This window comes from Phragmites australis, chromosome 16 (genome assembly GCF_958298935.1).
Source record: "Phragmites australis chromosome 16, lpPhrAust1.1, whole genome shotgun sequence".
Lineage (NCBI taxonomy): Eukaryota > Viridiplantae > Streptophyta > Magnoliopsida > Poales > Poaceae > Phragmites > Phragmites australis.
The window spans coordinates 26,890,928-27,018,537 of NC_084936.1; the positions used below are offsets into that span (position 1 = coordinate 26,890,928).

General features: G+C 44.1%; 12 protein-coding genes, 1 long non-coding RNA gene and 1 pseudogene across 22 annotated transcripts; 6 read left to right on the top strand and 8 right to left on the bottom strand.

The window, feature by feature from the left end:
* Positions 1–13,897: 13,897 nt before the first annotated feature.
* Positions 13,898–20,541, top strand: LOC133895365 (squamosa promoter-binding-like protein 15). 3 transcript variants are annotated; one of them, XR_009905598.1, is made up of 12 exons: positions 13,898–14,245; positions 14,328–15,064; positions 15,274–15,467; positions 15,553–16,412; positions 16,510–16,584; positions 16,688–16,795; positions 16,880–16,997; positions 17,132–17,267; positions 17,349–17,493; positions 17,591–18,208; positions 18,292–19,076; positions 19,658–20,541. XR_009905598.1 is itself a non-coding variant. In XM_062335619.1 (11 exons), exons 2-11 carry the CDS (start codon positions 14,373–14,375, stop codon positions 18,721–18,723), a joined length of 3,378 nt encoding a protein of 1,125 aa, XP_062191603.1. In that variant the 5' UTR covers positions 13,898–14,245; positions 14,328–14,372; the 3' UTR covers positions 18,724–19,365. The 3 variants fall into 3 exon arrangements, 2 of the variants coding, with proteins under 2 accessions (XP_062191603.1, XP_062191604.1); XM_062335619.1 differs by lacking the exon at positions 19,658–20,541 and having other exon boundaries at positions 18,292–19,365; XM_062335620.1 differs by lacking the exon at positions 19,658–20,541 and having other exon boundaries at positions 13,899–14,245; positions 15,553–16,409; positions 18,292–19,365.
* Positions 20,542–33,937: 13,396 nt separating this feature from the next.
* LOC133895682 (probable L-type lectin-domain containing receptor kinase S.5) lies at positions 33,938–36,944 on the top strand. The gene is made up of 2 exons (XM_062336153.1): positions 33,938–35,333; positions 35,911–36,944. The coding sequence occupies exons 1-2, from the start codon at positions 33,992–33,994 to the stop codon at positions 36,774–36,776; spliced, it is 2,208 nt and encodes a 735-aa protein (XP_062192137.1). The 5' UTR covers positions 33,938–33,991; the 3' UTR covers positions 36,777–36,944.
* A 3,336-nt stretch (positions 36,945–40,280) lies between these two features.
* On the top strand, positions 40,281–43,826 carry LOC133894894 (probable L-type lectin-domain containing receptor kinase S.5). The gene is made up of 2 exons (XM_062335077.1): positions 40,281–41,791; positions 42,776–43,826. The coding sequence occupies exons 1-2, from the start codon at positions 40,459–40,461 to the stop codon at positions 43,621–43,623; spliced, it is 2,181 nt and encodes a 726-aa protein (XP_062191061.1). The 5' UTR covers positions 40,281–40,458; the 3' UTR covers positions 43,624–43,826.
* Positions 43,827–54,093: 10,267 nt separating this feature from the next.
* On the bottom strand, positions 54,094–55,219 carry LOC133896319 (cytosolic sulfotransferase 5-like). Its single transcript, XM_062336899.1, has one exon. It carries the CDS (start codon positions 55,165–55,167, stop codon positions 54,205–54,207), a length of 963 nt encoding a protein of 320 aa, XP_062192883.1. The 5' UTR covers positions 55,168–55,219; the 3' UTR covers positions 54,094–54,204.
* Positions 55,220–63,375: 8,156 nt separating this feature from the next.
* On the bottom strand, positions 63,376–64,356 carry LOC133896033 (cytosolic sulfotransferase 15-like). Its single transcript, XM_062336550.1, has one exon. The coding sequence runs from the start codon at positions 64,338–64,340 to the stop codon at positions 63,465–63,467; it is 876 nt and encodes a 291-aa protein (XP_062192534.1). The 5' UTR covers positions 64,341–64,356; the 3' UTR covers positions 63,376–63,464.
* A 309-nt stretch (positions 64,357–64,665) lies between these two features.
* Positions 64,666–65,857, bottom strand: LOC133896066 (cytosolic sulfotransferase 5-like). The gene has a single exon (XM_062336578.1). It carries the CDS (start codon positions 65,831–65,833, stop codon positions 64,856–64,858), a length of 978 nt encoding a protein of 325 aa, XP_062192562.1. The 5' UTR covers positions 65,834–65,857; the 3' UTR covers positions 64,666–64,855.
* A 12,744-nt stretch (positions 65,858–78,601) lies between these two features.
* On the top strand, positions 78,602–83,014 carry LOC133895504 (uncharacterized). Of its 5 annotated transcripts, XM_062335878.1 has the most exons (13): positions 78,603–78,800; positions 78,893–79,306; positions 79,405–79,540; positions 80,058–80,118; positions 80,241–80,354; positions 80,740–80,871; positions 80,946–81,065; positions 81,222–81,625; positions 81,699–81,798; positions 81,900–81,959; positions 82,063–82,149; positions 82,254–82,376; positions 82,460–83,014. In XM_062335878.1, the coding sequence occupies exons 3-13, from the start codon at positions 79,437–79,439 to the stop codon at positions 82,757–82,759; spliced, it is 1,605 nt and encodes a 534-aa protein (XP_062191862.1). In that variant the 5' UTR covers positions 78,603–78,800; positions 78,893–79,306; positions 79,405–79,436; the 3' UTR covers positions 82,760–83,014. The 5 variants fall into 5 exon arrangements, with proteins under 5 accessions (XP_062191864.1, XP_062191862.1, XP_062191861.1 ...); XM_062335880.1 differs by having other exon boundaries at positions 78,602–79,306; positions 81,231–81,625; XM_062335877.1 differs by having other exon boundaries at positions 78,603–79,292.
* Positions 82,314–84,631, bottom strand: LOC133895505 (transcription termination factor MTERF6, chloroplastic/mitochondrial-like). Of its 3 annotated transcripts, XR_009905613.1 has the most exons (4): positions 84,497–84,631; positions 83,162–84,177; positions 82,563–82,645; positions 82,314–82,465 (listed from the first exon to the last, which is right to left on the bottom strand). XR_009905613.1 is itself a non-coding variant. In XM_062335883.1 (3 exons), the coding sequence occupies exon 2, from the start codon at positions 84,164–84,166 to the stop codon at positions 83,162–83,164; it is 1,005 nt and encodes a 334-aa protein (XP_062191867.1). In that variant the 5' UTR covers positions 84,167–84,177; positions 84,497–84,631; the 3' UTR covers positions 82,547–82,645. The 3 variants fall into 3 exon arrangements, 2 of the variants coding, with proteins under 2 accessions (XP_062191867.1, XP_062191866.1); XM_062335883.1 differs by lacking the exon at positions 82,314–82,465 and having other exon boundaries at positions 82,547–82,645; XM_062335882.1 differs by lacking the exons at positions 82,314–82,465; positions 82,563–82,645 and having other exon boundaries at positions 83,004–84,177.
* Positions 84,632–87,388: 2,757 nt separating this feature from the next.
* LOC133895379 (tetraketide alpha-pyrone reductase 1-like) lies at positions 87,389–89,650 on the bottom strand. Its single transcript, XM_062335643.1, has 7 exons — positions 89,405–89,650; positions 89,169–89,310; positions 88,889–89,055; positions 88,581–88,775; positions 88,316–88,478; positions 87,954–88,146; positions 87,389–87,803 (listed from the first exon to the last, which is right to left on the bottom strand). Exons 1-7 carry the CDS (start codon positions 89,498–89,500, stop codon positions 87,620–87,622), a joined length of 1,140 nt encoding a protein of 379 aa, XP_062191627.1. The 5' UTR covers positions 89,501–89,650; the 3' UTR covers positions 87,389–87,619.
* A 135-nt stretch (positions 89,651–89,785) lies between these two features.
* Positions 89,786–97,105, bottom strand: LOC133895378 (uncharacterized). The gene is made up of 3 exons (XM_062335642.1): positions 95,718–97,105; positions 90,726–91,412; positions 89,786–90,611 (listed from the first exon to the last, which is right to left on the bottom strand). Exons 1-3 carry the CDS (start codon positions 96,783–96,785, stop codon positions 90,024–90,026), a joined length of 2,343 nt encoding a protein of 780 aa, XP_062191626.1. The 5' UTR covers positions 96,786–97,105; the 3' UTR covers positions 89,786–90,023.
* Positions 97,106–98,779: 1,674 nt separating this feature from the next.
* Positions 98,780–105,602, bottom strand: LOC133895185 (chaperone protein dnaJ 10-like; annotated as a pseudogene).
* Positions 105,603–109,174: 3,572 nt separating this feature from the next.
* On the top strand, positions 109,175–111,062 carry LOC133896206 (uncharacterized). 2 transcript variants are annotated; one of them, XM_062336761.1, is made up of 5 exons: positions 109,176–109,842; positions 109,947–109,992; positions 110,291–110,376; positions 110,499–110,557; positions 110,776–111,062. In XM_062336761.1, exons 1-5 carry the CDS (start codon positions 109,309–109,311, stop codon positions 110,876–110,878), a joined length of 828 nt encoding a protein of 275 aa, XP_062192745.1. In that variant the 5' UTR covers positions 109,176–109,308; the 3' UTR covers positions 110,879–111,062. The 2 variants fall into 2 exon arrangements, with proteins under 2 accessions (XP_062192746.1, XP_062192745.1); XM_062336762.1 differs by lacking the exon at positions 110,499–110,557 and having other exon boundaries at positions 109,175–109,842.
* A 361-nt stretch (positions 111,063–111,423) lies between these two features.
* Positions 111,424–111,969, top strand: LOC133895186 (uncharacterized). Its single transcript, XM_062335351.1, has one exon. The coding sequence runs from the start codon at positions 111,424–111,426 to the stop codon at positions 111,967–111,969; it is 546 nt and encodes a 181-aa protein (XP_062191335.1).
* Positions 111,970–117,423: 5,454 nt separating this feature from the next.
* Positions 117,424–119,014, bottom strand: LOC133896051 (uncharacterized). Its single transcript, XR_009905683.1, has 3 exons — positions 118,905–119,014; positions 118,708–118,795; positions 117,424–117,942 (listed from the first exon to the last, which is right to left on the bottom strand). It is a non-coding gene; the product is annotated as an uncharacterized LOC133896051 (long non-coding RNA).
* Positions 119,015–127,610: the final 8,596 nt, after the last annotated feature.

Below are 127,610 nucleotides of genomic sequence, written 5' to 3' on the forward strand. Positions count from 1 at the left end.
GCGGCCAAGGCGAGGGTGCTCGTGAAGGAGAGAGACTAGAACAAACAGTGCCTCACGGCGGCAGGCGTACGGGTGCCTCGTCGAAGAGCTCATCGAGGGCGCTGGCACTGGCGCGAGAGCAATGGGGGAGATCCTTGTCGCGTTGACAGTGTTCTTCCCACTTGACATCGAGGCACGCGCTGCATTGCCTTTCCAACCTCACTTAAGTCCCTCGTCTCGATGATGTGCCATGGCGAGCTTGTCGCATGGGCCAGTGCCGTCATTGAGCTCGTCCTCGTTGGTCACGCCATCGTGTTTCGCCTCGCTGCAGTTGGGCTCGGGCTTGTCCTCGTCGATCGCAACCCAGGCAAGTTAGTCGCTACCGCCGCGGATATAGGCCAAGCAACCCGAGGTCCCCGAGGTGCGGACCTTCGTACTCAACTTCATTGGTGAGGGGCTGGCCGCCAGGGTGAAGGCGCTAAAGAAGGCCATCTGGGGCCTCGACGTGGGGTCCTCTTCAACAAAGTCGGAAAGGAAACGAAGCTCGGGAGAGAGAGGAGAAACAGGCGAAATGTTATATTTGTAATGGCAATGATGGGTAAATATGTGACATAATCTGATAGAAGTAGCATTTTCTTGAATTATGGATTATGGTATAATATAGTCCTAGATTGTGAAATCTGGATTGTAGAATCAAACTGTTTGTTTTCGACTTTGATTTTAAAAGTTAGAATCCACAATCTTAATAAAAAAAACAAATAGGCTCTAAAGCCATGTTTGTTTGTTTTTATTCTGATTACAAATTCTAGCCTCAAAAGCAGTAATATAAAACAAATTATCTCAATCTAAAAGCCGATTCTCACACTCCACAAGCTAATACCTTGTTTGTTTTTTTTTTATTCTGATTATGAATTCTAGCCATAAAAGAAAAACCAAAAACAAATGATCTAAAAGTTGATTCTAACAATCCATAAGCTAAATTATACTACAAAATTTTATAATCCATAATCTAATAGGTGTAGCGAAAATGACCATATTAGGCCATGAGTGATTTTAGTGATTAATGATAACTTAGTCAATGAGACTAACATGTTTGTGAATGAAAAACTATTTATAGATCTCATGGATGCAATACATTAAGAAGCCATCGTAACCGGGATAAAGTTTAGTTGAATTGGAGAAATCTCAAAAAACAGAACTATATCGGAAGGTCCGACGCAGAGAAGTTGTGAACGCCGTAGTATTTTCTTGCTGAATGTTTTTACACACTGGATGATCTGGCGATGTGGAGATATGAACGCCAGACTATACGCCATTACAAAGAGGATTGCAACAGGGGAAAGACAGAAGGACTACACGCTGGAAGGTCAGGCAATTAAAGTGTGCACGTCGGAGTATACACCGGAGCATTTGTTGCCGAGAAGAAATCAAAGTCCGGTTTGATGTAGTTTAACACGTCGGATGGTCCGACGATGAAGCAAAACAACACTGGACTATTTTGCATTGAGGAAGGCGCGGGGTGCCCCAATTGAGCACACTGTAACATCCGGTATTCACATTGGTTTTGAATGGAGTTCCAACGGGTAGTTTTTGGAAGGTGAACATGCTGGAACATCCGGTGTTCATATTGGTTTTGAGTGGAGTTCCAACGGCTTGTTTTTGGAAGGTTTACACGCGCGGATGTTCTGGTGAGTACAATCTGTCTACACCAGAACATCTGGCGTATACAGAGAATTTGAGCCGTTAGGGCAACGACTAGTCCATGGGATTGAAGCTGTAAATACCCTCCACTTAGTTATTTGAAGGTGTTGGAGTCTAAAGAAGCCTATATACACTTAAGAAGACATCTAAGCCATCAAAGTGCTATAAGTGATCATTCAAGGCGATTAAGCACAAGATTACAGAGTGATTAGTGCTTATAGGCCTAGAAATAAGTGTTGCTAATTACTGCAACCTAGAGATTGGATCAAGGAGTGACCTAACCTTGTACCGAGAGGTACACCGTCGCTTTGGAGTCTTGGTGACTCGCCGACGCCTCAGGCCTTGGTGGCTCAAGCTTGTTGACCCTCTGACTTGGTGTGAAGCGGCGACAAGAAGCGTGTACGGGGACACGAATACTCTTACCTTTTAGTACGTCACCGTTACTCACGCTTTCTATTGCATGGGTGGAAAAATCAAAATAGGGTAGGAATGAGATTCTCCACAAAATCCAAATTGTGATGATCCATAGCAAAACAAAGTTATACTATGAAATCTCATAATACACAATCTAATAGAAAGAAGCTTATTCACATAATCTAGATTGTGACAATATACATAAAAACAAACAGGCTTAAGGCACTGATTATTTTTTATTCTGATCATAAATTCTACTCTAAAAAGCAAAATAAACAGTCACAATTTGAAAGTAGATTCTCACAATTCATGATCTATACTTAAACTATAAAATTTCATAATTCATAATCTGATAGGAAGGAACTTCCACTGGTTATATAGACTAGTTTAAATTATCATAGTTTGAAGTTAAAACAAATAGGCCCTACCTACACCAGAGAGGTATCAAGAGCAAATTAGTTAAAGCTTGTGGCAGCGGGTTAACTAAAGGGGCTCCTGACTGGGAGGGTCGCCACTTGTGCTTGGGTGCCGTTCGGCGACCAGCAGTTAGTAATTTGGGTAAGGTTTATTGTTTGATATGGATTGGTTTGTGTAAGATAACAATGGAAAAGATTAGAGTAATTGCGCAAAACAAACAAGCCTGACATTAGCCTACCTTTAGGTTTGCTTGCTTATCTTTGTCTCTTGCTAGTTAATCTACTTTGTATTTTCACAAATTACACCTTATAATGGTAGTTAGTCTCAAACACAAAATTATTTAATTGGATATATAGCGTATTGGCAGTTGGCAAATTGGCACGATGGTAGCACAACTTTCCCGTTAGATTTGGTGAAGATGAGTGATGTTTCATGAAATTGGGGCAGCAACGGAAATTATGGATCTAGGAATAAGGACGATGCTTGCTTCCTTAGGTACACTAGATTTAATAGGTTTTGTTGGTACCTCGTCAAATTGTTGGCAAAGGTGAGTATCTACTGCATTCGAGTAGCCAATGATAAACAAGAAGCCACCAATTTGATGTTGTATAAAAAAAAAGAAAATATTAGGCGCTCAAGATCAAGTGGGAGATGGTATTTTCTTCCCATTTGGATCAACTTAGACCCAATTGACTTGGTCAAATAAGGAGGTGGAACATGTTCCTAGTTGGGCCAACTTAAACCCAATTGATTCATATAAGCTATCAAGATTGGAACCAATAATCGAGATTGAGTTTGTACATATGTTCATTAATATACTCTTGTTCACATGATATTTCCTCTAAAAAGACATGGCAACATGGAGTCATAAATGGCAAGTATTTAGTTGTCAAAAAATTCTGGCATAACTTCATTCAAATTAGGATCCAGGTTTATTTCTTTCTTTATAAATCTCGGATGATCATTAGCATCCTTGTACATTGGTTAATTCAGTTATACACAAACCGGAAAGATGTATTCAAATACAAATAAGATGACAATTCATATTAAAAGAAAATTATATTTAGAAGCGAGTCCCTTCTCACCTTCTCGCCCAAGTTCGGAATCAAATCACCACTCAACTCCTTGCCCCTTTTCCCCCAACTCATGTAACCAGCACAAAACACTGACTTGCCCCATAATTTAATTTTGTTTGGCTAACATCGCACCCCTATATGTCCAAATTTCAAGCACTAGACCGTAATTTGAGATGCAAGGAATTCCCGAGATTACCCGTCGGAAAAAAAAAAATAAGAAGAAAAGGTGGTATGAACCACAAGAGGACTGTTTCTCCATTTTGGAAGAGAATAAAATAATACGATATCATAAGCCTTACATATCAATAAAGAATCCAGCATTCACTCGAGTTGTTCATTAGATACAATAGCGCGAGACGACCTCAAGACGGTTTTCTCATCTCCGGCGTCGATCCGGCCGATCTCCTTCCTCCGACGGGCTCTTAGACCTTGGAGGGGGAGGGGAACGGGCGGACCGATGTCCAGTGTCAGTAGTTTAGTAGGAATAGCTGTAGTTTGGTATTGTGTCGACCCGGCTTTTGTTCGTCAAGGTCGTCTATGGTAGGTTTGTCGTCGTCGACGTGCACTTCGGTGACGATTTTGATGAGTTTGTATTTGTAAGTTTGCCTGTTGTGTTTGTGCTATGTGGGGGTGTGATATCTTCCCCTTGTTGTGTTGTGCTCGCGTCGCCAGACTTGTTTTGGTGATGCCAGGGTTTCTTTCTCACCCTCCATTTTCGGTTCTGTGGTTGCGTGGGTTAGGATTGTCTTTCCTCCACTGATGGCAGTGAGGCAATTATCGATGCGCTCTCTCAACTGTAGATGTGTCCTGATGGAGGTTTTAGGGCACTAGCTTTCACGATGTTTCCAAAGTTGGGGCTTCCTTGTTGGCTTCGGTGAGAGGACTTGGTCCTTTCTTCGCCGGTCTTTGGTGTTGCGCTCTGCATCGCCGGAAGTTTTTATTGGAGTGGAAGAAGAGGACTGGAATGGATGAAGAGGACATGCAGGGACTTTGTTGTTGTTTTTAATTTTTGCAGGTCTTTTCTGTAATTTGGGATGTACTGTGCTGAGATATTAATGTAACTCCCCTCCTTTTCAAAATAATAATAATAATAATAATAATAATAATAATAATAATCTCATCTCAAGACAGTGCCAGATATAGAAAAATTCTTTTCGGTGTGCCTATTCCATATCGGCTCCATATAATTACAATTTCTAGTATAATATATACACTACATCACAAAGTCAATAAAATTATGGTTAAAATTAAACAAATTACAATATAATTTGTTCAAATAAGAGTACTAGATAGTCTTGCATGAATATAAATCACAAAGCTTTCCAATTTTTGCTTTAAACTATGACTATAGCTAAGCTAAATTTCCCTTTCTTTTTTTTTTTGCCTGGGCACACCCGGGAACCTACTGATCTGCCCCGGTCCCCGGAGACCATCCTCCGTAGCCCCAGGTCTAGATCACGAGGCCAAACGTACAAGATTTTAGCAGGTAATCTAGAATTATTTCCTTTGTTAATTAAGTACTGTATTGACCATAATCTCGCTAACTACATGCGTGGTGGTCGGTAAAAACTAAGCACCTAACCCAGACAGGGCTTCATGGGCGTACCCACAGAAACAGACGTGAAAGAAAATATACGTACGGACCACTTCCGGCTCTGTATTTTTCTGTTCCTTGCTCTGCAAAGACTTCCAATCATTGCTTTATTATATTCAACTGGAATTTAATTCCAGATCGTATGGCTGACATTTAAATCTGTTTGGCAGAGCTCTTAAAGTAGCTTCTTGACTGGAATCAAAAGTTATGCTAAACAATAGCTTTTAGTTTTCTGAGTAGAATTTGTAAGAGTGATTTTCTGAAATAAACTAGAAACTGTGAAGCTGAAAAAGACAGTTTCTCCTGATTCATTTCTCGCACAGAATCACTACCTTCATATAATTTATTCTAGAGAATCACTACAGAATCATTTTTAATCACATAATTATTTACTCTCGAGAATCACTCTCCGTAGAAAATTTGATCAGAGAAAATTCTACCAAATAGACCTTAGAAAATTAGAATCCATCATTCTATCTGATTCTATACGTATACTAATCTAATAGAATACGATTCTTCACTGCCACCCGTCAATTGTCTAGAAATGTCCTCTTCCCCGACGCTCTCACAGCACCTCCTTCTCCGCCGATCTCCACCAGTCTTTGCCTCAACTAGCTCCACCTCTGCAATACTTTCTTGCAGGCTGCCTCTTCTTCTCTCTCGCTTTATCTCACAGCCCACAAAACATTAGGATTAGGATATCTACGAGGGAGAGAAGCAGTTCCGTGGATCTGAAAGAGAAAGGATTTGGGCATTGAGATCCTAGCTAAAGTTAATACGGATCTGTCGATTGCTTCCACCCTGATTGTCTTGCCTGGGCGCGTGCGGCACGAGGTCAGGCTCGACAACGACGTTGACGCGAAGCAGGGTGCCATGGCTGCTAGTTGGGTCTTTCTCTCTCCTTGCTTGTTTCGATGTTGATTTTTCAAGGGAAATCCAATTTGTCGGAGAATTGAGTGAGGGACATTCTGCTTAATAGATGCTACGAGAAATATGACGATTGGTAGGAGATTTTTTCTACACTCTAGCTCATCCAGCGACCAGCTATTTTGGCTTGCATAACCGGTACAAGGTTTACGTAACTATCCTCTTTACGATATAATATGATCCTGCGATCAAGCCATTTTAATCGCGGAACGTCCATATCTAATATGTCTAATCATATTTATAGGTATCTACTCAAGTGTTATTCTTTTCGAAGCACCTCTTCAAGCGAATAAAGTCGTAACGGACATAAATAGGCAACGCCCTGTCCCGTAGCATTAATTACTATGTAGTGGGGTGTTACGGACTAACTTACGTCACACAACAGATGAGACATGATCTGCAGAATGACCGAAAAAGTGAATGATTTTGTAGATAGACTCACAGAGCGCAGAGATAGGACGGCTTGGCAGACGAACTTGTCGCGCACGACAATAGGATAAGTCGGGCGACCGAGGGAGGCAGTGCGGCGGCGTTCCACGGATGGGACAGACAGGCAGAGCTCTTAGAGCAAGTTAGATTCATCCGGTTCTTTATGATAATAATCTAATAGTAGAATATCTAGCCATGTATGGATATATTAAACAATACCCACTTGTAAGTTCTTCTTTCTAGTATATAAATAGAGTAGGATCCGATTTGTAAAGGGAAAGAGGTGAGAGTCAATAAAACTCATATGTCATCAATTCATAAATATTGATAACAAAATACATATAACATAGGATTGTTATCATCAGAAAGATCTGAACCTGGATAATCCCTATATTCTTAAATTCAGCATAAACATACGCACAACGCAAACGTCATTCACACAACTATCGACTAGTACATCCGGAATCATTTACGCCCCTATATGCACAAATGACGCCCAAACATAAAATGGAATTTAAATTAGCTGGATTCATATTCGAATTCAATCTTAAAATAGAATTGGAAACACTTTTCTGGAAATTGATTCCAATTTACATGAGCCAAATAGGCCCTAAGGGATTTTCCAGCCACTTTAACCACCTTCGCAAATTACTAGCACAGTAGTACCATGTTTTACTCCAGGGTCATTGGAAAAAGGTGAAAAAAATTCTCTTCTTTTCCTAGGCAGCTGAGGCAGAGAGGTGGCGATAAATAACCGGACACTGCTCCGAAAGTTTCTTAATCCCATCGCGGTTGCATCTGTCACATCGGTAGCAGGACACATGTCTCACATTCCACATCGCTCTCCAATTGCAAGATGCGATCCACAAACATTTTACAAAGCCAGGGCTGTCCTGCCCTTGAAAAAGAAATCGGGGGAAAATGACGAAAACGTACCGTGTCGAGTCCATTTCTTTGGGGTCCGGGGCGTGCATCAAGAGTTGGTGAATTATTATCAGATGGGCACTGTAAGCTTCCACATGGACTGTAATTTATTTTAATCTTTTTTTGCCTCGATTTAACTTCCACTGCTAGTTTGTCATGTACGTATACAATTTTCAGACCATAACTTTTTTTTCCGCCTCAGCTTCTCCGAAAACATCTCTTATTTTCACTTGAGTACATCGTTACAGTAGATAATCTAGCCTGAGCTTAGATGGTTAGTGGTTTATATCCTATTCACTTAAGATTAAATCTTTGATTTACTCTTTATATATCTCACTAAGACGAAGTTTTTCTTCAGTAGTAAACGATTTTCCTACTAAAAGTCTCGAAGTTTTGTATCTGCAGATGTTACGAGAGTGCATACTCCTACCAGTTTTCGTTTAAAAAAAAATAGAGTTCATCAGTACAGTAGCAGACCTTTTCGTTGGCGAATAAGGACGGGAGCGTTGTTACACGGGCCCAGCCCCGGCAGCCGCGCGGCCACTGGTCGGGTGCCACAAGGGCGAGGCCGTGCGGCCACTGGTCGGGTGCCACGCGGGCGAGGCCGTGCGGCGACGCGGCAGGCAGAACAGCGAGAGAGCGAGGCAGCACGCGTGCTGCGTGGGGGCTGAGAATCCCGGGGACGAAGGGCGGAAAAGCGAGGCGAAATGGTGGCGCAGCGCCGGACCGCGGGGGCGTCGTGGACGGGGTCGGTGGCGCCACTGGGAAGACGGGCAGAGAAAGGAATCCGAAAGGACAAATAATTGAGGCGAGGAGGAAGCCCCCGCGGGCCCCGCTGTCGCCATCCCAGATCCCACCACCCATTTTGCCCTTCGGTTCAAAGCCAGCGGATTTTCCAGATTTTTCACTGGAAATTGCCGTAGAAGCAGGGAAAATTCTCATGCTCGGTTCAAAACACACTTCTTTACCTCCAAATAAGCATGCACTCTCTAGTTTTATTGGTATAATAAAAAAACGTTGCCTGATTCGTTTGAAGTGTCCAACACACTTTGACCGTTAAATAAGGTAGTATTTAGGTAGTACAAGATGGTACATGTATGGGATGACGTATGGGATGACATGTGATATATGGTTATGTCTATGTTTGTTCAAATGAATGGTACCACTCGTTTAGAATATAGTGATACATATTTTAGAAATATTTTATTAAGATGTTGAACTATCTAATATAGTAAAATTGGTCAAATGATCTTGTACATGTTCTGTCAGCCCTTGTAATTATATGTACTTAGTTATGATTAGTGAATATGTAAGTATATATATACTATAAAAAACTTTTAAAGCTAACTTAGTAACAATGGACCTAGATAAGTTTTATACATCTTATCCTGTTAATTTTGACATGCACTACAGCCAGAGTGTGAAAGTTTACTGCCGCTGGTCGTCATTGCCTGATGTGCCGCATAATGTGTAAACTCCATACATGGATGATGAACAGCTTTCCTCTACAAATTAGACGATGAATTAAAATCGAACATTGCAAGAAATTATAATAAGTGCCAACGTACATACCTCTCATTCATTATCATGACATGCCTACTCAGCCGTCGCCAAAAATTCTCTCTATCGTGGATGTTAGTAACATAGACAACTAGACCTATAACATCTATAGTCCCAGTAAAATATATTTAGACAAGTTATTATTAAGAATGTTTCACAAACAATAGTTAAAGTAAAATAAGATAGCCGCAAATGTCTTATCTGGCTGTCTAGACACATCCTCGAATTCCATGAAGTTACGCGGACACAAGGGGATGATGATCATTCTTCTTGGATCGTTGAATCTAGTATCAGAAGAAAGGCTCACGTAGTAGTCCGAATGTATGTAGAAAAGATGGCGAAAATGTACAACAACCATGGACCCAAAACCCACACCCATGAAATCATACTATTGTCCCCTCACGAGGATATTGTTGAAATGGACGCACTGTCAGCCAAATGCCATAGATTCCATTTTGGTGCCCTACAAAAACCTATATTGACCAGGCATTTGATCCCATTAGACGCACTATAGTTCAAAGAAGTGACATAAAATCCATAAATAAAAAAAGATGCACACACCACCTCACCTACCAATATAAAGTGTAGGTACATATCACCATTATACTCACGTATGTTCCCTTTCCAGAAGACCTTAGCACACACATCCCAACGTCTGTAGATATGTTCCATTTCAATTTCATCAAAATGAGCCCATCTGCATCAATGAATAACGAAAGAAGATTATCAGCAATAGGCTAGCGCTCGGGAAAGATGATCTATATATGAAAAAACAAATCATTTTTACTTGCCTCTTAGGGGTTGCTATGCACCAGGATGATAGGGAGGGAGTGGTATACACCCTCTTTCGGAAAAAAAAACAATTGATAGATGGAACCCATCTCGTAGCTCTGAGTAGAAAAGAGTGGTGTTTAGTGGAAGAATTAGCCGCACACAAGTACATGAGTAACAAAACCATGATGATATACACCAAACGCAAATAAAAGGGAATTTGAGAGCACAATACCAGAGTACACAAAGATGAAAACTTCAGTCATTGCATTTTTGATGTATTACAGTACCAATTAAAAAGCACATGGCAAACAAATGAACACAATAGCACGAACCAAAGCATTTTCATAGAGTTAACCTAAGCACAGTACCAAAACAAAGACATAACTGAAGATCAATGGTGCCATGGTCAGGGAAGATGAGCATATGAATCAAATAAAGACTATTGTTCTACTATCCGAGACCATAAAGTTTTCGGTAACCTGAACAAATCTCGGACTGCAATATCAAGTTAAAGAAATTCAGAATTAATTGCAAAGAATAAAAGCTCGAATCAAGTTCAAAATTTGCTCTCTGCCGGTGCACATGCACTTGCAATCTCTACTACTTAAAAATACATAGTGATTTCTCCCTGCATAGTTTGCCCTGTTCCATGGTCTGCCTTCTCTCCAAAAACACGGTGCCGATGTGTGGACCCGCATATCCCGCTCCTCTCTACCCAGCGCCCTCTGTCGCCGCCTCCTCCACTGTCACTTACCCGCTCCTCGCGCAGCCCTAGGCCTACCCCGTTGCCCGGTCTTCCTCCTCCTCCATCAGTTCCTCCTCCTTATCCAGATTAAACCCTGCCTTCTTACCTTCGCACTCGTTTCATCGCATCTCTTCTTGGACTTGTTGATTCGGGCTGGCCAATGTGCGATTCCAACGCCGTTTCTGCGGTTGTGTTGGTGATTCCTGAGATCAAGGGGTGTTGTCATGGTGTGTGTGTGGGGGGGGGGGGGGGAGGGGGACGGTCATTTTTGGACATCTGGTTGATCTAATTCGGGAGGAGTAGATGCGAAAGGTAGTTCATTTGATCATTTTTTTTCTTGTAGTTTTGGGAACATGGGTACAACACCGAGGAGCTCGCCATTGCCAGGGAGTTCTTGACCATGTGGCTCCCCTTCCTCTCCGGCGGCCTCTGCCCCTCCTACGTCTCGTCCCTCTGCACCCACGTCGATTCCCTGCTCCCGTGTGGAAACCGCCGCCATGGCTCTTGCGACAGCCGCACACTTGTGTTTTTAGGGTTTGTTAGTTCTTGTGTCTCACGTCCATGTGTCTCGCGCAGCTGAGGAAACGCCGCTGCCACCACCACCACTGTGGATTGATCAGATTGAATTGTCAAGGTGGGATTATGGTCCAACGCCCTAGCAACATCTGTCGTTCAAGCCGAGCGGCTGGGACTCAAATCCGCCCCTACCGCCACCACCGCAGTAGCAACCGATGGTGGAGAAGCCGAGAATGTCGTGGACAGACATGGCGCAGGAGGATGAGCTCACCGTGGTGGCGGAGGAGGACTCAGCGGTCGTACCGGCTGATGACGGGGAGGAGGGGTGCGAGGCTAGGAGGCCAAAGATGCGGTTATCGAGGGAGCAACGGGAGCAGAAGCGGTTCAGGAATGTGGTGCGGAAGAAGGGTTTCATATGCCTCGAGAGAGTTGATGGCTGGCTTGTAAACATTCTTGCAGGCCTAGAGCTTCATGTTGGTGTATTTAGCTCAGCTGAGCAGCGATGTATTGTCGAATGCGTGTATGGCCTCCAGGAGAGGGGCAAGCGTGGGGAGCTCGGAGGTGAGTTTTGCACCCCCACATAGATTCAATATTGTGTCCTGATTTGGCTCATCGTAGAAATTTGGGGATAAATTCACTGGATTTTTATAATGTGTAGAGTTTAAAGAAATGTTTGCGCAAATTAACTTTAGCTTAGGACTCCGGACAATACAAAGTGGCGAAGTGTGAGTCGAGCTTTTTTTTAGCTGTGCTGGAGGTGACGCTTTTGAACCTTTTTGTGTTGAGAGTTGTGACTGATATTAAGGTTATGGTAGTTTTGGGAGTATGGACTACAGAGGCGGGTGCTTGTTTTTGTGTTGATTTGTTAAGTATGTGACTCTTAATTATGTTTGCAGGACAAATTAGGAAGGTCTGTATGAACTAATTTAGTTTGTGATGTGGACCGTATTGCATAATGCCGGCATAAAAAGAAAGGGTGTTCTTATGGTTAGTTGAACATTAGTCTTTTGGGTAATGATTTCCAGGTTTAGTATGTTTGGTTTTTACTGGTGTATCTCATATATCTAACCAATTAGTCTCATATACCATTTCATATATCAAACTAAGCATGCTAATTGTACCATCTCATTTTGGATCATTCCATCCATCCAATACGGTCACATCCTATTCAATTTTGTTCAACTAATCAAATACTACCTAAAGTATTGCACTGGTTTGCAAGCAAAAAACTACTCCATCCGATCATAAATACTCAACGCTTCGATCAAGATCTGGTCAAACTTTTAAATTTTGATTGTCAATAGCTATTAAACTATTTAGTTTGAAAATATAAAAATCATTTGTATAGACTTGTCTTAAAAAATATTCTTATAATATTATATTTTTATTAGATATTATAATTATATTGTAATAGAAAATAGTGGTTAAAGTTATATGTAAGAAATCATAAAAAATAAAAAAAACATCATATATTTTTGACGGGAAGGTGCCAGAATAATATGTTCGACTTCATACATCATCTGTACAAGCATCATGTACAAGTATCCGACCCATAGATTGCGGGATCTCTCTCTTGGTAGGTAGATCAGAGCTGGGTGGTAACATGTTAACAATTGAGTAAGGGGTAAGCAAGGTCACAACATGGTGGAGGAGAGGCGACAAAACGGTGAGGACGCCATTAGACAATGAACGCGGAAGTACCCGACAAAGCTAAGGAGTGTAACTCGATGACATGACACTGTAAAAAATTGTATACTACCTTTTTTGAGAAATATTTTTCACTTTTGAGCGGAGACGCAACAAAACAATCAAATTTTGGATAAAACATGATAATAACAAACCAAGCAAAATTAAGAAGAAAAAGAAGGCCAGAATGCAAAGTAGAATGCTAGAGTTAGGACCTATTTGTATAATTTTAGCTCCTAGATCTATATTGGATATAGAGTTTGTATGATAAAATAAAGTGATTTAAATTTATATTTTTATTTTAAAATAAAAATTAAATGATTTAGCTAAATACTCTCAATACACCTACAACTCTAGACCTAATATTTCTTGAAGCTAGATTTGATCAACTCTAAAAAATCTTAGATTTAAAATTGTGCCAGACAAAGCCTTAATAGGAGCATTTTAGAAAAATGTCCAATATATACTAGAGTGCCAAATATTTTGCAACCAAACTTGTAGATGAAAAGCGTCAATCATTTTTACGTTGAACAACCCAACGCGGCGTAAAAATAGTACAACACTAAGATCCTGTTTCACACAGTTTCAGATTTAAGATTTTTATAGCCGGTCAAATCTAGGATTTAGAGTTGTTGATAGATTGAGAATATTTAGTTAAACTATCTAATTTTTAGATTATTTTATTTTATAATACAAACTCTAAAATAAATACGAATCTTCAAACTGCAGCGGTCAATCAGATATATACAATAATGCATGTGGCCGAGGGTATCGTCGTACGACGACGACAGAGGATCCGAGTACATTTTACGGGGAGGCGCCAGCGCCAGGCCCGTACTGTAAAAAGCAGGCGAACACATCACCACCGGGGTCGGGTTGGGTCGGGTCAGGCAGGGGGGATGCACGCAGGCGGCAGCAGTACGAGCACGAGTGGTGGTGGTGGGGGGTGGGGGGCTCGTACCACTGGTACTCGCACCTGCCCGCGTCCGCTCATCGCGACGCGCGCGCGCGCGTGCGATCGCTCTCGCAGTCTCGCTCCCCCACCCGCCCCGTACGGCCCCCGGGGGCGAGAGTGGGACGGCGCCACCACCCACCGCGAGCTCCCCGTCCCGCCCCCGCGCCGGCGCGCTAATTACGCGGGCGCCCCTGCCCCGCACGCACACGCTACGCGGCCCTGTTGCTGCGCCAGGACGCTACACGCTAACCCGACGCCAACAAGCCCGAGCCGTCCTCCTCGCTCGCCTGCGCCTGCCTGTCTCCGCTCGATTCCCCGCCGTCTCTCTCTCTCTCTCTCTCTCTTCCAGCGCCGCATCACGCCGTCACCCCCATTCATCCTCATCCCCAGCCTCCCCTCCCGCGCCGCGCTCTTTCCACGGCCGATTCCACCTCTCCTTCTCTACTCTCCAAGTATCGTTTCCCTTCCCTCGGGATATTTCTGCTGCTATTTCTGGTGGGCGAGGTGGCGTGACGCCGGCGACTTGGTCCCCGAAGACTTGCCGAGAGGTAACTGGAGTCTTCTTCTCCCGCTGCTGCTCGCCTGGGCTCCCTGCTGCTGTGTTACCGATCGATTTGACCTTGTGTGCAGATCCTTGGGTGGATCGGGTTTGCGCGGGGGCGGAGACCTTGAACGATGCATAGGGAGGTGGGGCCGCAGGTGGCCCCCCCGCTGTTCCTGCACCAGATCCAGCCGCTGCCTCCCCATGCTGCCGCGGCGAAGAAGCGCGGCCACCCGTGGCCCGCCGGTGCCTCCGTGGCGCCGGCCAAGGCGCCGGTGGCGGAAGCTGGCGGCGGGGGGAACTGGAACCCCAGGATGTGGGACTGGGACAGCCGCGCGCTCACCGCGAGGCCGTCCCCCGATGCGCTCCGCCTCGGTGGCGGTGGCGTGCAGAGCCAGCAGCAGCAACCTGCGGCGGCGAAGGCAGCTGAGGCGCTGCCGCTGCGGCAGGGGGGCGGGGGTAGCGGCGAGCTAAATCTTCAGCTCGGCCTGCGGGAGGACGCCGCGACCCCGATGGATACGAGCGGGCCGGCTCCCATGGCGTCGTCTCCTTCTCCACCTGCTTCGGCTGCGGCGGGGCAGGAGCCGGTTGTTAGGCCCAGCAAGCGGGTCCGGTCTGGATCACCGGGGAGCGCTGGGGGATCAGGTGGGGGTGGGGCTGCAAACGGAGGAGGGAGCTACCCGGTGTGCCAGGTGGATGACTGCCGTGCGGATCTGACCAGCGCCAAGGATTATCACAGGAGGCACAAGGTTTGCGAGATCCACAGCAAGACCACCAAAGCGCTGGTCGCCAACCAGATGCAGCGCTTCTGCCAGCAGTGTAGTAGGTAATGATAGTAACTGCACTCTCCAAAACTTTCATGACGAAATTCGTTGTTATGATGCAACTTCTTGGAATTTGTGTTGGTTTGTTCGATTGATACGGTGTGTGTATTTGACCGGAGAAGTGGTTCTCTATCCAATGGTGGTGCAGATGTTAGAGTAGGCCGAGAACATTTAGTTACTAATAAGTTGGTTCTTCTGGTCAATCGCTTAGATTTCACCCACTCGCGGAGTTTGATGAGGGTAAGAGGAGCTGCAGACGTAGGCTCGCCGGCCACAACCGGCGAAGAAGAAAAACCCAGCGGACGGATGTCGCATCACAGTTGCTGCTACCTGGAAACCAAGAAAATGCAGCAAATAGGACACAAGATATTGTCAATCTGATTACAGTTATTGCACGCTTGCAAGGTACTAGCACTCACGCCGAACTCAACACTCTCTTTCACAACTTTGTGATTAAACCAATTACTAATTTTATTATCTGTAATGACAGGTACTAACGTTGGTAAAGTACCTAGCATCCCTCCCATACCCGATAAACAGAATCTGGTTGAAATTATAAGCAAAATAAATTCATTGAACAACACAAACTCTGTGGCAAAGTCTCCTCCATTGGAACCTGTTGATTTGAATGCTTCACACGGGCAAGAACAGGAGGATTCTGTGCAAAAGACAACAAACGGAATCGACAAGCAAACTGTGCCTTCAACCATGGACTTGCTAGGAGTTTTATCAACTGGCCTTGCGACTTCAACCCCTGAGACAAATGCATCTCAGTCCCAAGGGAGCAGTGACAGCAGTGGTAATAACAAGAGCAAGAGTCATTCAACAGAGCCGGCTACTGTTGTAAATTCAGATGATAAATCAATCCGAGCTTTTCCTGCTGCTGATTTGATGAGAAACAACAGCACTCACGAAAGTCAACCTCATATATACAAGCAGACAGACCAAGAAACTCAGCCATACTTGTCGCTGCAGTTGTTTGGTAGTACTGAGGAGGACATTCCTCCTAAGATGGACTCTGCAAATAAGTACTTATCTTCTGAGAGTAGTAATCCTTTGGATGAGAGATCTCCTTCGTCCTCTCCACCTATAACCCACAAATTTTTCCCCATACAAAATTCGGTAGACGGAGAGGTTAGGCACCCTTGTAATGCAGACTATGGGGAAGATGCGGCAATGGTTGAGGTTAGCACAAGTCGGGCATGGTGTGCACCATCGCTTGGCCTCTTTAAGGATCCGGGTCGGCCAATTGAGAATGGATCGCCACCAAATCCTGGGTACCAGTCATGTTATGCCTCAACATCTTGTTCGGACCATTCACCTTCAAGCTCAAACTCAGATGGACAGGTAGTTCGTATTGGAAGCTTGCAATTCCAGTTGCTTTGTAATTTTCCAAGATGTCTTATTATATTAGTCGTGTACTCACTCTTGATTTGCCATTTTAAAGGATCGGACTGGTAGGATTATATTCAAGCTATTTGGCAAGGAACCTGGCACGATCCCTGGGAACCTTCGTGGTGAGGTATGATCATGAGGTTATTCTAATATGATAAATTACGGCCCTTCTTTTAGCCCTTTTCACTCGATGATATGTTATTGATATAATTCTCTTTTTTCTTGCTTAGATAATAAATTGGCTCAAACACAGCCCTACTGAAATGGAGGGATACATTCGCCCAGGTTGCCTTGTACTATCCATGTACCTATCAATGCCACCTATTGCATGGGATGAAGTAAGTCTGTCACTAAATTAGGCAAAACGAAAAAACACAACTACAATTACCACATCTAATGTGAAATCTCTGATGCAAATGCAGCTTGAAGAAAATCTTCTCCAGAGAGTAAACACATTAGTTCAAAGTTCTGATTTGGATTTCTGGAGAAAAGGAAGGTTTTTAGTTCGAACTGATACCCAGTTGGTATCATATAAAGATGGTATGCATGACTACGGTCAATTGTGCCATTTTTTTTCTCTAGTGCTGCTCATCTGAAAGATTATTTTGATGTTTGCTTACACGTTTGTTTGTCACTTCATTTTTGTTGATGTCAAGTTTGCTTTCTTATTTCAGGAATGACCCATTTATCGAAATCATGGAAAACTTGGAATACCCCTGAGTTGACATTTGTATCACCAATTGCTGTTGTTGGTGGGAGAAAGACCTCCCTAGTTCTTAAGGGCCGTAATCTAACAATTCCTGGAACCCAGTAAGTTCTCTGTAGTAAATAATGTTGGATCGGCAATAATATCCACAATCTTAATGACTTGTGAACTTTTGATCAATGTAGGATCCACTGTACCAGTACAGGGAAGTACATATCCAAAGAAGTTCTATGCTCAGCATATCCAGGTACCATATATGATGATTCAGGCGTTGAGACCTTTGACTTGCCAGGAGAACCACATCTTAGTCTTGGCCGTTGCTTTATTGAGGTTCGTATAATTTCAAAGTCTTCTTATTGTTTTTAATATGCGGAAACTAGTTGGCATTTGGTAAGATGATTACAACTGTTGATGTTAATAATTACAGGTGGAGAACAGGTTCAGGGGTAACAGTTTCCCTGTTATTGTTGCAAATTCAAGTGTTTGTCAGGAGTTGCGAAACCTTGAAGTTGAGCTCGAAGATTCTCAATTTCATGATGTCTCTTCAGATGATCATGTTCATGACCCTAGGCAGTCGAAGCCAAGGGATCAAGTTCTGCACTTTCTTAACGAACTTGGCTGGCTCTTCCAGAGGGCTGCCTGCACACATTCCACTAGATCTGATGTTTCTGATCCGGATTTGATTCAGTTCTCCATGACACGGTTCAAACACCTTTTGTTGTTCTCTAGTGAGCGTGACTGGTGCTCTCTTACTAGAACACTTCTGGATATACTTGCCAAGAGAAGCTTGGTCAGCAAAGAACTATCACAGGAAACTCTGGAGATGCTCTCAGAGATTCATCTCCTGAACAGAGCCGTGAAAAGAAAGAGTAGCCGCATGGTGCATTTGCTCATACAGTTTGTTGTAATTTGCCCTGATAATTCCAACCTGTACCCCTTCCTTCCAAACGTTCCTGGCCCAGGTGGCTTGACTCCGTTACATCTGGCAGCATCCATCGAGAATGCTGAGGATATAATTGATGCCTTGACAGATGATCCTCAACAGGTAAGTTCGGGAAAATTTTACTTGTGTGTAGTGTTAAGTCATTTCACATTGATACTTCTTCTGACTTTTCTTAATGACCACAGATTGGTTTGAGCTGCTGGCAGTCAGTACTAGATGATGATGGCCAATCTCCTGAAACATATGCCAAGTTGAGGAACCATAATTCCTATAATGAGCTTGTAGCGCAAAAGCTGGTGGACAGGAAGAACAGCCAGTTTACCATAAGGATTGATAAAGATGAAATTCATACGGATCAGTCAGGAAATGCTGGTGACTATAATAAATCAGGGTTTCAAGCATTGCAAATAAGATCTTGCTCCCAATGCGCCATTTTGGAGTCTGGTGTGCTAAGGCAGCCTTTGCGGTCACGAGGATTGCTTGCTCGGCCCTATGTCCACTCAATGCTTGCCATAGCTGCAGTCTGTGTTTGTGTCTGTGTTTTCATGCGAGCTTTGCTGCGGTTTAATTCTGGTAGATCCTTCAAGTGGGAAAGGATAAATTTTGGTACAATATAAACGTTGGCAGTTGGGGACACCTTAGCCATGTGGTATTATGTATTATTAAGTTAACAACCAGCGGGCATGGAACCGAATAGTTATTTTAACCGCTTGTGTTTCCTTGAAGCTGCTGTATCCATGGGTGAGTGTCAGAATGTCATTGACAAGGACAACACCCTCTTGGGAAAAAAGTGGTTGATTGCGCAGTTCTGGCAATGTTAGATGCTCTGCAAGGAAGTTCAAGGAAAGTTAGCACAACCCTTTCAAAGGGTGGAACTTGGGCAGAGTTCGGCTTGTTTTTGTGATGAGGAATGTAGCAACTGCACTCCCACAAGACGGGATGGATGTATTCACAGTTCTGGGATAAATGAGTAAGTAACCTTGATTTCGTTTTTGCTGGTGTAGAAGTGTGTGAATCTGTTGGTTCGTGTATCACAAGATGGTGTTTAATTTATCTTGCTCACTGTTTTACATTTTTTTAAATTTTTGTGTATTAAATACAGTACTTTAGCCCATGCAAAAAAAAAGCAGTACTTTAGCATGAGTGTATCCTATCTTGTCGTTAGATAGCAGGTGAGGTAAATTGAAAGAGGCTTGCATATGTCTGTATTGTTCATAGTGCTTATGAGCTAAATAGAAATGAGGCACGTTTGAAGTGTACCTAAATCTATTGTTTTATTGGACATCAGCCATAACCCATAAGGTCCGTTTTGAATAAGCTTTGCTACCTTGTAGTGAGTATTTTTCCAGTTCTTTTATGCCTGCTAATTGCAATCGTTATGTTCATTCACATTCTTTCGGAAACTGCCATTTCTGTTAGCTTATGTGAGCTAAAGAGTGCCTGGGGTCTAAAAATGAACTCCATGTCGAATTCCTTTGTTTCCATCACAAGTTCTGGAGTCTTGCTGAATCAGAAATTTCATATTTTTAAAGTTTTTTTTTTTGTTTTTAGTTGATACAGATGGTTGCTCTGTTGAAACACTATGAAAACAGTTTTGCATCTAGCTTTTGGGGGCATTTGGGCACATCGTTCGCATTGTGCGTTATCCTGATGGATGCGTGACGTGAATGAGATGCCTTTCGTGGCTCTTTTCCGACGGCGCCGTGTGTGGATCGCGCCGGGAACACGGCGGTGAGATTCTGGCGAGTGGTTGGAGCAGCAGCAAGCTTGCAGCCGAGGGCGACATCACCATCCACCAGCCCTGTACCATGGGTGACATGCACAGCTTGAAACGGTGCCTTTTCCGGCATTGGCACCACAGCAGGTCGCACTTGCGCGAGGTGCATGCACGCACGGCTCAAATTGCACGGCCGATGGCTTTCTAGCTTTCCACATGGCTGTCGGAATGGGCAATTGCTGAGCACGTTCGTGAACGATGCCAGTGCCAACCCCCTTGCCGTCGAGCAGTGATGGATGGGGTCGCCATGACACGGTCCGTGCACCTTTGCTTTGCGTTCTTGTGGCGCCTGGCGAGAGCACGTGAGCCCTTTTTAGTGCAGCAAAGCAGCTGCAGACTCGTTCCGTCGACCAATGGCGACGGACCGATGGCACGTCCTTGGTATTCACGGGTGGATGGTGCTGATCCAATCCGTCGCAGCACGTACGCCTAACAAGATGGACCACTGACCACGTCGTTGCCTGCGGACGCCACCCCAACCCAAGGCCATACCATACATGATGTGAGGACATTTTTTTGAACTGCCCCAACTTACTTTTTTTTTTTTTTGAACTGCCCCAACTTGGAGTCTTATCGTTCGACTCCTCCTTGGAGTCTTATCACCGGGCTCCATGCCCGTCCATGATGCGAGGACATCACGAGGAGGTTATGGTCCGTAGTGGTAACGTGTTGCTTTTGGGGGCAAAAGTGGCAGTCGTCTCAGCCACTCTACCCTCTCCGAGAAGTGATGTGCGACCAAAGCGAACGAGTACGCCATCAAGCGGCCGTCGCGGCGGCCTGGCAACAGCGTACGTTCGCATGCGCCCCTATGTGTCGAGTGGATGAGCACAACTTGGAGTCCAGGTCTGTTGCGGTCGAGTTACAGCTGCCAACAGCCATCGGATAGGAACAGGAGCCGTTTGCAGGACGCGGATCCTCTGCAGTAATGCACGATATGGTCCGATCCCTCTTTGCAAGGGCTGGAGCTTCACAGGAAACAGAAGCGTTGTCGACACGTATTAGACCTACGCGGGGGCCGGTTTGTTTGGTCGAGCAGCCCGAATGATTGCACGATCGGATCGGGCAGCTGGAGACACGCACAGTCCTTGCTAGACCGGTACTTGTCCGAACGTAGCCGATCCTCCTGCAGACAAGATAGGCCGGCCGGGTCGTCACGGCGAGTAGCAATGGTCTTGGACTCCTCGTCACGTTCAGTAGCAACAATGGTCCTGGACTACAACGCAACACCCACCCGGGAAGAGCGAGCGGGAAGAGGGGGCGACGTTTCGTGCGGGGGCGCGGGCGCGGGCTCGGCCGCGGCTAGCGCGCTGGACGTGTAGGCGCGGATGATGGATGGGATGTGTAATGTGTTACTCCCTCCAGTCTTTAAAAAGCTGACGTTTTAGACTTGATTTCAAGTACCAATGAAAGATTAATTAGGAAGTTTATTTACCATTCTACCCATATTAATTCAACTTGCACGGAACACAAAAATAGACTAATGTACGCTGCTGTCCGAGTGGTTTGAGACGATGTACCTACAACGAGACGTGCAACGTTCGAGCATCACTCTACGCATGCTGTTTTTCTTATTAATCTTTTCTTCTTTGCTGCACTTGCGTGTGATTTCTTTTGTTCAATTTTTTTTCCTATATGCTTGCCGTATTTGTTTATTCATTCTGCATGCTCAGGGCTTTGTTTAATTACCCCAGCCAACAACCATCCCATCTCCTGCATGCCTCTCTTGCCGCCAGGCTTCTTTTTCGTTTTCATTTGCATGTCTCTCTTGGCGCCATCTTTTCTTTGCTCGCGAAATCGTTTCGCCTACTCGAATGGTTTGGCGCTAAAATATCTAGTCGTACGCACTTATATATATACGCTAACTCTCCTAGAGTACTGTATTGTTTTCTCTCATATCACCACACACCAAAAAAACAAAGCAGATTACAGAAGTAGAAAACCACTTTGAGGAGATGGATTATCAAAGAGGTGACTTTGGAAAAGAAGCAGCCATAAATGTCATGCATGCTGGTGTTGCACTAATAGCAGGGGTAAAAGAGACCAGGTGACCCCTTAATTCTCTCAACGTCAGCTTTTTACATGCTTTTTGTAAAACTCTTTAACGTCAGCTTTTTGAAGACCGGAGGGAGTACTAACTTGATCAACCGCCCAGCAATTACTCGTGCCTTCCTATGGAGAGTCGTCGACTCTCCTCGGAAGGATGCCTTTCGAACGAGCATCAACTCACCCCTCAATATAGGGGTGAAAGATATCTTTCAAACGAGCATCAATTCATCCCTCAATATAGGGGTGTTAACCCTTCATAGTGTGTCTCTGTCTTTAGTAGACATCGCTCACTTCAAAACGTTCTTAGCCCTCTAAAACTAGAGGTGTAGGTCTTGTTCGCGTAACAAAATTAACTCACCCCTCAACATGTATAAATATATGAGGGTATCAATGGAGTGTATCAATCTTTTATTTCTCTCGATCTACTGTCTCTGTTCTATTCACTCTCGACCAAGATGCTCTGAATCCCTGAGAGGCTGAGAGCCTGATGATGGCTTGGGTGGGCTGTCGACGGGTGTTTTCACATGTTAGACTGTTACCCGTGCGCGCCGATGCGCCGACAGCGTGATCGTCGGCTTCCTCCGGCCTGCCTCTGCCGGTGCGTACGATCCAATCAAGCCACGGCAGCTGCGGTGGACGGCTGGGCGGATGCTGTTGCCATGTGATGGTGCGTTGGGGGGAGAATCCGTGTGGAGTTTGGACCCGTTTTTCTTTTTCTTTTCTTTCTTTCTTTCAAGGAGAAGGCATGCTCTTTGTTCATTATCTATGCTTGTAACAAGTACATCAATAAACGTAGGAGGTGGCCCAGACCAAAGACGACGGCCAGCCTGCAGTGTACGTGATGTTTTGCTAAGATCATCTTCAATAGATATTTTAAAAATTTATCTTTTATAATATTATTACAGCATCCTCTAACACTATTACAGTATCTTCTATTTTTTTTATCTTCAACAACTACCTTATTTCCTACTTTCTATTACTCTCATACTTCTTTTGAACCCACGTTCATCCACCCGCTACAGTATTGCGGGATCCTTTTTCTTCCGTAAATTTGTCACTGCCGTTTTTCTCCTGCAACACTGTACCGCCTGATACCGAAGCCGTTGGAGAGCGATACCGGCTGCTTGGATCGGCAAAAGTTAAAAAACGCATCGGCACAGTATTACGGAATGGAAAAGCTGATTTTCTTGGAGATGGCCTAAGTAGATTATTTTGAGCCTCAACGTTAGGGCAAGGAGCCACTAAATGGGCTGAGAGGAACCCAAGTTTACTGGGCTTAACGCCCTAAGCCCAATAACATAGGCTGAAAGATGCCACGAATGTGTTAACGCAGGAGCAGCGAGTAGCACAACGATTTGCCGGCCCGCCGCGCGCTCCGGCCGCGTAGCACCGTATAACGGCAGCGCCCAAGCCAACCCAAAGCCCAACCGGCCGACCGGACGAGCACGATCCGTGCTTCCCCCGATTTTTTTATATTTCTTAAATCGAAGAATTTCAAAAATATGCGTTCAGTTTTGAAAAAACGCACATCTTGACTACTATCGTCTATTTGAAAGGTGACAAGGACCTTTAAAAATAAAAATACTATGTTTCATTACTCTCAAAATTCAAAACACTATCAAAATTGTCAAAAATAATTCTAAAATTTTTCTAACTATGAACAAAAATTTTCAGACAAAAATATGATGTGTACAATAAGAAACACAAAATACAATTTTTATTGTACAGAGTCTGTCGGACTCTATACAATGAAAATTATCTTTTGTTTCCTTTTTATAAGTATTTGTTTTTGTTGAATTTTTTAAGAGCTAGATTATAGCATTCTCTATATTGTACATTATTTCAGAATTTTTTATGATCATTTTGATAATTTTTTTAATTTTGAGATCATTATAATGGTGTATTTTTATTTTTTTAATCTATCGTCAGTGGAAAATGCGACAGGCTTATTTTTTATGGACACTTATTTTTATAATTTTTCTCTTTAAGAAATATAAAAAAATTCTGCTTCCCCCGTCGGCCGCGCCCTTCTGCCCCCAGCACTGGTCCGATCGATGCCCAACTCTGGAAACATACTTGAGACTAGCAGTTCCTTGCGCGATTCAGGTCTGCTACGGTTAGCTTTCGTCACTGCCGCGGATTCGAGTGGAAGCAGTAGCATAAGTTGCAGCTATTTTTAGCAAGGGTCTGTTTTTGCTCGATCTAGCTTCTCCTCGAACTTTCAGACTTCTGAGTGCTAGTATAAAGAAAGCTATAGCTAGGATTCAGAAAGCTACCAGGTTAAGAGAAGTGGCAGCTAGTTGGGTGATGGGCAAAGCACTTGGTACGCAGCTGTCAGCATCATAAGCTAGTCAGATCATCTTCATTCAGATTTTTCATATTTCTGTATCAGGAAATGCTTGCAGACAATGATGTATGCGCGCATAATAAGGTGGATGATCTCATTTCTGAGGAAATTTCTTTGCTAGCCAGAAAAGCGAAAGTTGTTTTCAGTTGTTAACTTGTTACTAAATCTGGTACTCTTCTGTTGGCCGTTTGAATATGTTGCTTCTGTATTCTTAATACAGATACACCTGGAAGGAAAAATGGGAATCTTTGCGTTACCGGTGCCAAAGAGCGATGGATAGCGACACATTGTACCTTCTTAGACAGATTACCGCCAAATAACCAAAATAAGATGAAATGTGACGCATGATGTCCTTGGAAAGAAAAAGCTAGTTGGTTCTAGCGTTACGAAGGGGGTGTCAAAATATTACCGTACGTCCAGTCCCGCTTCTGCAGTTCATATACATTGACGGTGCTGGTGTCGTCTAGCTGCTGCTTGATAGTCACCCCTAGAGGAGTTCATCCCGAACGGGTGATCCGAATTTCAACGAAATTACAACATATTCCATCATTCGAACTGTAACATTTAAAGAAAAAAGAGCTAAAAACAATAAAAATATATCCGAGTTTACCAACATAGTACATACGACTGCCTCTAAACAAAACCTGCTAAGCTAACCAACGCAGACGCTCGTCGATACAACTACAAAGACACCCAACATAAAATAGATCGCTTGCAACATATGATAATCCTATCCAGACAACCAAATGCCATAATACGATCAAAAGAAACTTCAGAAATCCTCTTGAGATCATCAGCCCACCATGTTGTTCCTTCTAGCTAATATTGATGATCGTACCATCTTGAACTCTTTCCTTAATCTACACCCTTGTGATAGTTGCAACTTCATATTCCTATTTCTTGGGTTGGAAGAGGAGCACCGTCTCCTGCAGGACCTATGCCACCGTCCAACAACATGTCTTGGTGCTGTCCTTCTTGGAGTCCTGCTCAATAACACAGAAAAGAACAAGCACATCATATGATCTCAATAGGAGATCGTATTGGTTTTTTTAATTAAATACCATTCTATTCCTCATTCTCCAAATAGCCCAAACAATTGCAGCTAAGCTCGTCATGTAAAAATTTCTCCTCTAGGAAGAAAATATTTGACATAAAGAAAATAATGATCGATATTTATTGTTTGGCGATTAGCCCCAATCACCAATCCAACCAAACTCCACATATAATTAGTCATGGTGCAACTGAAAAACAAGTGGTTGATATTCTTAGATTCACAATAAAAACATATTTAGGGTCTCCTTTCCTTTTCCTCCTGATGAGATTATCGTTAATAAGTATGTCATTTTGATGTAACAACCATATAATTTTTTTGATTTTCAAAGGGATTTTAGCTTTCAAGATTATATTATAATGTAAACCATTCTGGTTTCTACACAAATGTTTATACATTAATTTCACAGAGAATTTCCTAGAGTTTTCCCAATGCAAAATAGGCTTGTCCTTCTTAGCAGACATCACAAGTCGTTAGAGGCAATAATAGCTACAGTCAGTGACGTAGCTTGGATCGAAATTCAGAGGAGGCCGATGAAGCTAAATGGGTTCCAACTGGGCTATGGGGGAGGGGGCAAATCAATGAAATATTAGAGATTTGACCCAAAATACACTACAAAATATTGAAAATTTATTGGGACAGGAGGGCTACGGCCCACCCTGGCCACAACAGTGCTCCGCCCTGGCTACAATCATGTTTTGATCATTACAAATCTCAAAAAGATCCTTATATTTGTCAATGAAAGATACTTCACCACACCAAGTAGCTCTCCAAAAATTAATTTTCATATTATTTCCAATCCTCATTTTTCTACAAGTAAGATAAAAAAAATTATCTTCAACAAATCACCCACATAGGGGAGTGTTTAGGGTTATACTTTAGCTGGGAAACTCATTTATATTTGATATACTTTTTCTCCACAATTTGTTGCCATATGCCAATTTCATTTTCAAGTTTCCACCACTATTTGCTCAACAAACTGATATTTAATTTTCTAAGATTTTGAGTTCCAAGTCCACCTTTTTTCTGGGGCTACACACTTTAGCCTATTTGATAAGATAATATCTTTTTTTTTAGATTTACTTCCCTGCTAATAGAATTTCTTTCTAGTTTTATCCAATTTTATATAAATAGTTTTAGATAGGAGATACATGTGTGTATGATAAATGGGCATACTGCTAAGTTGGAATTGACCAGGGTGGTTCTTGCCCGTGGGGAAAGGGACCCTGAGACGCGTTTAGGGGTCTAAATTATGGTTTCCAACATGTTATCAAACTGTTACGATGTGGAGAGGTGGACCACTGACCATGTGCTCTATGATTTGGTGAGAATTTTGGTGTTGTTTTGGAGCTGCCTTCTTATCCCAGTCATCAGCACAGTGGGTACTTGGGCTACTTGACCATGTATATGCTTGCTGGCCGGAACGGAAATATGATTTTTTTTATCAGAAAAAATATAATCCCCTTCGGTTTCAGTCTGAGTTGATCTTTCCATGAAGTGATGATGCATGGTGACCATATTATGTAAACAAGTTAACAATCGTTCAGAAGAAACCGTGTAGTTCAACTTAAAGAATCATATATCGCAGCACGACGAATATTCCTATGTACATTTCTGAGGAACTTTCGCACTGCATAACGGATTTTATGGATCGGTGAAAGAGTAAACAAAGGGATTGTCACGAAGGACTTGGTACGAAATGTAAGATAGGGTGATTCGGTCTTCATGACCGTTTGTATTTTCTGTTGTACTGAGTTCTGTTGTCACGGCACTCACCTACCCTCCTCTTCTCTCGTAGTCTCGTAGACGTTAGCTGCTTTGTAGTAGTTTTCAGTTCCTCTCTCCGAACCCCTGTACATGTATAAATGTCGGTCGAGATGATGAATACAAGTGTGCATTGCATCTCAATCTCTCACACAATTCTCAAGACTTGACAATCTCAGAGGAAATCAAGCCCGAAGAAAGTTCCAGGCAGGTACCTGCCTGAGTATGATTGTATAAATCAGTACAGGTGTGTTTACACTTTGTTGTAAGATCACTCAGTTTTTTTATACCATTGTGGTAGTATCTCAAAGTACAAAAGGCAGATATAAGTCAATAATCAAAATATGTTCATGATGTTGACAGAATATGATTGAATAGTAAGTAGGTAAATAAGTTATTGATGTTGCCGAGTAGATTAGTATTGTTCAATTAATGCCTTGTAGTCAGTTTTATTACATAATATATGGCCATCTATGCCATATCCATAATTTTATATTTTTATTGACCTGAAATTGTGCAACTTTATTTTCTTGTTTGTCGTAATTGTGTATTGTTGCTGTATTTTGCATGATGCTATGCAATATTAAAAATATTCCATGGTATATGTCGAACGATTGACATGCTAATTACATTATTCCTAATGGTAGCTTCTAATGTAGAGCTTGAATCAAATTTTTTAGCTTATATTGTGGATAAGTTCTGTACAGGAGAATTATAGACATTTATGTGTTCGCTAATTGTAATGTAGCTGACTTTCTCCCACCTATCATTTGGTGAATAATAACTGGCTGTTTTTAATAGCATACCTTTGTTTTTTAATAAAAAAAACAATGTTGTTCTTTGGTAAAGAATATACTAAACTATTATTGATTCAACACACTTCAGGTACCAATATCAGTAAGCATGTCAAGATATCACACAAAAAATTGCTTTATATGTTGTCACCTGACCTCTAGGAAAAAGGAAGAAAATGAACTAAGAAATAAAGCTGATGTTATATGAGTAAGTAAATTAACATCTTTTAAAAATAAAATACAACCTTTGCATTTAATTTCTGGATACTATAACTTTTTGGAAGAACATATTTATTTAAATAAACTCACCAGTGCAAGATGACAAGAAGATGCTAGACCAGAACTGCCCAGGAGGTGGTGACACAACTGAGATGATTTTAAAGAAGAATTTTAGCAGATGTGCGATTATGAGATCCTGACAACAAATGAAACTTGATTACGAGATATGCAAGTCACGAAGAGAAACAATTAGTTCAGATTGAAGGAAGAAACAATGATACGATACAAACTGGAAGTCGGAACCAATGCTTCATACAGAACCAATGTATGTATGTCGCTGGAGACAATCGCGATGAACAACCAAGCTGGAAACAAAGTTTCAATGCATACCTAATGGATGTCGCCAGAGGCAAACACGCGATGTACGTTGCCGAAGAAAAATATACGATGCAGAACCAATGAGCAATAAGAAGCAGATTTTTTTAATATATATATAGGAAAACTAGTATGTACTCCTGGGTGTATGTACTCCCACCTCTCATATACCACTTTTACACGTGTGTTATACTTCTAGAATAGGTGTCCTATATATATATATATATATATAGAAGCGTCCCCGAATCAGAGTTTGTAACTGATTCGGTTACACGTCCTATTTGTTTTGTTATTTTTCTTTCCATCAAAACTACCAAATCAATTAGGATAATCCATATGCACTCTTTGATTAAATGTTTTGTTTATTTTTCTTTCCATCGACCGAAACTACTAAATCTATTATGGGACTCTTTCATTAAATGTAGACAGCTAGATGTTCATAACAATGAACGGTCTAGATATTTTTTTTTCCATATTAACGTGGTAATTTTGTGGCCTTGAGAGCAAATGTGGAGGCTCCTTCCACCGAAACTACCAAATCAATTAGGGTAATCCATATGCACTCTTTGATTAAATGTTTTGTTATTTTTCTTTCCATTGACCGAAACTACCAAATCTATTATGGGACTCTTTCATTAAATGTAGACCGTTAGATGTTCATAACAATAAACGGTCTAGATCTTTTTCTTTTTTTCAGATTAATGTGGTAATTTCGTGGCCTTGAGAGCAAACGTGGAGGCTACTTTTGTTGGAAGCAGATTTTTTTAATATATATATATATATATATATATATATATATATATATATATATATATATAGAAGCATCCCCAAATCAGAGTTTGTAACTGATTCGGTTACACGTCCTATTTGTTTTGTTATTTTTCTTTCCATCAAAACTACCAAATCAATTAGGATAATCCATATGCACTCTTTGATTAAATGTTTTGTTTATTTTTCTTTCCATCGACCGAAACTACTAAATCTATTATGGGACTCTTTCATTAAATGTAGACAGCTAGATGTTCATAACAATGAACGGTCTAGATATTTTTTTTTCCATATTAACGTGGTAATTTTGTGGCCTTGAGAGCAAATGTGGAGGCTCCTTCCACCGAAACTACCAAATCAATTAGGGTAATCCATATGGACTCTTTGATTAAATGTTTTGTTATTTTTCTTTCCATTGACCGAAACTACCAAATCTATTATGGGACTCTTTCATTAAATGTAGACCGTTAGATGTTCATAACAATAAACGGTCTAGATCTTTTTCTTTTTTTCAGATTAATGTGGTAATTTCGTGGCCTTGAGAGCAAACGTGGAGGCTACTTTTGTTGGCCAATTACTAAAGTAATAGATACCAAATCAATTAGGGTAATCCATATGGACTCTTTGATTAAATGTTTTGTTATTTTTCTTTCCACTGACCGAAACTACCAAATCTATTATGGGACTCTTTCATTAAATGTAGACCGTTAGATGTTCATAACAATAAACGGTCTAGATCTTTTTCTTTTTTTCAGATTAATGTGGTAATTTCGTGGCCTTAAGAGCAAACGTGGAGGCTACTTTTGTTGGCCAATTACTAAAGTAATAGATAGATAGATAGATGCTTTATGTGATGCAATTCTATCAAGAAGTGCTGTATTCCAAGTGTGGGAATGAAAACATTAGTGATGATGATAAGATTATTTATAAGACAACAGTTAATCCAAAGGTCAATGCCATATCTAGAAGAAGCATGAAAACATCCAAGCAGAAAAAGGAAAAACAAAAAAAAAAGGTCAATGAAAACGTTCCTGGTAATGCCACAATATAATTGGATATTTAGCTGCAAGTTTTGACTTTGAATGGGAAAATCGAAGTCTTGAATATACAGGCACTATTCTAACGGATTCTGGCACAAGTCAAGGTTTTTGCGTATAGAACATTCGTTCTGATTTATCTAACTTAAAATCCGAAGCACAGGGAATGTTCACTCATATATACTACGTGTAGTAAAGGAATTGTCTATCATGCAAAAATGGGTTGCATCTTCAGTATTGGCCTATTGGGAGATGGAGTAGCACAGATGCTAAACCTATTTTCGCATGCATTAATTCACCTGCTGTCATTTTAAGCCAGGGTTTGCACCCGATGTACGCAGCTGAGGTGGCTTGCAGTTTTAAAAAGGTGACTTCGCGGTTGTTCAAGTCATCAAGAAACCTGAAGGCTCCAAACCGTGCGATCTCGATCGCCTGTCGCTAGCGTTGTATCGTGGCTCCGCCCCAGCTGCTATAGTAGTTCGCCGGATGTCACGCTGCTGCACGCACGACGGCGCTCGACCCGTGCGTGCGTTCCGGCAGGTGACGAATAGGAAACCGCACTCGCATTGACCGTTCCGGCCGGTCGCCAATCCCTGATCCTGAAACGCGACTAGTTTTAGATCCCCCTTGCGAATAGAAAAGGCCCGGGAGTTGTTCAATCAGACCGGACAGTATTGCCATTTTGTATTCTAAGACTGTTTATTTTAGCTGAAGATTATGAAAAATAGTTTGTAGATTTATATTATAAAAAATTATATTGTATAATTTGTAGAAACTGGTGGAATTCAAATTACTGTATTGTTATAATCTGAAGGCTGAATTATGATGATGACATGCTTGTTTCAACTTGCAGATTGCGAATCACAATCTACAATCTCTAGTTGAAACAAATAAGGTCTAAGTAGCAAGTCGCCGTCGTTTCGTTGAGTCCCTCGTCTCGCCGAGGCAGGTGTAAAAAGATAAATATACTATGATAATTGTAGATATATTGTTGAGCTGTGTTTATGTAGGCTATATGACTTGGATTGTATGACCATCGTAGAGATAAGACTGAATCGTATTAGACAAATTATAATCAATTCTAATAAAATCTTATCCCACCATAACAATCAGATATACTCTAACACCCCCGCAATCGTAGCGTGAGCATTGTAGACACTCGGACTGGATTAAAAGTCGACGAGTTTGCTCAAGTGGATGATAGTCCTTCTGTTGCCGAGAGCGAGATGAATGTGGTCGTAGCCGTGGAGGAGGGTGCATCCCAAAGCACCAACAAAAGCACACACGTGCACAAAGTTAGGTTGATCTAGCCGATGATCTCAACTGGCGGTGGCCTCGATGGGACAGCGGTGGCGGCATCCTGGAGGTGTTGGAGGAATGCGCTAACTTGAAGTGATAGCTGGTGTAGTGACGAGGACGTGCAGCATGGTGGTGGAGTCACTGCGTGGAGAGGCGACAACCCCAGCAACAATGACATGATCATGAGCACCGGTGTTGCAGCCTGGGAGGGGCGCAATGATAACCTCGTTCTCAGTGGTGAGAGAGCTTCGTGCTCGCGGCCGATAGGCCGATGACGATAGTCCGATGTGTAGACGGGGGCGCTTGAAAGGCCGTGGAGAAGGATCTGTGTCGACGAGCACACCGCGTCACATTGCGTCATCATCAGAGGAGAGGAATCAGCGAAGAGGTCAAAGCCGAGATGGTGAAATCCGGAGCTCAAAAGCGTCGATAGGTTGGTAGGGCGACGCAAGCCGATTTATAATCAGAAAAAATAGAGAAAACCATATATGAAGATAACAGAAAACTTTAAGTGGTGACCGGTCTATGCATCGACGACACAAACACTAATCTAGGGGCTACGCAACCCCCAAGAGATCATGGAGATCGAATCACTCTCAGGAGCGACGCAATGGAAGTTGTGGAGGCGACGGTTCATAATCGACGTCGACTTGTGTAGAAAGATGAATATATATACTATCACTACGTAAGAAACCAGCAAAGGAGATACCACACTAGTGACGGTTGCTCAACACGTATTACTAATGTCCTATTAGTGACAGGTCCAATAAGAACGTGTCACTAATGTCCCTTCTGATCGGGACTAGATATAGACTTATCACTAATAAGTGGTCATCAGTGACGGGTCGTCCTAGGCCAGTCATTAGTGATCAGATATAGACTCGTCACTGATCAAGACTGATGATAATAGTGACGGGTCAAATTATGACCTATCACTAATAACTAGTTCAACAGTGACAGATCGTCCTAGGCCAGTAATTAGTGATGGGTTAAATTGTAACCCGTCACTAATGATAAGGTCATTAGTAGCAGGTCGTCCTAGGCCAGTCATTAGTGACGGGTCACAACTTGACCCGTCACTAATAATCCACTCATTAGTGACGGATCACCTTATGCCAGTCATTAGTGATGGGTAAATTTGTAATCCGTCACTAATGACTAACTTTCAGTCACTAATGATGGTATTCGCAAATATTTTTTATTTTAATTTTATTTTTCTCTTATTTTTTCTCTTCTCAACAGTATTAGAATAGAAACTATTGTATATTTCTGCTCAAGTTTGATGTAAGTTGTGGCGGCTATGGATACAAATGCGTGTTCTGAAAACGGTGCAGAAACTTCCGAGGGCGAGAACTCAATCTTCCAAGCCATTTTTAGCCTCAAAAAATTCAAACGGATGTAACTTTTTTCTGTAGATATCCGTAGAGGCAAAACACGTTGAAATCGGAGTCCGTATGCAAAAGTTATACCCGTTTTACTGAATACACTTGGGTCAACTATCAAATTATAACACTCGACGAAATTTGGCAAAATTAATATTAGTGACGAGTTATGGTTATGACACGTTACTAATGACCTTCGACAAAGAATGTTAAAAAGGATAAAATATTCGGTTTCTATCACAACTATGTGATAGCAGAGGTGGTAAGGTGGGTATATATAAGGAGAAGGTTGCTGGTTTGATTCCCATGGAACGCAAATATTTAAAACAATGTAAAAAAAGTATGGTTTACGGGGCATGTGAGATGAGCCTGCGTAGGAATGGCTTAGTGGAATCTTTTGTTGACCTTTTTGTGTTCAAAAATACAAAAAAATGTTCATCGGTTATTAGTGACGGATCAAGATTATAATCTGTCGCTAATGTTCAGTCAATAGCGATGGATCACGATTATGACCTGTCACTAATGACTGAATATTAGTGATGGGTCACAGTTATAACTAGTCACTAATGAGATAATCACCCACCACTAATGAATTATTATTAATGATATGATAAAAGTGACGGATACGAAACTCATCATAATACTGATTATCACTTGTCACTAATAATTTTTTTTTACACAGTGTATGATAGTTACCGATGTACTTATATAAAGTACGTAACTTTAGATAGCAAGATAACCTTAAAGATAAGATCGAATTGTATAGATATGTTACAACAAATCCTACCCCAACCGTATCTTACCATAGTGGTCGGTATTCTGTAACAGCAGGCATTTCTTCGCGCGCGCACCAACCTTTTGGTCGTCACGTACCGTTCAACGCCGTCGCGCGGAGTTGTCAGATCCGCGCCGCTCGAGCCGCTACATATAGCACCTGCGCCAACACGGTGGATCCCTCCCCCCCGCCCCCTCCAAGCTCCCGTGTTTTAGTGTTTACTCCCGTCCCGCGTGTGCGCGTATCGGCTCATGGCGTCTACATGCGGCGGCGGACATGCTCGCTCTCCTCTGCCGCGTCTGCTCGGTTGCCTTGCCGTCTGCTTGTTCTTCACTGTCTGCCGCGCGCAGCTGCAGCCTCCGTCGCCGCTCGAGGTGAAGAGTTACAGCTACGCCTCGTTCCAGGCCGACGACTCGCGGGACAAGGATCTGATACGGCTCAAGGACGCCACCATCAACGGCGGCGCGCTGCAGCTCACGCCGGACTCCCGAAACGTTCCCAGCTTCCTGGTCAACAAGTCCGGCTCCGTGCTCCTCCGCCAACCCTTCACCCTCTGGCGTCTCGACGACGATGCGGCCGGACGCAACGGCACCGGTAACAGCACTGGCCAGGCCCAGCGTGCCCGTGTCGTGTCGTTCAACAGCAGCTTCTCCATCAACGTCTTCTACGATACGGAGCGTCCCGGCGAGGGCCTCACCTTCCTCATCGCGCCCTCCCTCGACGGGCCGCCTCCGGGGAGCTACGGCGGCTACCTCGGCCTCACCAACGCGGAGTTGGAAGCCACCCCGGCCAAGAATCGTTTCGTGGCGATCGAGTTCGACACGTTCAACCAGAGCTACGACCCTGCCAACGACAACCACGTCGGCCTCGACATCGGCTCCGTCGTGTCCAACAAGTCGGCGAACCTCGCCGATTTCAACATCACGTCGATCGCGACAACGGCAGCGAACGCCGCCAACTACACCGTCTGGGTCGAGTACGACGGCGTGGTGCGGCACATCTCGGTTTACATGGGCGTCAGGGGCAAGCCGAAGCCCGCCTCCCCCGTCCTGGACTCGCCGTTGGACCTCAGCGAGCGTGTCCCTGAGAAGGCGTACCTCGGCTTCTCGGCGTCCACCGGCACCAACTTCGAGCTCAACTGCATCCTCGACTGGAACCTGTCAATCGAGATCATCCCCAACAAGAAGAGCAAGATGTGGATAGTCCTCGTCGCTGTCGTCGTGCCCATCACCGTCATCGCAGTCGGCGTTGCTGCCTTCTTCCTGTCACGAAAGTTGCGGGCGAGGCGGTCGATGGAGAGGAGCCAGGAGCGGCTGGAGCACACGCTGAGCAACCTCCCCGGGATGCCGAGGGTGTTCGCGTACGAGAAGCTGAGCAAGGCGACCAAGAACTTCGACGAGCGGCTGCGGCTAGGGAAAGGAGGGTACGGCGAGGTGTACAAGGGCCAGCTCCCCGCCGACAACGCCCAGCCGGAGGGAATGGAGGTGGCGGTGAAGAAGTTCATCCGGGATGACGCCAGATGCGTCGATGACTTCCTCGCGGAGGTAGACATCATCAACCGGCTGCGCCACAAAAACATTGTCCCCCTCATTGGTATGTGAAAATTCCAGGAATATTATGATATGAGTAACAAATCTCATTGCGTGCCTGATTTCATCTTATCTAGTTTCTTTTAGAATAGGAGTGACGCATGCTTCATATTTGCTAGATTCGAAAATTCAAAAATTCATATATTTGTTTGATCATTGTTGTTCATTGTTAGAGTTGATCGTTATTGTTCATCAGATGAGAGTTGACCAGGATGAAATGGTTTAGACGTCCTAATCGATCCTCTCTAACCAATTCTTTTTCTAGGCTTGTGGTTGCTTAACAAGATTAGGATGAACAGTCGACACCCCTTGGTATTTTAATCCATCGATTTCGATAGTCAATCGGAATGGAGAAGTAGAGGCAATAATACTATTCTACTCAGATCCTAACGCGTTGATGAAATCGTGTACGACCAACAACAAAATAGCATTCCGATCTGTTCAACTATCCCGGTGTTGTAATTCTCCAGTTATGAATTTTCTATTCGGCATCGATGTACTCATTGTGCTTGTTACATGTTACAGTGGACATCCGTTAACGTGTTGACGCGTGGTTCCGAACCTTGTTTGAATTTTGTCAGGTTGGTGCTACAAGAAAGGGCAGCTGCTGCTGGTGTACGAGTACATGCCCAATGGCAGCCTGGACGAGCACCTGTTCCGCCGGGGCGTGCACGAGCAGCGGCCCGTGCTCAGCTGGGAGAACCGCTACGCCATCGTCGCCGACGTAGCGGCGGGCCTCCACTACGTGCACCACGAGTACACCCGCGTGATGCTCCACCGGGACATCAAGGCGAGCAACGTCCTCCTGGACGCGTCCTTCCGCGCGCGGCTCGGGGACTTCGGCCTCGCGCGTGTCATCGAGCACGACAAGAACTCCTTCACCGACCTCGGCGTCGCCGGCACGCGCGGGTTCATCGCGCCCGAGTACTCCGTGGGCCACAAGGCCACGCGCCAGACGGACGTCTTCGCGTTCGGCGCGCTCGTGCTCGAGGTCGTCACCGGCCGGTACGCGCTGCTCGGCAACCCGAGGTGCCCGCTGCTGTCGGACTGGGTGTGGCAGATGCACAGCCGCGGCGCGCTGCTGGGGGCCGTGGACCAGAACCTCGGCACCACGGAGTTCGACCACGACGAGGCCAGCCGGCTGCTCCTCCTCGGCCTGGCGTGCAGCAGCCCGAACCCCGGGGACCGGCCGGCCATGCCGCAGGTGCTGCAGATTTTGTCCAAGGCCGAGGCGCCGCCGGAGGTGCCGCTTCTCAAGCCGCCGTTCGTGTGGCCGCCGGAGGGTGGACTGCACTTCGAGCTGAGCGACATAGAGATGACCACAAGCGGCACGGGCAACGGCACCTCGACGCTGGCTACGCATGGCACCGCCTACGGCAGCTTCCTGGCGCCCACGGCGCCAAACAGCGCCGATGATTACTTTCCCGCCATCTCCTCCGGCCGTTGATGAAGTGTTGGCGTGTGCAGAAACACGCACAAAATCTGGCCTTATCTACGCATTCGGCCATGATCGAAACTCGAAAGAACTTACAGATGAAATAATGTAAATACAAGTCAGAAAGTTTAGTTTTTGTACAGCCAATTATTTCAGCGAGCTGTTCAAAACTTAGAAGGGTTTAGGCCTTTAGGGTATGTCTGTATATTGGTTGGTCAGTTGAATAAAGGACCCTGATTCATCTTTGATGTTGAAGATCCAAGCTAGAACCATAAACAGAGCCCGGCTGGAATGCCAAGCCAGCGCCGCGTCGAGCGGCTCAAACCACAACGCGGCCACTGGTCGGAATCTAGAACTAAACTTGCAGGTGTTTGATTGCCGAATACGAGTTGTAGTTGTATTCTTGGAAATGGATTGTTGATCTACATTCATCCATTGGATCAAACATCCAATCGAATCCCCTATTTATTTCTACACAATTCCAATGATCACAAAGGATGACTTAAACTGGGGAGAATATCAGGTAACTTGTGAAATGTCGAACCTGCTTTGACAACCCTCCAAAATGGATGTATTATAGAATTCGGAGCAAAAAATGGTCTGGCATGTGCTAGCTGCATGCTCCTATCATGCCTGGCAAACCACATCCAGCCACCAGCTTGCACCTTTTCCACCTGACTCAAGTTCTGCTTTCCAACTGCGTTATTCGAAAAGGACTTAGAATTTTGTGGCCGGCACATGGCTCAGCCATCGATTCCGGACAAAGCTCGAGCTGTTCAGCTCATTGCAATCTCTTTTCCGCCCGAGATCGTCGATTCATTGCGCTTTGCGGTGTGAAACTGGCGCGGCAATGAGTCCTCAAAGGGCAGGAGAGTGAGACCCCCAATATTTTTCCCCATTATACTCTCTCTACTCCTTTTCACTCTCTCTTTTTTGACACACATGTCATCTCTAAGCTTGAGCTTACTTATTGGAAGAATCTCTCGCCGTATTCTCTAGGGCCACGTTTCTGTGCTCCAACAGCTGGTGTCGTCTATGGGGATAGGCAAAAAAAACTTTGTGAGGAAGGAAAGAGCTGGAAGTATCTTCACAACCGAGTACTAAGCACACTCTCGCCTTCGCACGCAGGATGGTCGCAACCCTCCGCAAGCTCGTCGTCATTGTCGCGGGCTCGATGCACAACCGCAGGCGCGTAGGTTTGTTATCATGGTCACTGGTACACTCCCCGGTTCATGTGCATGATAGTTGTGAGTGGTAATGTTCATTCCACCTAGGCTCACTAAGATATTCATATGCGCTTACGCAAAGTTTGTATGGCTGTACATCTCATTAGCCCATCAGCGCATCATTCCAACCAGTTCAAAACGTTAAAATGGTAGCCTACGCCTTGTCATATGAGTGTCCAGCTGTCTGCCTCAATCCTTGTGCCAGTCATTAGGTCATGGACCGCCGCCTTAGCCTTACCGTCAACTCCATCTGCGGCTCCTGTCGTGAGACTCCAGACAGTCCTAGCTCCGACAAGCCTCGCCGCGTTTACCGTTGAGGGGGTCGCAGACAACCCTACTCAGCCTTTCCGTCGACTCCATCTCCGGACCTTGCCACAAGACTCTGAACGGTATTGCCTTCATCGAACCTCACTACATCTACCGCTGAGCACCGTGAATGGCCCCGCTCAGCCTCTCCATCGACTCCATCTCCGAACCTTGCCATGAGACTTCAGACGGTTCTACCTCCGTCAAGTCTCACCGCGTCTATCGCTGAGGAGGTCAGGGACGGCCCCCTCAGCCTCTCTATTGACTCCATCTCTGGATCTTACCGTGAGACTCAGACGGTCCTGCCTTTGTTGAGCCTCGCCACGTCTACCGCTGAGAGGGTCGTGGACCGTCATCTTCAGCCTCGCCGTCGACTCCATCTTCGACCCCTGCCGCAGGACTCCAGATGGTCCTGTCCCCGATGAGCCTCGCCGCGTCTACCGCTAAAGGGGTCACAGACGGCCCCCCTTAGCCTCTCCGTCGACTCTATCTCCAACCTTCGCCGTGAGACTCCAGATGGTCCTGCCCTTTTCGAGCCTTGCCGCATATACCGCCGAGGGGGCCACGAACAGCCCCTCTCAGCCTTGCCGTTTAATTTGTCGCCGGCCTCCGCCGCGAGACTCCGGATGGTCCTGCCTCTGTTGAGCCTCGCCACATCTACTGTTGAGAGGGTCGCGGCTGTCTCCATCCGCCTCGCCATTGTCTCCACCTTTGGGCCTCATGGTTGTGTTCCAAACAACCCCGCCTCTGTCGAGCCCCACCAAAGTGGCCCTTCGGGTGATGCAACTCCATCGAACTACGCTACCGTTGCCCTCGGTGAACTTGGTGTCACTTCACTCTTTGTAAAAGGCGTCCGCGTCACAACAACAGGAAATGATCCAGGATCGCCAGATTTTGAAGGGGCTAAGCTAATTCTATACACATTCGCTCCCCTCGGGACCTCAGAACCGACAGATGAGGGGTACTGTTGGGGGAACGTCTTAGTTTGAAGATATATAGACGGTGGTACTGTAGCATCACTATAGTGATCATAATATCTCAATTACCACATCATATGTAAGAGGTAAAATATCCAAAATACACCTTCAAGCATGTGATTGTAACATAATATCTTAGAAACATGGTGGTAATTCCTCTCGTCTCTCTTTCTGTATAAATAAGCCTTTAAAAGACAGAGGAGAAGGACCCCCAATATTTTCCTATTAGACTCTCTCTACTCTTTTTCGCTCTCTCCTTTTGGCACGCAGTCCATCCTAAGTTTGAATCTCATAGGTTAAAGAGGGTCTCGCCGTATTTTGTAGGGGCATATTTCCGTGCTCCAACAGTCACCGTTAGCCAAGCACCACACACTTCGTCAACCTCTCCGGAATCCATCGTGGACTCTGAGATGAAGAGGCTAGGAAATGGCGCTGTAAATCGGATCTGATACGTGTGCCCTTGAACATTGAAGTCGACGAACTAGAAGCTGAACCAATCCGGTGAGCTGTTGACCAGTGAGCAGTGACCGACTGCCCATTCGCCCACTCGCTTTTCACACGTGAATTTCTTTTGTCGTCTCCTTGTCTCACTCCATGCTGAAAAAGGAAATACTAGCTGAAGTTTACAATAGTACAGCCTGAAGTTCATACTCCAATTGCATATCGTACGAGCGAGGACCAACTTAATTTGGTCATTTGGTCATACTTTCAAACTTTAGTTGCTTTGTGGGAATGCTTGATGCTGAAGGCTGATAGTAGCATGGTCATCATATTCAGTTATCCAAGCACAGAAATGCTGTTTTCATCATCTCGCCTATTGGCCTAGCTGGATCTTATCAACACCAGTTGCATGATCATGCTCGTTTTCCAAAAAAGAAAAAAGAGATTGAATGCTACTGTATTAATTTTCAGTCTGGTACTCTGGTCACAATTTGGTTGGAATGTCTTTGATCAGAAAAAGACATACCAGTACGTGCCAGATTGACAAGACCCAAAAGATAAGAAATCCTGCATGCAATGGCGTAGAGCTGCACCTTCGTCTCGGCTTCTCCGAAGTCCGATCGAATCTCACAGCTCGCGGTCACAGGAAAGCGAGTGGAAATAAGGGGGGCGGCCGTGCAGTCTCCACAGGCCACGCACGGACACGAACAGTGGAGGCCTCGGCCGGCTTCTTGCACGCCGTTAATGGCCGTCCGTTTCCTCGTACGCCTCCTCTTAGCCACCACCGCCGCCGCCACCTCGCTCGCAACCAATGCCACCGCGGCGGGCTCGCGCGTGCCCGCGGCTCCCGGAGGCGGCGGCGACAACGTCAACACGTTCAGCTTTTCTGGGTTCTACAGCGCGTTCCGCGGCGCCAACGTGACGGTGCTCGGCGACGCCAACATCAACCAGGGCGCGCTCCAGATCACGCCGGACTCCCTCAACGACCCCTCCACCTTCCTCACCAACAAGTCCGGCCGCGTCCTCTACGCCACCCCGTTCAAGGTCTGGCATCGAGGGGATAATGGCAACAAGGCGAACGACACCGGCGGCAAGAGGGTCGCGTCCTTCAGCACCGTGTTCACCGTCAACTTCTTCCGGCCGAAAGGCATGGAGCCAGCGGAGGGGTTCGCGTTCGTCATCGCGCCGTCCGCGGACGAGCCGCCCGCCGGGAGCTACGGCGGGTACCTCGGCCTCACCAGTGCCGCCACAGACGGCAACACCACCAACCAGATCGTCGCCGTCGAGCTCGACACCGAGAAGCAGGCGTACGATCCGGACGACAACCACGTCGGGCTCAACGTGAACAGCGTTGTCTCCGTCGCCAACACCTCGCTCAAGCCCCTCGGCATCGAGATCTCGCCCATCGGCACCGTCAAGTACAACGTCTGGATCGACTACGACGGCGCCGCGCGCCGCATTGCGGTGTACATGGCCGTCGCCGGGAAAGCGAAGCCAGTGCGAGCGGTTCTTAACGCGCCGCTGGACCTCGGGAAGACCGTGGCAGAGTGGTCCTACTTCGGGTTCTCGGCGTCGACGGGGCGCAAGTACCAGCTCAACTGCGTCCTGGCGTGGAACATGACGGTGGAGAAGCTCCCGTGCGACGACGACAATGGCAAGAGTCTCATGCTAGGATTGGCCATCGGCGTGCCCGTGGGGCTGGTAGCGCTGGTCGCCGCGGCCATACTGGCGTACGTGTACGTGGTGAAGCGGCGGAAGGTGCACGGCCACGACGGCAGCCCCATCACCGGGACGATGATCCGGAGCCTCGCCGGCGGGCCGCGGGAGTTCGACTACCGCGAGCTGCGCAAGGCGACCAACAACTTCGACGAGAAGATGAAGCTGGGGCAGGGCGGGTACGGGGTGGTGTACAGGGGCGTGGTGGTCCGCGACCACAGCAGCCCCGGCGGCGCCGGGAACACGGTGGAGGTGGCCGTGAAGAAGTTCTCAAGGGCGAGCACGCAGGGCCAGAACGACTTCCTCGCCGAACTCAGCATCATCAACCGCCTCCGCCACAAGCACCTTGTCCGCCTCGTCGGTAAGCCCACCTCGCCCCCCAATCCTGCTTGCCTCCGGCGGGGCTTCTTTTATCGGTAAATAAAATTTACCAAATTTACCAGATATCATCAGTAAGTATGATATATTAAATATATTAGATAAAATTCAAATAAAATATCAGTAAACATAGCATATTTTCTACAGGAGTCCACCAGTTGATATAATGGGCGGAATTTTTTTTCCTGCTTACGGGTGGTTGATTTTTTTTGCCACGGTGGAGGTTCAGGGGACTGCTTGCCGTTGTGTCGCTGCTCGCTTAAGCGGTTGATGCCTCAGGCCGTTTCAACGTGGAAACCGACGGTTTCAGCCCAAATAACTGGATATTAGCTTGGAAAATTAGTTGATTCTATTGTAGGTTAAAACTCTTATGTAATAGCTTTTTTATTCTCTCTTTAAGCATCTATTTAAATATCATTGCATTGTACATGTCTTTGATTCTTTATTCTCTTAGCGGTTTTCATCGCACATGGTGTGCCCATTAACAATGGCAATTTGAAAGCAATTTACTCGGCTTTCCAGGCTATGCATGTGCACAGAACAGAGAGCAATATTTTCTGTTGACCCTTCACTTTGGTTAGACTTTACAGCTCCAATGCGTTCAAACTTAGCTAATCAGTGAACTGCCACTCCCTGATTAACAACATGCATCTCTGTGCATGCATACACCTCATTACAAGCAAACACAGAGCAGACATCGTGATTCATTCTCCTTTTACAAATTCACCGCTTTTTCATCGAGGACTCGTGACCAAAATCAATCCTTGGCAATGATTGATTTGCAACAGTGAAGCCAGTTTGTTAGTAATACATTGTAAACGATGCTCTGGTCTGCCATTGCCATGACATCCATCATAACATGCATGCTAAGGGCTTAAGGCACATTTTGTACAGAACCTTATCGCGTAAGTGAATTACAATGGAGATTGAATTCTGACAAGCTTGGTCGATGCATCGACACGGGCAGGGTGGAGCCACGACAACGGGGAACTGCTGCTGGTGTATGAGTTCATGCCGAACGGCAGCCTGGACCAGCACCTGTTCAGCTCGGCGCCGGGGAGGCAGCTGCTGGGGTGGGAGCTCCGGTACAACATCATCAAGGGCGTGGCGTCGGCGCTGCACTACCTGCACGACGAGTACGACCAGCGGGTGGTGCACCGCGACCTCAAGGCCTCCAACATTATGCTTGACGCCGCCTTCAGCGCGCGCCTCGGCGACTTCGGCCTCGCGCGCGCCATCGAGACCGACAAGACCTCCTACATGGAGGAGGTCGGCGGCAGCGTGCCCGGCACCATGGGGTACATCGCGCCCGAGTGCTTCCACGCCGAGAAGGCCACGCGCGAGTCCGACGTCTACGCCTTCGGCGCCGTCGTCCTGGAGGTGGTCTGCGGCCGCCGCCCGCGCTGCGACATCGACGGCTTCCACTTCCTGGTGGACTGGGTGTGGCGCCTGCACCGCGACGCCCGCGCGCTCGAGGCCGTCGACCCGCGCCTCGAGGGCGCGTTCGACCGGGACCAGGCGGAGCGGCTAATCCTGCTGGGGCTCGCGTGCAGCCACCCGACCCCGGCCGAGCGCCCCAAGACGCCGGCCATCCAGCAGATCCTGCTCGGCTCCGTGCCGCCGCCGGTGGTGCCGCCGTTCAAGCCGTCCTTCGTGTGGCCGGCGACCGACGGGGGCCTGGACACCATGTCAACCACGGCGGGGACGACGACGAGCCATGTCAGCTTGTCGTCGGCGTCGACGTGGAGCGGCAACTTCATGCGCGGCAGCCTGAGCCACGCGTTCGAGCAAGACGTCTCCAATTCCTTGCCGTGACTGATCAGTCCATGCTTTTCATCATACGCACGCTGTTTGACACGATGGGTTTTTCTTGGTCACTGTGGAGTTTATTTTTTATTTTTTGCATGGACTGTGGAGTTCAATTGTCCAAAGCAGATCTCCACGACGACAACATGGTTTAGAAAAATGAAGTAATACATTTGTTCGTGTGCAAATAATTGTCCTCTTACGTTTGTTTCGATTCTTCCATTTTCTGTTTTGGCTATCTTAAAATCATCCTCTGTAATTCGTTTCTTATCATATCTAATGCCATTACATGGAAATAAAGGCTACGAACTGAGTTGGCCAGGTACATGTTTACTCTGTTAGATTTAGTCCAGTTCATCATTGGAGTGTCGTAAACAAGTGCATGTCTTCTTTTTTTTTTTTTGCCTATTTCAAAAAATTGCAAAAGTGGATGTTCATATTTATCGTTTGTTCAGCGAGCAAGAAGCTCCTATTTTATACAAATTTTAAAAATAAACGTATATTTCTACTAATTTTGAAAATAAAAAATAAAAAAATAAAAATTCTGCTGGAGCGGAGCCTACTGCATACGCGCGGTGCGAGCGACGTGGAGTCACTTGGCTTGCAGCTCGTGACTACGCCCACGCCCCATGGGCCAGGGCGGCATGTGTTCGGCGGTGAACCACGAGGAAGGAGCAAGCGGCAGCGCGGCTCGGCAGGAGGCCCGCAGGCACCTATCGTGCACTGCTGCGGTGAATTTAAATAAGACATGTGCTAATACTTTATATAGTTTATTATGTATGTAAGAATATTTATTGTACTATGAAACAATTTAGAAAGATTATATTCAGATACTCCGAGTACAGCATCTTCCTAACCCAATTTATAAGGAGAGAGGTAGTTCAGAAAAGAAAGGATAATTATAAGCTAAAAGTTGAACAAGTAATACGAAATAAGTCTAGTTAGATAGAAGCAGAAATACCTCAATGAGATTCACAACATATTTGAGTCATAATTAGATTCATCTGATAAGTTTTTAAGAATTTAGAATACAAGAGAACTCGCAGAGATATTTAGATTAGATTTAGATGCACCTCATTGTGATTGTTTTTTATTGAGATTAAACAAAATAGAACATGATCTAAGACTATTATCCTAAGAGAGATCTTAACATGTATAAAATCTTGTATTATCTTCTTTTATATATACAGTTAATGACTATATATATATCAAATATGTATTTGTATAATCAATTTTACCATAGACATAGAGTATTAGTCCTGTTCATCACACATAGAACAAGAAGATGCGATGTCTGGCCGAACGTGGACATCAAAGGTGCTAGATTATTGAAGGCCCCATTTGAACACAACAAACTTTCACGATCCATATATGTAACACCATAATTTTTAATTTTTTAAAAATAATAATAATTTGTCATTTCTTTAGAATTAGGATGTTATTCTTTATCTTAAAATACTAGTTGGATAATTTATTTTCTTAATTAATAATTAATTTTGGTTATATAAATTTGATGCATTTATGCTGAAACTAGGCATTAGGATTTTATTATGTGAACAATAAATTTTTAAAGTTTTGTGGGGCACCGTTTAGAATTTTGAAAAGGTTTAAAAATATTCCTTAAAAGAAAATCTCCTTTTCTTTTCTCTGGGCCGGAACTCCCCTTTAGCCCACCTTTCTTTTCCCCTCTTTCCCGGGCCGAGCTCGTTCTTCTCCTGTTCCCCCCGTCTCCTCGTCTACATGGGCCGAAGCTAGCCTAGCCTACCGCTCCCGCTCGTCCTCTTTGCCTGTGCCGCCGACGCATGGGTCCTGTTGGTCGGATTTATCTCCAACTCGGACTCCTCTGCCTAGTCGAGTCTGAAGCGCGCCGTTGTCGCCTCTCCTTCTTGAATCCCAATAAATCCCAATGAACCTCGGCTCTATCTGAATTGCCCTATGCGTTTGTCCCCTATATAAGTCAGCACCCCTCCCTCTCGTTCTGTTTCCCCATCTAAGCTACCGTAATCCCCTAGATCTGCCGCCGCCATTTCGTCCTTGGCGAAGCTCGTGCAGCTGCCACTCCGGAGCCACCCCGCCCTCACCAACTGGCTCTCCGACTTTGCAGGGTCGGGAGCAAGCTCGTCGACACCTCCTTATCGCTTCCTGACTGCCAGAAGACCTCTGCCACCACTCATCGAGACTCTCTGCCGTTGCATGCCATTACCAAGCCTTGGTAAGTATCAGTGAGGTCCCTTCTCCCCTTAAACGGGTATGTCTTTCGCCCCTCTCTGTGTTCCGCTGCTCGTCGTCGCTTCCCGTGCCCGGCGATGAGCTTTGCTCGTGCCTCAGCGAGTCCACTGCAGTTGTTCCCCTTTGGCCATCATCATCTTGTCGTCGGAACCAATCGGGAGACCAGATGCATCTCGGTAGTTGGACCCAGAAGGCACAGTCAAAATTAGATCCAAACATACCCCTTCGCCCACCCAATCACATGATAACATGTGGCTGCATAAGCCTAATCAGCACTTGTGCCACCTCAGCCTGCCACGTCAATAGCCACCTCAGCCTTTGAGCTGATGTGTCAAGTCCAGTCACCAGCCACGTCACCAAGCCTTTACACAGTCATTTTTCCAATTTATTTTAATTTGGGAAAATTGGCAATTTTGCACTTTAGCCCATGAACTTCTCTCTACTTACCAAAAAGTCCATATCTTTTACAGTTTAGTCCCTAAACTTTTATTTATTTACAAATAGGTCTCTTTATTTTTACAAAAAGCCCCTGTCGGTGACATGGGAACCAGGGGTCCCCGAGTCCCGAGGCTAGGATAGCAGAGTGCCACGTGGCGCCCTCCCTCGGGGGTTATCTCCCCGAGGTCCGAGAAGACCAAGTCCCGGGAGAGGGTGCTCGGGACCATGCACAGTGGCCCCCCGAGTACTCGAGTTCCCCGATGACCCGAGAAGACCAAGTCCCGGGAGAGGGTGCTCGGGGCCATGTACAGTGGCCCCCCCCGAGTACCTGAGTTCCCCGATGACCCGAGAAGACCAAGTCCCGGGAGAGGGTGCTCGGGGCCATGCACAGTGGCCCCCGAGTACCCGAGTTCCCCGATGACAAGAGAGTCAGTTCCGGGAGAGGGTGCTCGGGGCCATGAACAGTGGTCCCTGAGCACCGAGTTCCCCGAGGATCAAGAAAGGGCATATCCGGGAGAGAGTGCTCGGGGTTATGAACAGTAGTCCCCGAGCACTCACAGTTCCCCGAGGGCCTGAGAGGTCCATCGCCGGTGGTCCCTATGAGGGCTCAGCGGTGAGATGTCAACTGGTGAGAGGCTCGATGCTGCATTTAAGAGGGCGCGTGGCCTGTCACTTCCAACCACTCCCCCCACGCTTACTGTCAATCCCTGTCACGGTCTAGTAAGGAGGCGTGGGGATATTTAATGCACGGGTCTCGTCGCGTGTTATCCGGCGCACCTCGGGATAACGTCGCAGGGCTCGAGGCGCAACGTTTGTCGTCCTGTTGTGTCAGGCTCGCTCTGACCGGGTGGGCACGCGGGGCTGCTCGGTGGCTGCCCGGTGGGCCCTCCCCGCTGCACCCGCTGAAAAGCGGAATGATGACGACGAAGACCGGACGAGGGCGCATTTTCAACCCTCCCCGTCACCTCAAGCTATAGCCCATGATGGTTGCTTTCTATTTATAGCGTCTTGGAACTTGCGTCACCCTTTCTGGGCACGCTACCCACCCCGACGGATATAAAAGAGGGGCAGGCTCCCCGGAGAAGGGGGACTGAGACTAGGATCGACCGAAGACACGAGAACACGTCAGACGAACTCCGGACGACGACGATGGAAGAAGCACGGAGCTCTAGACTTAGACAAACATCCTTGTAATACGAGAGATCCTCAGAGAGACATTCCCTGAGCATTTATAGCATACACACAGAAGTAGGGTATTACGCTCAGTGCGGCCCGAACCTGTCTAAAAATCCCCTGAGCTTTACTTTCTCCTGCATCCGATCATCCACTCCACCTGCATCTCATTTATTCCCATTTATTTCACTTACGAGGCAGATTCAGAATCATCCCCCGGCCGAATCTCAAAGGGAGTCCCTCCGAATCCCTGCTTGTGGAGTTCACCCTCCGACAGCCCCTGTCCTATCTGTTTTATTCAAAACAAATCCTTTTCTTTTACAGATTTAATCCTAAGCTTGTTTTTAGTGTAACTTACTCGTTCTAACTCTGATTTAGATGATTTTTATGAGCTCGTGTTTGTAGTAGTGTGTACTATCTTTTAGTACTTTTTTTCATAGATATTAGCTATTATTTGGTGTACTATTCTTAGTTAGTTTTGTTATGTGCTATCCTGGTGTGTTCTGAGAGTAGACGGTAAACAGTTCGAGAATCTCTAGGATCAAGTCTTTGAAGAGTCTAAGCAGCAAGCTGAAAGAGGCAAGTATCATTGAACATTCTGATCCTAGCTTTTCAAATATGTTCTTTAATGCAAACATGCATATTGTTAATTCTAAATATTCTATATATTCCTTGTTGTCTGGTTGCTAGTAGTTGTTATGTTAGTTAGCTTATGCTTAGCTTTGCACAATAGTATGGATGGGTAGTTAGTTGAGCATGACTAATGATCTATGCAACTATGAGTTGGGAAATTTGGTAATGGTATAGCAATATAGAACCTTAGGTCTTGAGCAAAGAGGTGTTAGTAATGGTGGTTACAGTTATGTTGTTGGTTTGGCAATTGCTCAAGTGACCTAAGTAAGGATCGGTTCGTGGAGCAACAACTTAAGAAGTATCGTACTAACCACGAGACCTGGTATGGGACAGGCTTGGCCTATTAATTAGTGGATTCTAGTTTTGTGTGTGCCAAACCGTAAGAGTGGATGTGTGGGGACAACTAAGGTCAGAACCATTTGGTTAGTTCGTATGCGATGTGTAGTGGAAGAGAAGAGTGAAATCTTGCTGGAGCTATAGGGCGCAAAAAAGGGGCTTCTGAGTGGCATGAATACCACTTTGACGACGGCCCTAGCGGGTGTGCATATACTGGATGAAACTTTGTAACGGCCTTATAGTAATTTTCTAGGCGACACGCCATAGACGTGTGTTAAATGTTTCGCAAACACAACAAGGAAAATATGACTTGTGTAGAAAGCTGGACAACCTCTGCAGAGTATAAAATCTGATATATCAGCTGTGCTTACGGTCATGAGAGACTTGAATCCTCACATGATTAGTTGGTTTGGTTGGATGGTTCTCGGTTACCTGTGGAAGGTATCAAGTCGGATGGTTTAGGAACCTGAAGTGGTTTTTCAGGTAGTTGTGAAGCATGTGGAGATATTTCTAGGAGATATAAGTCTAATGATGAATCACATAGTTAAATATGTTGCTTTTATAACCCTATGATAGCATAGTTGTCATTTATGCAAATTTAACCTGTTATAGCATGTTCCTTTGTTTAAGTTTGCATGTAATTTACTTTCCACACTTGCGGAGTACGACATGTACTCATACTTGCTATTTTCATCTAAATGTACATCAAACGTTGCTCAAACAATAAAGGAGAACCAGACTACTACATCGATAAAGATTAAGATTGCTAGGCTGGTGGACCCCCGGTCAATTACCTGTGGAAGATGGGAGCTTCACTGTGTTTTGCTAGTGCATTTTAGTTGAAGACTTTGAGTTCTTTCTATCTTTTTTAAGTTAAACATTGTAATAATGGCACTGTGAGTGATACACTAATGAAGTCGCTACATGTATAAAACTTGATCCTAGCATACATATGGTTTACATCTAGTTTTGTCTCTTTATAAAACCGGATGTGACAGACGTGGTATCAGAGCCATGTTGACCTAGGTAGTGAGCCTAGGTAGAATTGTCTTAAGGATTATTTTGGTTAACAAAACTATTTTTGAAAACTCTGCCTTGGCTTATTGTGCTTTTCTTGGCTGATTATGTTTGAACCCTATTGCTGACTTCTTCTTTCCCTTTCAAAATGTTGTAGATGGCCTGTACCCATTTGATTGCACACAAGAGCACATGTGATCGCCTCCATGCTCAACTGTTGACTCTGACCCATGCTATGACTTTTGCAAGACCGCAACCGCCCCGTGTTCAACATTGGAACCGTGTCTATCACTCCAATGGATGTCATGCAGGATGGTTCTCTGCCAAGCTTTGGGAGATACTTTATAGTTTCGGATTTGAGAAGTCAATAGAGTACGCAGGAGTAAAGACTGAGTATGCCGATGCTCCTCATGAGTGGAAAGTCAAAGTGGTGATCTAATGTTCGCTACCAGAGCGTGGAGCCTACGAAGTGACGAGCATCCACCATGCTATCTCACCAAGAGCTACCTTCTAGGCTGGAATCTATGATGTCGCAAGCCAAACCCTTCTGGTCCTCTGCCACCGCTACAACGAAGAGCTGATCTTCACCCAGTTTCTTCACTACCTTCATCACATTAGTGGATTCTCCAACGTCACCGCTCTTCCCGTCCCCACAGAAGGAACTACCAAGCTTGGAGAGCAGACCGCCCTGGCTTTGGAGCTGAGTCGTGAGCTGGAGCGTACCACTGAGGAGTTGCAGTATGTGAGAGGCAAGCTAGCTCAAGTGTAGAGTGAGATACACAACAAGAAGCGTCACCACCCGGACTGCTAGGAATCTTCTTCTTCTAACTCCGAGTCTGAAGAAGGGACTCCTCCTTCTCCGCCCCGCCTCCAGGCCCGTTGTTTCCCATCACCAGCACCTTAAGGCTTTAACAGAGTTATGAGTTTGTCTAGGAGATTACACCTTTAGATGTTATGAGTTTTTAGAATTGTGTGCTAGTTTAGTGAGCTGGTTGAGTTTGGTGGTGTGCTATGTAGTGATTTGGATCTTTGTTTGAGTGTGTGATGTATTATTAAGATCTTCTTCACGAATACATCCTTACAGTAATAGTAATATATTAGTTAGTTTGAGTATCTATCTCTATTTATCTTATCCGTTCTTGCTACTGTTATTCTACCTTTCTCCCCTTCTCCTCATCTTCTTGTCTCTATGTCAAACGGTGAACCTAAGCAACCACGCCAATGCTAATAGCAATGCTTGTGATGGATAGGGCAAAGACAATCCACCTCCACCGCCATAGCCTTCCCTTGAGCAGCTTCTGACAGTGCAAACTCAGATTCTACAAGGAGTGGCCCAGACAATGGCCCAAATACAGCAGAATCCCCTCACCGCCAATGCAACCCTGTGACAAGCTCGGAGAATTCCAAAGGACTAAGCCGCCCACCTTCTCTTATACTGTTGAACCTATGGACGTCGATGACTAGCTCAATGTCATTGAGAAGAAGCTTTTAGTTGCTTAGTGCAACATCAGGGAGAAAGTTTTGTTCGCTTCACACCAGCTAATGGGACCTGCCACAGATTGGTGGGATGCCTATGTCGCTGCTCATGAAGAACCTGACAGCAACAACTGGCAGGAGTTCCAGAATGCTTTCTGTACTCATCATGTACCCCAAGGAGCTATCAAAATCAAGAGAAAGAAATTCCTAGCACTCAAGTAAGGAGGAATGACTATGAGTGAGTATGTCACTAGATTCACTCAGCTGTCCTGGTATGCACCAGAAGATGTGGATACCGATGAGAAGAAGCAAGATTGCTTTTTGGAAGGACTGAATAATAGACTACAATTATCTCTGGGTTCTGTGATTTCAATCCAGGCCCTTGTAGACTGTGCTCTTATCTTGGATCACAAGAGAAATATGATTGAGCGCAAGCGCAAGATGGACCGTCCAGGTCAGTCAAGCAGCAACACCAAGCCCCTTTATGACTCTTCTCATTCTGGATCTATTAATTGTTCTGGTCAGCAGTACAATCAGCCCAGGACACAATCTACAAATCAAAGCTCCTCCAGGAATGCAGGACAGTGTCATCGCTCCAACTTTCAAGCGCCCCGCACTTCAAATAGTATCCCTCAAAGGAACAAAAACACTAGCAGCAACACTCAAGCCTCCGCCAAAGGAAAACCATGTTTACATTATGGAGTAGAGAGACATTTTGCTTTCCAATGCCCTCAGAAGCGTCCAAATCAGCCACCCGTCTAAGTTGCAAACCAGCAGAATCGCAATGGGAATCAACTCCAGAATCAAGCAAAGTAGAATGATGCTAGAGGCCGTGTGAACCATGTGGTAGTTGATGAAGTTCAAGATGCGTCAGATGTCATGATCGGTATGTTTCTTATCAACTCCAACCTCGCTACAATGTTATTTGATTCTGGAGCATCGCATTCTTTTATACCAACCAAGTATGTGGCAAGATACAATTTGCCTATATCTCTTATGAAACATAGAATGATTGTTAGCTCCCCAGGTGGAGAAGTGAAAGCAAAGTATGTATGTCCTAACCTTAGTATTAAAATAAGAGGGGGGAGGGGGTAGAATTTTCTGCAAACCTTATTGTTTTGGAATCCGAAGGGATATATATCACACTAGGAATGGATTGGTTAACAAAATTCAATGGAATTATCAACTGTGCAAGAAGAGCTGTTCGTCTGTCTACTAAAGAAGGAAAAGAAATGGAATACGTTGCAGAAGTATCGCCAATGGCCAGAGGGACAGTTAATCAAGCTAATGGAAATCCAATCGAGAGCATTCGAGTCATAAGCGAATATTCGAATGTATTCCTAGAAGATTTGCCAGGTATGCCCCCTGACCGTGACATCGAGTTTATTATAAAACTAGTACCTAGTATGACTCCTATTTTAAAAAGGCCATATAGAATGACTGCTAATCAGTTAGTAGAACTTAAGGGACAATTGCAAGAGTTGTTAGACAAAGGTTATATCCAACCTAGTTTGTCATCATGGGATGCACTAGTAATTTTCGTACCCAAGAAGGATAGTAACCAAAGGATGTATACAGATTATCGAGCCTTGAATGAGGTAACCATCAAGAATAAATACCTTCTTCCTAGGACCGATGACTTATTTGATCAGCTTAGAGGTGCATGTGTGTTCTCCAAGATTGATCTCTGCTCATGATATCATTAGTTGAAGATTCGAGCTTCAGACATCCCTCGTGGGGAAACATGACTCGTGGGGAAAGCACAGAGTACATGGGTTAATCCATAAAACTCTATTGACAATGACATACATTTAGTTACTTGATCTCTACAAGTAACTTAGCCTTTATTCTTCCAGCCTCTTTTTCTTCTTCTTATTACTATAAGAGAAATCATTTGTACAGATGGTTCAGAAATCCTGTGCGGCACGCTTTTTTTAATCGCCTGTGGAAAAGAGTCTGTACAAAATTTGTACAGACGGTTGTTGAACCATTTGTATTATGTAGGTGCGGTCTCAAGTCACATAATTTTTCACGTGAAATACCACGTACCTTCCTTACAATGTACCCATCATTCATTGCTGATCATTGTATGAAAATAATCTATATTAGAGATATGCTCAAATTAAGTGGGACAGTATTAGTACAAACGATTCTAGTTTAGAATCGTATGTATTGTTCTTTTTTATACAAACGGTTCTAATTTGGAACCATTTATACTAATAGTGTATGAGCATCACTAAGATCTTAATTATTTTGATGCAATTCTTTAAACTCATTGCATTTATCAACTAATTCATACTTCATCATTTGTACATCTCCCATGGAATAACTTAATAACAATTATCAACATAATTGTTAATCAATATGTATTGTCATTAATTACCAAAATCACACATAAGGGCTAGATGCACTTTTAGCCGCGATGTGACTAGCATTAAATGCCCGTCAAGTGGCGGCCGCCCTGACATGCTGGTGCAAATGGTGTTCGCCCTAACACGCCGGTGCAAGTGGTGACCGCCTTGACGTGCTGGACAAGACTGGCGTCGTAGTTGGTGACCGACCAAGCACAATGGCCACTCGCCGTTGTGTGTCTGCACAGTTGGGTGATGTCATCAACGTGTCGATATTTTAGTCTCTGGCCTGAACGATGTAGTACGAAACTAGCCCTGTAACACCATTATACTGGTAGTAGCTCTTGCCTCTACCACTGAGGGGGTATGTCTGTAACCTTAGGCTCAGGAAAGCAATATAAATACCGACCATGGGCACATGATGCCATACTATTGTACTGGTAGTAGCTCTTACCTCTACCACTAAGGGGGGCATTTCTATAACCTTATGATCATGAAAGCAATATATTGTATGCATCATCTTTCTCTCTGCTACTTCTCCAAACTTGAGTTGCTCTAATAACAACGATTCTCGCCGCACCTTATTCGTGGAAGAAACTTTATTCCACAAACGATATAAAATTCTTGCGTTCCAAACTAGGCTGAAACGTGTAACCAAAGATCTTAAAGGTAAGTAAAATATCAAAGCATGTTGTCCTTAACATTATTCTAGAATACATGATATAGTCAACGTAATTGCACAAGCATGCATGTAGTGGGATACAACCTTGCTTTGTTTGAAACGTGGAAATGTTTCAAAGGAATTACAATGAAATTAAACGTTTTCCAATGAAAATTTGATGCATTCCAAAACAACCACTTGCTCTTTAAGCTTATTCCTTAAGACCAGAGCCTTTCAGTCTCTTTAAGCTTATTCCTTAAACGTTTTCCAATGAAATTAAAAGATAAGACCAGAGCCTTTCAGTTTCTCCTCGATGACGCGATCCAGCTTCACTGCCATCTCTTCAGTCATGTGATTCTTCCAGTCTCCAACCTTCGCGGTCCTAAAATACACAGAATTCTCTATCTGCAGCCCACCAATTGGATCAGTCACTCCTGAGGAGTTCACCGGCAGATCCTTCAAGTTGCTGAAGCTACATAACCTCACTAGCTGCTCCACGATTCCACTGCTCTCCTCCTCACACGTGAATGGAGCGCGGATGAACTCGGCAAGCACCTTGACATGCTTGGAAGGGTCAGCCATCATTTCATCATACTTTAAGAAAAGAACTCTATCGGACTCTATCAAGCTTTGCTTCCAGTACCCTAGGTAGTGATCCCAGATAGACCCGTAAACCGAGACCCCCTCACAGAACAACTCAAAGGCCCTATCGAACTCTGTGAAGAGTTCATGATACACCTTGTTCATGTAGTGCCATGTGGACACAAGCACGTCCTTGGGCTCCCGGCACAGGTACACGACCCGGCAACCAAGGGCCGACACACCTGAGGGCAGCAACGCGAGCGGAAGATGTGTGCAGAGGAGCCTTGGGGAAGGGAGCGCTTCGAGCTCCGTGACAGGGTGGAGGTAGCGGCGAGGGAACTCGAGGCTCGCCACGAGGTGGTGAGGAAGGTGGGTCAGCAGCGGGTGGCCGTCGCCGGTGGCCGGGTGACGAGAGCGGTTGGCGATCGCGAAGGCGAGGGCCTTCAGCCAAGTGGTGCCACACTTTGGGAAAGTGGCGAGGATGATGTCGTCCGGACGTGGCTGGAACTGAGCCTGCACGAGCGTGATGCTCTTCACGAGGTCTGGCCCGAGCCAGCAGCCTTGGAACTGCGACTGGGAAAACAACGTCCACCATCCTTCTCTTGCTGGAAGTGTGGGCGTAAGGGTAGGTTTGGTCTCAGAATGTGCTTGAGCCATGGCGAGCTGGTGGAGAGGTAGGGGAGAGCTCGCTCTTCGTGGTTGTAAGATGGCCAGGTTTTGTAGGCAATCACGAGGCATCTACAGTTTTGGTTATATAGTCATGAGGCATCTTGTCGACTAGTATTTAAATGCAAAAGTTGACAGAAAAAAATTGTACAAAATGTAAAAGTTTGCGCACCCACACGTAAAAAGCATCTATCGACCACCGATCGTGTGCTACTGCAACGTCCCAGTGTCCCTGGGCGCTTCAAATGATGCTTGGTGCCACTTTGCTAGGGAGGCGTGGGCTGAAGGCTTTTGGGGATATCACCTCAGAGTCTCAGATCTTTTTATTTTTTCGGAATTAGAAAAAATATGCGCACATGGGCTTACGGCAAGCCATGATGGATTCGCCCGTGCTCGGGCCCAGGCCCACATGCGCAGGGGAAGTGGGAAACCGGCAGGATCTCCCTATGGTAAGACCATCTCTAACTATAATCCCTTCATTTTATTCCCTTTTCGATTCATTTCTTCGTTCTAATTTTTTTATTTTTTCTCATCTTCAACAGTTTCTCTTTGATAAGAATCGTGAACAGAAAAGAGAGAATCACGTTTGAAGAGAATAACTTTGAGAATTCTTTCGTGACAGGAACCGTAAAGAAAAACTGTTAAATTATTAAAAAAACAAAAATTCTGTCGTGAAGAGAATCTGGACCCGAAGGTAAACTTGGAGATAGTCTAACGACTCGATCACTCCGGCGTGTCTAGGTCCATAAAATAATCAGACGGAGTTTGTAGAAGAAATGCGTCCGCGAATTTTCCGCTGATATCTTAGAAGAGAAAGCAAAGTACTATTTGTCCTTGACATTTTTTAGCGAACATTTGTCCGACATGATTGCCAGGCATGCACTATTCGGACACAACTTGCACTGTCGTTACTACCACAGAAAAACTTATATGAGATCTGTTGTCTCTCACGGTTGTTTTATAACCGAAAAAAGTATTTCTCACGGTCCGGTCGAAAGCCGTTCGTGACAAGCTACATGTTTGGAGTTACGAGAGATAGTTAGTATCTACCATGTTCCAATATGAATCTGACTTAAATAATATTAGAGATGAGTCCACTACTAAATCGTAGAGGATATAAATGGATCAAGCTTCTGCCATATGATTTCTCTCCTCCAACCGTGAAAAATAAATATGCTTCATCTCCCACATCGACTGACCTTTAGATTCTCACTACCCAGTCGCCTCTACACAAAACCTAATCCAAAACCTAATCCCCATCCCCATTGACCTACTCCTTCGCCTCCCAGCCACCACGAGCTCCTTCATTGCTTTGATCACCGTTGATACATTAGCGTGCCTCCCCATGGCCGCTCTTCCTCCTCCGCTACTGTAACACCTCTAAAAATTTAAAGAAAATAAGTCGCAAAACGAACTCAAAAGTTGAATTCACTTTTCCCTCCCTTGGACCGTTCTGGGCCAAAGTTTAGCCCACCTCTTTCCTTCTCCCTAGGCAAAGCCCGCTCTTCTTTCCCTCCCTTTGGCGTAACTAGCCAAGCTTGACCCCACCGCCTCTTCTCCTTTCTCCGCCTCCACGTGCCCGAGTTCCTGACAACCGTTACCACCACGGCAAATCACTGTGCCGCCTCCACTGCCCTATCTCCCCTCCCCTCTCTGTCCCCTCTCTACGAGGTTGCCGCGCATAGGAACAGGCGATGAGTGCACAGTGCATGCGCGGACTAAGCCACATACGGGCAATAGCAGGTCACCACGGACCATGGCCTTGCCCTCCTTTTGTATCTCTCTCACTCTCTCTGTGCTTGCACGCGCGCACGATGTCACCTCACCTACACCTCAACCACTGATGCAAGTTGACGCCGGCCCCGCCGCATGGACAAAGCCGCACGCCACGGCCAGACATTCACCGTGATTGCTGGCCGTTGCCGTGGCTATCCCCCCTTCCACATATAAAAGGCCATGCCTGAACTCCCACCTCACTCCACCGAAGCCAAACCGAGCCAAAGGTGCTCTTCTTCCTCCCTCCCCCCCTCTCTCTCCCCCTCTCTCACTGTTTTTCTCTCCAACGACAATCGTCGTCGATCCCTCACCAGAGACCGCCACCGAGCAATTAGGCCCCACAACGAGCTTGACCCGACCACCCTTCACCTCCCTCACCCCTCTGCTTAACCCCTCCCCTTCTCTCCCGAGTCATCACCGAGCCACCATGGCTGCTAGCCTCTGCCCCTATTGCAGCCATCGATGATTCCTCACTGGCCAAGCCGAGCACAGACATCCCTCCCTCGCACCCCACGCTCACTCCCAGCACCCAAAAACCCTGCCTAGACCGTCTCTCCATGTTTTCCCTGTCAGCTGCCACCGCTCCCAACTCCGGCCAACCCAAAAACCCTGCCCATACCCTTTTCCTTTTCCCCAGATTTAATTTTCAGAAGCCCGTTTCTCCTCCATTTCAGCTTCGATTTTGACAATTCTTTCGCTAATATTAATCTAAATTCATGCACTATCTGTTCTCCTCAGTTTCATATTTTTTTGAGCTAAATTGTGTGATTATGTGTATTTATTTTATTTGTTATAAGCCATATTTTAAACACCAGAGCATTCAAGGAAGAGGAGGAGCCGGGTGCGCAAGACTTCGAGTAGGACCCCCTTGAGGACTTCAACTGAGGCAAGTCTCAATCTATTTTCCCTAGTTGATCATCTTGTACCCAGATTTATCACCACAACCCGTAGTAGCCGTTTTTCCACCAAATAATTGTATGAGTATTATTTATCGGTATAATTTGAATTGTTGATCTAGTTATGTCGTATTGTAGATTAGTTAGCCTGATTGATATCATTCCGAATATAACCTTGATAATCCTAGATATTTGTATCAATATTAATTACGCTAAGACGAGTCCCTTGTTACTAGTATGCTTAGGCTGTGTATTACACTATTATTTCATACTTCACCATAATTAGTTTGTGCGAACTGTGTAAAATATGCTGTTTTGGTGATGTGTGGGTTATTGGGATGGGAAGAGTTACTAGATGGCTAATAACAAAAGAAAACTTGTTAGAGTTAAGGCAAATCAGGGTTCCCACTGGGAATGCCTTGGGAGCTAAGTGTTTCCTGTGTGATATGGTTATTGTGAAGATATTTGCCTTCATTCGGTTAAGGACTGAATTAGTGTGATATCTTACCTAGTCTTCACAGTACATCCACTTGATCCTATATATGGTAGGGCATAGTCTAAACCCCACTAGCTACTCTACTAGTCATCCAAAGGCAGGAGTGCAACGAAAAACCATGGAGTAGGTGCAAACATGTGCGGACTTGTCGACCTTGTTGGAGGCATAGTTGTTGGTCAGGAACCCCTGGTTAGTTTCTGTTGGCGACAAATGGGATGATGCTATAGTGGGTAATGGCTTATTGAGTCGCATTGCTATGATAGTGGTATGTTGCTAAACTCAACTTGTCGGTAAAGTGTACTACTCTGCATAGGTAAAACTATTCAAATAGACATATCAACGGTCATGGATGAACCATGGTTTGGTCACCACAACTAGCATGGGTCATGTGCTTTTCCTTGGAGTGTGAGTGGGCAGGGTGTACCCGTTTTTGGAAATAGGTCCGGCAATATACCGTAGGTTGCTATGGATGGAGCGTCCGTCAACATTAAAACTTGGAGCCTAGCGACCTTCCACCACAGCTGAACCCTCCTTCATTTAATAATGATATATTTTTCACAAAAGCCGCCTTATAAAAATGAACCATTGCATGTGTAAACTTGGCATTTCCAAAAAACTAAGTTTATAGCCTTACCCTTGACAATACCGTATGTATGTATTTATACTCCTTGATGTAGGGCAAGGGTTGGGACTTGCTGAGTACGTTTGTACTCACCCTTACTTACGATTTCAAAAGAGGATTCAGACTTCACCGACGCCGACAGTGAGGTTGACGCATAAGTCACTACTACAGAAATAGACTTATATGTCGGCCCATCACTACCAATTCCTAATAGGCTTATGAATCGACAGTGATAAGTGTCATCACTGTCGGCCTATAGCTTGAGCCGACAGTGTTTCCTAGCTCCCTCATCACCGCCGGCTTAAACCACCAACTGGTAGTGATGTCTCGGCTATATAAAAGTCATCATATACTTTCTCAAGCCCGAGCACAACAGAGAGGAGCTTTGTTCTTACTCGATGGTGGCCATTTTTGGTCACCAAGTTCTTAGGGGCTTCAAAATTTTGACGAATCCTCATGCCCTAGGTACTCCAAGGTATATAACTTCATCTCCAATCTATTTCTAGTTGAATTTTATTTGCTAAATTGATTTAGATTTTGAAATGATGGAGATGAACCTATGGCCATGATGTTTTAAAACAATGTAGATGCAATTATACCTCATTTATGATATGGAAGCTTCAATTAGTAGCTTATGGTAGAAAGTGTCTTTATTATTGATTTACATTAGTTATATGTGTGAGCATATTTATTTTCGATTTTTAATAAATTAGAAAAATTAGCCATAAAGTTAAGGTATATAGCAAGCTCCAATTATATTTTTTATATTTTAATTAATTAGTAATCTCCAATATAGAAACTTTATGTATGAGCAAATTTATTTTTGATTTTAATGAATTAGAAAAATTAGCCATGATATTTAGGTATGTAGCAAATTACAATTATATTTTTTATATTTTGATCAATTAGCATACTCTAATATGAAAACTTTAGGTATGAGCGTATTTATTTTGATTTTTAATGAATTAGAAATTTCACCATGATTTTTTGGTATGTAGCAAGATCTAATTATATATGTTATATATATTTAATTAGCAAGCTCCAATATAGAAAATTTATGTATGAGCATATTTATTTTTCATTTTTACTTAATTAGTCCTACATAAGGGTTGAATAATAATAAAAATTTCTAGGGATGTCACCAACAAACACTCATTGGAAGCGGACGCGGAAACATACAAAAGGCGGCTCCTCCAACTCGGGCCAATTGACGATAGGAGATGGTGAGGTAATTTATTTGTTGGTGATTGCAAAATCATCTAGATATTTTGAATATGGATTTACAATAATGATATAATTGTAGATGGACAGAAGATGGATATACGATGCATGCCGTGTGAGCGCAGAGTACAAGAACGATGTAGAGTATTTCTTAGTGTTGTCCATACGTCGATTGCGAGAGCAAGAAGTAGTTTTTCACCACCCAATAGATACATTCACACTTGATGCCAAGGGGTTTTATACCTGGTTATATTTGTTGGACCGAGCACGGTGAAGCTGAGATCATACATGAAGGGCAACACATTGGCAGAGAAGATAAATACTTTTGCACCGATATGCTGGCTGATGAAGACATCGATATGCCACATGTCGGAGATACTGGTCAATGATGATCTAGAGCAGATGTTGGCTAACGACAACAACGATTATCTAGGGCAGATGTTGCTCGATGGGGAGGAGAACTTCACTAATGAAAGAGAGTTTCAAAAGTTTTAGCGTATGGTAGAGAACTCTAAAACACTGTTGCTCCTGGGCTGCGAGAAGGAGCACAAAAATGTGTATCGTACTTTCATTGCTACAATTGAAGGCAAGCAATGAGTGATCTGATACAAGCTTCATATAGTTATTACTGTTCTTGAAGAAATTACTTCCAAAAGGAAATATGCTATCAGAAAACACATACCAGGCCAAGCTGCATCTGTGCCCATTGGGGTTAGAAGTATAGAAAATACATGCATGTCCAAATAATTGCATGTTGTATCGTGAAGAGCATTTAGACTTGGAAGCGTGTCTGGTTTGTGGTGCAACACGATACAAGCATGACGATGATGGTATCGATTATGAAGGAAATAAGAAAATGCCTCCCATCAAGGTGATGTGGTATTTTCCTATAGCCCCCTGTTTAAAGCGTTTATTCACGAATAAAAGGTATGCCAAATTGATGCGATGGTATGTCGAGGAGCGGAAGGATGATGGAGTGCTGAGACACCCCGCTGATTTTACACAGTGGAGAAACATCGATAGAAAATACAAGAAACCCTTTGCAGAAGATGTGAGGAATATAAGATTTGGGTTGAATACGGATGGGATGAATCAATTCGGCAACATGATGCCGGTGTTGATACAAGGGCCGATGCAACCTAGCAATGATATTGATGTCTACCTGAAACTATTAATGGAAGATCTTGTAATATTGTGGAACAATAGTGTGCGGATATGAGATGAATACAAATAAGAGAACTTTATCCTTCACGTAATGTTATTCGTAACAATCCAAGATTTGCTAGCCCTCGGTAACCTATTGGTCAGACTACTAAAGGCTATTGTGCATGCATGCATTGCTTGGATAGAATAGAGAGCTTGTGACTGACGAACTGCCGAAAAATAGTTTACCTAGGTTATCATAAATTTCTTCACAAGGACCAACCGTACTGCAGCAATAGGAGAGCTTTTGATGGGAAAGTTAAGACTCGATCATATTCTAAGCATCGCACTAGGAGACATGTATATAAGATGGTAGAGGGATTTAGGGTTATCCTTGGAAAGGGGTGCGTGAGCACACCGGTTCTAAAATCTAATCTTAGAGCTCCTATGTTAAAAAAGAAATCTATTTTTTATGACTTAGCTTTTTGGCGGATTTGGTGGTTTGACATGCAATCGATGTCATGCGCATTGAGAAGAATGTGTGTAATAGCTTGATTGGTACATTACTATACATACTGGCAAAACAAAGGATGCACTCTAAGCACGAAAGGACCTAAAATATTTAAAACTCAGACAAGATCTAGATCCCGAAGATATGAAAGAAGGCGACAAATATCTTGGTCCTACTAGCTATAGTTTGAGTAAGGTGGAGAAAATTGCAATATGCAAGTGCTCTCATGGAATCAAAGTTCCATCCGATTTGCTTGTCTTATGGTGTGCAGGTGATGGATACAGCTTGACGGTTTGATCGGGGCCAAACGAAGTGCTTGGTGCCGAACGATCAAGGAGGTCAGGCGGAGTCATGGGTGATGGATACAACTTGATGGTCGATGTCGATGTGTGGAGGTCAAGTGAAGCATGGAAGACGGATGAAGACGTCGTGTTGACAAAATCAAGCGAAGGGGATGTCGATGCAAGTGACAAGGCAGCCCGAGGGATCGAGAGCGGGAAAGATTTGCCGGCGGTCAGGATCGCATGATGGAGTACACGGATGGACATCGAAGCGCTTGCTTAAGGTATAAGAAAGGTGGCGAGTCACGCTTTGAGAAGCGTGCAGACAGTTTCGCGGTTTGGCCTCAAAACCGTGGGAGGATTAGAGGAGTACGTGGCACCATAGTGAAGCTTATATCGAGGCAAAGCTAAGTCGTGAAGGCGTCACGGCCGTCTGATGAATGGAGAAGAAAATGGACCAAGATGTCCTTTGTGGTATGTAAGAGTGTACTACAAGAGAGGAGTATTTTGGGGAAAAGTTAGAAAACTTAGGGGTCAAATTTTCTAGTCTTATAAATAGAGAGGTAGGGCTATGAGAGAGTTTGAACCAGCCACTTGAGCCCCCTTATGCTACCCATTTGAGAGCTTAGAGCTAGGGTTTTAGAGGAGAGAAGGATGAGTGCTTAGCCTATGTAATAGGTGAGAGTTTTGAGAGATAAATCTTTGTAATCCACCTGAAATAAGGCTGACCTCTTTGAGCAATGAAGTTTATATTTTTGCATATGCTTAAATTCCCTCTTTCTAGTTTCCCTCTATTGGTTCCCTTGTAAGTTTTTCGGTTTTCAGTTTTGATTTTTGTTTTAGTTTTTTGGTTAAAATTTCAGCACCTTGTGAGGTCATTCTTCTTGTTGCTATAGGCATAAATTCATATACACACGCTTATTTGATGGTTCTTTAATTTCCTTGCCTCTAGACAATCAATTTGGAGAGTTTCGTTGCTTGGCGTTCATCTTTCTTGTTTTTAGTGCAAGTTGTGATCTTTCGAGTGCTAAAACATATGAATTGATCTTAAATAGAACCTATGGTTTATATACCATCCGTGGAGTCGTGTTACCTCGATTTTCTCTTATTAAAACTTCTCTTTAATTTTGCTTCCACTTGAGTTTTGAGGTGTGTTAGGTGATCAAATTAGAAGAATACCATAAATTTTGCAAGAAAATTGTTAAGATATATATTCATCCCCTCTAATTACCAATCTCGTTCATACAATAAACAAATGTTAAAAGGTGAGGCCAGATCCTTCTAGTTTCTCCTCAATGATGTTGTCCAGCTTCTGTGCCATCTCTTCGGTCAAGTGGTTCGTCTAGTCCCCAACTTTTGCGGATCTGAAAAATGAAGAATTCTCCATCGGCAACCCACCAATCCGATCAGTCACTCCCTTGAGGTTTTCGAAGCTACACAGCCTCACCACCTCCTCCACGACTCCAGTATTCACCTCCACATCGGTGAATGGAACACGGAGGAACTCGGCGAGCATCTTGACATGCTTGGAAGGGTCAGCCATCAGCTCATCATACTTTAAGAAAAGAATCCTGTTGGGCTCTATCATGCTTTGCTTCCAGTACCCTAGATAGTGCTCCCAAATAGGCCCGTAAAGCGAGACCCCCTCACAGAAAAACTCAAAGGCCTTATCAAGCTCTATGAAGAAGTCCCGACGCACTTTGTTAATGTAGTGCCATGTGGACACGAGTACGTCCTTGGGCTCCCGGCACAGGTACACCACCCGGCAGCCGAGGGCCGACGTGTTTGAGGGCAGCAACGCGTATGGAAGGTGTGTGCTGAGTAGCCTTGGGGAGGGCAGCGCCTCAAGCTCTTCAACAGGGTGAAGGGCACGGCCATGAATCTCAAGGAAAGGCACGAGGTCCTGAGGGTGGTTGGTGAGCAGCGGGTGGCCGTGGCTTGTGACGGTATGCCGAGAGCGGTTGGCGATAGTGAAGGCCAGTGCCTTCAGCCATGTGGTGCCGCACTTTGGGAACGTGGCGAGGATGATGTCGTCGGATCGTGGCTGGAACTGGGCTTGCACAAGCTCCACACTCTTCGCGGCTTGGGGTGTGAGCCAGCAGCCTTGGACGAGGAAGAACGGTCTCCACCATCCTTCCCTCATAGGAAGCGTGGACGTGAGGCTCTCTCCTTCCTCTGGGCCGCCGCTACGTTTGGTATCAGATTGTGCTTGAGCCATGGCGAATTGGTGAGGCAGAGGGGATGGGGGAGAGCAAGCTTTAAGTGATTACTGGATGTGATGGGTGCGTAGGTCAAGGAGAGCTGCTGATACTAGACAACTAATCCAATTGATTATCAGTCATCTACTTGGCCAGCATGCTGACATACATACGACAAAATCATATGAAAACCAGCACCAGACCATCTGACTATTGAATTGCTCGCGTGGATCTCGAGCTCTTATTTAATTAATTGCACAAGTTGCCATGTGCGTGAAGTTCTTGCTGAGATCTCAAAGAAAGGAAAGCATCGAAGCATTTTGTCCTTGACATTATTCCAGGATACATGGTATGTCCAACATAGTTGCACAAGCATACGCAAGTAGTTGGACAAGACTTACATATATTCATTTAGAACATGGGAACTGCGCAGGAATTATGTGGAAATTATATAGTTTGCTGGGAAACGGATAAATCTTAATGCATTTGAAACGACAACTTACCGTCGAAGCTTATTAAGTAGGATAGACAAATGTCAAAAGGTGAGGCCAGATCCTTTTAGTTTCTCCCCAATGATATTGTCCAGCTTCTGTGCCATCTCTTTGGTCAAGTGGTTTGTCCAGTCCCCAACCTTTGCGGTCCTGAAAAATAGAGAGTTCTCCGTCGGCAACCCACCAATCCGATCAGACACTCCCGAGGAGTTCACAGGTAGGCTCTTGAGGTTTTCGAAGCTACACAGCCTCACCACCTGCTCCACGACTCCACCACTATCCTCCTCTTCGGTGAATGGAACTCGGAGGAACTCGGCAAGCATCTTAACATGCTTGGCAGGTTCAGCCATCATCTCATCATACTTCAAGAATAGAACCCTGTCACGCTCTATAATGCTTTGCTTCCAGTATCCTAGGTAGTGCTCCCAGATAGGTCCGAAGAATGAAACCCCCTCGCAGAACAACTCAAAGGCCCTATCGAACTCTACGAAGAACTCTTGGCGCACCTTCTGGACGTGGTACCATATGGACACAAGCACATCCTTGGGCTCCCGACACAGGTACACGATTTTGCAGCCAAGGGTCGACGTCGCTGAGGGCAGCAGCGCGAGTGGGACATGTGTGCATAGGAGCCTCGGGGAGGGGAGTGCCTCAAGCTCCGTTACTGGGTGGAGGCTTCGGTTAGGCAGCTCTATGAACGGCACAAGGTCATGAGGGTTGCGGGTGAGCAGCGGGTGGTCGTCGCCGGCGACAGTGTGGCGGGAGCGGTTGGAAACCGTGTAGGCAAGGGCCTTCAGCCATGTGGTGCCGCATTTGGGGTAAGTGGCGAGGATGATGTCGTCCGGACGTGGCTCGAACTGGGCTTGCACGAGAGCGACGCTCTTCACGCCCTGGGGCAGGAGCCAGCAGCCTTGGAACAAGAAGAAAGATTTCCACCATCCTTCCTTCCTAGGAAGCGTAGACGTAAGGCTCTCTCCTTCCTCTGGAACGCTATGCTTGGTATCAGCTTGTTCTTCAGCCATGGCGAATTGGTGAGGCAAGGACTGGGGGAGAGCTAGCTTTAAATGAATACAGAAGGGAAGTCAACTAATCTATTCAATTATCAATCATCTAGTTGGCCGGCATGCTGACACATGATAGAATGATATGATAATTACATAAATGATTGTATGACGAATATGTTTATACACTTTTGAATAATGTGTTATTTCTATTTTATAAATAATTATTATTTACATTGATAAACAAATATGTGACTTTATGATGTTATTCCAATTGATCCATGGTCTTATATCACAGTGATGATTAATAGACCGGCACATATATTGATTGTTGATCATGTTTAATAGATTATAGATATGGAGATATTAAATCAATAAGGTGGGCACATGCTAGGGAATATGGCGTTGGATTGACCCACCTCGAGACACAGCTAGATTGTCATGTGATGTGACATCAGTTGTAATTTTGGATAGTGTATGTGCAGGATCCTTAGACCTAGGATCGTCATTGATTCCTAAAATATGTAATTGTACATTTATATACTACCAAACACTACTCCGTAATTGGATAGTTATAAAGGTAATTTTAGGGTATTTATGAAACATATCATAGGGTATGAGCGATTAAGATGGAATTTGCTTCTAGATAACACAAGAGATATCATTGGGCTCCTCGATGCGGTTGGATTAGAAAGTGCATGTCTATGCCAATGTAATTAAAGTTAATAACGAATTGAGTAATCCAGTACAAGATCAAGTGAATGATCAAGATATAATAAGGATGGAACATATCTTGCCTTAAGCTTAACTGATGTCTGGAGACAAAAGGATTGATGCATATGTATATCAAGGTTCAGCCGATATATGATCATTATGTGCATTCGGAAATCAATATGTCCTGCTAGATACTGCTATTGACTTGTGGTTTGGAAAGAGGTCTCCGAGTCGTGACTATTTATGCATGAAACTAACGGATCACACAATTAACAAGTTGGAACAACTTATATGTATTAACTCCAGTAGTGGATTTAACTGGATAATGATCCGTCAGCAACCCACCAATCTGTTCAACAACCCCGTAGGAGTTCACTGGCAGACTCTTGAGGCTCTCGAAGCTACACAACCTCACCACCTCCTCTCCGACCCCACCGCTTTCCTCCTCATCAGTGAACGGAACATGGAGGAACTCGGCAAGTGTCTTAACATGTTTGGTAGGTTGAGCAATCATCTCATATTTATAATCTAAATACGGTCGTGTTCCAACCCCACCGCTTTCCTCCTCATCAGTGAACGGAACACGGAGGAACTCGGCAAGTGTCTTAACATGCTTGGTAGGTTGAGCCATCATCTCATATTTATAATCTAAATACGGTCGTGTTCCAACCTTCTGGCGCTATCCACATCGCCTACTTCTTTTGAATCGCCGAGTCATGCAATCGTTAGCTGTGGATCGTCTGATGGCGCATGTCCGCCAGCCTTCATGAGACTTTGAGGAGCTACTCGTATTGACGCCGCCTTCTTCTCCCTCGCACATGCACCCCCGGTGCAGCTTCCCACCTCCCCTCTCCCCACGCCATAGTAGCGCCGCTACCTCCTCTCCCCCACGCTGCTGCATCGCCTCCCTCCCTCTTCCTCGCCGCACTTCTTCCCACCGCTGCCTCCTCCTGATTCCATCTCAGATCGCCGGTGGCTCAGTGTGCGTCAAATGGCGTGGAGATACCCCAGATCTGCCACTTCCCTAGCCAGATCCGTGCAACGCATGGTTAAAAGGTGTCCATACTCGCCTGTTCTCACCGTCGGCCATGGAGGACAGCCAGATTTGTGGCAGCAAGCTCGGTAGCATCACTGGCGTCTGCGTGGCAGCCGACGTTGTAGAGGAGTAGGCCCACCGGAGATCTGCCATTTCACGATTGTACCTTCCTGAAATGGCAAGCAAGGCGATTTTTCCTTTCTTCCCCTTCTGATAGCCCTCTCTAGATTTTTTGCATGAAATTGGTCCAAAATGAAGTTCATACCCAAACTTGCAAGCACTATAGATTACCTCGCGTAGATTTGAAAATGTAATCAATTAAGCCTCTTCACTGCTGCTTTGGAATGACCTTGCAATTCACATGAAAATAGGATTAATTAATACTGTAAGCTGTTAGCACTGAACACTTTAGACAATCTCATAAGCATGCATGAAATTTTAGCCGTCAATCTTCACTGTTTTAAAGAATATTTCCATACATTCTAAAACATTATGCTTGCCTCCATAATTCACCAGACATTTGCTGTCATGTGGTGAATAAAGTTGGGACATTTACAAATAAATTTAGAGTTCCGAAATTTGAGATTTTAGCATGGAAAATGATATGGTCACTGAAGTTAAACAATATAGTGCTACATTTAGTCTTGATTATGGTTCCCTCTACTGGAGACTAGAGCATGAGCACATTAGATTTCTTTCCCTTTTTAAGAAAGGAGACATTATATATGACATGTTTGTTGGTGTTGGCCATTTTTAATCCTGGCTTCTCAGAAAGGATGCGTTGTATATTCCGATGACTTAAATTTTATACTATTAGCTGTTAGCATAGAACACTTTAAACAATCTCATAAACATATATGAAAAAAGCTCGAGTAAATACATGAGCTTCAAAGTCTTCAGTCTAAAAAACGGAAAAACAATGCCAACAAATTTAAAATTTTAGGCCCACTATAGCAAAAACAATAGCTAGAGACAATGCCATTTAGACGGCTTAATAAACCATGTCTAGCAGAACCCACTTGATACATCAGATAAGTTGTAGGCATGAGCACGAGACAGAGCAAAAAACCGTGTCTACCAATAGAACAAATCTTTTTTCCAAATCACGGAATTCAATCATTCCAAATTGATAAGATATAGTTTTTAGACATGGCATTGAAACCCGTCGTTAGTAATTCCTTGCCGTCTGTGAATTCCTTGGCGCCAAGTCCCACTGAAATTTCCCACCTAATCTCCTCCTTGGTGGCTTCTCTCCCAAACTCTAGGGGCAATTAAGATATGAGAGGGCTCTATCAGGGATAGCAAACAAATACCTGCAATGATCTTCCCAATCAAAATACCAAGAAACCCTTCCAGTTCCCTTCCGATCTTGGAGCCAAGTCCACTCCTCCGACCCCCATACCTAATTCAGATTATTCCAATAGTGCGCTACAATCCCCGTCCACCTCCAGAGTAGTTGTTGTGGCAGTAACTCCAATCTTTGCTCAAGCTGTGTGTTTTCCGTCTTTGATCCCCCCTTTGATTTCTTCTCATTCACCTTCCAGGCTTTGATCCCCCCTTTGATTTCTACTTTGATATTTAGATGTCATTATTTTTATTGCATACCAAGTGTTTGATACTTGTTATGTTTAAGCACACCAAGTGTTCGGTCAGTGTTGTGTACACCAGTGGCATCTAATTCTGTCTTGGATCGTATTGCTTCATATTTCAAGTTAGTTGCTTATTGCGATCTGCTAGTGGTTGGCGAAGACGTGGATGTAATTTTGCAAGGTCATTACTGTTGGTGATATGCCCTAGAGGCGATTGAGTTTGCGGATTGGATCTGCTAATGGGCTTTAATATTGATTAAAGGACCATTAGGGTTTAGAGTCATAATGGGCTTTAATGTTGATTAAAGGCCCATTAGCGTGCTCTATATAAGAATAGGCAGGGGCCAAGGCGCATAGAGTTTTTCAGAAACCCTAGCCGCCTCCTATTCCCGAACTCCCTTCAAAACCCTAGCCGGGCGCGCGGTGCTAGCACACCGGCGCACGGCGATTCCATCCTTGTACGTGTGGATACCGTAGAGGCGCTGCTACTATTGCAGTGCTGATCTACTCGGGACGTACTCGCGAGTACTCGGAAGGTGCTCGGGACGTGCTCGGGACGAGGTTGACGATCGACTACTTGACGCGCACGACGTTGGATTGGTCTGCTCCAACTCTTCTTCCGCTGCACTGCTCGTCAAGTGGTAACGATTCATGATCCCCTACTCGCATGGCTTCCTGGTTGAACGCGGTAGAGAAAATTTATTTTGTGCTAGCGTAGCCTACCCGCAACCCCTCAATTACTATGATGAGTGACATGAGTCCAATCTCTATTTTTTGTCATGCTAAATTTGAAGGTATCTCTATCCATGTAAGGATTCTAGTTCTGAACATCCAATTTTCGTCCTGGGCACTACCACAATGTTGGATTGCAGTATACAATTTGCACTTAAGATTATGTTTAGATCTTGATTGAACTTACTATGCACTATGCAAAATTAAATTTAACATTGCAGTTTTGTTTTTGCATTCTTAGTCACTAATTAGCAAGACATGAACTCATGTACAACCATAATTTATTAGTTTCAGGTTTTCTTGTATATATGATATACTTTACTGAAGAAAATTCACTTGATATGAAATCTAACAAGAAAAACCCGAGGGCAACCCCTTTACTTAAAGCTGTCCATTTAAATATACTAGGAGGGACTTATTCACAGGATATTGCAACCATTCTTAGCTACAATATTGCTTTTGTTTAATATATGGCAAAAGTGCATGACAATGCTTATCTAAACAATACTATTTCTTCAGTTTGTGTCAGTTAATAGCAGTTATTCTGATTTATCTATTTTCTATCATAGTTAAAATATAATGTTCTGGTAGTATCAAACATTGGCTTCCCCCCAATTCTAATCACATCAACATATATTTATTTAATTTTAGATATTGCTTACTAAATAATGGATAGGGGTTGGATCAATAAGGCTAAAACCAGTATTGAATACAAAGCAGGAGTATATCAATTCCTAAAATTTGCATTTCGTGATATACCAAGTCAAGGAAAAGTACTCTGTCCTTGCAAACATTGTGCAAATTGTCTCATGAAAAGCTATACTGAGGTTAGGGAGCATATTAAGTGTAATGGATTCTTAAGTGGGTATACTAGATGGACTCGCCATGGTGAGGATCCTTCACTGCTATCTACGAGTTATTCTGCACACATAAATTCCCAGTTTAATGAAAACAACAACCTTTCTGAGACTCCTTCACCAAAAGCTGATGAAATGTATGGACTAGCACATGTTGTTTTAGGAGTTGTTGATGAACCTAGCTTGCCAAATTTAGGAGGTGATGAAGTAAGTGACAGAGAGACAAGAGTTCATGAAGCATGTGAATAGAACAATGAAGAACATGTTGAAGAGAGCACATTATTGAACTTATTAAAAGATGCAAACACTGAATTGTACCCAGGCTGCACAACTTATTCCAAACTCTCATTTGTTTTGAATCTATATCAAAATAAATGCTTGTTCAGCTGGAGCAAATAGTCGTTCAACGCACAACTGAAGTTGTTTGCAGGGACTCTACTTGATGCATCAAATGTTCCAACAAACTACTACCAAGCTAAGAAAATAATCAAAAGTTTAGGTCTAGATTATATCAATATTCATGCATGTTCAAATTATTACACACTTTTCTATGTTGAGAGAGAAAACCAGGAGATTTGCCATATCTGTGAATCATCTAGGTGGGTAACTCCCAAAAATAAAAGTGCACTAGGCAATTGTGTTAATGTAAGAAGAAAGCAGCAAAGGTTTTCTGTTACTTCCCTCTAATACCAAGGCTTCAAAGGATGTTTGCAATGGAGAAATCTTCAAAAGATATGGGGTGGCACGCTGAGGAGAGAACAAAGGATGGGAAGCTATGACATCCCGCTGATGCTCAAGCTTGCAAACAATTTGATACTCTTTTTCCAAATTTCAAACTAGACCCACACAATATTCGCCTTGGCCTTGCCACTGATGGGTTCAACCCATTTGGAATGGCAAGCAGCAAGCATAGAACATGGCCAGTAATATTAGTTCCTTATAACCTGCTGCCTTGGTTGTGTATGAAGAAATCCAACTTTATCCTGTCAATGATAATTCATGGGCCTAAAGGTCCAAAAATGACATAGATGTCTATCTTGAACCACTAGTTGAGGAGTTAATGCAATTATGGTCAAGTGTCGAGACATATGATAATCTTACTAAACAAAAATTCAACTTGCGTGTTGCATTGTTGTGGACCACACATTGTCTTTCTGCATATGCCTCCGTGTCTTGTTATAGCACCAAGGGAAGATATGGATGTACAAATTGTGTTGAACACACATCATCCAAATGGCTAAATAAGGGGCACAAGTTTTGTTACATGGGGCACCATCGATGGTTGCCAAAAGACCACGAGTTCCGTGCCCAAAAGCAACCATTTGATAGTGATATAGATCATAGGACAACCCCTGAAGCACCAAGTGGAAGATCAATTCTTAGTAAGTTAAAAGGAAGAAAATTCGGTGTTGGGAAATTGAATAATCAAGTAAAGAAGGTAGCTGACAAAAGCAAGAAAAAAAGGCAACCGACAAAAGCAAGGAAAAGAAAAGATGTCGATGAGTTTCGTAAATACAAAGCATATTATGACGTCGATGACCAACAAAACTGGTGGATATTGAGGGTCTTCCAGAAGACACTAAAATTGTAGTTAAGTTGGACCAGTACAATGTGCCAATTGGGAAAGAAATTGGCTGATGAAGTGGACAGTTCTAGAACTCAAGAAATAAATTGTTGTTTGATGAATTGGTGCGGTTGAAAATGTTTAACATTTTGCCCATGTTTTATGTGAACTAGAACAAATTTACCATTGACCATAAGGCAAGGAAATGGCTTCTTTCCCAATTAAGTAACAAGTGGAGGCAGTATAAGCGGCAACTGAAAAAGACATTTTACAAGCCTAACTTGCATATTGATCGAGTACTACAAACTATTCCTGAAACTGTTGACGAATCTCAATGGGCTACACTTGTTTCCTATTGGTACTCAGATGAGGCTAAGGTAAAATATTTCCTTGGACTTTCGAATAAACAAGCATATCCATTGGTCAACACATGTTAATGATATGTTATTTAATTAGGCAATGGGCAGGATGAACCAAGAAAATGCGAAAAACATTAAGCACCCACACACATTAGGGAGGAAAAGCATTGCTAGAAAGAGAAAAGAATTGGTAATTCTCCAGTTCTAATATTTTTATTTCCTACTATTAAATCGTCATAAACTAATTTATAAATGTAGGAAGATGCTCGTGGAGAAGAGGTAGATCGAGCAACTTTATTTGATGAAAGTCATAAGAACAAGGAGGGCACATATATCAACTCAATAACCGAGGAAAAATGGTATCGATTTCAGTAGTATATCAATTGTTTTTACAACCAAAATAGTTCACTAATTTAGATAATTGAATTGTAAGATATGTAGGACTGAGTCTGCAAGATTGCGCACACAGTCCACCGTCAGCTCATCGAACTCGTGAACGAAGTCCGGGTACGCGTGGTGTGTCTGCACGCTGGACCAACTCGGCTGTGCAACATAACTAAGTTAGATAATACAATAAAGCAATCAACATAAACGTGCACAAATAGTATTGCACTTACCCTACGTCTGCACCATAAGGACCCCATGGTCGGGCTGTCGATGCCGTCCGCACCAAACTTGTACGCGCTAAGGTCCACAACAGGCTTGCCGATGGCGATGCATTCGTATGACCACATCTAAAGCAGCAGAAGACACCCGATCAGGATCGTGTTGTCATCGATCTTCATGCACCAATCGCGCAGGCTGTGATACGTCGCAGCCAGCACAGCTGATGCCTAGCTATACTGCGAGACCTCCACCGGGTCGGCGTCCGCAATCTCTCTGGTGTAGGGGATCATGCTCCTTGAGACCATGTTGCCGTGAGTCTTGGTGAACATGACCCACCCAAACAACCACAGGAAATACGCCTCTAGGTGTCGGGAGACGTCCTCGGCGCCTGCCAGTGGGTGGATGGTGTCCACCTGTCAAACAAGGAAGAAGTACAAATATTTGCATCCGTTAATAATGTAAAGGAGACGATAAACCATTAAAAGACATACATACCACAAATTGAACGAGAAAAGCCTTCATCGGGCTGTGCTTCTCGTTCACTGGAAAAGTCCTGAACGGGGCTACGCCGTCCATCCGTTGAACGACAAAGAAGCGTCCTAGCATCTCATCACGCCAGCCCACGCCCACGTCCCAAGCCCCAACAGGTCCATCAGGAGCGAAACGTCCTCGAGCGTGGGCGCCATCTCACCGCACGGGAGGTGGAACGTGTGCGTATCGGAACGCCACTTATCGACAAGGGCCGTGATGAGTGCCCTATCTTAGCTGAACTGCGTCGCTGCCTCCGAGGCCCCCACCAACGCGTCCACCTCCACAAGCTAACACAGCTGAAGTATGCCAGCAGCACGCAACCTGCAAGCATACTACAGTTAGCGACCAATATCGTGTCTAAATCCATATGGAACCGTAAATTCAAAATTAAAAAACCTCAGGATCCAGCACTATCCTTGTTCTGGATATACCCTTGTCTATTGACTTAGATACGGACAGTACTACCCCTTCCAGACCATATAAGATTTCACTGTCCCCGTAAAAAATCCTAAACTGCCACATATCCGCCATACCTGGCAACAATCGATAAAAACTATGACATTATTCTGACATAACAGAAATAATCATGTTAAACTATATCTACAATACAAAATTCATTACAAGCGTAACCCAATATATAATCTATACTGCAACAACATATTCCTGATTCACTAAATCAAACACATCTAAATCCTATACCTATCATATCAATTATGACTACATTATGTCTAAATCATACATCTAATACCTAAAATATATCTAAATATTACTTCTAATTGCTAAAATATACGTATAAACATGATCTAATCGCTGAACTACATCTAACCCTAATTCTAAACCTAGATCAACATTTTATCCTACTTCTAGTGGCTATACTACCAGAGATGTAAAACAAAACCAAGATCTAACATTTAATCTATGTCAAAACCAAGTACTAGTTGTTATCCTACTGAGTTTGTTTAAAAAATGAAAAAAAAATTACCTCATTTTTCAGCAGGGCTTCACCGCACAAATCTCTCTCCCCTCCCCTCCCCTCCCCTCTCCTCCCTCTCCTCTCCTCTCTCGGCTAAATGAGTGTCAAATGAAGCGCTGACATCGGCAGGCCTGGCCTAAATAATTAAAAGGTCTGGGTGGGTCCGCGCGCCGTCGCGGCCACGAAGGTCTCGTCCGTTCAGCGGGCGAGAATAAGGTCTCAAGGTGTCACTTGTTCAATGGACGAGACATAATTCTTACCCATTGAACGGATGACAGTAGATAGACTTCATTAATTTTTAAAATGGGTATGTAATCTTGAATATTTGAAAAAAATAATATAAAAAAAATTCGAGCGGCGGTAGCGCTGGGCCGGCCCCGCACGCAAACTGAACTGGCGCGTCCACAGGCCACAGCTGGCTAGGCTACCTACTTGGCACTTGGGCTTTCTGCACCCGCTGCCACCAACAAACGCCCGTACGCACAGTATAATTTTTTATTTTTTAATCCTTTACGATTTCTTTTACAAATAGATTGTCTGAAAACTTCATAAAAAATAGACCATTCGAACGGCGTCACAATATATAAAATGGTTGCTCTATTACATGTGCCACCTAATTTGGTGTCGTGCACACTACATATCATAACACGGCGCCGAAAGACATGATGTCAAAAATGGACACGTGCCAAAGGTTGTGACACCGTGCAAATGTTTTGTTTCTGAACAAAGTTTTTTAATGGTCTATTAGTAAAATATATTTTTAAAAAGGTTAAAAATAAAAATTTCACCCACAGCTGGTTAGGCTACCTACTTGGCACTCGGGCTTTATACACCTTCTGCCAGCCTGCCACCGACAAACGCCTGTACGCACACGCAGCCGGACGAGCGCTTGACCCTTCTCATCCCTCGGCTTGCACGCATGTGGCTCATGATGAGCCACACGTGTACACTGATTAGCTTTAGCCTCTAGTACCTGTTTATTTCTTTTAAATTTATGAGAACTTAGCCTTTAGTTTGAACTCCATCTTCATGATGGCACGAACATAATTATATATGCACGAGTGAGTGTCCAATGTACACAAACAACGATTTTCTTACCGGGAACTCGATGTTACATTACAAATAATTTCATTTGACCATCATGCGGCTAGCATGAGAACATAAACTATAGGTTACTTGTGTATTTCGGCAGAAATTTTTTTAGTGCTTGATGATATACTTGTCGATAGCGAGATGTTTATTATAACTGATAGCAAGGTGTCTATCATAACTTTATTAATTTTTAAATTCTGTACCTCTAATCTTTAATAAACGTTGTATAAATATATGCGTGTGATGATATGAGTGTTTTTAGAAACATAGCAATTTTATTTCACCTCATGCAGCATGCGAGCACGAACCATACATATGTTATGTTGGGTCGAGGCATGCAGCAGGGTGCAACCCAAAGCTAGCTATACCATCTCCATCTAAACATATCCATGGTTACGTCTCAACCATGCAACTGCTTGAATTATTCGTATGCACGGTCCCAGCATCTCTTTTGGGGCCCTCACACATATGATCGATACGATACGTATTAGTAGTAGTTAGTCGACGACGCCTATATCCAGAATCATTTGCCAGCTCGTAACCACTAGGAGAAACTGATGGTTACGAGCATGTAGTAACGACCACACGCAGCATCACACTAGACGTCGATTCAGGTCGGTGCTGCGTGCCTGTCTCGGTACGCCGTGACTCTCTCATGATGATAGCAACACTATAATATGGGTATCGCCGTGCATTATCATTGCTTGTCTGTTTTTTTATTATAAGGATATGCACACGTACCCACATTATACTCGTACACTCGCTAGTACACCTCCTATCACATATCTATAAATAAATCGTTGAAAGCAAAAGCAAAATTAGGATCTAAATAAAGGATGCACTACCATTAAAAACACATAAAATTTCAAAAAATTATTGTTCATTGTAGCTGTTGTTAATAGTAATTTTGGATGTGAGGGGTGCATGTGCACCACTAACCATAAAATGGCATCGCCCCTTGTTAAAAGCACTCACATGTTTGTAAATCGTGGACATTATAATTTGAATTTTGGTAGGTGGACTCATACTCATGCCTCCACCATCACACTAAGTGTGTGTTTGGTTGGATGGGATATGACCATCTATGATTTATTGGATGAGACGATTAAATTTCTTGTTAGTAGTATAGATAGGACGATCAAATTCTTATTTGGTTGGACGGATAGAATTTAGATAGTGTTAACCAAAATTTTGTGAGACTGCTTGTCTTATATTTAGTTTTTCGTCAAAATATAATTGTACAAGATCTTGTTTCGTTGATTTAATTGCAATGAATACAATAGTAGAATCGGATCGCAATCACATAAACGATTTAGGAGATAATATCATTTAAAGCATAGTAACAAAAAAGTGTATTTTACTTTAGCTAACCAGAATATGCCACATCAGTAAGGATAAAACTCATCCAGAAAATAGATAACTCCATCAAGCAGTTTTTGACGGATGACCTCATCCAATATTTAAGAAAAATATTCCTTCTAGATGCTATCTCTTATAGTTTTCACTCCAACCAAACACTAAAAACTGGATATCAATCTCCGATATACCTCCAACCAAATACTCCATCTGTTTTTGAATAACTGTCACCATTAACTCCAAGCATCCATGTTTAATCGTCATTTTTTCACAGATGCACATACAAATCATTCAAGTATACAACATCCTTAGAGCAAATCTAACAGTACTACTTTCACTTTACTTGCTTAAATATTTTAAAAAACATTATTGGTTAAAGTTGTAACAGTACCGTCAACGGTCTCAACTATTTGAGACGAAGGTAGTACAACATAAGAGGTGGTTGTTTAGCTACAAATTAGGATTAGCTGCTGAGGTTAGCGGGAAATCTAAACTAACTTCCTGGTACTATTGGATCTTAAAAAAAAGAAGGATTAGCTATCAAGACGAGTGCTTAGAATCCCTGCACTGTCACTTCTCCAGTCCAATCGTTTTGATCCTTCCTTCCTCCGTCACTCGACCAGCCATCCCGTGAAGCACAGAAATTAACACTGGAGTAAGATGCAGCTGCCACATTCAGCAGCTGGGATCTACGCGTGGCGAGACAGCGTTCTGTCATCCGTGATGTAAAGCGTCGGCAGGTCCAGCGAGCGGCAGACGAATGCCGCCGGATTTCGGGCGCCCAGCTGACCCGCGCCGTGCCGCAGCCCCACTTTTCCGTGGCTGATCATGATCTGCTGTAAAAATTCGATTTTTATCGCTGTGCGTTGCATGCCGTTCCGCGCTGCGATGCAGCCACCGCTCGGCTTTCTTTCTCATGGCCCCTTTCTTGGACTCGTCGAAGGCGCCCTCTCGCCCCCTTGGCTCTTTACCTGCTGCCATGCATGTGGAGTCGAGACTCGATAGCTTTCGTCTTTCACTCGATGGCTTTCGCCTCTCCCCATCCCTGTCACCCCGATCTTCGCTGCTTCATTATTTTTCTTTACCTGCTGCTCGTTCAGCTGCTCTGAACTTGTTGCAAATGGCGTTGGTTTTTGTCTTAAAAAAAATCGCCGGTCGTTTGCATGTCAACTGCACCAGACGCTTTCGGTGCGCCAAACAGCTCTTGCAAATCGCAACGCATGCATGCGTCCATAGAGCTGGATAGAGCAGACGGAGGAGACTGACGACCTCGACGGCACAGTGGTTGTGGTGGTTGCGGTTCATTCACTCGACGGGCCAAGAAACAGAAGGTGTTGGCAGCAACTCGCAACCTAATTCCATATAAGTCCTGGCCATCTCTCTCTGCTCCTGAGAAGCGTCATTACTGAGATTTGGTACCGGTCACCCTCTCCGACCGGCCCCTGGCTGCTGCCGCCAGCTACTAAACCCTGATCATCATTGTCTCCACCTCGCCATTATTGGCCACTGTCTGGAGCCGTTAGCCTTTCCTCGTTCTTTTAATGGAGGAATTAGCAGGGAAGGAGGACAGAGGGACATAGTAATGGCGTCGCTCCATTTTCCTTTTTCTCTTGCCTCCTTTTAAGCTCTGCTTTTCTGCGTATTATTTTTCCTGACCTTATCTTCCTGCAGGTTTCATTTGCTTTCCATCGCTTCTTTGGCCTTGTGGGTCACCAATCCTAACCCTCCGGTTCATTCTCAAATAGCAGCTCTTATGTCCTAAGCCTCCAAGCCATTTTTAACTTATTTGCCTATGTAGTAGCAGTACCAGCATTAGTACATCCCCTGCTCATTATTCCTTGTGTGCTCCATTGTTCTTCTGTTCAGTAACTCGCCTTGCATTTCATTCCATTTTCTTTCCATCCCCTTTGCATGGGCAAGCCAATGAGCTCTATTTAGCTAAGCGAATTTACCTTTGGGAGACAGAAAAGATTTCTCATCATCTACCACAAGCAGCGTCATGTCACCCTTCTTCTATTCTCCTCATTGGCCGTTTGTGCAGCCCAGCAAGAGCTCATGATATGCGAGTTCAGTAAGTTCATTAGTGTGATGGATTGCATGGCTTCTTATCCTTCTGTGCTGCTAGACATGCATGGAGAGCTGCTACTTGAATTACATGCTCAATCTTGATGGTTGGTGACTAGGTTCTTGGTGATTGAAGAACAGCCCAGGAGCCATGGAGAGCCCAGGACAACAAGTGCTCAAGGAAAGAGACTTCTACTGTGAAGAAACACCAAAGGAGGGTCATTCATCTTCTTATCTGCAGCACCGACACTCAAGGTTAGCATGCAGCAGTTTTCTCAGCATGATGCCGATAGGTTCTTCTAGCAGTGTGAACATATAGAAATAAATGACAATTCTAATGGTTTTGATGGATGTTTATTCTCGATATACCATTTCATCCTTATTAGATAGCATTAGCAGCATTTTCTGCACAGACCTATTTATATGTTAGCCTGTTACCGTGCTCTGTCATTGTCATTAGTAGATCACTTGAATAAACCCTCAGGTGACATGTACTGTAAGTAATGTTGAAAGTTTCTGTTCTACCAACGCTGAGTGCTTCTCCTTTTTCTGTGAATGTGAATAGCAGTAGCAGTGTAGACAGCTGTACTTGCAAATAATTTTCCAGCACCGTATCTATTTGCTGTTATTGTCTCTGGTCCCCTTTGACTGGAAAAAATCTTTCTTTGACTACGGAAATATTCAGTTTCAGTATCCTGAGCTTCCAAGCTTTCATTTACACATCAAGTCTCTTAAGTGTCTTTCTAACCTTTTCTAATTGTTGTATTTTCAGTGCTATAAGCACGTATGAAAATGTACCTGACATATCACCGCGACTCTCCCATCACGTACCTGTGGGTAAACTAATTTGTTTTCCGTTTTTGCTTGGACTCCTTTCCTGTTCAATGAAAGTAATCTTCAGTTCCTACTATCTTACTGAATTTTGCTTTTGCCACAAAATTTCCTGATTGTGCAGACAACCAATCGCAGTAAGATGCTTCGTAGAAGATATTCATTTAACCTCCCAGAACACTTGCATGAGCATCACATCATCACAACTGCAGAGAGAACTGAAAAAACAATTTCAAAGGTTAGTTCCAGCCCCTAACAAATTACTTCATGATCTCGAGGGCCTATTTGTTTCCGAAAGCTGAAGAAAAGCTGTTAAGTGCATGTCCTCCATCCATACTTTATGACATTGTTATCACATTCTTTTTCTTAATAACTTAGTATAATACTGATGTCAACAGTACAGAATGATGCTTGCCATATCTAGGGAGAAAAGATTAAGGTCATGAGTCATGATTATGCTCCTTTTTTCAGGTTGTGTCTGCTATAGTCAGGAACTGTGTTTCAACTTTCAAGTTCAAATTTTAAACAGCATGGAGTAAAAAAGAAGCAGTTCAGATCTACATATTTGCTATTTATGCCTTTTAGTCGATCATTCCTGATTCCTGATTTTGTTGTGACTGCAGTCTGTTGCAGACTTGGTTTGGGAGATAGCAGTCCTTGAGGAGGAAGTTGTTCGCAAGGAACTGCACTTGCTTTCCTTATACAGAGCAGCATTTGATCCATACCTCGGTGTCTCTCCTCATGTTTCTTCTCAGGTACAAACCTCACCACCTGGGATGGATCAATGTTCAGAGGTTATGCTGCATGCTAAGGCAACAGTTATGATCAGGTGGACCAAGAATCACACCGTCAATGCAGCAGAAAGAACGCTGACGAAGGCACCCTTCGCCTGAGAGACATCAAGGAGTCTGCATCCTACAACTTTCCAACAATCTCAGATTCTAAACGCGTAAGAACAGCATCTCTTCCTTTATCCTTTCAGAATTTACCATCAATCTTGCCAGAAAAAAAAACCCAGAAATGATTCTGTTATTTTCTCTGTTTTCGTTGCCGACTCTTCCCAAGTTAAAGCATCTGACGCAGCTTTAATTTGATGTTGCTGAAGTATACGCAGGAGCTGTCAAGATCATCTTCAGGGCGGTCAAGCCTTGCAAACTTCTTGAGTGCATCCATCACTGAATATGTGCCCAAGATCTCTTGCAAACTTTCAGAGGACATAGTGAGATGCATTTCTTCTGTCTACTGCAAACTTGCCAACGGACCATCACAAGATGCTGATTTTGAGACATCGTCTACTCCTTCTTTCTCATCTTCATCGAGTTCTTTTTCTCTGAAGTGCACTGTCGATAGTTGGAGCCCTCGATGCCATTACAATGCCAACGCTAGCTCTGACAAATATGATTCAATAGATGGGAATGTTGGACCATACACTGGGACGGTAATTTTCCCAAGGATACACATAGATAAAGACAAATTTGAGTATGCCTCTAAAATGCTGGATACTATCAGGTAAGAAACCACGCAAAAGATTAGATCGTAGCGAGAAAAAACCTTATTTACAGATGGCCATTTTGTGTCCCAGAGCACTGATAAAACGGCTGGAGAAGATTGATCCTACAAAGATGGCACAAGAAGAGCAGATCTGTTTTTGGATTAACATCCACAATGCTTTGGTTATGCATGTATGTTCAACACTTGTAGCAACTTGCCACCTAAGAAATGTTCACTTTTAGCCTCAGAATGGATGCATAACTAATCTGCCTTGCCTTCTGAAATATGACAGGCTTTCATGGCTTATGGACTACAGGAAAAACGCATGAAAAACACAGACATGATTTTGAAGGTATGCAATCATCATTCTTTCAACAGAAAGTCAAATAACAATCACACTGGAATCACATATCGCATATGAATTTCTCTGATAGTGTAGAGCAATCTATTTTCAGGCTGCATATAATGTGGGTGGGCATTCAGTCAACTCCCAAATTATTCAGAACTCAATTCTAGGATGCCAATCTCACCGTCCTTCACTTGTAAGCCATTCATCTATATAGCAATTAGCAGTCAACATTAAAAAAAAACATTTTCACATGTCAGAAGGAAAGCCACTAACACACTGGTGGGCATGAAATTTCAGTGGGTTCGTACGCTATTTACACCAATGAAAATATCAGGGAGCTCCATACATCCATACGCGCTTCATCATCCAGAGCCACTTGCTCACTTTGCTCTTTCAACCGGAGCATTTTCAGATCCACCTGTAAGTTCCAAAGCTCTTGCTAACTTTCCAACATTTCAACCTCATGTTGCTTAAGTTATTGTCACTGTGAATGACCTCTGCAGGTGAGGCTGTACACAGCCAAGAAAATATATCATCAACTGGAGCAAGCCAGGACCGAGTTCACTCAAGCAAATGTTATGGTCAGAAAGCAGATCATATTTCTACCTAAAGTTCTCCACTTCTATGCAAAGGATGCTGCCCTAGAGTTGCCTGACCTGATTGAGATGGTATGTGAGAGCATGCCTGAACTGCAAAGAAAAGAGATCAGACAATATCTTAGGAGGAAGGTTGACAAGTGTGTTGAGTGGTTGCCCTATAGATCTTCTTTCAGATACACTGTACATAGGAGTTTGGCTGAGTAGGCACTCTTGTCCTCGATATATGTGCTTGTAAGTAATGAACTAAGATTCTAAGAACAATTGATTGGTGTGTAAATAGGTGATTGTGATAGTTTCTCTAAGAGAAGAAAGTTATAACTTACTTGAAATCTTCTTTGTGTAGTACCACACTACCACAAATTTGTGGATTTCAGTTGAGTATGTAACAACAGAGAAGGAAAACCCACATGCTTTGCATTTGCTTGCTCTCAAATATAATTATTGAGATTATAAACTCAAGATCAAGATACTAGTTGAAACTTGAAAGAAGGAACCGCATTTTCAATGCCGAAAATGTTCAAGAAACAATATAGCCCAATGATACAGACGAAAACATTCACCTGGAAATAAAACATACTACATGGGAACTAGAGACAGGATGAGTACCTAAACTGCTGCAACCAAACCAAATTGCATGGCAAACTTCTTCTGATTACATTCTAGCATCTCGCTGAGGCTGCACTTTGAGTTCGTCTGCTTGAGCACCTTGTGACGGTACTCCAGGCTCCTCTTGAGGCCATGGCGAAAGAACTGGGGGTAATCTACCACCTCGCCCATGTCCCGTCCCATTTCTTCAACCAGGAACTTCATCCTTGGTTCCAAGCAATGCTTGACACTCTTGATGAGAACAGGAGGGTATCCAGCTACCAATGCCCTGACCTGATCCTTGCTGAAACCCCAGCTCCACAGGAACGCTAAATTGGGCCGAAGAATCTTCTCAACATCTCGTGACAATATATCAGGGAAGCTCGTGATCACCCTTTTGAGATCTGATCCCTGTAACCCGACTGTTAACTTGAGGAACTCGGCAGTAGGACGCAGCCGTTTGTCAATACTGTACCCCATGATGTACGGTTCCTTCGTGAGGATCTTGCCGATCATGCCTTCCTTGTCGATGCCGAGGCCGACAAGGAAGTTGATCGTCTGTGAGTATTTGGCCTCGATGCTGTAGCTGATGAGGCGTGGGTTCACCATGAGCAGCTTGGCGAGCTGCTTCTCGGAAACGCCGAGCGCCTGGAAGAAGGCGAGGAGCGGACAGAGCTTCTCCTCCACGCTGTGGAACAGTATCTGGGGGAACTTGGCGATGGCCTGCGCGACCTCCCCCGGCTTGGCCTGCAGCGTGGCGAGGCACTGCACCGTGGGGATCAGCTTGCCGTCGACGGACAGGGTAAGCACCTTGGGGCACTTGGCGACCACGTGCCGCAGCTTCCGCCGCTCGATCTTGACGTTGTTGAGGAGGTAGTCCCAGACGCCGGAGGCCTCGGCGGCGTCGAGGCCATGCAGATTCTTGCACCTCCTCGACATGCGCGCGACGGTCTCCTCGTCGAACCCGTTCTCCCTCAACCACTGCGCCAGGCTCTTGGCATTGCCGTTGCTGACACCGCTGGCCATTGGATCCTTCCCTGTTCAACATCGAAACTCTGTGATTCAGATGCCACAGAACGCCATAATTTGGCTGGACGACGCAGCTAGTGCTAGCACACTGGAAAGAAGTGAGTGAGGCAAATAGTCGAACACCAAGCGCGCATGAACGGTAACCACCACCACCACCAGCCGCGGTAGAAGCAGGAAGAAGGTGCGGTGGACTTGTTTGGTGCCCTGGTTTAAACCTCACACGATAATCTTGCGCCGCTCGATCTTGACGATAAGTAAAACTTGCGAACAGAATCAGAATCGAGCCGCAGCACACAGGGGGTTAGAGGAAGGTAATGTAATAATCACCTTGCTCTTTCTTGCACCAGGCCGAGGCGCAGAGAGGAGGGATGCAGATGCGTAACCGAGCGCGCAGGAGGAGGCGGAGGATAAGAGAAGATGATGCAGACGACGCTGCTTATCTCTGACTCTATCCTACTAAAAACCATTTTTTAGAGAACTATCCTAATGCAACTAGAACCTTATTATGCGCTGCGATCCGGAAGGTCCAAAAGCTTATGGGCCCCTGCTACTAGATTCAGTAGGCCCATGGGCCTAACCAGCCCATAGCGCCGGCTAATGCTGCCTACGTCCAATTCATTTTCCTTTTTTTCTAGAATAAGGGCACCCTCTGTGGATTTTTTAAATAATATTATTTTAATAAAAAAAACAAAAATAGTAATCGAATTGGATAAATAGCAAGAATAGGAGCCGGTCGGCACTCCGTGTGCCAACTAGGGGGTTTCAACACCTAGAACGTCGACTAGCACCTTTCGACAGTTAGGTGGCCAACAGGGTGGGAACACCAGTCCACGTCAGATCCATATAACATATTGGTATGCGCATAGTACTTCTCAGTATTTCCACAGCCGAGAAGAGGCCATGTAGACTAGTCGGCACTCCGAATGCCGAAAGACTCTTGTTGGCTTTTCAGCTCTGAAATGCCCCGTGTCATATCATGCGGCCACCCTTCTCCCTCCCATACTTCTTTGTCTACCTCATGATTGAGGCAGGGATGGGAGACGACAGCACGCCTGAGGGAGGGAGAGGGTGCAATTGGTGGAAGAAGGTGACTGAGAGAGAGAGAGAGAGGTTGTCAGGGATGACAACGCGTGGCTGGCTGCCATTGAAGGTAAATTCTTTTTGCAAAAATGATAGAGTAATTAGAGTAAAATTAGGAATTCATAGTAAATAGAGTATAATTAGAAATAGATTAGTTAATATAATAGAATTAAGATATCAACTAGAAATTTTAGATTTAGGGTTTAGGCTGGGGCTTTGTAGTGTAGCACATGTATTATTATAAACGAAATAGGGTATTTAGGGTTTAGGGTATATCAAAAAAGGAGGTTGCGACATATATTTAATCTAATGTAGTGTTAATATATTTTTCTATTGTAGGCATGTGCCTTTATTTTGTTATTATAGCCAATAATTGTTAAATTATTATGATGCAGGTTCAGGGATGTTGACAGTAGTGGATTTCAGAGTATTTTGGGGATGCTTATATTAGAAAATGTGATTTCGCTGTAAACTTATCAATTTTTAGTATGTGGACAATATCTTGAGTGATCCGGAAGACATGTAGCGGGGTGAAGTGTTTAGGTGGCTATATAATCTGTTGCAAGTTAGTCCATCACAACAGTGGTTCACATGGAAGGTTATGATTGCTAAGAAGTGGAAAACCGGGTGAAAGTGGGAACTAATGGAGATCAAATGTTCAAAACAATGGAAGCAGTTTGTGAGTAGAATGGAAATAATGGAAGCAATTTGTGATGCTTGTACAACGGAATGTGGAAGGTTCAAGAGAAGGCGAGCCTAGTGTCGCTGAGAAGGTTGATGAAAATGTTGTCACAGTGGAGCATAAGGTTGTTCCACAGGAGCCGGTTGTGTAGAATGAAACACAAGATTTAAATGACAAAGAATACGAGACCCCAATGCTTGTTGACGAGGGGGATGAAGATGAGAAAATTGTTGACCAAATGGAGGCAAATAACAATGAGTTTCGCACCTTTGAAGATGGCACTGCTAGAACAGAATGGGATATGGAAAAGAATGCCCCGGAGCAATGGACCAGCTTTGCAATGGTGAAGCTGATAGTTAATGATGGGTACCATTCATCCTGGGAGTACGGTGATATTGAGGTGAGGAAAGGACTGATGTTTAATGACAATGGGCATTTGTAGCATGTAGTAAAGAGATGGACTTTCTTGGAGAAAAGGGAGTTTAAGATGATAATTTCTAACCCAATAACATACACCATCAAGTGCACAACTCCAGGTTGTGCGTGACGAGCGCATGGTTATTTGACCAAGTGTGACAAAGCATGGGTAGCATCTATGTGGAGAAGCACTCCTGCAATTTAGAGAAGACTTGGCTCCCATAGGAACATGATTGCAGCCTTTGTGGCTAAGGAGATGTGCACTAAGGTCGTGAAGAAGATTGTTACCTCCCCGTTCGCAATAATGCATGCTATGAAGAATATATTTGGGTACGAGATTTTATATGATATGGCTTGAAGAGCAAAGCAGAAGGCGTTAGAGAAGAGGTTTAGATTAGTCATGTTGTGTACCGTATATGCTATTTTAACTTATGTACCGTACCAGTAGAAAGGCAAACATTTGTACTCAACCATACCCTAAGCGTGATGTATTTCCCTATTTTGTCTATCAACTTGACTGCAGAGCTTTAGTTCCAAAATTTGTACGTATTAATTATTCTAAGTTTTTTAACTTAAAATTATAATTATTTACACATAGTTCTCAAAACTGCTAACTGCTACAAAGTGTATAAAACTTTAAAAAATAAAACATGCATGTTGGTTGGCCAACATGCATCTTAGCCGACAGACCTGTCGACTCCTAGAGGGTTGCCGACAAGCTATTTGGGTATCCGGTCCGAAGGAGAGGCGGCCTATCGGCACACCTAGAGTTGACAGGTCTTGTCAGCACCAACAAATAGCGTTCCTGCATCCATGCTGCTGCCACATCAGCTAGTTGGCTAACCGTGTGTCGATATCATCCTAGTCGGTATTCCAAGTGCCAACTAGATGCTATTCCTATAATTTTCTCATTTCAGATTCTATTTATGCAATTATCCATTAAAATAATATTATTTTAAAAATCCGCTCTGTGCATTCAACATCTTGTCATCGTCTCGTTCGTCCAATGCTAGTGTAACCATGATCAACATGATGTGTAATGTGACGAAACATAGATCTGTTATTTCTTCTTCTTTTCATGTGGTTACAAGATCTTGTCATAGACAGTCTTAAGATCTGCTAGTCTCTCGGAGGCAAGAGCAGAGTAAGAGAAACCTAGAAGGGTTTTGCAAATCTCACGAAGAGCGATGAGTTGAGTGACACTTTTTGTGCGACTGGATTGTTTTCCAGCTGAGCCTGTATTTATCTGTCTTTCTGGGGGCATCCATGTATCATATCATGCCTACATTGTATCCGCGAAGCATGCTTCCACTTTTCTCCGGGAGATAGCCATGGCCTCTGAGTGAGTCCACGGCGTCATCGAACATCTCCTCGACTCCCTTGAACTCCAGCCCCAGCTCCCGGGCCTTGGACGTGCTGTAATGGTACGACTGCTCGCCGTAGATGTTGGGTAAACTGCGCACACAATATAATCTCGTCAAGACAATGAGTGAATGAATGTAATCTCTGGTCAATCTAGGCATTACGCAGATAACAGCTGTAGCAGGTAGATTGTCCAAAAAGAAGAATAAGTGTGCATGCTGCGTAGATTTCTGTGTGACTGACCTCTTCGGGATGGGGTATGATGGGAACCGTTTCGCAAGCAAGGCGACCAGATCGTTGTTGTCAAGAACCGCCGAGTTGCAGATGTACCTCCCCAGAGCGCCGGCGGTCTCGTAGACCAGGATGTGGCAGCTAGCGACGTCGTCGATGTGGACGTACCCCATCCTCCCATACACGGTGAACTTCTCTGTCACTCCTGCAACAAGGTTTTATTGACATTCAGAAACTAGAACCTGTGCGGAGCGTGGTTCTTCTTTTCGAGAATACGCAGAAAAGCTGCGCATGTGTCTATGCAGAGTGTGATGGACCGGCAATTACGACTTGCTAAACCTGATGAATGATGTGGGCAGATAGGATTCACATACCTTGAAATAAGCCGAGGACATCGGAAGCAGTGGGGCCAAGTTCAGGAGATAGATTAGGTCCGACAACGAAGGTCGGAAGAACAGTCACAAGGTCGATCTTGTGCTCTTTGGCAAACTCCCAGGCTGCTTTCTCCGCGAGGATCTTCGCAACAGCGTACCATATCTACCGGCGCACATGGAAAGAGACCCAATATTCTTCAGAGAAAAATGTTTGCACTGGCACAAGATCAAAGTGTGAATTTGAATTGGGTTGTCCAAGGCTCACCTGGAGACTTTCGCAGAACTCAATGGAGCTCCATGATGTTTCATCTAGCGACACGTTAGGGGGCAGATCAGCTTCGTCTTTGATCCTCACAGTCGACGATGAAGACGTGAGAACAACCCTCTTGAGCGAGGGATTCTTCTTGCATGACCGTAGCACGTTCAGAGTGCCATTTATTGCTGCATTAAGCATTTCTTCCTGCGAAGTGGGGAATCATCATGTTTCCATTATTATTTGTTAAGGCATATAACCATCATACATGTGAAAAAAGATGAGAAGAGTGAAGTGATCATAGTTAGTGTTTAGCATGCCTTGGAATCAGATTTAGTGACGATGGGAGACGCAGTGTGGAAGACGCCCTCACAAGCCATCACAGCGTCATCAAAGCTTCCTTCTTCCAAGAGGTCAGCTCTCACAAGCTCCAGCCTTTCCTTCGCACCAGCTAGATCCCAGAGGTGTGCTACTTTCTTGTGATTACCTATAAGTCACGTCACCTTCAGTAATTGTTCATTTCACAAGAAGTAACAAGAATGGACATAAATTAGGAGCCGAGAAGGTTAATTAAGATCATCAGAATGAGAGGAAACGGACCTGGGTCTCTGACTGTTCCTAGAACATGGTACCCAAACTCAAGGAGCCGCTTGACGAGCCAAGAGGCGACGAAGCCAGACGCCCCGGTGACGCAGACTTTGCCCTTGGCCGTGTTCGCCATTCTCTCAGACTGTAGGTGCTCCTGGGATTTGAGCCAAGGATATATTATATATGCCCAGAGAGTGGCTTGGACATGTGCAAAAATTCCACAACAGCTTAGGAGTTAGGAGGCTCACAGGTTCCGCATTCCACTGGATGAAACTACTCCCATCCTGCAAAAGGTCACAACATAGAAGGCCTGAATTACCAACCTTGCTGCATCTGCATTGCATGCACCTTCTTCCTTGCCACCAAGACGCTGGTTTATCAAAATTGTCTTACCCAGCTGTAATTTCATCAGTTTGAATAACTGGTTAGCGGTCAGTTCATCCCATGGGCAACTGGCAACATAATAAGGCAATGCAGAAGTTTTATTCCTGGACATCTTGTTCTGATTACATCCTTTTTCTCCAAAAAGAATTATGATTGATGATGACATGTCACTGTAATTCAATCAAAACAGGTACAACAAGAATTACAGTCTTAGTGTACACAAAAAAATGAGGGGAGGGGGGGGGGTACAAAATCCCCAAAGAGTATGCAAAACGGATGTACACTTGATCTCGCCTAGGACCCCTACTCCTGTTCAGAGTAGATTCCAAATGCTGGGAGTTAAAGAGGGGCATTGAGCAAGACATCCTGAAAGAGGGAGAGTTCACTACAGCACAGGTGCTCCCTCCAATATGCACAGGTGCTGGCAGAAAGTTTGGATACCGTATCGGACAGCCCTGGTTGTATGCAAGTCCACTGTCCAATTCATTTCTGGGGAGATAGGCCAAATGAAGAAGCAATTTCCGCCAAGTGCTGCCCTGTTGAATTTGTTATGAATGCTATAGGGACTACGGGCTGAAACATGAACTCATCGACCTCCAGTTGGAGATCATAGCACGTTTTTAGTTCCATTGCTTTAGACTCTGCAGCTTCAGCTTCTCTATGTAGTATCTCAACTTCTTCATTATCATCCGTTTCAGTTGCAGCAATCAATTCTGCTCTAGCAGCAGCACAATCCAAACGAAGTCTTTTGTAACTTGTCATGGCTGACTCTTTTTCTTTGAGTACAATAAGCCCTTCACATTCCTGTATCTTGTTGGTAGTTGCTACGATATCCTTCTCTATTATCTCTAGATCAATAGCAGCTTTCTCCAACTTAGCGTGCAGTTCTTCCTTTTCGGAATTAAGAGCTTTTGCTTCCGCAGCTATCCTTCCTGCTTCCTTGAAGTTTCTCGCAGCAGCAGCAACTTTCTTTTCAGCCTCTAGTTCAGGGCCCCTTTTGTCAATGAAGCTCAACTTCTGCTTAATTGAAGCCATCTCTTGCTGTATGCCTGATCTCCTTGAAGATATCTCCTGCAAGCCATCAAATCCAGTAAAAGGTTTAGGATAGCTTTCATCCAACACCAAACATAACACTCAATTTTATCAACAAAAAAAAAAAAACACTTAAAAGAAGAGCTGATGTACCTGAAGACTAGTTCTTGCATCAGTAATTTCTTGCCTGAGCATTTGAATGTCTTGCAAAATTTCCTCCTCCATTTTTAGCAACGCAATTCTATCCTCTCTTGACTTCAAAATTGATGATGCCAGTTTTCTTCTTATTTCAACTGATTGCTGGCAAGTTTTTGCTTCAGATGAACAAGAACCAATAATTTCCCTCAACTCTGAGTTTTTCTGTTCTGTTAAAGTGATGAATTTATCGATTTCATTCTTTTTTAAGACAAGTGCTTCAGTCTCTAAATCCACTTTAGTTTGGGCTTCCTGCAGGGAATTGAGCTTCAAGTCAATATCTGACTGAGAGCCATGAAATTTGGAGACCACGGCACTGATCCTTTCTTGAACCTCATGGATCTGAGCATTGTTTTCAGCTATCTCTGATTCCTTCAACCTCACCAACTCTAGAAGGCCAGCTAACTCCTCAGCGAGGATTTCTCCTCTCTTACTCAGCGTATCTTTTTCTTTTTTGTCATCTTCAACCAAATGTTCTATTGAGCCTTCCAACCCTGAACGCGCTGCCAAAACCAATTGTGTTTCAACCTGCATCTCTAACTTCTTTGTTTCTAGTAACTCCATTGATGTTTGCCACCCTTCTATTTCTTTCAAGGACATTTCTTGTGCTTGCTTGCTTTCTGAATCAGCATGGTCAGTGGCATCCTAAGAAAGGTAGAGTTTTAAGTATTACTGTATTAATAATCAACTAAAAGAGCAGAAACTGAAATGCAGTTGCCCCTGTGCAATTTTAGCATAACTAGCAATTGCTTGTTGTTTAGTTTCGTATTGTACAACATTGTAAGTTGCATCAACTTTAACTGTTAAATTGCATAACTAGCAATTGCTTGTTGTTTACTTTTGTATTGTACATCATTGTAAGTTGCATCTACTTTAACTGTGGGTTTAATTAAGTTGGACAGATGATTGCAGTAAGTTTCATAATTGGAAGAAAAGATCTAGTAGGCAAAGCTACGTGACGCAGCACAACAATCTAATTCAGAAACTTAAACAACTATCCATACATGTAAATAGTACTCTTTCAGTCGTATAGAATTGCAATTTTTATTAGTGTGGGTTAAATTATAACCTGGAGCAAAAAAGTTTTTGTCTCAAATATTATCTTATATGAAACTTTCGGTACTTTTTACATCCTAATTATAGTGGATAATTATTCCTTTGAACGTCAGTGCATCACCAAAAGAAAAACTGCTTGGACTTTTCAAAAGCTTCGACAAAATTTAGACTCAAACACTATACACATGATATAATAGGGGGAGAATTCCTTCAGTGCCATAAAAAAAAGTCCATCTTCCTTCATTGCTATTAAATTTTTTGAAGTTCCCTCACTGCCATCCATTTTATCTTTCTTTCCCCCTCTGCCACTACGTGACCGCTCCAGAAATCCTTCCGCCGAATTTCACTATGCGTCAGTACTGTTGATGGTACTGTTTACAACACAGTGATCGTTTGATATCTCCAAAAATCTATCATGGGCAGTATGGGCCCAGTGCAGCCCAATAAGGTGGCTAGCTGCAACATGTTACTTAGAGGTTAAGTAATAATTAGAGATAAGGGTTAGTTAGAGATAAGGATTCAAGATATGATCATTATCTAGTTGTTAGAAGTCTATATAAGGGGCATACATCATGTATTTGGAAGACAAGCAAGAAATATATCAATCTATCTTCCCAGTATCTCCTTCCATCCCTGCCTTTGTGTTGCAGCTGCTGCCTTCCGGTGAGGCCGGACTGCTTGGGTTGAGGGACATCTACGTAGGTACATGACATTTGGTATCAGAGCGCTCAGGTTCCGATCTACTTCGTATCCCCAGAGATTGACCCTGTCCACCAGCCGTCTCCTTCACATCTACACATATCGATTAAGCCCCGCATCGCCATCTCCTTTGTAACCTTCCAGATCGGGCCTCCTGCTCACCTCCCGTCCGGCCCGACCGCTCCTCCGTTGGATCTCTCGGCTCCGACCTCCCCTGCATGGTCCGGCGCACCGCCCGGCCGTCTCCCGTGTCAGGTCGCTCCGCCCTCGTCGGATCTCTTGCCTTCCCCCAGATCTTCCGGCACCGGCCACAGCTCCGTCGGCGCGGACGGACCCCAGTGCTTGGATCCGTGCCACCTGGCCCGCCTGGCGCTGTCCACCTGCTCCGCTGAACTCGAGGGGATTCGCCGATCCGCTCGTGTCGCCGTTGGATCCAACCTCCGCTCCACCACCCGACGTCAGCCGACCAAGCTAGGCGCACCCCCAACCTTGCACGGATCTGCAAGACCTGCCAGGGATACCTTCACATGGCCTCTGTTGCTAAGCTCCATTTGGTCCCTGAGGCCAACGACCCATTCGAGCAGATCCTGGCTAGCCACCCATTCAAGGAGATCCTGGACACAATTGATGAGATGAAATTCATGCTACATAAGATGATCGTGGCCCAGGAGAAGCAAAAAGCACAACATGTTGCAGCAGTGGCAGAGGCTATGCCTTTGTCTGGCATGAACAACGAAGCTTCTTCAAGCGGCGCCGGCATGGTAGCCTTGCAGATCGACGGCTTGCGATGGCGGCGCTGCTACGTGCCACAACACTCGCACCGCTGTTGGTTCCTCCCACGATGATTGCGCCTTCGCCACCAAAACTGCCAACAACAACATCTTCATTGCCACCGGCTAAGCCTCCTCCGTTGGCCTCGCTGTCCTTGACTGCACCAAGGCTACCTTTGGTGAGGAAGAAAAAGGTTGCTGCTGTGATAGCTGCACAATTGCTGCAATCTCCATGTCGTCGACCAATGGTGTGTTTTTGGCTGTGCGGAGCACGGCGAAAGTGCGGAGGATTGCAAAGTCGTAGCACTCTTCCTACAGCCGTCACATGTCACGGCAAGAAGGGTGTCGCTGCTACACCATGTTGGTTTCCCATGAAGTTGGCAACTTCATAGACGTCGATCAGCACTGTGGGCTCCCTACCTTCCATCTCAATCATCATTGCTAGCTATCCACTGATCTTTCATGCAATACGTCGTGATTACTCATCAACATGGGGCTACTAAGGGCTGCCGCCATGGCCACCACCACTGCTCGAGGACGAGCTGTGTTGAAAGGATGGAGGAAAAGGAGGAGCTAAGGTGCTACGTGGCACCGCAGGGGCAGCAGCAGATCACTACGAGCAGCGGGTCTAAGCTTAGCCTAGTGGACAAGTTGCTCCCAGAGTACTGCAGGGACGCCGCCACACTCGCACTGTTCATGGGATTTCCATGGGAACCAGGAGCAACGGGAACCTGCATGCGGGAGTTGGTCCAATGAACCTTGGTCCTTTCATTCTTTGCCAGAGGAGATAAAGGGAACCAACTCATGGCGTCAAAGTTTATCTCATCGAGATTTGGGGTGGGGTCCACCTACAGACCGAGATGGTGGGATACCACTACAAATCAGGATGGCTCCTTATTTAATTTTAGTGGCCAACAGAGAAATAAAGCCGAGATGTAAAAGGCTTATTTCAGGGTTTTTGTTTGTTTGCACCTATGTGTGCATATCGAGTCAGGCTTCGTGCAAAGATTGCAACTTGACCCAACCTGCAGCTCGAGGACGAGCTGCTCAAAAGGAAGGGTGTAATATCATGGGCAGTATGGGCCTAGTGCAGCCCAATAAGGTGGCCAGCCGCAACAACCTTAGGGCCGGCTACATGTTACTTAAAGGTTAAGTAAAAGTTAATTAGAAATAAGGGTTAGTTAGAGATATGGATTCAGGATATGATCATCATCTAGTTGTTAGGGGTCTATATAAGGGGCATACATCATGTATTTGGAAGACAAGCAAGAAATATATCAATCCATCTTCCTAGTATCTCCTTCTATCCCTGCCTTTGTGGTGCGGCTACCGCCTTCTGGTGAGACCAGACTGCTTAGGTTCAAGGACATCTATGTAGGTAAAATCAGTGACATTTTATTTCTCCAAAAATCCTAGAATTTTTTGTACATGTTCTGTAATCCATGTCCAACACATTTTAGTTAGATTCACCAAAAACGCATGTGCAGAATTTAAACTAAAATTCTCCAAAAAAGACTAATTTTATAAATTCTAACAATTGTTAGGACCTCAAATAAAATCCCAAAAATCAAGGAAAATTCACTAATACTCTTCTTATGTGATGAAATAATATTTATATTTATATGCAAATAAATATAAATAGAGCATTACAAATGAACTCACTTTTTTACCATATAACCTAGAGCTGAAAATAATTTTAGAAATTATTCCATCACATAAGAATAGTGAATTTTTCCAGATTTTTGGGATTTTATTTTAAGCTCTAACAATTGTTAGAAGTTATAATAGTAGATTTTTTTGAGAATTTTAGTTTAAATTCTACACAGACTTTTTGGTGAATCCAATTAAAATATGTTACACATGGATTATAGAACACGTAAAAAAAAATTCTAGGGTTTTTTGGAAAAGCAGAAGGCCATTGATTTTTTAAGATATCAAAGACCACATGGTTGTGAACAGTACCGTCAACAGTACCGACGCACAGTGAAATTAGATGGAAGAATTGCGGAGCGGCCACGGAGTGGCATAGAGGGAAAGAAAAATAAACAGATGGCAGTGAGAGAACTTCAAAAAAAATTATAGCAATGAAGGAAGAGGAACTTCTTTTTGATGGCGCTGAAGGAATTCTCCCTATAATAGGACATTCCAGAATTTACATGTCATATCTTGTCTGAAAAAATCCCTTGTTAGATCAATTTTGTAAAAGTTCTTTTCAAACAAAGATCACTCCTAGATTATGTTGTCCGGTAAAAAACATAATAACAAGAACATATTTAGCACGAATTCATACTTGACTAGCTCTTTCTAAGTACTAACTACAAAGTTCAAGCAGCAGAAATTCGAATGCCTAGCTGTTTCTAACTTTCTGAGCAATGGTTGTTTTGACTTTCGAGGCACAGTTTAATGTGAAGCAAAGCTGATTTACCTTTGCAAATTGCTCCAGAAGGGCAGCAGCTTCCTCCTCCGCTGCGATGCGCGACTCAAGCACATCCTGCAACTCCGAGTCCACCAAATCATAGTCACGCTCCGCATCACGCAGCGCCGTCAACAACAGATCCTTCTCCTTCTCCAACGCCACAAGGGAATTGCTGATCCTCTCGGCCTTCTCAAAGTCCTCGGCCTCACAGGCCTCCTCCAGCTCCCTCTCCAAATCCTTGTGCCTGGACACCGCAGAGCCCACCTCCGCCGCCACCTTCCTCAGCCGACCCGCCAGCTGCCTCCTCCTGGCCGTGACAGCAGCAGCCCTCTGCTGGATGGACTCAAGCTTGCCGGAGATTTGGGATCTGAGGAGAGCCAGACTCTCGTCGATCCCCACCTCTGCAACTCCACCCCCACCGTTCTCTTTCTCATCATCTTCCTCCTTCGCCTCCTCTACACGCAGAGAATTGTCAACCGGATCCAACACCACCACTGCGTCTTGCTCATAGCCGTCGCCATAGACATCGACTTGCTCCTCAGGGTACTGGTCGGGGGTATGAGGAGCGGCAGGATTCGGCGAAGCATCGGTGAGGATACTAGTACTCGCAGAGATCGTAGCAGCCACGACAGCAGTAGTAGCAGGGATTGCAGCAGTAGGAGGGGAGGGCGGGGCGGGTTGAGGCGAGCGGCCGTACCCGATACGCACGGCCCTCTTCTTCTTGCGGAGCGACGAGGAGGACGGCTGCCGGGAGAGGGCGGCCGCGGGGGGAGTCAGCGTCGGAGCCGGCGGCAGCGCGTGGCCCCGATCCTCGCCTTGCGGGTGCTGCTCCAGCGAAGGCGGCTCCTGGGGAGCGAGGAGGGTGAGATCGGAGAAGAGGTCCTCGTCGAGCGGCGGCGGCGCGGGCGGCGTCAGGGAGGAGGCCGCATCTGCGTCGGGCCGAGCGGCGGGCGGCCCGGGGTCTGGGGCCTGCTCCTCGGCGGCGTGGGATTCAGGCGCGAAGAGGACCATACCCTCGAAGAGCGAGTTGCCGTCCTCGCCGCCCCACCCGTCGGCGCCGCCGCCCTGGGACGACATCGCTGCCGCCGCCTCCTGATCGATCGGCAGGTGACGGATCGGTGAGGACGAGGGCGGAGCGGACTGAGCAATGGATGGGCGCTGCCGCCGCCGCCGCTGCGTGGATCAGATCATGATCCGGGGCGCTAATCGCGTGCGCTGCGCCGCTCTCGCATACGAATCTGTTCGCTAATTTTGTCGCGTAACGGGAGGAAAAAGGATTAGACGAGGAGGGAGATGAGCTGCTTCTGCTTTGCACGGACTCCTTGCTTTTCCCTACTGCAAGAGCTTGTTTGGGTGCTTCACTTCCCTTGTCTTCGATCATCAGGATCAGAGGCATTTGACATCACAACTGGACTGTCACCTTATACTAGGAAAAAAAAATATTATGTCTCATAAATAATCGCAAAGCATTTGGTTGTCAAGTACTCTCTATGTTCAAGAATATAATACACATTTTATTTTGAAAAATCATCAAAAGTAAATTTTATTCACTAATTTCTCTTATAATATATTGTCAATTACTAAAATTGACATCATATTAAAAGTACTTTGAAATACAAATATATTAAAATAAATTATGTATACTAAACATATATATAATTTAACTAATTATCGATCAAATTTTTATTTATTTTTAATAAAATACGTCTTACATTTTTGCACGAAGAAAGTGTACACGACACTAGTTTTTAGTCAAGTATCACAAAACACCTCCACATCCGATACCAGTGGATTTGACCATCTTTGCCATGATTCTATTCGGGACAACAAAGAAGAACCTTACAAAAATTCTAGCAAGAACTTTGCGACATGATTCCTATATGATTCATACATGATTCTCACGTTCCAAAAGGGACCTTGTTCATGGCAGATTCTTCTCTCTCTTTTTTTAACCGTAATTCATAAGGATTCTCTTTGTAGCAGACTAGAGCAGTGCATCAACCTCAGTGGTACCAAAGGGGCAAGACAATCACCGCAACTTCATTATGGATGCACGATAATGGCAGAATGCTCAATGGAATTAACCGACAACAAAATGACACCGTATCATGTACACCAATGCTGACCTACAGCTGCATCAATAGCACCAGAAAATCCCTGTATACAGTTTCACAACACACGGCTGCTACCATCAGTCTATGCATACACAACTGAAGAAATAGTGCGAAGGATACCTGACCCCTCCGTCTCCTCTACTACAGGCACAGCAAAAGGTGCACCATGCAAATGATCTAGTATTGCCAGAAATGTTCCACGGAATAATGGTACATGCAGACTTAGTCTGGCGTCATAGTAAATCTCATTTTGGAAAACAAAAATTTAATTAAAAGCGGTATCCAAGCTAAGTTAGGTCTCACAAATCAGAGTATAGAACGAGGCTAAGACTTGCTACTTAAATGAAAGGATTTCGAAGTAAAATTCTTGCTAATTCGATAAGGATTGTATTCTTTAATTATTTCTCTATTTTTTATTACTTAATTTACGAATTTCAAAAAAACTAATCTATTGGATTGGATTCGTTAGAGAATTCGATCCTCTGTGCGTCAGGTGGAGCTGTAGGCATCGGGAAGTTGAACGAACAGTAGGTTCCGTTAAACTGGGGGGCCTCCACATACGGGCTCTAGCAAAACAGAAAGCAATTTTCAACGTCTTGCATGAAAAGAAAAAGGTTTCCCAGATATTGATCACTTGGACGACATGATAATGTACAGCGACAAAACAATCATATTTACAATAAGGAGCAGTTACCGGGGCATTAGGAGTGACTTGTGGCTCCCATTTTATTTTATAAAATACGTAGGAGAGTTATGTATCTTTATATTAAGAAGTAAATAAAGAGTACATAAAGTACACAGTAACCTTGAAGGGTCAGGAATCCAGGACAGTTTTGGATGAATCGTAAACGACTAAAGGTCCTGAACCAACAGCATCTAGATTACCGACCCAAACTACTCAAACTAGCCAAGAGCAAGGAGAGCTTGGTAGCTCTGGCGTCGCACCACCTCGCAGCCTCATCTCCGATCAAGGCCACCAACGTTTGGTGATGAATCAGGGGAGCTACCATCATTGTCATCCATGTTATCTATATTCTCCGCTTGTGATGTTTCCCCTCACTAGGGTTGAGCTTAACCCGCTACATGGAGCAAATACAACTCACATACTGGAAATGTCAACGCCATTATAAATATTTAAACAGAACAAATGAGTGAGCAATACCTGGAAAACTTTTCCTAAAGTTTTTAAGCCTTTAGCACGAGCGCGCAATTCCTCCCTCTTGGCACTACCGTCTTGAAGCACCTGGTATTGATAGTGTTGTTACTTATTAGCAATCCACTGCTACACTAGTTATGTTAAGAAAGTAATAATGAATACAATGCACATAACATGCATGAAAGGTGCAGTTGCTGGGACAGACCATTTGACAGACATGCGGTAGTGTGGCTTCGATGTCAGCAACGTTAAGCTTCCACAAGGAATCAACATAATTTGCTTGTGGTTCTGCAAGTAAATTTCGAGTTCTTCCTCCTTGTAGTGGCCCTCAGCACTCATATGCTTCTTTAAGTCCTCTTGCAGCTGCATAAGAGCTATTGCACCTGCAAAATAATGAGACAACAAATGACAAACATAGCGTATCAACATAGATGATGACAAACATTTCCTTCCAAGATTTACCGACAAAACTCTTAATAGATATTGATTAGCTAGTTTTACCTGTGGCAGCTGTCAGTTGGGATTTGATAAAATGTCCTTTGTCTCTAAACCATTCAGCTACAAATGGAACCCCCAAAAATATCGCTTTCTTTCCAAGTTGTTTTGCAGCTTGCCTTGAATATACATAGCCAATAGTGTTCAACATATCAACTCCATATGCTGCCGTGTAAGCAAAACACAGAAAAGAACACACAGCATAACAGAATAATAAAATAGCCTCAAGCAAAAAACAAATAGAATTGATCCCACTAAAGAACAGGTTTGGCAAACATATTTTAATCAGACTATGACACTGTCATATACTTCAGGAACAAGGGAGTATGGCATATTGGCCACCTTCAATCTTTTGTACATCGTTTACTTACAGACAAGAGACAGCTTCAAACCTTACTTTCAGTTAGTAATTAGGAGGGCATTTAGAAAATTGAATGAGCTTCTTGTGCTTGTATTTTCTGCAGCATTTAGGTGAATAAACTAATAAGAAATGGTTGCAAAAGAAATCAGATATCCAGTTATGTTTCAATTAAAGTGAACGGTTTTAAGAATGACATCACGTGCAGTATACTCAAAATATCTAATTATCTATTGAACCATATGATAAAAAAAGAAAATACTATGGCAAGCTGCGAGCAGAGGAAGCAGCAAGAAGGTAAGGGCAGACCGCCCTTAGGTCGCCGGGTTTCTCCTGTGTGACTCGAGGCTCTAATCAAAGCCGATTTGTGAGCAAAGACCTTTACTGAATATTATTGATTGGTGTATTCTTACAGGACCTTGTAGCAGCCTTTAGCCTATCTCCAACTGTTTCTCATTACGAAGGGATTTTCGTTCACTTCAACACTCTAATGGTTTCCCTTCACAGTTCCTGTCATAAAAGAATTTCTAAGGTTATTTTTTTTAAGACGAGATTCTCTCTCCTTTCCCTTTACAAATCTCATCGAAGGTAAGCTGTTGGAGATGAGAGAAAATAAAAAGAATGTGAACGAGAAAGGGAATCGGGAACGGAACAGAATGAAGGAAATATGGTTAGAGATGGTCTTATAGTTTAGGCACCGAATAGCAGTCCGACTCTGCTACATACAAAGGTAACTGACTCGGATAGGACTCTGATATAAAGAGAGATACTAATCTAGACATACTAAATTAGTAGTATGCATATCTCAGCCAGCTGCTGAACCCTTCTTTCTATTCTTTTTCCTCTGATATTTGATCCCAAACCTTCTGTCCATAATAGAAAAAGAACAGCTCTTTCAATACCATACGCCAACTAAGATCCCACAGCAATAGGCAGCACAGGATTAAAAGGAAAAAAATATCTAGAGTTAAGGGAGGGGGTGACTAGTATCGGCAAAAACCTGCACTGCTAAGTCTGGACACCTCAGCTTCAGCAAGCTGGACGAATTCCTCCTTATTTCCTTGAACATAAATGTGTAGCCGTTTTTCCAGTATCTCTGCAAGTTTTTCTTCCCTTTCCTCTTGAACAGCCTGCAGTTGTAGTTTGCCATTCAGCAGAATATTGTGGCAGAAAGAGTATGAAATGCAAAAAAAAATTATGGATCAAATGGTGGCCAACAACCATGATAACATTAAATTATTAATCTACGATCTGGAAGTTATATAAAATAATCCTGATTAAGGAGCATACCTGCATTTTCTCTTGCAGCTTTCTTGCGTCAATATATTCATTTCACCGAAATTATCAAGTGAAGCCATTGATGCCATTGCCAGTTGACCAATGTAATCCTCAAAAAGCTCACTACCAAATAGCATTGCAAAAATTGCTGCTGGATCAAATATTCCTTCCCTGTTGTAAGGATAAGTTACATCATAAGAGTGAGATAAATTAGGGTACTTAAAACTATTTCGACTCTAAATAATACAAGATAAATTTATATTAATTTCTATCTAAATATGTTCTAGATTTATCTAATATGTCTACTCTATCGATCAAAGCGCTTGCAACTTATCTAAGAAGTTAAATTACAAATAAATAAATGCGAAAACGTAAATAAGGTAGAGAGAGCAAACTCGGTACAAGGATTTTTTTTTTCCGTAGTATCGATGGCATGAATGCCACCCTTAGTCTATGTTAGAGCTCCACAAAGGATATACTCCCGGTTGGCACCCAGTCACGACCTTTGAGCTACCGAGTCACAAAGACAAGGTCTCCATCCGGATGAGCCACCAAGCCACAAAGGCAAGATCTCACCACTAGCCTCTCTTCCGGTTCCTCGTTGCTGTGATCACTTCGGAGCTTGAGCCATAAAGGTAATAGTCTTCGCGCCGCACAATCGCCTTGCCACCGCTCCACACCAAGTCGGAGGGTCAACAAGATTACCGGTGAGTTACCAAGACTCCAAGGTACCAGCGTACCAAGAGGTACACTGTTGGATCACTCCTTGATCCACTCTCTAGGCAGTAATCACCTAACAACTCACTCTCTAGGCCTATAAGCACTAATCACTCACTAATCTTCACATGTGTATATGAACTTCTCTGGACTCCAGCACACTCAAATGACTGAGTGGAGGGGTATTTATAGCCTCAAACTCGCGCACTAGCCGTTAACCCAATGGCTCTAAAAAGTTGTTAACACCAGATGATTCGGTGAGAACAGTAGTAGTAACATCAGATCATCCGGTGAGTACACTCTCACAAACTAGCCGTTGGAACCCCACTCAAGCATCTGTGAACACCAGATACTTCGGTGTATACTTCACTTTCATCACCGGACTTTTCGGTGAGTATACCTTGGCCATCTGAGCCAACATCTTCTCTGTGTAAATTGCTCCGGTGCACATCAATTCATCACCGAACTATCCGATGCATTGTCCTCTGCCAGCCGAGCCAATGCAACTCTCTCTGGAAAATATGTTCTGATTTATAAATCTTCAGAGCACCGGACCTTCCGGTGAGGTCACTGCATTCTCCCCTTTGTCAACAATGCTCCAGTGTATTCAAATTAATCACCAGACTATCCGATGAGGTCTTCTTCTTCGTCTTTGCACTGTTCATTATACGGTGTATTGTTCGGTGCACTTCTCTTCATCATCGGACCTTCTGGTGTGTTGACATTCGATCTTCAACAGCTGCAACCTTCTCTGTTGGAAATGCTCCGGTATGTATCCTCCTCTGAGCACGGATCATCCGGTGAGGTCATATACCTCTGGACACAATGCTCTGGTGTGTTTAACCATGTGAACACCGGACCATCCAGTGAAGTTATTTCTCCTGAGACGTTTTCTAATTCAACCAAACTTTATCCCGGCTTCGGTAGCTTCTTCATGTATTACATCCATAAGACTTATTAACATATATTCTTGACAAACATGTTAGTCTCAATGAGTATGTTGTCATTAATCACCAAAATCACAATTATAGCCTAATTAGACCATTTTCGTTACACCTATCAAATGTTGAAAAAAGCAAGTAAGGATGTTGCATCTTTGTGTGGGAGAAAATTATTTGCCTCCACAAAAGTTCCAAATACAATACTCATGATGATTTGCCATGAGCCCACAAGAACACAGTTTACGGCCCTCTTTGGCTTGTTTGGAACAAACAAGAATAGGAAAAATTTCCCGTGTTCCAAACGGGACCTAGTATGTTTCACAAGAAACGGCACATAATTTATTTGTAACTAGAGCATACGTCGAGATGCCGGATTTCTCATATGAGTCATAAGCTTGGCGCTGTGTGGGGTCACTGAGCACTTGGTATGCTTCCCCTAGTTCCTGTTATGAGAATTCTATGAGTACACAACAGTATATGAATAAAATTATGGCAAGGGCATCGTATCATTCCTCATGAAGCCAATGCCATATAATTGTATCAAATCTAACTTTAAAACTGACCACGAGGAATCATATAATACAATAATAGCCGTGCAGTAACAATGTGCAATATATTCATTAATGATCCACAGGCTTTCTTTGTAACCATGTATGAGTGAAAAGGGGGGGGGGTGTAAAAATCACATAGCACAGTATGTCATATCATGACATCATAATCATTAAGTAAAATTTAGGATAGATGAGTTCGTTGAGAAGTTGAGAACTTCGCATCAATGACTGCAGCCTCAGTTGCTTTAAGTGGAGTTTTGGACAACAGCACAACATCGAAGACACAACTTTGACCACCAAATTGTAATGGCATACATTCATAACATATTTATAAAGCCTAGTGAAATGATAAATACCATTTTCAGGTCGAAACTATACATAATTTTTATATGTCCAAGCAACATTTATATAAATAACGATAGCCAAAATTTTGACTTCACACATCCCAGAACATCAGTTATTTTTCACTGGATGGAGCGTTTAACAACACAACTTGTCTGAAAACTGTTTGATGAACTGATCAACCTACAAGCCAGTGATTTGGTAACACAAGTGCAAAACGATGTACTTGTAAGCATCAGAAACAATCACTTATTGGATCAGCAAACAGGTTGAACAAAAAATGGTTGAACATAGTTCAGGGTCTTTAGCCCACCAAGATTTAGTAAGAGTACTCCAATTTTTCTTCAACAGCATCAGAAGATATACCTTTGGCATCATCAAAAGAAGTACAAACATTTGTAAAACTGGACCTATCAGCAAGATTCTGCTATTGTTTAAGTCATGGACTTCTGTTAACCAAATGAGTGTATCCACTTGCTGTTAATTGTAAGAATAAAATTGAGAATTTGCCACCGGACCCCTGATAAGGATGGCAATTTAGCTAACTTTTCCACACTGAAATATGCCATCCGGTGGCAAAAAAAATATATATCTCTAATTGTAAGGGTTTACCATTCCCATGCAAGTTATGCTCATGTTTGGTAGAACCAGTAAAACTTGTAAAAAAAAAAGGGTGTTTTATCGCATGACCCGTCAACAGTAGTAACTACCAATCAATGTTATAAACATGATATGCTTTGATCCCAACAAACAGATCAACCAATTCAAAACAAAGGCTATGAAGACTATTTCCGGTGGGAATATCATCTAACGTAGCTTGACCACACCTTTGAAAGCTATGGGAAGATAGTGAGTGAATAAATGATCAACAACAATAGCATCAAATATATGTGGTTTCACTTAATATTTTAAAACGTGTGTTGTTCTGACAGATGTTCATGACTGAAAAAAAAACTACTACTGAAAGACTTTGTTAGCCAAATAAATGATTACTGAAAGCACGAACAATGTAATTGTCGGGATAATCCCTAATAATTAATTTGGGATATTCCGGTTGATGGACGCATTGATCAATGTTTCTTAGGTTGGATCTAATGAACTTAAAAACACGAGGACTTTATCTAGGTTCAGACCTTTCGTAGGGTAATAGTCCTACATCCTATGTATTTTCTTATAGATTTGATGAATTTATTACATAATGTGTTTTTTGCTGCTCTCCTATAAGCTGGGTCCTCCCCCTTTATATAACAGGAGAAAATATTTACATACAAACAGACCGTGCCAAACTCTGTGGCAGACCTACATCTGACAGAGCCAACTACTCTTAGATCATCATGATGAAGGATAGGCATGCATGCCTTGCTTTGGTCATCCTGCATACCTTGTCCCACCACCGAATGTCGTCACACTCATTTGCGAGGCCATAACGTAGCATTAAATGATATAGGATGAGTCATTGCGCCACCATGCCTTCTCACGACCTTGCTCGCTGAAAGAGATTGCTTGAGGAAGAAAAACACTTAAGTGAGTGGCATTAAATGTGATTTAATCGGTTAGGGGTTGGGCGTAGGTTTTGTCCTCGACCAGGGGACTGGTTGCAGGAGCCATATCCTGGTCGCAAAGTGAGTCCATGGTCCTGAGGGTATTCGCCCACCGGTTGACACGTGATAGCGTGGGGCCCGTCAGGTAGGGCACCCCCTTACCTATTACATCGACATTAATACTCTAGCATACGAAAATCAATGGCTTAAACCTGTTTAGCAGTGTCCATTCCTTTTGCCAAGAGTTCATCAAATGCTTCCCATATGCGCAATCCTCTGAAGAAAAGTTTGGTTCCATTCTACATCACCGCAATCTGTTTGAGAAATTAAGATAGGCGCACATCTCAAATCAGAGTTTATAAAATCACCTGATCTTCACCCCCCTGCATCCCCGCCGCCATGGTGGAGCCCTGGCTTCCTCATGCCCTCCATCTGTCCCGCTTAATAGAGGGGACTAGGAGGGAGATTGAGCAAATGGAAGAAGAAGGAAGTAAAACTAAATAAATACAAAATGAACCCAATTTGCAAATCAAAAGAGGAATGAACTAAGAGTTGGAGCTTTCATTGAAGAAAGAACTGGGTTGACTAGATTTAACATGAAGACGATGAAAACTAGGGTTTTGCCGGAGAAGGACGTACAAAGATATCTGAGAATATTGACATATGAGATCTTATATAATTTTATAAATATTATTTTAATATTGAATTCATATCCTATGTGCAACGATATGTGAGTTCTACACATCGAAGCCATCTGATATGCTTCCAGTTATTAAAATAATATCTAGAATTATATATTACCATGTGACCAATCAAATATGAACAAGGATGATTTGTTGGAAACTTGCCTAATTTAGATGAATTTACAAAGTGTCTTGGAATTTAGATAAAATTCACTGAACAAGATTTGAAATGATGAACTCTATTTGAATTATAAGGACTGAAACAGAATTGACTATAAAAGGTAGGGGCTAGGAAATAAAGGTAGAAACAAAAGAGAGAAATGGAGGGGGGGTTTCTGCAATTACGCATACCAACAGAGAGGATAGGGAGAGCGGAACAGGGCGATGGCTGGCGGTGGGCTCTTGGTGTCGGTGGTGTGATGTGGCTTGATGGCGATGGCAATCGGCTCAGAACAGGCGCCCATGTTGCTATGGACTCGAGGAGGTGCTCACTTTGGCTACGACGTGTGGAGGCGCATGCACGACGGAGGGGACCGGGTTTTGTCGGAGGCGGGATTGGGCGTGTAGCCACTGACATCGACGTTGGGCTTCAGTGGTGTTTTAGCGAAACAAGGGAAGCACAACGTAGAACGCAAGAAGAAAATCTTTGTGGTATTGTTGGTAAAGGCAGGGATGTTCTGAGGTAGCGGCAAAGCAGCGACGAATACTGCTAGGTTTGGGTGGTGACCGCGAACAGACGCAACAACAAAGACACTCGTGTTCCCAGAGATAGATTATGAATTCAATGAAAGTACTTAAACACAGAGCTTCATATATATCAGGAACACAATGCTAGGGTAGAGGTTTGGATAGAACTTCACCTGAGAAGGAGATCGATCGGTTGGAACTTTGGTGAGATTGTGCAACGATATTGGAAGTTGGGATCGTGTTCCTGGTGGTGTCGCTGTAGATCCTGCTGAGATCTCCTATGGACATGTAGATGGCTTGCTGAAACACACTGTGACATAGTTGGTGCATCAATATAGCCTCAGGATAGATGGAAACGCGGACATAATCCCTCATGCACGCGCTGGATACGCCCAAGTGTGAGGCAGCAAGCACGACAACATAGATGACAGTGACTTCATTGTTCCTCTAGGCTATCCACTTCGTACTGTTGTGTAAGAACACTAGGGGCACTCGGTAGCAAATGGGCACAGTGTTTGGAGGGCTAGAGCGCCGGGAACGTCGATGCCATCAAGCGACGACGCGATTAAAAAGACATGGAGCAAAGAATGGCATGTTACACAAGGTTATAAGTAAATGAATTCATATAGAGTTGTAGAACATGGTGAGGCACACACGATGGTGGTGGTCGGGGCAGTAAAAATGTACCGTTATCGACAGGATCTAAGATCCAATTCAGTGGTGGTGTTGACATTTGGGCTTGCGTTCCCGCTGCGTCACTGTTGATGCGGACAAACCCTTTAGTGATCCTGATGGGGATTTGACATTCTACATGAGGACATGGGTGGTGTAGCATGATCTAGTTGGATGCATCGGGAACACCGATGAGATTGTCAGTTCGCGCCCTGGACGTGGCTAGACACAAAGCAGCGCTGGCGGCGACATAGATCCTAGCGTTTTCTGTTCTCCTCTGGACATGCTACTTCGTGAAGTCGTGTGCTACAGCTAGGGTCTCACGGTGGTGAAGGTGCTTGGTGATTTGTGCTCTAGATCTCTTGGAACGCGGATGCCAAATGACGGCGATGTGGCTGTCTGTGACAGCGAACGACGCCCGGGCAGGATAGCGGCTGCTGCTAGGGTTTTGGGTGTGGAAAAGGGGTAGGGGATATTCTGGACCTATTTATGGGGCTGGTGCGGCTGGCCATGAAGTGGGGAGAGGAAACGACCGGAGGTGGAAGATGAAACGAACTGGTGGAATATGAAATGAATGATTCTGGTTCAAGGATGATATCTTCACTGTCTGTACTCTAAATTGGATGTTTTTGGACTCTATGATATAGTGCTCGAAAAGATCTACAACTTTGATATTCATTCCAATATCTGAAAATACCAGCTTGATTTTCAAAAATGCGTCACAAGATAAACTATTTGAATTTAGCCTTGTATGCGCATCACTAATCTCAGAGGCAATAACTTCTAGATCCATTATCCAAATGCGGACTTACATAGGTGCAAATCGAAGCTCTCGACGAGGCCTACAACTTTGGTATTGTCAAGATTTGCATTTGAGGTAGTGTTGAACTCTGAAACTACACGAGAAGATGAGGCTGGGCGACGAGGAGTAACGACGGTTGGCTTCAATTGCCATGGCCATAAAAGCGGCGGTTTCCACTCTATTTGCTTGGAATTGAAAGATGATAGAGTGACCATCGGTTTTGCTTATTTGATGGATGTCAATGCGTTTTGATCGAGCACTTACTCGAGCTTAGTTGGCCGGTCATAGCTGCCAGACGAAGGGACGACGTCATTTGGAAGTGGATGGAAATAATCAAGTACATGCACATACAAGGTTGATGGCATGTTGATGGTTTGAAGCCACAGACTAGAGAGAAAAATATTGAGGAAAGATAGTGCACGATGGGTTGAATCAAAAGGATGTGAGATGAGATTGTTCACGAAGGATTTTTGGACGATATTGAAAAAAATAGCACAAGAATTTATCCAACTTTGAAATTCTTCAACCTATTCTAATATTTTATATATACATTTTTCATCACACAAAATAAATTCTTTTAAAACTCTATTTTTTTGAAAAAGCTTTGAAATTTTAAAAAATATATTATTTTATTATTTTAAAATGCTCAAAACCTAAAATCGGAATTTTAGTGTGTGACATCCATGAAAGTTTTCCCCTGCAGTGGAGGCTCGTTTGGGACATACGTGTTTCACGAAAATTTTACAAATACAAAGCATTTATTTGGAATAAGGTTAATTGAAAAAAATATCTATTTGGATTCAAGCAATTTGAATTCTCTCGAATGATAAATCAGTTTCCCGCACAAATGAGCTCATGTGCAGTTCGAAGTTCAATGCTGCAACCGGATGAACAAGATCATTTAAAAAAAATTGATAGCAGGAGCTGCGTTAACTCATTAAAGAGATATACAGAATTTACAGGAGTTACAACACTTGCCATTCCAGATGAATTTACCGTGAGGAAAATCGTCTTTATTAGTAAATCGTCAGGAAGGGAAAATGGTTCAGACACATTAGAAGTATGAGCAAGGTCAGGAGACAGCAAAGCGTGTCAGGAACCACACATATTTGTGACTTTTTGTCCATGCGTAGTGACGGGGCTAGGCAACACCAGCAGACACGATAAGCTCCAGTGGTTGGCCCCCTCGCTTCTCCACTTTCTGGGCCCTCCATGCCATGTGCAGCTAGCTGAAGCTGCAGCGGCCAAGAAGCAGCCGATGGAATGAGGCTCGCGGCAACCAAGCCTTCCTGCTTCCTTGCCAAGCACCAGCAGCAGCAGCACCAGCCGATCCCCACACGGTGGGCACGAGTTGCAGCAGCAGCTGCTGAGCCATGCAGCTGCACGCAAGCCAAGAAGAGCCGTGGCAACCGGGCATGGAGAATTGCAGTGGCAAGCAGCGACGCCGAGGCTGAAGGCGAGGACGATCCCGAGGCGGGCCAGCTCGCGTCAACAAGGACGAGGCGAGCAGGAAGGCGGGCCCGGCTGTCGGCGAGGCGACGGGAGAGCGTCCGACTGCCGGACGGGGTCTCCGGCGACGGCATCGGCGCGTTCCTGCGGCACCCCGCCGGGGTGGAGTCCCTCCTCAACACCGGCGCGCTGCAGAGCTTCGCGCCGGCAGGGTCCGGCGCCGCGGCCGGCACGTTCACTTGCACGCTGCGCCGCATCGGGCTCCTGGGGTTCGAGGTCTCGCCGGTGCTCGACCTCCGCGTCAACCCGACGGGCACCGACTGCACAGTCGAGATGCTGTCATGCAGGGTATGTGACGCGCGTGCGGTCTCGACGATCTGATGCGCGTCTAGTTTCGTCTTTGAGATGCAAGTCTTCTCTGATGAGAATTTTTCTATTCCCCGTGGATGCAGTTTGAGGGTTCAGAGTCAATTGAGCAGCAGAATGAACTCTTTTCAGGTAAGTTCAGTTCAGGTCCTGATTCGATGTTTCTTAATTTCTTTGTGTCATCACCTATGGCCTGTTTAGAAAACACGAATTTCATGGGAATTTTGTAGGAACTTTACATGAAACAATTCAATTTCTCACAGGGCCTTAGCTTATAGAAGCATGGCCAATAGTTCTTCCATGAGAGTATCTACAATTTGCAAACACCTCATGTCTCTCTGAAACAGTTCAATCAAATTGGTAGTTGTGCAAAATCTCTGAGGTATTCTTGTACCATTAACCAAATTCTGAACTTACCTAATTGTGGCAGCATTTATGAGGAACCATATAACATGGGGCGACAATGGCGAGGGGCCATGCTTAGACTTCGATGTCAATTTGGAGGTCACTCTGGAGGTCTGCATAATGCATTCAAATCAGCATCACATTATAGCATCTAAATGAACGAGTTCACCAGTGTTGTATTGTGAAATTTCCTCAAAGAATGAAAGAACACTAAAGCTATCTGTTTATTATAGGTCTGCACCAAGCCATTCAGCTTGCTTCCATTGTCTGCGGTGGAGAAACCAGGCAACTTGTACGTAGGCCTTTATATTCTTGAAATTTCTGAAAGTTTACCAAAAACAAACTCTGCAAGAGATTTCTAAAAGTAGCTCTCCGAAGGATCGCATCGAGACGCTTAGGCGCGTAGTACATCTCAAATTATGCTGGCTAATGTTTTACTTTGAGGCTGGATCGATGTACACTATCACTGGTTTCACTTTGGTTTGACATTGGCACTGAATTTTTTTGCAGGCTGATGCAAGGCTTACTGGACAGGCTTGTTCCAATGCTGGGGGAGCAGATGCTGAGAGACTACCATTCCTGGGTTCAACAGGAGCCTGAAGCTTCTTCATGAGTTAGAGGGAGACGACCATCCTATGACTTGAGCACTACGACGGTCAGATGGCGTCAAATTCAGAGCTCCGGGAGAGAGTTGTGGGGATCCATGTTGGGATGGTTCACGGGGAAATTGGTTGCTGATGTATACAATACACTTGATGAAGGATTTAGCAATGTTCGAATATATGAGAATTTCTGAATCAGGTTGCTTATTTTTTTTGGGGTCATGGCGGTCGAGTAGACTGGCCAACCGCACCGGTGCTCTGAGAAAAAAGATGGAAAGAAGGATCGAGGCTACTGCTCGATCCACCGTATTGATGCCCATGACCTAACCGAATGCAAGGTCGTGTGGTGCATCATCGATAAGGAGTTTGAGGAGCGTAAACCTAGACATGAAAACAACAGTGACGATGGGTCATGTTGGTGGTTCGTGAAGTATGGGTGACCATGCCAGGACTGACCCTGTGTCTGATGTGGTATGAGGTGCCCCTCACCTTTAGCCTAGCAGACCACCCTGCGTGTGTCAGACGCCCTAGTCATTATCCTACCGTGGTCGAGCCCATGGTACAAAACATTCGATTGGGTCATGTACTGGTCGATGGTGGGAGTTCCATCAACCTCCTCTTTGCTAATGCTCTGGACACCCTGCAGATCTCGAGGAGCGTGTTGAAATTATCTCATCCCTTCTTCGAAATTACCCCTGGCTCCTCGGCTAAGCCGTTGGGACAGATCGAGTTGCCCGTCACCTTTGGCTCACCAGGTAACTTCAGGACCGAAATGGTCCCGTTCGATATGGTGGACTTTGAGACCACTTACAATGCAATCCTGGGGCAACTAGCGATAGCCCAATTCATGGCCATAGCCCACTACACTTACCAAGCAATTAAGATCCCTGGCCTAGCTGGGGCCATCACCATTTTTGGCAACGCAAAAACGGCCCTGCACAGCGACAAGAGGAGTCTTGTCATGGTCGAGCTGGATCTTGGGTCACAGCTAGAGAACGCAAGGCCCAGTGGTCGCCCGGTGAAGGTCCATATCATCGCCAGTATAGACGATCGGCTCAAAGCCATTTTCCTAGATGACTCTAAGCCATCCAAGACGGTCTAGATAGGGGTCTAGACCCCAAATTGGAACTCGCACTCATCACTTTTCTTTGAGAAAACATGGATGTCTTTTCATAGAGTCCGTCTAATATGCCCGAAGTCCCTAGGGACGTGATCGAGCACAAATTATTAGTACAACTGGACGCACGACCAATAAGGCAAAAGATGCGTCAGTTCACGGTCAACCATAAGGAAGCACTTCGTGAGGAGATCGACAAGCTCCTAGAAGCAAGCTTCATCCGTGAGGTGCAGTATCTGGAGTGGTTGGCTAACCTAGTCAAGGTCTGAAAGCCCAATGGTAAGTGGAATATGTGTGTCAACTTCATCGACCTCAACAAGGCGTGCCCGAAAGATCTCTTACCTCTACCATGGATCGACCAGCTGGTTGACTCAACCATTGGCAATGATTTTCTAAGCTTCTTAGATACCTGCTCGGTGTACCATCGGATTAGCATGTATATGGAAGATGAGGATAAGACGGCTTTGTAACACCCTTCGAGGTATTTTGCTATGTAAAAATGTATTTTGGTTTGAAAAGCCCTGGTGCCACTTACCAACATTGTATTCAGCTCGCTTTGTGGGCCTAGCTCGATATAAATGTTGAGGCGTATGTTGATGATGTGGTCGTGAAGAGTAGGACCAAGGACGACTTGGTTGCGGACCTCCAAAAAACGTTCGACAACTTTTGAAAGTACCATATGAAACTGAACCCAGAGAAATGCACATTCAGAGTATCATTAGGGAAGTTGCTCGGCTTCCTCGTGTCTAGCCGAGGAATTGAAGTGAACCCTGACAAGATCAAGGATGTCGACCAAATGAGATCTCTGACCAGGTTAAAGGAAGTCTAGAAATTAACTGGATGTGTGACATCTTTGAGCATGTTCATCTCAATGTTGAGAGAAAAAGGGTTGCAACTCTTCAAACTTCTGAAGAGAAACGACCACTTCCAGTGGATGTCGGAGGTGGAGGCCACTTTCCAAGATCTCAAAAGGTACCTCTAGTCACCTCCTGTACTAACCTCTCCTCGACCAGACGAGGAGCTTTTGCTATATGTTGTAGCTACCCTCCAGGTTGTGAGCGCGATTCTAGTCGTCGAGCGAGAAGGTCTTTAGTGACCAGTGTACTATATCAGTGAGGTCCTACATGACGCAAAGGCTTAGTACCCATAGGCCCAGAAGTTGATATACACTATATTGATGGCCTCTCGTAAACTCAGACACTACTTCTAGGTCTACAAAATCAAGAAATATCATCGCTCCCATTCGAGAAATTCTCCATAGTAGGGATGTAGCAGGAAGAATAGCAAAGTGGGCAGTAGAGCTTGGGGAGTTTGATATTCAGTTCGTCCCTCGAACGGCTATCAAGTCCTAGGCGCTGGTCGATTTTATGGCTGAGTGGTCGTCCGTTGAGCCCGAGGAGAAGCGTCGACCAGAGATTTACGAGCACTGGACCATGCATTTCAATAGATTGTTGACACTGAAGGGAGCGGGGGCTAGAGTGGTCATGACTTCCCCGATTGGCAACATCCTCAGGTACGTAGTTCAATTATGTTTTCTGGCCACTAACAATATTGCAGAATACAAGGGCCTCTTGTCCGGAATTTGAGTGGCCTCTGCACTTGGGATAAAGCACCTGCTAGCGATAGGGGACTCATTACTAGTCATGAACCAAGTGCAAAAAGAGTTTCAGTGCTCTGATCCAACAATAGTGGCATACCTCGTTGAAGTGAAAAGACTGGAGTGACGCTTTATTGTTTTCGAGGTCAAGCACGTCCCTCATAAGGACAACCTCCTAGCCGATGAGCTGGCCCTTCTAGCTTCTTCTCACAAACATGTCCTGGTCGGAGTCTTTGAAGAAAGACTCACATGACCATCCACCACGGCCTCGAGCCAAGTTGAAGGGGTTGCTCCGTTTGGAAATGGAGCTCCAGAGGCAACACCTTTTGAGAAAACGTCTCCTTTGGTCATAGGCTCTTTCTCGATTCAAGTACAACCTGGATAGATCAGATATTGAACTACCTTTACAATCAAGCAGTCCCTAATGATGATGTGTCAGCAGAAAAGTCATGCGGCGAGCCCTCAGATAATCCCTGGTAGAGGGATACCTTTACCACAAGGGGAGCAACAACCTTTTACTGAAATGCATCACTCAAAAAGAGGGGAGTACAATGCTCTCTTATATCCATGAAGGCATATGTGGTAGTCATGCTTCATACTGCACCTTGGTCAGAAAAGAGTTCCGACAAGGATTCTATTGTCCTACGACCCTCTAGGATGCTTGCGAGCTAGTGAAACGGTGCAAGTCATGTCAGTACCATGGCTGACATACCAACCTACCAACCTAAGCACTGCAAGTCATACCACTCTTTTGGTCTTTCGCTGTCTAGGGGCTCGATATCATGAGACAGTTCCTTAAAGCCCCATGTGGTTTTGAATTCTTGTTCGTGGCAATCGACAAATTCACTAAGTAGATCGAAGTCGATCCCATCAGGAAAATCACCGCCGCAACAACGATTAAGTTCATATGGGGCGCTGGTAGTGTAGTTTGGCAGTCCAAACCGCATAATTATGGACAACATGACTCAATTCGCCAGTAGTGCCTTCTGGGACTACTATGAAGAGATCGGGACCAAGGTTTGCTACGCGTCAGTGGCACAACCCCAAATCAACGGACATGTCAAAATGGCAAATGAGATGATATTGCAAGGAATCTGGATGGACTGAAGAGCTATTCAAGACACTGGATGGACGAGCTCCCCACAGTACTCTGGTCACTATGAACGACCCCAGTAGGGCCATGACTGAAACTCATTTCTTCCTGGTCTTTGGCGTGGAAGCAATGCTCCCTTTGAGATCGCCCCTCAGTCTCCCCGAGTGACCAGCTACTCAGACAACGACCATATGGCATGACGAGAGGATGATATAAACCTGAGTGAAGAGTTCCGTGATCATACTCTAATTCGAGCAGCCCAATATCAGCAAAGCCTCAGACACTATCACTACTGCAAGATGTGGGAGCGGACACTGGTCATAGGCTACCTCGTTCTTAGGCAAATCCATAATAAGGCAGGTCAGAATAAGATCTCTCCCAAGTGGGAGGGGCTCTATAAGGTGGTCAATTCCACCCGATCTGGTGCGACCAAGTTAGCCATGGAGGATGGTCGTGAATTCCACAACTCCTATAACATAGCTCAGTTGAGCAAGTTCTATGTGTAGGGTTACTTGAAGACGAGCCTGTTTCTCTATTTTGCAGGATCTTCCGGACGAGCTTGTAAGTTTTTCCAATTAAAAAACCAGACTCTCTATTTTGCAGGATTTCCTGGAAAGGAGCAATCTCCCACCGGCTTGTAAGTTTTTCTGATTCAAAGGCTTGACTGCCTGGTCAGCATATTTTTCTGCTGATTTTTCTACCAACCAGACGGTCGGGGGCTAGAGCAGGTTAGATTATGTATTCCTTTTTTCCTATTTTTTCATGTTGCTAGTTACTTTACCTGTTCGCTCATATGGTGAGTTCCAAACTGTTTGAGTGGGGCTGCAAATTGCCACTCGCACAGTTTCAAGGATATCGACCATGAGGCCACAAGCCCTAACTCGGGTTGGGCGTTGGTCGCCACCGAAGGTCTTGTGGTGCCTAGAGTTGTCCTAAGCACCACGAACTGCGAGCGGTACAGAATGCCTTGCCCCCCCCCCCCCTAAATATAATAAGCACTCATAACCTACTCACCACATAAACACAGGGAAAGTTTACATAAAAGTAGGTCCTATCTTTACAAAATAACCGCTCGGGTAATGCCCGGGGGCTGTTTCTAACGGGTTTTACTCGGTATCCCTAGGATCCAAATATGCCCTTCTCCACGTCAAACTGGACGGACCAAAGCAAAGACTGAACCACAAAATAAAATGACCTCGTAAGGTCGTGAAGCTCCTTTGTGGTCTTCAAGATGCTGAAGAAGCCTTCAGCCGGAATAAGGTCCAGGTCAGGGAAGTGCTTGCTGATGCAAGCGAAGGCAAGGCAGACGTAGTTGAGTGTGATCGCAAACAAGTGGTCACTGATATTCCCATGCAAGCTCTATTCGAGTGCACTCACCTCCTCGGAGGCCGCCAAGAACCAGTCGACATGACCAGTTATCATGTCTCCAAGAGTGGGATGGATCTGAATGCCGGCGACCAGAGCAGTGAGTCAAAAGGGGGTGAATGCCTGACTAAAACGATCGTAGAAATGCACCTGCCACTGGTCGTCCTCTCTAATCACTCATGTGAGGACCCGTCCAAACAGTATTCAAATTAATCATCAGGCGGATCATTATTCATAATCCAACCTCAACGATTAACCCGAATACCATTCCGGCAGTCCCGGCACGTGTTTTGTGCCCAAGGATTGGAACACATGCCTCCAACATAGTGCATCACAACATAGCTTAATAAAGAGCAAGTAATAAATATTTATATTACAAATATTAAGCATGCAACTGATTTCAACAATTTACAACAAAAGCGAGCTAGGAGGAGACAAAACCCCTCAACTCCTAACTAACAAAAGAGACTATGCAGCGGAAGAAAATAAACTATACAACAAAAGGATATGGAGCCACATGCCCTTAGGCTCCATACCGAAAGCACCGAGTTCGGAGTAGAATGTGCTACTCCTACCCGCCACCCTGATCGGCAGGCACAAAGTAGCCAAACACCGCCTCTTCCTCACCAGCAGCACCTGAAACGCAGGCATGAGTACGAAGGGTACTCGCAAGACTTAAACCATATAGAGCACATAAACATAGCTCGACTCCAAGGATTATGCATTGAGCTATTAGCAAGGATAAAGCCACGTGGTTATGTTAAACATAAGCGGTAAGCAATCTAGACATCTATGTGTGAACAACTAACTTAACCAACAACATGATTCTACCATGCATATACCAACTGAACATAAAGGTAACTGTAACCAACATAAACATAAAACTAGAACCAACATGAGTATATATGTAACCAAGAACCAACTCGTCCATCTCCCACATAACCAACCACAACGACAATCAAAACTCTACGACCGGGTGCAAATGAAACAATAGCATGCTCATGACCGAGAGCGCGGCAGTTCGAACTGTTTATACACCCTGCAGGGGATACTCCTGGACCCACACGACTCGGGGACCATACGGCTTGTGCCACCCGCTAAAGTGCACACAAGGGGGTACCCATGTAAACCTTTCCCAACCAGCCCCAACAGTGTGGGGCATGCATCGCTCGGCGCGGCGATACTAGAACTACTCCTGGAGCAAACTAGTACCGCTTACAAGCCCGCCCGCTCACACCGTCGATGTCCACGCCCACAAAGCCACAGCTGCGAAGGTATTCGGCTCGCCTTACCATTAGATCAGCATGTGGTGAGTAAGGTAAGTGCTAAAGCCAACTACCCCGACGATCGGCCTTAAACGATGCAATCGGTCTATGGTGTCCGGTCTTCCTCTACCGGCCTACCCAGGGGAACTCCACATCCGGACAGGACAAAACACCATACTAGCACCGCCCACATCTCGTCTCATACTCACCACTCATACAACCATCATCAACCAATCTCCAACATTGTGATCATAACGAAAGTAAATAACGCCTATGCTCGCGAACGATGAAACCATTCACCGCTCGACTTCTACCGAAAGACCTATGCATTGCTAAGCATTTCGATTAATTTGTAATCTAGATAACAATAATTTCAAGGCGACAAGGGTATGGATAAACAACATATCAAGGTAGAGGATATGCAATTCAACATAGGATCTACCCATTTATACCCGACAATGACTCACTAAACATGCAAATATACACAAGCATAATTTATCAATTTTAGACTTCATTCAATTCGATTAAACGGGTGCAATATGCAAACATAATAGGTTGCTTGCCTTGATGCACTGGTTCACAAAGGTGCAGTGCCTCGGGATCGACCTCGGTCTTCGGGATCGATGGATCGGCGTGTTCTAAGAAACATAACGCGTGCAATGATAAGCATAAATAAAATGCAACAATATAAGCCACAAGGTACAAATGATGAAATGCCACAAAAATATACTTTAAAATGTAGGAAAATATTTTTCCTGGCTAGAACAAGTCATAAGAAGACTAGCAAAATTGGTTTCATCCATTTTGGATCTGTAAAGAATTAATGGTGAATTAATGAAGCTTAAGCCTAATTAATTAGCCTCAAAATTTTAATTCGATATTTAATTTCTGGGGATATTTTTAATAGATAGAGTAGTTTACTATGAAACCAACAAAATTAGTTTCATGATTTTTGGAGTTCGTATGAATTAATTATGAATTTTACAAGTTTCAGCAAAGACTGATGAACAGTGCACCCGGATACTCCGGTGAAGGCCGGATACTCCGGGGTACCGGAGACTCCGGGAGACTCTCCGGCAGCACCCTCTCTGTTATTTTCGGCTGGAGCTCACCGGAGACTCCGGGGAAGGCCGGATACTCCGAGGAAGCTCCAGAACTGGACTATTTTGAGGGAAAAAATACCCGGAACGCATTGCAATCTTCTCCAAACCAAAAGGGAACATGTTTGAGCTAGTTCAAGGGTTCTAGAACTTATTTAACAACCTAGAAACTCCATTCCTAACTCAAATTCATCCAATTCCTCAATTTAGGGTTAAACTCACAAAAACTCATGAATTTCACTCTTTTGCAAAATCGACCAATCGAATCACGAATTCCTGCTATGGGGAGCCTAAGAGACTTACCCACAACACTTGTGAAGGTTAGTGGCCGCCGGGTGATGAAGGAAACGGTGGGAAATCGAAGAATTCTGGCGTTCTTCACTTTTCAACCCTAACACCAAAAGACATCCAAATCGGCTCAAATCCTTCGGGAATGAGCAAACAAATTGGAGGAATGGAATGCTTGTGAGCTTGTGATCGCAATGGTACCACATGCATACCTTGATTTGGCTCCTAGAGCACGGATTTGAGGGAGAAAGGGAGAGGGGCTTGAGAGAGTGAGAGAGGGAGGTGGCTCCCTTGGCTTGCACGGGAGAGGCACGGGAGTGAGGTGGGGCTGCTGTGGAGTTGGCAGCCGAGTGAGGGAGAGAGAGTGAGATGTGGGGCCGGCCAGCTGGTGGGTCCCACATGCTAAGGAAAAAGTCCGCTTTGACTGCAAAATTCATTCTTTTCGCTTCCAAATTCGATTCTCTCATCCGATTGACATGAAACAAATTGCGCTAGAGTTATAAAACAAAATTACACAAAATTAAACATAATGCTTAAGAAGCATAATTATGCTTAATTATGTGATTATAGAATTTGGGACGTGACAAACCTCCCCCCCTTAAAAGGAATCTCGCCCCGAGATTCGGTACGAGTGGCTGGCAAACCCAGTTATCGTCCCGAAGGCCAACGGCAAGCTCCACATGTGCGTGGACTACACCGATCTAAACAAGGCTTGCCCCAAAGATCATTTTCCTTTGCCCCGCATAGATCAGATTGTAGATGCAACCGCGGGATGTGATCTTTTGTGTTTTTTAGATGCAAACTCTGGGTATCACCAGATTCGCATGGCCATAGAGGATGAAGAAAAAACTGCTTTTACCACTCCGGTGGGGAATTATTGCTATGTATCGATGCCTTTTGGTTTGCGCAACGCTGGTTCTTCTTTCCAGCGCGCTATCCGCATCACCCTCGATTCGCAGGTTGCCCGCAACGTCGAGGCCTATATCGACGATCTTGTGGTCAAATCCCGAGACCGCGACACCCTGCTCGAAGACCTTGCCGAGACTTTCAATAGTCTCCGCACTACCCGCCTGAAGCTCAACCCCGAGAAGTGCGTCTTCGGGGTGCCTGCGGGCAAGCTCCTCGGTTTCTTGGTTTCCAGCCGAGGGATCGAGGCCAATCCAGAGAAGATCCGGTCCCGGAGAGAGAAAAAGAGGAGTAGAAGGTAGAAAATAGGGTACCTGCTGGAGATAAAAAAAATAAAAGATGCTGTAATAGTGATAGGGGATGTTGTAATAGTATTTTTGAGGATGAAAATTTGAGGTAGCTGCTGGAGATGGCCTAAGGAATGGAGAGATATGCTTGCAGCCCCAATGAACCTTCATTGGACTGATTTTTTTCTAACCAATTCATGCCAATGATAGCCCCATAGGATTGTAGAGGTAAAATCTTGAAAGCAATATGGAATTATATCCCTTGTACTGACCACTTGGAACACAGAATTTCTTGAGTACACTCCATGATCCCGCCATTGGCCACCTGAACGTGAAGAGGTCGAAGAAGATTGGATATCCCTTGCAATTGCTTGGCAATAGATGCACTCAGAAATGTGTGAGAGCTTCCTGAGTCCAATAGCATAAGCATCTCAATTCCTTGGATAATTCAGAGCAACTTCAGTGTCTGTGGTGACTCAGTTCCTGCCATGGCATCACAAGAGATATGTAGTAATGTACCCTCTGATGATGGATCATTGTTGTCGAACTGGACAGGTTCAGTGGCTTCGCAAGTGAACAGCTCCCAGAGTTCTTGGACAACATGGAGCTGAACTGTTGGATTGCACTTGTGATCGTGACTCCATCTCTCAGCACACTTGTAACAAAGTCCATGCGCCCGACGGCAAGCTCACAATGCTGCCATCTTATCATCGGATGTGGAGGTGGAGGGAAAGCTCCGTGAATTGGTGGCTGACTGGTTGACGAAGCCTCCGGCTTCTGAAATTCATCACGTCGTGTTGGGTCTCCTACCTCTTCCTGCAAGGATGCGAGAGTGCAAGCAGTAACTAAATTGGGAGGCCGTTGAACAAGCACAATGGACTTAATATCATCGTGTAAACCATCGATGAATCTAGTTGTGTAATACAGAGGATCAAGTGTGGATTCATACACAGCCAATTGATCAACTAACTCTACAAATTTGTCACTATATTTCTTAATTGTACTCGTTTGCCGGATGTGAAATAGATACCTAATCAAGGTTACATGCTGTTTGCGCCGGAATCGGAGCAAAACCATTTCGCAAAATTCCACCCAAGACACGATGTGCACGCGATGGTCCACGGATTGGAGCTAACGCGCTGTGAAGGTGCATTTAGCCTTTATATGTGATCTTGGTAATTAATGATAACAGACTAACAATTGTGTTGAGAATTGTTAGTAGGTTATTCAGTAGGACTGAGAACGACAACTAGAGAGGGTGAATAGACATCTTACAATTTCTTGCGAAATAGATGACCTACTTCTTGTTCACCCAACGGCCTTAAAAATGCACAAATAAAAGTATAAACATTAGACAGACACAGCGAGAAAAAAGTTCCAAGACAATATGACTTCACGGATGGAATATGAACTATAGGCTCTATTTAAGACCATTTCATATGTCTTTGAACACAAAAGCTTGAAACTTGAACGAAAAACAAAGCAAAAAGGCAGTCACCGAAAGAAGCAACTCTTCAAGTTGATGGTCAAGAGATAAGGAGATTCAAGACACTCTCAAATACATAAGTATATGAACGTGTATGCCTCTAGCAACAAGAAGAACAACTTTCCAACGTTGAAAAATCACAACTCAAAGGCAAAAACAAAAATCAACAAGAAAATCATAACCGAAAAAGGAAAACTTGCAAACTTATAAGGGAACCAATAGAGAGAGAATAGAAGGGGGGAATTCAAATATGCAAAAATATAAACTTCATTACTCAAAGAGGTCGACTCTATTTTAGGCGGATTACAAGGATTTTTCTCTCAAAAACTCTTACCTATTACATAGGCTAAGCACCTTCCTCTCTAAAATTCTGGCACTAGGCTCTCAAATGGGTGGCAAAAGAGGCTTAAGTGGCAGGTTTCAACTCTCCCGTAGCCCTACCCCTCTATTTATAGGCTAGGAAACTTGACCCTTAAGTTTCCTAGCTTGTTATCAAAATACTCATATCTTTTAGTACACTCCTACTTACCACCAATGGTTTTTTTTTGTTCATTTCTTACTCCGTCCATCGAATGGCTACGATGCCTTCACGACTTAGCTTCGCCTCGATGCAAGCTTTGCGATGGTGTCACATACTCCTCCAATGCTCCCACAGTTTTGAGACCCAACCGCAAAACCCTCTGCACGCTTCTCAAAGCATGACTCATCACTTGCTTACACCTTAAGCAAGCGCTTTGATGTCGACATGTGCACTCCGTCTTACAATCTTGACTGCCGGCAAATCTCTCCTGCTCCCGATCCCTCGGGCCGCCTTGTCACTTGCACCGACATCCCTTTCGCTTGACTTTGTCAACACATCGTCTTCATCCTCCGTTTCATATTTTGCTTGACATCCACGTGTACAGCTAGGATCACTCTTGACTCTGTCCAGCCTCCTTAATCGTTCGGCACCAAGCACTCGCTTAGCCCCGATCACCCTCCATTGACCACCAAGTTGCATTCGTCACCTGCACACCATGAGACAAGCAAACATATTTCTCCAATTCTAACTCCAGTTAGTCCATAATCAAAATGCTCAAACCAAAATTAAGCAATCCAAAACTCAACAAATCAAATCGATAACCTTGTCAATCACTCATCACATATAAATTAAGGCACATTTCAACTTGATTTCTCACGTTTCATTGGTTGTAGAAGCGATATGCATCAAGATGAATAGGCTCTAAATGATTCTCGGATTAGTCAATGACAATATCTATAGACTAATAATTGTGTTGAGAATTGTTAACATTGTTCCATATGTGATGTATGGAGAAAAGACATGTATCAAGATAAATGGCTCTAAGTGATGCTCGGGTAAGTCAATGACAATACCTATGGATTAATAATTATGTTAAGAATTATTATTAGGTTATTCCATAAGAGATGCATAAATGATGGAGCATGAATTAGTTGAGAAATGCTATGAGTTCAAAGAATTGCATCATAGTCATTGAGATCTTAGTGATGCTCATAGGAAGAAGAATAGGCTTAAAGAATGAAGGCTAAGTTACTTGTGGATATCAAGTAACTAAAGGTATGTCATTATCAATAGAGTTTTATGGACTAACCCGTGTGCTATGTGCTTAAAAATGAGTGGAGTTAGGTTCCATATGAAGAATGATAGTAAGCATGAAGGCTAAGTTACTTATGGAGATTAAGTAACTTAAGGTATAAAATTATCAATTACGTTTTATGGGCTAATCCATGTGCTTTGTGCTTGAGAGTGAGTTGTAGGTTAGGATTCATAAGGAGGCATAAGTTGAATTGAAATTCAATATGCCAAGAGTGAAGAACAAATATTGGACTCTATATTTGATAAAGTGAATTCATTGAAGATGTCAGATACAAAGTTAATTTTTTATGGCAAGACAATGAAGGGCAAGCAAACTCGGCTGCGATGGACCATCCGGTGGTGAAGGGAAAGCAAATGGCTTGGCACCGAAGGACCAATGCGGTGGTGAAGAGTGAGTGAAGGCTTTGTGCCAATACCGAGAGAGGTCATGGGAACCTATGAATTATTCACATCAATCACATAAAGAATCAAAAAGAGATGGAGTAAAGATGATATAAAAGTTGGCAACCCTCTAAGTTTGAAGGAAAGAAGCAGTACTTAAAGGCATTCAAAGTCTCAAAGTGGTTCAAACGAGTTTTATCTTTGAATTTGAGTATAGGTTTGTCGCAATATTAATAGGGATGCAACGTAGAGCTATTTGTCATGTCTCAGTGCTCAAGAGTTTCTAACCAACCCAAAGTGAAAGTTCGCTTTAGAAGTTCAATGCAGAAAGTGTGGAAGTGTTCAAATCGGGTTTAAGAGGATTCCTAGTTTTGATCCAATGTTTTTGAGATCATGAATTCAGTATGGATGTGTAGCCATTTGAATAAGCTTTCTATAGAGTCCAAAATCATTAAAATCGAACATCAGGATCAAAAGTTATCACCATTTTCAAAAAGATAGTTCTGTTGAACTCGTAAGTTCTAAGTGGAATCTGGAAGTTCCAGGTTGTCCGAAACCTCCTGGTGAGCTCCGGGCAGAGTGCTCGGTTTGGGCCTTTTTAGTTTACCTAGAAGTTCCGGGTTGGGATCCTCTGTTGGGTTTAGCTCATGTAACCCGAAAGTTCTAAGTGAATTCGGAAGTTCTGGATTGTACAGACTTTTAGGTATAATGGCTAATTTTTTGTGGTTGGGTATAAATACCCCCTCACCGCGTCCTTTGAGAGCTGTTGGTGCTCCCCACGAAATATTCAAAGCCAAAGCCAAATAGAGCTCTCCCCACTCCAATCTAGTATGAGATCTGAGAAGTGAAGTGAGTTGGGTTGAGAGATTGAGATATTGAGAGATTGAGTGCAAGTGAACCTAACTCCCATCTTGAGCACTCAAGTTCATCAGCAAGAAGTTTGACGTTGCGTTTGTTACTCTTGGAGCTTGAAGCTCCTAGGCGGCTAGGCGTCGCCGGTGAGCACCTAATATTATGGTGTGTCGCGGGAAGTTTGTGAAGGCTTCGATTTCGCCTGTGGAAGGGAAGAAATCAAGAGTGAAAACCCAAGCTCAAGTGTGGTCGAGCTTGGCTAGGAAAAGGGTTGAGAGAGATCTAGCTCAAGTGTGATCGAGCCCCTTAACGGAGACATAGGAACCTCTAGAGGAGGTGTTCGAACTTCGGGAAATAAATTTTTTGTCTCCTCTCTTGTTTCCTTGCTCTTGAGTTCTTACTTTCCATTTGTGCATATTTGTTCAATTTACTTATTCATGTGAAATTGTTTATAGGTTCTCTGTGGATCTATATGAAATCGTCATTTGGAACACATGACTTTATTTGGTTTGAGCTAGAACTCATTAGGCGTACTTTAATTTCAATTTCGAGCTCTTTCTCTGTCTGAACTCGGAAGTTCCGGATTGAACTCGGAACTTTCAATGAATAGTAATTCTGAAACTTTCGATGAATAGTATTTTTAGGATTTTTAATTAGAGTTTTCTTGCGTATCTTTTGTTAGATTTGAATAATCTTTGTCACTCTAAGATTGTAAACTTCACACATATTTAAGGTAATTGTGCACTAGTTGAGCCTAACATATTTAGATTTTTCAATTGTGAAAAATCCATTAGTTTATTTCCGTTGCAAGTTTAGGCTAAACAGTAAAACTAATCAAAGTTTTGTTAAACGCCCCCCAGGCAACATCATTATCCTTTCACGCTGCCACTCCTGTCAGATGCATGGACGCTACCCTCACTCACATAGCTGGATCAGTGTTAAACATCTCAAAATAAATTTCACATCTGGTTTTCCAGAGCTTCCGATTTTCACCATGAAACTCAAGGAGATGCATTTTAGGAAGTTTGGTGGTGTGATAGAGTGAAGGGGCCATCAAATCAAATAGGAGAATCCATAGGAGCGTATCCGAATGCAAAGTGCAGTGATGGGGAATTTCTCATACCTGACCGGGAGATGTGAGAGGGTGGTGACTGACCCAAACACATGCTCCCGGTGATCTTGCCTAACATGGTGCCCTTGAGGGACGATGGCTAGATCTCCGGCAATGAGCGTGCGGCAACCATCTCTGGCGACATGAGAATTGGATTGATCCAACACCACACAATCCATGTGCTTGCGCAGCACATTGATCTCGAGTCAAAGATTGTTCATAGACGACTCGATCTGGGGCTTACAAGTTTCAATATCACCGATGAATTCTTCAATAGCCTTGGATTTCTCCCCCAAGGTGCTCTCGACGCCATTGATTCACTTCTCCACCAGTTCGAATCGGTCACCAAGCCCCTTGAGTTCGTCGATGATGAGCTTGGTTTGAGGATCCATAGCACCTAATTTCTTTGCAAATCGAGTGAAATGGTGGTGGGTATCCAAATACCCACATGCAGGATCATGTCTCTGGTACCAAGTTGTTACCATCACAGAGGAGAATTGGAAGAACAGGGAGGAAGGAGCGGAGGGTTTAGGGGTTTGGACAGAGACGAGATCATCTCGCTCATACAGTTCAATTACAGCTGGTCCTTCTCTCTCGCCGTTGCCTATTTTAACATCACGCTCATGCTGTGTGGGCCTAGCTCGCTACCCAGTACGCGCCCGTCACTTGTTTATAGGGCTTGGTTCTCCTGGGCTCGTCGACCTGGTCTTTGTTCTCCCGATCTGGGTCCTTGACATGTATCCTCATAAAAAAAGCAAGAATAAAAGCGGAAAGAGAATCAGAATTTTCGAGCCATTATATATGGCATCTTCTGATGAGGAAATTACTACTGAAGTTGCGTGAAAATGAACCCAAAAAAATAACAAAGAGTTTCCGTTGTCCTAATGAGGTAGACTACTACAATGGAATTGCTCATAGCTTTGATCCACAAAACCATTTTTTAAACTAAGAAAGACCTTAACACCGACATGCAGAACGATGCGAAAGAGACATGTGATTATATGGTAGGTGTTGAAATTGTTCGAATACACCAAAAGCGCTTGCAACTGAATGTCTGCGTGACCTCATCACGTCTGCAATCGCGTAGGAACCTTGGACATGTATGTCTAAATCAGTAACTGCAACTCTATCTACTACACAAATGATTCTTCCTTGTTGGTAGTTGTTATTTATGGTCAAGTCCGGTTAACACCCAAATACCAAAATCTGATATTTTTCTTAGCATATTTTCCGTGTGCACTATTCGAGATGACAAAGTTGCACTGAATGTGTTCGATCCCGATCGAGTTGTATTCCTGGTGTCTAAATTTTTTTTGCCAAAACGGATACCGAATCCGAGTCGGATTCAGACACCTTTGTTCATGTCCAAATAACACTGCATATATAGTAGTAGCCTGAAGAATACAGAGAGGCACTAACACTTATGCCTGAGAGCTAAGTTGCTTTCTACCTTCCTTTCGTTCTACACCTTAATTGAGGAGTTTCTCGATCGCGGTGTACTAGCTAGTAGAATTAACGGTTTGTGTTCTAAGCGGCTCAGTTTCAAATACTCCCTCATGTTGGAAGACTCATGCCCCCAGCAACATATTCTTTTGTTCTAGCTAGCTAATTCTCAATTTGATTTTTTTTTGTTGTTGCAAGGAACCTGAACCTTAGTTTGATTTTACAATATATACCATGTACTACTATAACTTGTAGCAGTATATATATATGTGAAATTTTGTAGCCCATTCCTTGGAGTATATATTATAAGAATAAGCAATTTTGTAGCCCATTCCTTGGAGTATATATTATATATGCAAAATGCGCAAGAGAGAACAAATGATATATATAACAAAAACACATAAGAGGAAAAAAGGATGCCGTAAAAGCCTTAACTGAAGTCAAACCAGAGGCCTTTGAAATAATTACTTAATTTGTCGAATCCTCCCATGCAAAGCTGTCGATTTTGGTGATAAAAATTAGGGGTGGACTAAATCTGTTGAGTCAAGCATACATGGTAAAAAAAAAGTCCAAGCATGTAAAGGGTAGATAACATTCAACTCTGCCATAGATCTTGTTCATGGTTTGTAGTATCCTCATATATATAGTGTGCTCCACTGTACTGCTTCAAGTTTGAATTCTAGGAAATTAGACCATGAATCTTGAAGAGTTCCACTCTCACATTTCAAATATCAAATTTCGCGCCATCGGTCGGTTTTCGCGCCTTTTCTTTTTTTCTCTTCATTCCGTCCTTTCACGTTTTCCCCTACAAAAATCACATCCAATAAGCAAAGAATA

Coding starts and splice junctions, on each gene's coding strand:
- LOC133895365 (XM_062335619.1), top strand. CDS start 14,373: ATGCATAGGGAGGTGGGGCCGCAGGTGGCCCCCCCGCTGTTCCTGCAC. Junction 16,796..16,879: donor CACCTATTGCATGGGATGAA/GTAAGTCTGTCA, acceptor ATGCAAATGCAG/CTTGAAGAAAATCTTCTCCA. Junction 16,998..17,131: donor GTTGGTATCATATAAAGATG/GTATGCATGACT, acceptor TTCTTATTTCAG/GAATGACCCATTTATCGAAA.
- LOC133895682 (XM_062336153.1), top strand. CDS start 33,992: ATGGCGTCTACATGCGGCGGCGGACATGCTCGCTCTCCTCTGCCGCGT. Junction 35,334..35,910: donor AAACATTGTCCCCCTCATTG/GTATGTGAAAAT, acceptor GAATTTTGTCAG/GTTGGTGCTACAAGAAAGGG.
- LOC133894894 (XM_062335077.1), top strand. CDS start 40,459: ATGGCCGTCCGTTTCCTCGTACGCCTCCTCTTAGCCACCACCGCCGCC. Junction 41,792..42,775: donor GCACCTTGTCCGCCTCGTCG/GTAAGCCCACCT, acceptor CGACACGGGCAG/GGTGGAGCCACGACAACGGG.
- LOC133896319 (XM_062336899.1), bottom strand. CDS start 55,167: ATGGCTCAAGCACATTCTGAGACCAAACCTACCCTTACGCCCACACTT.
- LOC133896033 (XM_062336550.1), bottom strand. CDS start 64,340: ATGGCTCAAGCACAATCTGATACCAAACGTAGCGGCGGCCCAGAGGAA.
- LOC133896066 (XM_062336578.1), bottom strand. CDS start 65,833: ATGGCTGAAGAACAAGCTGATACCAAGCATAGCGTTCCAGAGGAAGGA.
- LOC133895504 (XM_062335877.1), top strand. CDS start 79,437: ATGGAGAGCCCAGGACAACAAGTGCTCAAGGAAAGAGACTTCTACTGT. Junction 82,150..82,253: donor AATCTCACCGTCCTTCACTT/GTAAGCCATTCA, acceptor ATGAAATTTCAG/TGGGTTCGTACGCTATTTAC. Junction 82,377..82,459: donor GAGCATTTTCAGATCCACCT/GTAAGTTCCAAA, acceptor TGACCTCTGCAG/GTGAGGCTGTACACAGCCAA.
- LOC133895505 (XM_062335883.1), bottom strand. CDS start 84,166: ATGGCCAGCGGTGTCAGCAACGGCAATGCCAAGAGCCTGGCGCAGTGG.
- LOC133895379 (XM_062335643.1), bottom strand. CDS start 89,500: ATGCAATGCAGATGCAGCAAGGTTGGTAATTCAGGCCTTCTATGTTGT. Junction 89,311..89,404: donor TCCAGTGGAATGCGGAACCT/GTGAGCCTCCTA, acceptor CTCAAATCCCAG/GAGCACCTACAGTCTGAGAG. Junction 88,776..88,888: donor TCACTAAATCTGATTCCAAG/GCATGCTAAACA, acceptor CCCACTTCGCAG/GAAGAAATGCTTAATGCAGC.
- LOC133895378 (XM_062335642.1), bottom strand. CDS start 96,785: ATGTCGTCCCAGGGCGGCGGCGCCGACGGGTGGGGCGGCGAGGACGGC. Junction 91,413..95,717: donor TTCTGGAGCAATTTGCAAAG/GTAAATCAGCTT, acceptor TACCTTTCTTAG/GATGCCACTGACCATGCTGA. Junction 90,612..90,725: donor ATGCAAGAACTAGTCTTCAG/GTACATCAGCTC, acceptor GATGGCTTGCAG/GAGATATCTTCAAGGAGATC.
- LOC133896206 (XM_062336761.1), top strand. CDS start 109,309: ATGAGGCTCGCGGCAACCAAGCCTTCCTGCTTCCTTGCCAAGCACCAG. Junction 109,993..110,290: donor GCAGAATGAACTCTTTTCAG/GTAAGTTCAGTT, acceptor TAATTGTGGCAG/CATTTATGAGGAACCATATA. Junction 110,558..110,775: donor GTGGAGAAACCAGGCAACTT/GTACGTAGGCCT, acceptor ATTTTTTTGCAG/GCTGATGCAAGGCTTACTGG.
- LOC133895186 (XM_062335351.1), top strand. CDS start 111,424: ATGGTACAAAACATTCGATTGGGTCATGTACTGGTCGATGGTGGGAGT.